The following is a 110,979-nucleotide window of genomic DNA, read 5'->3' on the forward strand; positions in this document are numbered from 1 at the left end:
GAATAAACATAATAATACATTTAAAATGCAATGTAAAATGGAACACTTTTAAACATTCCATTTTAAATGTATTATTATGTTTATTCTGTTGTTTTACTTGGTATTTTTATTTCACTGTTTTTAATTGTGCAGCTGTTTTTATGTCCTTTTAATCTACTCTTGTATTTTTCTTTTATTTTTGGTTTTTCCTTTGTAAGTTGCTTTGGAAAAAAACATCTGCCAAATAAATGTAAATGTAAATAACTAAATTAGTATTATTGTTAATATTTTGTTGATTTTATGCTGTTTACCTCATCTGATGATGCAGCTAAACAATCCTAATACCAAACCAGGGGTTCATTATCTATATAAGTAATCCAAATCTTCTTATTATCTACTCGATCTTGACAATAGAATAAGCCATGAACTATATAGAGACCTTTTCATCCAAAAAAGCATCAAGCAGGATGTAATGAGGTGCAATATCAATATTAATTTTGTAGAACAGAAAGGAGCAGGTGTGAGATAACATTTATCCACACCATTAAGTTCAATGGGCTGCTGTACTATTCTTGGGTAAACTGTGAATGGTGGTGCTGTTTACATATTTGATAACACTGTGAGAACTCCCATTCACCATCAGAGGAGCACCAGCTCTTTATCTCTAACCTCAGGAGAGCCAGGTTGCCAGGTCACAAATTGAACCTGCTGACGAACGCCAGCGGACATAACCTGGTTCGAGTCTCGGGGGTTGTTTCTGTGCAGCTGAGCCTCGATACCACAGACAATTCACCTTTTTCCTTCTGCTCTTCCCCCCTCGATGAACTAAAAATGGTGCAGTCCCAGCTCTGCGAAAGCACCGACACCTTGCCTACTCCCTTCAGGGCGTGAGCATGCAGCTTTTGGAAAGGGATGGTCAGGGAGGCTTCTGCCAGTTAAATCAGCTGATTCTGCTGCTTTGGAGTCTATTAACAGTCACACCACACACAGCACAGCAGGAAGGCTTTTACTATTAATACACAAATGACAATCTGCACCTATTTCTTAAATATTTCAGCAACTGCAGGTATGCTGCATTGCAAAGAACATTAGACGTATATGATCAATGAATTTAAACCATCCTTTTCTCATCATCTTTGTTTGCTGTAATGAGAACCTATGTTTAATCTGGTGTGTGCATGCTAATGTGTTCCAGGAAATGCAGCTCATTAGTTATTTCTACCTTGCCCTTTGCCGATTCATCTTTAATCACCCATCCCTGCTGTTCAAGTGACAGGAGGCTCATTTGTACTCTGACAAAACCTCTCTCCTCTTTCCTGGATAAAGAAAAATACACGAAAGTCAAGAGGGTGAACATGAATATCGACATCCGCGATGGATGACCAGCGCTCAAATCAATACCACTGATATAGCTTTGAGACAGTCTAATAATCATAAGATCAAGGTGATGACGCAGGATGGGTGAAGTGGTAACAAGCAATCAGGAGCGCCTGGAGACACACAGGACAACATAAAGGCGGCTTGGATTTGTTGAATTCACCAAAGTGTTATTACAGGAGAGGCTGAGATCAAAAAACAAAAAAAAAAGAAAAAAGTCTGGTCTTCTCCCAGGAGAAAAGACAGTAAAGCACAGGGAGTGTGAATTTACTACTGAGGCTGGCTATATGAGCTCAAGGAAGTGACAGTTGGCTATTATTTCAAGAAACAAAAATAGAACTACTACTGTATCCTGTCAGAAGTGTTTTCATCATTTTCCAGGCGTTTAACACAAACCTGACCTGTTTGGACTGAACCTTAATTTGTCCACCAGTCCAGAAGATATTCCTTTTGTAGGTGACAATAATATTTTTTTTGATGCCAGCAAACATTCAAGACACAGATTATATCATAATTAACTCTAGTGTTGTCCTCCATTTGTGCTTTTAAACACAAATCACTACACTTGCATAGTTAGTGCACTGATATGATTTTAACCTCAGCATTGTGTGTTACTGTCTGTGCTTTTAGTCAGTCATGATTGTTGTTTTCTGTTGTACTCTGCATTTAACTCGTCCTAGTACACACACAAGGACACAAGGAGCAGTGGACCATCACTGAAGGCGCCTGGGGAACAACATCAGATCCAAACTAGTACAGAGGTCAAGGGCATTGACAGGAGAATTAACCTAGCATACATGTTTTTGATAGAGGGGTTGACCAACAGACCTGGAGGAAACCCACATGGCACAAGGAGAATCCTCCGTTGTGTGTTTTGAGGGACTTTAAAGGTTGACTTATACCAATCTGTGTCTGTTGTATCCATCAACATACTGATCCTAACTCCAGTCAAAATAATTCACAAAACCTGCTGTTTCCTTCACTCAAAAACATGTGCTGTAATGCATTACAAATAATCTACTGACCATAAATTCTAAAAAGTTGTGAAAAATGCATGCAATAAAGTTGGCTGAGAGAATTTGTCACAGAATTGGGTTATAATATATACTTTAACCCATAAAGGCCCAAACATCTACTGTCAACCGACAGTATCTACTGATCTAAACTGTTGATCCATTAATCCTATCGATACATGTAAATAATTGGTGTAAAATGCAGTTTGTCGTCTTTTCATGATCATCAGATTTGACCCATTTGGACGTTCAGAGGCTTTGTAGTTAACGTGAAAATACATTTTCTACAGTCATCTTCTACAGCATTGATTCACCAGTGAAACCCATGGAGTTGGATCAATGACAGTGGATGGAGACACATGGTTTATGCCCAGTTATATATATATATATATATTACTGAAAAAGTCACCTTTTCTTCAGTTTTTTTCTGTTTTGATACAATAATCTTTGACTTTACATTGAGCTTTTACGGACATCTTCATGATCAGTCAATTAAATATAAGAAACAGATGATTTTCTCTGGAAAAATGCAAAATTCAGAGGATAATATTATAATAAATGGTGACAAATCACTTAGGAAAGGTTAAATACAGAGGAAAATTGGGAACTGCCACAAAAATCACACTGGGTCCTTATATGGGTTAAGCTTTTAAATAATGAAATCAGATCAGACCAGGTTAATGTAGGCCCAGAATACCAGAGAGGCTATGGATTTGAATAAACCAGCCTTAATTCTATAAACTGTATGATCCATGTAATTTTTGGACAATTAGAGGGGTCAGATGCGACCTCTGTACAAGAGGGACATTCAGTTCTTCAATTAAATTGCTGACGTGAATGGAGGCTAGATATTAATACTAAAACCCTCAATCAGAGCCTCTTATATATTATTGTGAGTGGGTGTGTGAGGAGAGGAGGCTGCTGGAAATAGATCAGACAACCTCTTAAGTCAGCAGCATTACCACATCACTCATTGATCTTTAGAGGAATTGTGATGCAAGTATTTTATTTGAAGCAGTTGGTATTTAATAGTTTGATTATGTAACAACTTTGTAAATTAGTAAAAGTAGAAATCAGTCTGACTGTTCCTTTCCTTGGAGCAACATCACATAATGGTGAAATAAAATGTCATAATCCTTGTTTGTAATTTCACACATGAATGGGTTTTTTGTTGCTGTTTTTCACAAATTTCAAGAACTCCTGTGTGTATTTCTTATTTTACATCAGCCTGTGGTGATACAGTGTGAACACAGGTTGTCCTTGTATGTCCAGGCAGTACTGTACATCACTTCAATATAACAGATGGTTCTTTAGAATCCTGTGGTTCAAGGCTGTACAGTAAAACAGTTATATAACCAGGAAGGGCTTCCCACTCTGATCAATGTGCAATTAAGTTTATCATGCATAATGAAAACTCAGTGGGCCATGTTGGGCTAGCTGCTCATGCACCAGTTTGCCTGAAAAAAAAAAGAGGAAGAAGAAGAAAAAAGATCTGGGATCTACTATTAATTTTAGCACAATATTGAAGTGAAATATTAGCATTTATGGCTCTCTAGTTTGATTTAACTTATTTCATCACTTTGTTTAACAGCATGCAAATCCCTTAATGTGTTTATTCTTTATTTTAAAAGGGTCCCCCTTAGTTGTACGTTAATCTGGTAATCTTACTGAAGTCCAAAGAGTATTAATGTGCATAATATAAAAACACTCAAACACCAATACATTATGTGTATCACAGATCAATAATATCAGTCTCCTATCTTGACATCTACAGGTTTGAAGGTATTAAAAGAGTAAAACCCTTTGAAATCCCCCTTAAACTTCATATAAAACCCAAAAATATATGCAATATGTAAAAACAGAGTTTTGGCGTCATATTTAATTAAAAGAAGATTAAAAAAAAAAAAAAAACTCTCTCAGTGAAACTGAGATGTAAAAATCAATTCATGTACTTTTTCATAGATAAGGAAAGTCATTTACAGTTTACCATTCAGTGAAATAAAGTCTGTTTGGTGCTTGATTATGGTTTAATTTTACAGCTGCTGATAGAAACTCAAACATAGACACTGAAAATGAACAGATTGTATGATTAAAAAACATACACAGTTTAAAACAAGTCAGTATTATATGTGCATTTGGGTAAAATAGTAACTGAACTTACTATGTAGAGCAGGAAACTATGAAATGAAAAACCAGTAGCACAGAATTATACCTTAAATCTTTATTAAATTATCTGTATTTCTATGTATAGCATGTTTCTGTATGTTCCTTTTCAAGGCTGATTCATAGTCCCTAAGGTGGACATCAAGGAATGTATTATTCCACTTTGTTACAGATCTGTCAGGGGGTTAGTTCTAAAGCTGGATGCATAATGGATACCTCAGAGCTGCAGTGATCCAGCCACAGGATCTGGATGATATACTGCACCAAACCCCACAGACTCAGTCAGTGGCCTGTGAAAAGTCCACCTTAGACTGTGCAGACGACACTTTTCTGCCACAAACTGATGACTAATCCACAGTGACCGGTGCCAGGAGGGCAGAACGGCGTTTAAAGAAGCAGAGCATCCACCGTCTTTTATGTAATGACGTAAAAAACTGTGAACAAAATGTTTGCACCCTGGTTGTTGTGACCCTGTCAGCTGTACTCTTGTCAAAAATCTGCACACCCTGGAGGACGGTGAGGATATGCTGTGAATAATGTGGATTTTAGCGTTGTCGACAGTACCTTATAAAGATGTACGAACCAGACTCTCTGTATTTTGTGTCTCAACTGTAGCAGATGCTGCAGTGCATTGAGAAAACAAGATGTAGTAAGCGGTTCTTTTTTCACATTTCTCTAAAATCTGTGATCGATGTACCTAAAGCAGCTCTACTTTTCATCATCATGCATATTACCATAATATTACAGATGTATGCTGAGATTTAAATAGAAAAGCCTGTCACATTTACTTTAGGAATCCAGGCCTAAACATCAGCTCCTGCACTTATAAAGAACAATAGAAATGCAGAGCAGCTTATTTATCCATGGATGAACACCACATAGACCTCTGTGCTTTAAAGGCCACTGCTCACAAACAGACCACAGTGTGACTCATGTTCCCCTCCCACTAATACCTCAACCATTGTCTGCAAGGATTTCACTGCCAGAGCAAAACTGCCAAAAAATTCTGCTCCAATGGGACTTTAATTTTATGGCCGACATTTTACAAGAGGAGGTCAAACATAAAACTTCGTGGATGCCTGGTGGTCACAAAGCAAGAAAATATCCATTACAGCTGATGCTTTTAGAATAATTATTTCAGATAAACACAAATAGGTAAACTATAGTATTTCTGTGTTAATCTAAATATTGATATTGTTCATTATATCAAATACATTAGTGTCAAGATCCACTCTGATGCTGTTGTGCCCTCTTTTGGTTGGAACTGTAACAACACCATACATGTGATAAATATTTTTCAGTACAGTTAATATCATCTGTATATTATGTAAAATAAGAAATAAGACCGTGGGAACAATTGCATCATAGGTGTACTTTAAAAAAAACACTTGTTTATGTGATTTATATGATGACTATGCATTATGTTTATTGTTCAATAAAATCAACAGTGTCACATATTGATCTGTCATTTTGCTCAGGTTTGAATCACTCTCATGTCTCGGAATGATTAGTGTGGTAATCCTTTTCCCTCCCTCCATCTTCCCACCGGCTGTTGAGGCAGGCTGCTGAGACCTCTGCGGTGCAGCCAGAGCTTCGCTGCCATCTGGGCTGCAGCAGGGTGTGGCAGCCAAGCCACCGAACAGCACCAGACACTAATAAAGACTTTATGTGCCCGCACAAACATACAAAACATAAGTCTGCTGAATTTACAGTGGAGGATGACAGGAAGGACAATAAAAATGTGGTTAAACCATCACAAAAGCACTGTTACACCTAAAAAGATACATAGAACATTTTCTGAATTTAAAAAAATGAGTTTCAGTTCAATATCAGGTCATGTTTCTTATTGATACCGTTCTGAAAATGGCATGGTTACACTGTGCAAGAACACACGGTAAGATATAGAAAATTCTCTCAGGAATATTTATCTTTTTACATAGTTAGTAATGTGAAAGTTGGCTATTTTGCATGCACATGAAGCTATAATTACAGACACAATGTTTTCAGTTAAACATTTGTTGGTTTTGCGTCAGGATGTGTTCAATCTACAAACAGGTCAATGTTTACTTGAGAAACATCCAACGCCAACCTTCTTCAAAGTACATCTGAAAAGCTTGGATGTCTGTGGAAGCAGCAAGTATTTCAGAGAAGCTCAATAAATAAACAAGAGTTTACCATGTCACTCTCATCCTACATCTGTCATGAATTTAACTGCAAAGTGACAAACATATGGTTTACGTACTCATAGGGCTGCACTTAGTAGGGCTGAAGGTTGTGCAAAAAAATCCCAAAACAAAATGTATTGTGTGTATTTTTTTTTTTCTGGACAATATCTTTATTGAGTTTTTCATATAATACAAACAACTAAAAAAAAAAAGGACAAATACAAATATAAAGCAAGAGGCTGGAGAGACATGAATGGAAGGTTATGCCATGTGTAACAAAAATATAGAAGTACAGTTTCTGTTCCTTCACATATACAACATGTCATTATGAACAGCCAAATTTACATAAACACAAACCAGCATAGACAAGCATATAAACAAACAGTGCTGTCTTATTTATTTATTTTCATTTCAAATATCAAGAAACCCAAAAACAACAAGGAAAAAAAATGTTTAAAAAAAGTCAAAAACAAACAAACAAACAAACAAACAATCAAACAAACAAACAAACAAACAAACAAACATCCTAAAAGGAGTGGCATGAATTACAACTAATGTACTCCCACCCCCTTACCCCATCTTTTTCTACTGATTGCAAAGTCCCATGTCAGTTCCTCAAAGTACCTTAACAAATCTTAGACAGAAACAACCATAGCAACAAAAACAACCATATCATACATAAACAAAAAACAACACATATGATACATAGAAAATAAGAACGAGGGAATCTCCCCAAAGACAGAATCTAATTTTTACATTCCACCTCACTAGCATCATTAACATTAAGTGCATATTAACTCAGGTAGCCCACTATGTGTTGATCTGTACTGTATTTTCTCACTTAAAGTCCACCAGGCCCTTCAATGGCAGCTAGTCTTCTACCAATATAAGTCAGGAATGGGGACCAGATTCTGTAGAAGACCTCATCATACATCTACACCTGTATGTTAAATATTCCATGGGTAACATGTCCAAAATAACCTTACACCATCCAGCTATTGTGGGGATTTACAATCTATCCAGTTCAGCAGTATGTTTTTCCTTGCACAAATAGTAAGAAAAGAGAAGAATATGCACTTTTAAGTTCGGTTTCCACCAGTCCAAACAGTAGACACACTGGGACTTTTTTAGGTTTAATGTAAAAAATTAAATGTAGTTGATTTTCTACATCTGGTCAGCATTTATCAATATATCTACAAGTCCAGACACAATAAATCAAACTCCCCACCTTGACATTACACTTAGTGCACAGTTCTGATTTGTACTGTGTGTATTTTGACATGCAATATTAGTTGTAGGTAATTTTTCTCTGCACTCTCACTGAAAATGATACAGAAACAGTTAAGTGATTTTTGCTGGGATCTGATCCAAACAAACTTGCTCCCTTACGTCTGAAGAAGATGATTTGTGTCTCTGCAGCAGCGCACTACTTCATAATGCTTAGGGAAGCTCAATAAATAAACAAGAGCCTGCATCTCTCTCTTCTTACATCTGTCATGAATTTACTGCAAAATGATGGCCAAGAAGATGAGTAAAGCACTCACAGGGTTATTCTCAGTTGGGATGAATAATACAAACACACCAAAAAATTACAGTTATTGCTAAGTTCATTGTGTTTATTGCTAAGGTTATTTATTGATTGTAAAAAGGTGTAACTGCAATAAAGCAATTCTAACAACAATAAAAGCACATGTACACCAATGTTATGGCACTGAAATCATGGAGTCAGGATTGAAAAAAGGAAGGAGTGAAAATTATTTGTGCCCATTTGTGACATTGTGTTTTTGTGACGTGTTTTGCATTTTAAAAATTACAAATAAATCATCTGTAACACACTTTGCAACCTCAGTGCGATTCGCTCAGTTAAAGAACATGGCCCAAAGTCGGTCATCCAGAAATTAAACTGCACCAGAAACCACTCTTTTGTGCTCAGGGTCAAAGAGCAGCTTTAAGTCCTGCACCTGAACACTTTAAAACAGTCTTTTTCAACCTTGGGGTCGGGACCCCACGTGGTGTCACCTGGAATTCAAATGGGGTTGCCTGAAAATTTCTACTAATTGATAAAAATAAAAAAAAATATATGGTGAGTCGAGAGGAACAATCCCAACCCATAAAAGACATGACAAACTGTGAAGCTGAAACTGAAGCACTGTGGTACTATTTATCTTTCAAATGTTCATTGTGGCCGTTTCAGATGCTGCAGCCCTTTCATAATTCATAGTTTGAGTTCTTGTTTGTTCAGTATTAATTGTCAGCCTTGTAAATCCAAGCTGGACTGACTGTACATATCCTGACCAAGGAAAATAAAATTCTCTCTTTGTGCAGTAATCTACACCCGGCTTTTCTGCCTCCGTACATAATAATGTGCATTATATAGGCTAAATATTTAATAAAATTACCTTTTATTGGTAACATAGTATAGCAAACTATTCCATGATCAAAAACAAGTTAATTTTAGCAATAAAAAAGTCTCAGTTTTGAATGTCTGGGGTCACCAGAAATGTGTGATGTTAACCCTTTCATGCATAGTGGTCACTACAGTGGACAGCTGTTCAAAGGTGTTGTTCACTTGTATATGTATGGATTTTGTTGGTTTATTATCATATCAGCCAACACAGTGGACATTTATGCATCATCCCATACACTGTAATTTACACCATTACTGTAAATTTGCTGTATTAGATAAACCTGATCTACAGAAACATGTTTGAGTGTAAAAAATTGATAATTGTTCTTAGACTGTAATTAACTGTTTTTTGTTTTGTTTTTAAAGAAAAAAGGTTGTTTTATTTTTTGCAAACTATCTCCACGAAGGTATGTTAAAATGTGAGAAAACATCAGATTAGCAGTATTAATGTTTTTATTTAATAATTTTCACACAGTATATCAGTAAATACATGTTCCTTTGCTTCTAAAATTAAACATACGATGTCCAGCTGAGTGGATGTTTTTGTAATGCCATGAAAAATAGGTTCATAAAAAAATTCAATCACATTGTTTGTTTGTTTTTTCATGCCTAAAGAGGAATTAAAAACACCCAGGAAAAAAAAAAAAATCTTGATTAAGCTTCTCATAATTAATGCATGAAAGGGTTAAAATGGGATCTCGAGCCCAAAAAAGGTTGGGAACTACTGCCTTAAAGGAATAGGCAGAAGACTGATTTTTGCGTTTAATATCAACATAAAAACTGTAAAGGGCTTTTCTTGTTATACCAAACAACCTATGAAGCTGCCTGTCAGTCACCATTTAACTCTTAAAACTCCTTTTAAAATGGTTGCAATTCCTAAATAGTTAAGGTCCTATTTTTGCTAAATCCCTGGCATTACAGCTGTAAATCCACACTTCAAACACTGTGTACAGAGGAAAAATGACAAAATGTGTCACTATCCAAATCCTTATGGACCTGTATGTTCTATTCAGGGGAACATGAACATATTACACCTAAGAACAGCGGTTCTTACAGTTTGAGTATTACACTTACTGCACTCAGCCATGTTGCTACTTTTATAATATTTGGATTAATTGTTCCTAATGCTGAGAACAGCTGAATGTACATGGTTGTCAGTTTTTCAGTGAATACCTTTATCTTTTGCTTCAGAACACAGTTGCCTGTCTTCCCATGTTCAAGTCCATGTCTTCATTGTGTAACAAGGCCACCAGCCTGGGTGATAGATGGTACGTTTGTTCAGACATCCTCATATAGAGCCTGAACAGCTGCCAGCTCTATCAGCAGACTGCGCTGTCTGTCTCTACACCTCCCCTCTCTTTCTCTTTTCTCTCCTGGAGACAAACGACCTCATCTCTGCCATCGTTCAGAGGCTGCTATTGATTATCACTGTTCCTTGCCTCATTCTCTCCGCCCTTTCTGCCTCTTTCTCCTTTATTTTTTTTTTTATATTTCCCATTTTTCACACCCTGTTTCATTATCGATTGGAATGCAGGGTGATGATGTCTCTCTTGCAGTGCCTGTTGTTGTTTTTTTTTTTTTTTTTTTTTTTTTCCCTTTTACAGCAATGTTAAAGTATCCATGCAGGCTGTGAGTGTAATGACATGGTTCATATTTTAACATGCGTTTCACACACTGTTGCTATGACAGGATGCTTCAAATGATTAAGCAAGAGTGTCATTCCTGCTGTAAAGACACTTAACTTTGAGGTCAGCAGCATGTTGCCTGAGTTAAAATCAGCCACTGCAGCCATGAAAGCTGGCAACAGTCTGCCATTAAGACCATAAACAACAGAGTAAAGGCTGAAATGACCTGGTCATAAAAAGCTGGCTAGTCTCAGGGTTTGATGTACAGTTCTGGGCTCTAAAAAAAAACTCTGCCTTTGCTCTGAGCTCCACGGCCATTAGTGGGAATGATTATCGCCATATATTTCAACCTGTAGTCGCCTACGGAAGTTTTTGGTAATAGCAACTCCAAGGTTTAGCTCGTGACAGTAGGGAAAACAAATGATTATTATAAGAGGCTAAAGGTAATTGGCCATAATTCAAAGTGTTTCTAGCTGTAATCAAAGCTGGTTTCCATACACTGAAGGTGCCTGTGTGACAGGCCGTTTGTCTGGCCGCAGACACGTCGTTACACTCCCACCTCCAAATACAAGCACTGGGAAGTGAAATGATTTTACATTGCATGATTTTGATTATATTATGTCACAAGCATCTTGCAGTTTATGTAGACTTCAAAACATCGCAATTCCAACTCCTTGTTCCTCGTGTTTACAGCATAAAAAAGTGACATATAAAAAATAATGTGCACATGATTAACTTCCCCAATGCAATTCAATAGTCCCAGCAATAATATACCTTGATTAGACTTTAAATATGTGATCACAGAGGCTATAATCGTACACAATTTAATACAGACGTGGATGCCAAACATCTGTATTAACTGTTCATGATTCAAAAAACACTGGCACTGTGAAAGGCATCATACTTCAGGTGATATAACCATTGATCACCACTAGATGGTATCAGTAACTCCTCTGCATCTCTGGGTGTAACATTATGAGGATGATAATGTGAGGCTTTAAAAAGTCCATCTACAGCGGAAAACAGTGATATAAGGCATTTTCTGCCTTATCAGGAGAAGTGTGAAGGATCCAGTTCACAGTGTATATGATGACTACCACTATTTGGATATATGGAGGAAAACAGACACTAAATTCTGAACTGCCATAAATTAATATTTGATATCAATGATACATTTTAAGGATATTCCAGACAAAATATGACTCTAACTATAAAGAGTAGTGAAAAACAGTTCAGACCCTTTAGAGCAGTGATGAAAGCCCTGGAATATGAGCAACAAAATGTAGTTAAGGTATTGTTCCCTTTTGATGATATACAGTCGTGGAAAAAAATTATTAGACCATCAAATGTCATCAAAAACAATGGTTATGCAATCAAGTACTAACACCTGTGTGTATCATGTGACTAAAACAGACAGAAAAGAAAACATGGAATGCCTAAAAGTACTGTTTTTGTCAGTACAATGCCACAGCTATTGATGTAAGAACTGAAGTGATTTTGGTTATTATCAAGGAAACATAGAAAATGGATAGATATCAGCTTTTAAATTAAAATTTTGTGAGCTATTTTTGTTGTTATCAATATATTTATCCAATTGTCTAATTGTACCTTTCGTTGTACCAGGCATTAAAATGAACAAGAAATTGAAGAAAACAAGGGTGGTCTAATATTTTTTTCTGTGACTTTATTCATATACATGTCATCATTAAGCCTTAAACCTATTTTTGTGTCAAATTCCAAAGTAATTTTTTCTAATTTTTTTAGGGGATTTATCACCATCTATTATCATATTCTTCTCTGCATTTTACATTTTTCAGTGAAAGCTTTTCTATATTTAATTAACTGATTGTGTAGATGTTCATACAGGTTCAGAGTAAACTCAATGTTTTTTGTTTTTTTTTTGCAAAAATATATTAAATAAAAAATAAATAAGTGTTTAAAACCACTGTCATTTGTCAAACAACAGATTTTACTGGTGAATCAGTGTTGCAGAAGATGACGGTGTTTCCACGTTCACTGTGGAGCCTCAGAATGTCTTAATGGGTCATATCTGATGTCACTGAAAAGCTGAGAAACTGCATTTTACCTGAATTATTTATTAGAAATTATTTGTATAATTATCAATGTTATTATATTGATAGGATTAGTAGTTCAAAAGTTATTAAACATTTTAGAAGATAGTTTTGGTCATGAGTTTTGTTGTATGTAATTATTTTAGCTGCTGGAGGTGGAGCGAATTTTAACAATTTATATCCAGTTTTATATACAGGGACACCAGATAAATCTGAGCACGCATCACATGATTAATGGGATTTATGGGAGTGGAAAGAAGAAAAAACAAAACTCCGATACAAAAATCTGTTTTCGTTTTTTTGTAATATGTGATTTCTTGTTGGACACAGTATTGGATGATTTTCTCATACATTAATATGAAACCATTTGAAAAGTTTGGAGGGGAAAAAAAAGAAGATTTGATTGAACTTTTATCAAATCATAAACATCTGAAACATAGGCCTGTCTACACATTGCTTTTGGTAAGATTTCAAAAGACAAAAAGGGAATTTGCAAGCTGGAAACTATAGTTTTAATGCTGAACACTGTGTTGTATAAGTTGATATATTATTGCTGTGTGAAATCTTCCTCTTGAATTTCTCAGATGTAATGGAGACAAAGCACAAAGATATATATAAAGTTCCACAAAACTGTACTTCAGTGCAGTACTTAATTAAATTCCACTACATTCTACCACTAATTATAAATGGCGTGACATAAATTAAAGCAGTACAAATTGTACTACTTTACTGTCTGCACAAATTAAGAAACAACATGCTGCTCATTGTTTTACATTTAAGGGAGATAATAACGACAGAGGTAATACTTTGTCAAAACACATGGATACACACAGACTTCAATAGCCACAGATGATGGTTTGATACACAAAGACCACTGCTCTCTGGTCTTCTTCCTCGAGGTCAAAGGTAAAGCCCTGACCTCGTGGAGTCAACATGCCCTTGTTAATAAAACAATAAACAACAGTCTTTACTCAATAACCTCCCAGCCTGCATCCTCGCCAGCAGGGTTAGCTTTCTGAAATACACTTTCATCCCTTCACTCTGAAAGTATAACTAACATACATCGATGCAAGGGTGGGGTGGGGTGGGGGTGCTCACTCGCAAACATGCATCACTTTGCTTATACATTATAAATCTAAAGACAGGAATATAAGGCTCATAATCAAGATGTATGCGCCCCTGTTTATATACATGGCTGCTAAAAGGGAGTTTATTAAGACTTTATTTACTCTTTGCCCACCATATGTGATGTTCCTGAGTGTTTGAAATCTAAGATCAGTCACAGAGGGGGGCCCTGTGGCTCCCAGGACACCTAATACTCTGCGTGCTCCAGGGCCGGTGAGAAGAAAAAGAGCACAATTGGATTAGATACCAAAATAGGGTCAGTGTTTGTTTTAATCAGTCTGGTGACACAGGGAGCTCATGAAAGCACCGGGGAAAGAGAGCCTGGAGAGAGAGAAAACCAGAGAAATAGGAAGGGAAAGAGAGTAAGTGAGACAGATAGTGAAAGAGAAGGCGAAAGGGGGGGAAAAGAGAGACAGAGAGGGCAGCCCGGGTGATTGGTCCCCAGGCTATGGCTGCATAATGGACGCCTGAGGCCAGAGGGGAAGCTGTCTGAGGGGGTGGCTGGCCTTTCGGAGTTCACTGTCAGGTCTTCAAACCACGGGGACAGCGGTCACTTCCACTGTTCCAACTTTGTCAAAATGCACGAGCCTTGACAAATATGTGGTGTAGCTGGTTTGTTTTCCACACCACACCAACAATTTATCTGACAAAGACAGCCTCAGAAAACATTAGTGTCCATGAAATCGATGATTTGTCTGTTAAAGATGATTTAGATCACCAACAATCACCGCTTTGTTAGTTTTGTGTATTTGCAGATGACAAAATCACAGATTTCAAATAAAGCTTCTAAAACACTTGAAATCTGAGGCTGGGAATGTCAACTGTCTTGTCTTAGGCTGAGCTATCTGATTACCAAACGTTTTTTCTAATCTATAGGCCCACTGGATAATGACGGAGAACAATAACATACACTATCAGCCAGAGAAAGATCTAGTATACTGTAAGGCTCTGGCTTTTCCATCTAAGTTGCTGTAAGATTACCGTCCCTCGCCAAAGCCAGTGAGTTGTGGCTGTTGGGCAGCGTATCATGGATGCAGCTGACTAGACTTTCCATAGTAGAGCTTAAAATCCTTACAGGGATACACCGCTGGATTCTGCACGTCAAAATTGATTTTCCTACATCCCGGGATGAATTCAGTCTGCATTGAAGAGAACATTTGCTATTTTTTCCAACAGACAGAAACAAAAAGGCCAGCATATTTGCTACTGATGTCACAACTCAGCTCCTTGTATAATAAATAATAAAAGACATACAGGTTTGTAGCTTCCTTCCTGTCGAACTGATGTATTTGCTGGTTTGTAACAGACCTCAGAGTCAGTCTCCAATTTATGGTCAGTGGAGTAGCTCCAAACTGTGGATCTAAGCGGTATTACAGATAAATGTTTTAGCTGTCTGGCTGTGGGAGTTACTTGATTATTTAGCTCCAAAATACTAGTGAGCCATGACTTATATGAATACTAAAAATGAGTGGTGTTTCCCTTTCAGTGCCACCCATGTAAAGTACACTGACCCAAAAGTCTGATCACATGGACCAAGGAAAAAGAAAAACATATTGATTAAAACAGTGGAAAAAAAACAAACTTTTGTATCATTCTTGCAGTGCAGAGCTACACAATATGACTCGTGGTGGCACATCTTTCAGTCAAGAGTGCATTTATAAGGTTGTGCATCCATGTCTCTATAAATATGCAGTTAAATATACAGTCTATTTGTGTGTCAGAGAGGGCAAGTGAGCAGTGAAAGCAAGTGTCCCAACTCCTGCATATCCATCAGCCTGGTGTATGGTGTTTGGTAATGGTATCCCCTGGTCGGAAGTGCAAATCCAGCTGCTGCGAAGTGGCCATAAATTAGATTTTCTGAAACTTGGTGCAGACGTAGTCTCCAGTGTGTCGTTTACCGGAGAACTCAAACCCACTAGCCCACTGCAGCTTTCATTATCATTACTTAAATCCCTTAAACTTACCTGATTGATTATCATGTCCCACAAATTAACTCAGGGGTGCTTCAGTTGTTCGTCTACTGGAGGGATGTTTGACCAAGTCTCAACTAAGGAAGCATGTTTTATCTTATAACTTGAAACCCCAGCAATGCATTTTATCTCTTTTAAAAACCTGAGACATGTTGGAAACATTACAACTCATGCTTTTGCACTCTGAGCCCAGAGGTTAGTGTGATGTGCTTGCTGAAAGCTTTTCCAAATCACAGAGAAATCAACTAAGTAAGTTAAGATTTTTGCAGCTGCTTTCTATTCCTCAATGTGCAGAGTAATTCCAAACAGTTTATTTTCTATCCAGCCACTTCAGCCCCCAAGGTCATTTGCTTTCTCTCTCTCTCGTTTTTTTTTTTAAACAGGCTGAATTCTCGTATGTCCTTTCTCCGTGGAACTGCACTCGGTATAATTCGCTACGCTGATCTGTTCTTCCCCAGCAGAGTTGTGACACTCATTCAGATGTGTCAGACTTCCTTTAATTTACACGTCCCATCTTTTGCCTGAGATATTTTGATATTTGAAAATAATAAGGCCTATTTCAGCCTGACATTTTGATTCAGTTAATATTTAGATTTATAAAGAAAAAAAAACTGCAGAATGTAGGTACTGAATGACATGAATGAGTGAAAAGAATGTGTTTTGTGTGTATGTGGGGTGTCTGTTGTGAATAGGTTTGTGCATACCACTGCTCACCCTTCATCATAAAAGGAAATTCTGAAGGATCAGATGAGTCAAAGACGACTGCCACCATGCTTGTGAGCAGCGAGCTGTGGGTAAAGGGGTGCATTATGGCCAGTGTCTGGGTGGCTGTTTGGGGGGTCACGCTCTGTGCCCAGGCCCTCGGGGTACCAGTAGCAGGATGGGCCTGAGCATCCGCTGGGAGGATGACCCCAGCTATCCCTGCGGAGTTTGGCTTGTACAGCTGTATCTGATTGGACAGGAACAAAGGGCTGCGCTGCACCAGGAGGTTTGGTATTCAGCACATACACTGATCTTCTAGGACCAGAAACCTTTTCTGACTGCACAGATCTATGTTACTAAAGCTTAGAATGAAGCAAAATGGGCTTTAAGGAAAAAAACAAACAAAAACAACTGGCTTATGAAATAGCTTTTTACAATTTGTGTTAAGTCTAATGTTAAAGTTAAAAAAAAAAGGAAATTCAGTGTTAAATACTGAAACATCATTGGTGGTTTAGACCTCTTATTTCCAGGTTTAGTGAATTTTTAAAGCTTAAAAAAACTTAGGCAGTAGTAGAATCTGCAAAGTAACACTGACCAATGAGTGAATAGAACTAACCTATAAAAAAATAAAATGTAGATGTATTTTATTTATGTCAACTTACTGACATTTTAAAAGACAGATTTAATATGTCATGGGAAATATATTGGCAACCTGTAGACTAAATATTATTTATCTATGCTGAGGCAGAGTTTTGATCCTACTGGTGTTTCTGAGGCAAACATGCATGTGATGGAAAAGCAGAAATTCAGCCTCTACCAAAACATGACATCTTCAGCAAAAGTTAAGAGACCACATGAAATACAAATTCCCACTCTGTAAATGGCAGATATGGCTCATATTGTTAAGACATGTATCTATCTGTCCACTTTGTGGTTATTTGACGTTTGATTAAACTTGGAAAAGGCTGAATCCACAAGGACCGATCAGACGTCACTCTTTGTAAAAACCATTACGCAGACTTTCATAGTGCAACAAATCCTTCTGACACTGCAGATAGCAACACAGAAACATGAGCACTTCATAATAGTTATAATTTTTGTACATGTCATCCGTTCCCTCGGCTGAACTCAAGAGCAGACTGATTTATTTTGAAGCTCACCCAAAAAAACACGCGGCCCGCCGCCTTCCACGGAAGACATTTTGGATAAATACTTTCATAAGTGTTTATCCAGAATATAGCTGAAAGGTTTCTTCCAAAAATGTGTGAAAGCTGGTAGGCTACCGGAGACCTCCTGTGCGTCAGGAGTTTTCTCATTTGATGCGCTGGAGACAGAAGACGCAGCCAAAGCCGCAGGTCCTGTCTGGAGCCTCGGGACTGTGCGTGTGCGTGGACGTGTGATGCCAGAGTAATCAAACACGCACTCAGATGGACTGGTGTGTCTAGTGGTGATTAAAAGTGATCAGAAAAGAGAGGGGAGCAAAGAATGGTAACGAAGAGAATTTCAGTAAATACAGTCTATTAAAGAAAAACGGGTTTCTCTGTTAAAGATGAAAGACATTTGACAGTTTGTTTTTTACATTTTCTGTTTAAAGTTAATGATATTAATAGTAAGTTATTCTTTTTGTTTTGTTAATACAGTTTTTTTTGGCACGTTAGGGAGGAAAAATCGTTTTTCCTTTACACTCTGACACGGAAGGCCTATTCTATATGATTTTACAATGCTTAGGGAAAAAACACTGCATACGAAATGATATGAACATGAAATGATTCTTATTTTTTTTATTCATTTTATTTTCTCACTGTAAGATACATATATTTTTTTTCAGTTTTCCTATTTTGCAAAATCCGCATATTCCACGTCTCCTCTTCACTCGTGGATATTCTTATCACATCAAACAACGGCTCAAACACACACCCCACTTATTTTGTGTTTAGATCTTTTTTTTTAAGTAGTCTATATTAATTTTTCGTGCCAACCTACAGAAGATGAACGTTTTTCATCCTGTAACTAACAAAATTGGAAGAAAAACTCATTTCCTCTGATCATCAGTGAACAGTCATCTTCATTTGCCTCTGACAGCAAATGCAAAAATTACAGTCTAACAAGAACCGGAGATGAAAGTAAAACAATAAGCAGCCAGAAAACAATCTACTCCCATCAAACTTTGCGCTTTTATTCGGTGTGATAGGGGTCCTTTAGAAGTTAAGAGTAGGCCGATTATAGGCCGTATTTCTATTCGACTGCAGGCTATTTTATGATCAACAGGCATGCCTTGGCCTTCAGCTTTTCTGTAAAACACCTGAAAACAAATTACATCTATATTCATATTTCAGTAGTTTTTTAGTACCACAATAAAAGAGCCTAATTTTATTTTTCAAGCGGTGAACAGTTAAAGTCTATAGAGTGTATTTCAAATCCAGAAAATAAATACATAGACGACACATTTAATCTGATTTTCCTTTAATTTTCCCGCCTGTGTGGCACTTTTATTTTCTTATTTTCATTTATACAGTAACATAAATAGCCGAATAACATTAGATCTAATTATTTTTATGGCTACTTAATTTATCTAGCTATTTATCTTTCTGTCGCCGAAATTATCACTGATAGGTGAAGTAGGCTATCTTAACAAAAAATAATTGTTTTTGCTAATTTTTCAGGATGTTTATGTGTTTAATTTCATCATCTGATACATTCTGTAGTCTGTTTGCAGGTGCTTTATGTCTCCATCACTTTCCATGAAGATACTCACCGGAAACAGCGGCTGTGCTGGTTTCTGTGGTCCGGCTCTGATAATGATAATCCCATGATCTCCAATCTGTACTTTTTTTTTTTTTTTTTACGACTACCTTTAATTCAATTTGAGACCCGGGTCACGGCCAATGTAGTTATATGTCATTGTAAAAAACAAAAACAAAACAAAACACAACAAAAAAAAAAAGAAAAAAAAGAAAAAGGAGTGTCAACCAGATTAGAACACTTGAAACAGCGCATAAGCACCATTTGTCCAGTTTTACTGTAGCCAGCAGTCTCAAAAGACTAGGTCAAAAATTAAATCAACCAGAAATAGCCTTCGTTACATCAATTAGACCACCTTGTCCAGGCAGAGTTAAGTGAAATAACTATGTGCTTCCAAAGAAACCAACTCAAGGAAATACTTTTTATTGACCATTTCTAATCTAATAGGTTGTTTCAACCTGTCTCAATGACAAGGATACTTTGACTGCAATAGTACTTTACCTTTACTGATGTAAGCGGTAGAAATAGGATTTGATAGGTCTATATATCCAATAATTTGTAAAATAAAATCTGATATCCACGTACAGTTAGCATTAAGTTTATTTTTTCACGTCCGCTCTGTAATACGCATGCGTGACCGCCCAACAGGGCCGCACCGCCAACCGTTCCCTGTCCGCCTCAAAACACGTAGAGATTATTTATTTTTAGCTCTGGCGTGTGTCCGCAGCATCAGGGACTAACTGATACATCCATATGGTTTCGCTAAGGTGCATGTTTACGGATTCCTGGAGATTGTGAGTAAGAAGTGAGGCTACACCGGTCTGTCCTTCATTAAAATCCAGGCAGAGTAGACGGTATTCATCACGACAGAGCTTTCATAACCCGGTGTTCCTTCACACACTCACATACACACACAACAGTATTTGTCTCTTCGAGCTACTGTGTCGACCAAGGCTACTAATTCAGGTTTCTGCTACCAATATTAAGGAGGTTAAGTGCTCATATTAAAGTACTAAAATGTTGAAGCGTGGCTGAGCTAGCACCTGTAGGTCATGTGAAGTGTTGCCATGACAACCCATTCAGTGAAACGGCTTGAAGCACATGAAATCTAACATATTTTTCATTATTCATCAAATGTAACACTATTTTGTAGGTCAAGCATACAGTCATTTGTAAAATAAATAACTAAAATACTGCTTGCTCATGTCTGAAGTGCCATGGGCCGTCTGGGCTGTTAGCTGTGTTGAACTAATAAGTGCAATAAAGTTTACAGTTTTGACTTCTCCTTTCAGTATGTATTGAAAAGCAAAAACTGAAGGAGGTAAAACTAAATTATTTTTCTATTTTGCGAATGTTATTTGATACTTAGCATTAGACTTCATGTTATACTCTTCAACTAACCAACTTAAACAGTGCTTCAAGCAAAACTGAAAATCACATCAGCACATTTTCAGCTATTTCAAAGTATTTCCTTAAATTATTTTTATTTTTATTTTTTGAAGCTCCTCTCTATTTTAAGCCATTTGTATTATTCCCGCTGCACATTCAGCAAATGCACTTAACTTTTCCTCTGAAAGGTTGCCCTTTCTTCTCATACACCACTATTTATCAGTTGTAGTTCTGAAATTGTTTATCATTAAAAGGGAATTTGCAAAAGCAAATAATGTATTTTCCATTTGTCTCTTATGTCTTTATTATATTTCTGTCTTCGATCTGTAGTAAATGGTCCCAATTTCCCGAAGTACAGCAGAGAGTGACACACAGCATGTGTTGCAGCATTAAATCATTGATGATAAATCAACCATAGAAGACTATATCCAATTTTTGATTAAGAAAGGCTGCAAGAGCTGTTATTGTTAGTTTGTCTACACTGTCACATATCAAGGTCCTTCGATTTGAAAATCACCAGGAGGTTAATTGAGTTGCTTAGTTTGTTAGGATCTTTCCTTCAGTGAAAAGAAGCCAGTAAAAAGTCAAGTGGTTGGTCCTGCAGAGCAATGTGGCAAATTATATTTTCACACACATTTTAAACATGATACCATTAATTTTCTATCTTGTGGCACATTTACCATTCCAGTGTATCCCTTCATTTCCAACAGATACATACCCGGCTCACCTCTGGTGTGGTGTGTTGTGGCTGTAGATCCTGACTTGCTGCTGACACTCACTGGGCTCCAGTGTGCTCCATGACGCCTCAGATGAGGTCAGGCAGAGGACAGCAACCGTACTTCCCATTCCCCTCCGAAACTTCTACCCCCATTGCTACAGCAGACGAGTGTAATTTTCCCATAATGCACCTCTCCAGCCGGCTGACCCCGGGGTCAGCAGCTGTCAGTCACAGCCTCAGCTGGCTCTACAGCTTCTGGACATAGACTGGAGGATGTGAGGGAGGCCTCTGAGAGGAGCCGTGGCTCTGCATATGGGATCATCTCTGTGCATTCATGGTGGGTAATTAAATTAGCTATCCTTCTCCTATTCTAATGCAAACCTCAGGTTGAATCGCCACCCTGTACGTGAGAGGAAAAGCCTCAGGCAGCGATCGCAAGACAAAGACAGCCAACTAGCATGCAATACAGAGCTGTACTGCACACTAGCTGACCGTCTATGTTGGTGTTCATCTGGCAGGTCCAACTTTATAACATCTCCATCTACATGCTGTTTGGGATCACACACAGTGTCACCAAAGTGGGTCAGGTTGTATTTACTCACTGCCAGTGGTGGAAGAAGTGTTCAGATCCTTTACTTAAGTAAAAATAATAACCTCTGCACTGCAAGTAAAAGTTCTATAATCAGAATCTTACTTAAGTGAAAGTATGACAGTACCCCAAAAAATGTTTATATAGTCTGAAAAATAGAAGTAGTTCATTTTGCAGTAAAACTGTTCCCTATCAGTGTTATTGATATATGTCTCTGGATGGTTGTTGCTGCTGCCTTAATGCATGTGCTACATTTTACAGCTGTAGATGTTTAAAGTTGAGCTTGTGAAGTACTTAATATACTTTTGATTAGTTTAATCTACAGGAGTGCATCATATTCTGTAAGATCCTCGAACATTTGTAAGGTCATATGAGAGCCATGTATCTCTAAAGAATCAGTGTCTCATGAGCTCAGAAAAAAGGACTGTTTTCAGCAGTAACAATGCATTTTTCATCATATCAAAGATGGCCTTGTAGAGTTTATTTATCTTAAGACAAATGAGATTTTATTTCAACCCATAAAGGAATACTTCATCCTTCAGTTTATCACAAGCATTCACAAATAACAAAGACAAGTAATTTTCACTGGACAGGGAGAAATCTGTAATCTGAAATCTCAAAGCTTTGCCATGGTGAAGTGGAGTTTCATAAAATACATAGTAAAATACATCAAATTTGTTAAGTACAGCACTTGGACTAAAGTCTAGTCACATTCTTCAACAAAATCTTGTTCACTGTTGTATAACTGCTGAACTTTTATCCTGCCACTGTCTTGATAACTTCAAAGAACCTTATTTTATGCAATAGATAATTTCACTGCTAGATTACTTGATTAATTTGATTAGTTGTGTATTTGCGCACACACAAGTCTGTGTTTGTGCATGTGCTGTGAGGTTATGTGTGTCAGAGAGAGGATGTAAGGTGTAACAGGGTGTGACAAAGCCCTGCAGACTGACAGCCAGGCCAAGAGGATGTAGTGGAGGGAGGAGTGGAAACAGTCCGTAGCCTGAGGGCCGCAGGGTGCATGGTGAGAGTGCGGGGTCACCTTTATCCATGCTGTCTGTGCCCAGAACCAGGAGGCAGCGGGGGGAGTCTTGGGACTCCCAACAGGCTGAACTGATTTCCTGTGCAGGGTCATGCCCAGGACAGGTTTAGAGGACAAGGGTTTAGGACAGCAGGGAGCTGGTCATAGTATGGACAGCAGGCTGATGACATTTTCTGCCATTTCTCTACTTTTGTTTCGTTCTTCGTGAGTTGGTGAGGGTAAAACACACAAATCATCACAATTTAGTCATAATTTTGCTCTTAACATAATGTGTTATTTAAAGGACAGCTGCTCTGCTTTGATTGATGTGGCTTAGAATAAAAATGTCTATTTTATCCTGAAAGTTGGAGCTTTCAGAATGAATGGACTCCCCCCTGCCAGCGTAATTAAGCAAGCCACAGTGCACACAGCACACAGATGTCTGCACAGACTTATAGGAGACTCTGATTCCTCAGCAAATAACATACCCATAATCCTCTACATCTTATGCTCTCTTAATGCAATATTCATATAAACACTGTTACCTGCGGCGGCTTGGAGATCATAGCAGAGTGCTTCCTCTTGCCCACATTTCTGGAATGCATTTACTCAGCTGGGTTTGTGAATTCAAGAGTGCTCTGCAGCCTCAGGCTACAGAGGACATGCTTGTCACGAGATTTCTGAAACATATCCGTGTCCCCCTGTGTGTACTTCTTAAAACTTACTCTCCTTACTCTCCAGAATTATGAGGTTTTTAATGGTGGTCAGCCAGACAGTTTGATAAATGGTGGCAACTGTACCTAGGCTTACACTCAGTGTGGGAGGGTAAAAGGTGGCACTGTGGTTGTGATTAACATGACAGCGCCGTCTTTTTTAGCCTACATGCTCTACTGACCCAAACATGTTAATCTAAATCATGTTACACGTAAATGTCATTAGGCCTTATATCTAAGGACACCAATCATTTTAAATTTAAAGGAGCTCTTCCTTTCCATGTACCCAGCCACGTCTTTGTAATTTGTGTGCAGATGAACACTGGAATTTTAATTTTGTTCATGCTACACACTTGATAAAGACACTTCGTTTGGTTAAGACATGAAGTTAGTTCGCAGTTACCTGCTCTTTTACAATGAAGTAAAGCAATAATATATGTTATTTTTCCGTTGATGTTCTTCGAGGAACACACTTTGACAGATTTCTCACCTTTTCTCTTTTTAAATCCTGCAAATAATGATTTAAGCGAGAAATTCGACTCACTTGGTTGAATTGCTCAGATGCCGTGTTAACCCTACCATTTCTTACAGCAAAGACTGTTCTTTTACTTGGACCTGCAAAGCGCACTGTGGACACTTTGATATTTCAGAACTCCAAATGGAATCAAATGGGGCTTATGAGGCCTCTCAGCCCAAATGGACCTCATGTTTACACACTTGTCCATCAGCTGAGCAGCGCACGGCCTCAGGTATCCAAAGAGATGTCGAGATGTCCCCCAAACCAACGGTACCGTGTCTGAACTTGGTAAGTGCACTGTGTTTAGACGAGGTTTGTTGAGATGGGAGATAACATGTCAGTATCAACAGCCTTTTATGTTAGTGCCGAGTCAAACCCATTCGCAGGATATTTAGTCAGATTTCTGCTGCATCATAAAATGAAGAACACATCTTTGCTTTAAGCATCTTTGGGGTTTTTTGTTCTACTTTTACCTAAGTTCATTTATAGTTGAATAATCCTCAGTTGTATTTAGACTGATTACACCTCTTTTTCAGAATATTCTAACCTTAAAAACTCCTGTTTTAACTGTATTTTATTATAATTTAAGATACTTATATTATTTAGTAGTAATGTGTTTGACCTTATGACCCTGTGTGTTTTATTAATTGTGTTGTTGCTCATATTTTAGTGTTTGTTTTCTTTTAGTATTTTCATGATTTGTTTGACAGTTTCACACTTTATGATCTTATTCTGTTTAAGGTGCGATCCAATAGTTTCACTTGTGAAAGTAGCGCCCAAGTCCAGACATTAAACGAAAAGACCAGTGAAACTTGGTGTTCATGTCGGACCCACATCATACAGTAACACAATTAATTTTCATATTTCATCCGCATACTGTAAGTATATGATAATGTATATTGCGGCCTAGATTCGTGTTTCATTATTTATAAGTTTGCACGATCGAATGTTTGAGGCTCAGTTTGCATTTGAACATGACAATATTAGTCAATGAATATGTGGGAAAAGCGAAGGAATAAAGGCCTGTTAATAAGGCATGTACGGCTCCAGCCTAAATGCAGTTAAAGACCATTACCAAGGAGGTTTCATGTGTGCGCCGTGTGTGTGTGTGTGTCTGTGTCTGTGTGTGTGTGCGCAAGTCTACAAATAAAAGACGACGAGTTCATTAATTTCGTTTCATCAGACGAACATGGCTCAGTCTGCGGTTTGCGTCGGGATTTGTGTCTCATTTGTGATCCGCCATAGTTTGACCTCGGCGGTCTTCTGAAATGGTTTCAGTCTAATTCCATTAGCCTCAGTCTTTTGCCTAAATTTCACAACACTAACACCGAGGTGAGCTGGTGTTTTTAATGTAACCTGGAGCCTATGTGCGGCCTGCCTTTACGGGAGGGGGAAGTAACAGGTCTGAGAAAGGATTTAGAGGTTTATTTATAGACGGTACACAACAATGCAAAAGACCAAATAAATAAGAACTGAGGAGCTTCCAAACGGGGAAAACTCTTTATTATGTGAAATGGGGAAATGTGGAAACTCACATTTAGTCCGAATAGGATAAGAGAGGGTTATAGTATGGACTAAAATAAGAGATGAAGTCGAAGTGTAAAGATCTAATTTTTAATCCATAATGCAGTGCATGCATCACAGGCTGCAGTAAACAGCATAGACTGTGTGTGTGTGTGTGTGTGTGTGTGTGTGTGTGTGTGTGTGTGTGTGTGTTTCTGTGTGAGCTCCAGTCTATCTCCGTGTCCTGTCCTGGTCGATTTGCTGATTAGGCCCATAACAATATATGAAATAGGAATTAAATGGTTAATTGGAGGGACAGAAACCACACGTGATTGAATTTTTGGCGGATTATATCAGACTGCTGGATGGATGCTGCAGACTCTCTCTCTCTCTCTCTCTCTCTCTCTCTCTTTCACACACGTATACACACGCACTCCGATCCCGGTTTCACGGGTCTTTGTTTCTGATCTGTTAAATCCCACCCACTTGACATGAACACAGAAGAAAAAAACTCTGACTCCGGCGCCCACACCATCAGCGCCCAGTCGCTGTTGTCTATACTGCCTGCTGGACCCGTAAGATGGAGACGGAGAGTTGTTTGTCTTTCTCTTCGCAGAGCAGCAGGAGGACTCCAGAAAACTCCCCGGGTCTGGAGCACGGCAGCGGCTCCGGCCCCTTTCTGCACTGCGATGAGCTGCAGAAACCCTCGCACCTTCCTCCTCTTCCTCACCGCCTCAGCCTGCGCGGTGATCTTTACGCGGCGGCCATGGGGAGGTTTGGTGATGCTGCGGCGGACTTTACGCACGGCCCACCGCCGGCGAACCCGCCAGCCTCCCCGTCCAAACACGGCAAGTTTTTGGACGGTGTCAACCAGGACCAAAAGGCCACTTCCATAAGCGGGAAAGCGGGATTTTATGATAGCAACTCAGAGGGTAAGTTAACAAGAATTGTGGAAAAAAAAATCCAGAGTTCAAAAAAGAGTTAAAAAAAAAAAAAAAAAGTTCTTTAATCTGTAACAGCATTTGCTTTTATTTCTATTTCTGCGAATTAAACTGATCTTTTCTGAAAAATAAAAGGCCATTATTAAGAGTTTAGGCCTACGTTTTATTTAATTTTATTTTTTAAGAAAATCACACCCAAAATAAGACCTGAACAAAACTGAATGCTAAATTATTTGTTTTTTCCCAGCTCGCACTCTTGCATTTTTCAACATAATTTTGTCAGTTCAGTCATAAAATCTTCCACTTCACAATCATCTGGTAAATTGATGGCTGCATTAAGAGATGAAAATGCATTGATAATATTAATATTCTACTTTTTTTTTTAATGTCTCATACAAAAATCTGATTTAATTAAATGACAAAATCTGGCAGATTTTCAAAGCATTGAAGAACAGGCATTTACCTTTGCAGGATTTTTAAAGTGACTTTTAAACTCATATTTGCACGGACTTAAAGCAGTTGAATTCTACTGACTGATTTTGTAATAAAGCAGGTTGTGATAAAAATGTCAACAGTTTTTTTTCCCCCTTGACAATCTGTGATATAGAGGAAGAGAGGTTAAAGGTCAGTCTGGCAGCAAGTTGGGTGTGTCATTAGACAACTAGGCAGCTCTCATCCTTTTGGGCCAACATTCAGTAATCAGTGACATTTTAGCATTTTTACTCACAGACTTATTTTCAGTTGCTTTTTTCGTCTTCATGATTCTACGTAATAAAATATAAAAGGCTTTGACTGTGGTTAAATGCTGTCAGACATAATAGACAATAAATGTCCATCTTGGGAAGAAAAATAACAACTGTGTATTTTGAACTGAAGCCTGACGAAATGATGCGGTCTTTTACTTTATTTATTGTTGATGATCCTGCAAAATAACAGAGGATATGAAAGCTGATAAGGTCTTTGTGATATCTGTGTCCAGAATAATATACAACAGCTTGATTCATGTTTTTGCCAAAAATAGCCGTATCAGCTGTCCCGTTTGAAGGTGGACTTTTATTACTTTCCTCCTAAATTCTGTTTATATAGGAAAAGAGCATATATGGTTTCCCCGTCCTGTTTTTTCACATACACACACGGCTGTGCTCAGATCAATGTTGTGCAAGTTAATTTTTTCATGTGTGTCTACAGCTTTGTGTGCACACTGTGTGTAATATATTGCAAGTTTGTGTATTTTACAAACTATTCATAATTTGATCGTACGGAGACACGCCTTCCTGTTTTGTCTACAGTGTGAAGATTTAAGGCACCACATCAAGCCAACACGCAAAACAAGTTTCAGCCCAGTTCACAATAAAATTAAGCAGTGATTTTATTTGCAATTAATTCTCATAATTGTATCATTAAATTAACACATTTTAACAATAACTTTAATTTTGTGTTTCATATTAAAGGGAATATTTTATAGTGTTCCAACATTTTTTTTTTACTACAAAAAAGGCCTTTTTTTAAATGGCAAGATTACTACATTATTACATTAGTAAAAATATCAGTGCTTCACACAATATGCAATGTATGAGTTATTATTATCATTATTATTTTGTTTAATTTGTTTCATAATTTATACATATTATACCTGCTACAGTTTTGTTCAACAAAATGTAATGTATATACATGACAAGTGATTTTAATATCTTATTCATGTGATGTAAAAATAATGTTTGATTTTTTTCAATATAAAACAAAATTCGATCAAACAGATACTTCCCTCTTATTAAAATAATTTAGTACTCACGACAGTATAAAAACTCAAGGTAGAATCAAGCGAATTCTGTTGTAATGAAAGCAGATTTGATTTAAAACTAATGTAAATCAAATCTGCTTTTTAGGGCAAATTAAACTAAAAACTCATTTAGACTCTAATGAATAGTGGAGACATAGGGACAACATGTTTTGTACAGAAGTAAAAACTGAACTTTATACTCAGAACAAGAAGCCTGGGAAAAAAGGAGTGTAAATTTCTACTCAATCTCTCGTCTTTTTAGAATCGATCCCGTTATTCACAGCATGGTGTTCCCACCTTTACTTTGTGAATTTATCCTCTATTTGCCTTAGCTGCATTTCACATAGATCTCCAGTTACACAGAGTGGAGACAGAGCGGATGTGGGTTTTTGACAGCGTAAAAGCTATACAATGTCCTGCGGCCCCAGTTTGCAATCTTGACAGGGAATATTTTCAGCATGAACTGTAGTGTGAGGTTGGATCTAATGGACATGAGGAAATTAATGTTGCAATGAAAAGTGCTCTCTGTTGGGCCCCATATTGAATTAGTGGAATAGCAAAGTTGTGTCTCAGCTGCCCCCAGTGACTGCCTGCAGATAGATGGGAGAGTGATTTTGTTTTGAAGTTCAGGGTTAAACGTAATGAACGTAGACAACAACACTGAAACACTGCAGGAGGGACTAACCCACTCCATTACAAGATGGAAAATAATGCATTCACATTTCCTCTTAAAGCTGAATATAAAATGCAGAATATATTGCAGAAACACCATATATAAAAACTTAGGACATATATAAAACACTGTATGAGATATAAGTCTGTTACATATTCAGTGTTGTGCTCTAGTTGTATTTTTAATTTACACATGCAGTTGATTTGATGTAAAATAAATACGCCTCTCTAATGATAGCTTTAAACACTTATTTCTTCCCAAGTGAAACAAAACAAATTTTGTTTTCAACTTATTGCTTCAGGAGTTTATTGCAAGCCAACTCCCAGAGAGTTCACCGCTTACGTAAATTGCGTGTGGGATAATCAAATTAAAACACTATTTGGCTCTGTTAATGATGTGTGTTGTTTTGCTCCGGTAACTCACAATTTAACCTCATTTAGTAGTTTGAGTTTGGGAATCAAATTGAAACCCGTAAAAAACAATCAAGGGGTTTATGCTTTTTAGTGATTTTTATAAATGTTTGATGCCATACTGTGTGTAATTTCATATTAATAGATTTAAAATCCAATTACTGAGAGTCTGTACCATACAAAGAGATAGTGTGTGTGTGAACGGATTCTAAAACAAATGCTCTGTCAGTGAAAGCAATTGTGGTTCATTCAATTACTTGTAACTGTGCCTTAATGCAAAGACACATGATCCCCATCACGAACTTGTTCTTTACAGAAGTTGTGTGTTTTCCTGTTAGCAGGATTTTGGATAAAAACAGAGCAAAAATCTGTTTAAGTCGGAAAAATCTTTTGTAAAATGTCCTAAGAAATTATAAGAGCACACACTAAAATATAGAGTGGAACCATGAAGACAAGCAATTGCGGGTTTAACCATACTTCATATTTATCTTGTGTTTTCTTTGTGTGTGCTCTAAATACTAAAGGCAGAGAAAAAGGAGCTCCAAAAACCATGGGCTACCCTGGGATTGGCACAGACTGTTGTGCAAAGCTGAAGGAGCCTACTAGTGGTTTACAGGGAGACTCCATCGCTGACTCCATTGACTTATCAGGCAAAAACAAGAAGCGGCGCAACCGTACCACCTTCAGCACCTTTCAGCTGGAGGAGCTGGAGAAAGTGTTTCAGAAGACACACTACCCTGATGTGTACGCCAGAGAGCAGCTGGCTCTGAGGACTGAGCTCACCGAGGCTCGAGTTCAGGTATGTGATGATACATGCTCTTTGCCTCAGTACTCTTTATTTTATACATTTTATTATTGCAAGCAGATTCCCAGTACTTTTGTATTTTTGTGTTTGATAGGTTTGGTTCCAAAATCGCAGAGCCAAATGGAGGAAACGGGAACGCTATGGGAAGATTCAGGAGGTCCGCAACCACTTTGCTGCTACATATGATATCTCTCTTCTCCCTCGCCATGATACATATCAGGTAGGCCAACACAATGATCCAGCGCAGACTTTTTATTTTTGTTCTGAATACCCAAAAACTACTGTGGTGATTTTCTTGAACCTTGGTGAAAGGGTAGGCCATGAACCAAGACCAAGCCAATATATTTAGGAGCAGATCCATAAAAAGGAGGTGGAGGCTTGAATGTTTTTTTTTAAGTTATCTTAACACTGGAGAACAGTTTATCCCCAGGCTAACTTGGAACATGGTAGCAGTCAACAGTTTAACTAACCCCTAATGACAATATGAATAAAAACAGGCCACAATGTGTGGTTTGTTTGTAGATTAATAATAAAGTGGAACTAGAAGATGAGTCGACTGTTGGCCTGCACTGCTTAAAAAGTTTGTAACGATTTCTCAACAATAATAGAGGGGGAAAAAAAGGATAAGATTGGATCTAATGTATGAGCATGTCTGTGTGTTTTGTTCAGTTTTATCTTTCATTTTACTGTACTTGTATTTTAGATTTCACTACGATGATAATTTCTGAAACCTTCTGTAGGCTGTTTTTCAGTAACACAGTTTATACTGGTTTCTATCTTTTTCTTCTGCCACAGTGATACTGTTTTTTTTTCTTTCAGAGCTGTAAAATAAATCTTAAGTCATTAAATTTGTACTTAAAACTGTGCACATGCCCTCATACAAATACAACCTGCATCATACTGAGCAGGCAAATGTCAAATTTGACACATTTCCAAAGATCTTGACTGAATTTTCTCTCTGGGTAGATGCAGAGCAATCTGTGGCCAGGGGCCCCTTCAGGAGGAGGAGGTGGTTCAGGCGCTGGTTGTGTCCTAGGAGCTGACTCCATCCCCTCATCATGTATGAGTCCATACCCCCACCCCCACAGCAACCTGCAGGGCTTCATGGGCATGCCCACATCGCCGAGTCACCCACATCACCACCACCCTCCTCATCATCCTGGCATCAACGGCCTCTATTCACTCCACAGCTTCCCAGGAGGCCTCGGGTCCCCTTCCATCGATGGACCCGAGACCGACTACAAGCCAACGGGCCTGGTCGCGCTGCGCATGAAAGCCAAAGAGCCAGGCAGCATTCTCTCCTGGCCTACATGACCACTACAGTGCCAGCTCCCCATTATGCACTGACTGAGCCAAAGCATATTACATTCCTGACCCATACACAATCCCAGATGTACACACCCACCTCAGAGCATATTTCCCCTTAACATTTATATACGCCGACTTGGAGACATTTCACAGTTCAGAAGATCTTGGAATAGGAGTGTCATAAAACTGAGGGCAACTTGAGCTTCTTGCACGAAAGCCCAGCATATTAATAGGAACCCTTTTGTGTCCAGTTTTGACACCATTACTGAGATAGAAGGGGAAACATTATTTAAGCATGTAAAAATGTAATTATCATATTAATCATTGTTTCATGTCTGTTGTGCTTCATAGTGTGACCAGTAATAAAGGCCTTCATCTATAGTACTTGTGTTATGCAGAAGGATAAACAACCTCAGCCAGAATTATTTTAGTCGTGATTTAACTTTCTTTTTTATAAAACGATAACCAACAGAGCTAACTGAGTCTGTCACATATTTGACTGGGAGTGTGGTTGTGTGGAAAAATGCTTCATATGCTGTGGTTGCCATAAACACAAAGATTTCTGCTGTGTGGGAAGTGACCAGCATTAAATTGGGAAAGTCCACAGAGGGACCGTGCTTGTACAGACCAGTCAGCTTCGCTTAAGAGTCCTTTAGGTGGCACCTCATGTATCATGGGAGAGTGGCAGGTTTATTAATGAAAAGCTAACTTAGCAACCGTGCTTCACTGTTGATGATAAAGTAGACAGCCTCCCACAGATGGCAGACGTTTCTCATTCACATCTGGCATCAGCAGTAAACCTGATCATCTGAGTAATGACTTACAGTTTAATAGAAGACATTGGGGTTACCAAGGCCAGGAGCATATTTTGTTTAGTAATACTTTTCACTGGATCCAGGTTCTCTGTTTGTGTTATGCTCGTATTCTGTTCCCGTATTGTCTTAAATGCACCCCTGTGGCCTACTTACTCTCATATGTATCCTGAAAAACCCATTCCTAATAATCGTTTTCAGGAAATCTCCTTGTTGTGCTTTACTCAAAACTATTTACTTTATTGTCAAGGAAACACTACATTGCATGGTACCATCCCATCTGGTGTAGATTACAGAATACCAGCATATTCATGTCAGATGGGCAAACATTTCAATCTGTGTGAGATTGAAAATGCAACTTGAATTCAGAAAAAAGAAAGTACCACTGGTGGACAAAGCCCTCCCAAACTCCACTTACTCCCCAGGAATTTTCATGGCTTACGGGGGAATATATTGGCTCTCTCTCCCCTTTGCTTGCCTCGCCATGTTGGGGCAGATTAGCTGCCATTCCCCTAGTCTGTGTCGGGGTTTTGTATGAGCCACTGACATGTGGTTCCAATAGAGGAATGCACAAACCCATCAGAAACACTTTCCACACCCACAGCTTCAAATTCCAGCCAGGCCCTGGGAGACGGCAGCCCTTACTGCAGTTACATAGTCCCCCTGATTAAATCCCAGATTAAGTGGAGAAGATAAGGAGACCTGTCAGTAGGGATAAGAAATTGAGGAGATGGCCATCTTTAGGAAAGCTGAAGAAATAGCAGATGGTGGATTGGGGCTCAGCTTTATTGTTTACTTTCTGAGATAGGTGCAGGTATTAAATCTGCCTGTCTATAAACAAAAGGGGAAACCCAGTGGCTTTGTCAACTTGATATGTTAACTCTAAAAGACTAACAGAATTAGAAATATGGTATTTATTCCATTAAAGATGGTAACCCACTGTTATAGACAGATTTTTAAATAGAGATCAACTGTTTTAATGGAAGACCCTGAGTTTGGACTGCGATGTTATTAAAGGTGGAATGGTGTGGCGTTAGCTTTGATCTGTATAGACTCAATATATCAGGCTACACAGGCCCTGTATGATTTGTCAGATTAAATGAAAAGTTGAGTTAAGACTGCACAATGCTTATTAACTAAGCATCACTCTGTGTGTCAGGGTCATTGGGTGAAGACTGTCACTGGAGTCTGAAAATTACTCTACCCTTAGCCTCATTAATGGACAGAAAAAATATGATTTAATGCTCATTAAAAACTGCAAAGCTGCCCGCTGGCTACTGCTCTAAGCTTTGATCTCAGCAAGATTTATCTTGGCCTTGAAGTGCAGCTATTGTGACCAGACACTGCTGTATTTGAAGTTGTTGAACAGCATTACCACGTCCTGAAAGGCTAAACAATGTGGTAGCCCAATGTGGCCAAGTGAGTTATACTGTCAGTGAAGCACGTTCATCACACTCTGGTCATGATGTATTTTGGCAACTTTGAGACAATTACAAATAGAGCTTAGTTTGGCAGTTCATCAGTCCACAAATGGGACTATGATGCCAGATCTGTAAATACTAAAAAATTGCAATATACAGCAGTGTTTGGTAAATATTCAGATGAGCAATCCATTTACTTTATTTTAGCTTGATTCATACCCGAATAACTCCAGCAAAAATGTGTAAAGCAAAAAGACATCAGTGTTGAATTTTATATTTTCCTTCCAAAAACAAACCACAAGTCAGCCTACTGAAAGAAAAAAAATGCTTATTACAATATATGCACTTCTTACTGGATCAAAAAAGTAATCTAATTGAGGTATATTTTTGACTCTTGCAAGAGTCATTAACGCTTTGGTTACCCGTTGCAACGACAGCAGAACAGTATTATACACTGATTTGCCACCTAATTCAGACTGACAGGCCCTCTACCTATCCAAGGCCATTTTTACAAATTAGGAGCACAAACTGTTGCTCATTCTGAGCTAGTGTTAAATGCTGCCATCTTGTGGTATTGGTCAAGTTGAGGGGGGAAACACCCCGTATTTTTTTAAAGCGTTACAAATACACTTTTCCACCTGTCAAAATGTAGAACTCACTCAAGTTTGATAGCTTGATTGCAAGTTTGATAATGACAAAGACATACAATTACATGATGGATAAAAGATCCTCACCTTATTATAATATAATAAAAAGCTTTACAATAAATAGCAGATCCCTTGAAATTATGTTCGATTCATTATTGTTATTGTTTTAAAAAGTTGATTTCTTTTCTTTTTTTTTGTTTTTTACATTGCATCATAGGTTTTCTTGTCCAACCCTTTCTCTTGATCAGCAAAAATATGTCAACAATTGCCAGCAGACAATGGAGTAATGTACCCTAAACACACTGATAATGAAACCAGGCTTAGACGTCAGAGGATGACTGACAGGCGCATTAATGTCTTCCACCCACGTTTTCATCCAATCAGGAGGAAGAGGCGGGCTTCCACACTAATCCTTACAAAATGGCGACTGTTGTTGTTTTGCCGCAGGGTCAGTGAATAAATCCGCTTTTCATTTCCAAAAAAAAAATCTGCACCAGTTTGCAGACACGGTACTGAAAACCGTAGCGTCCTAAAGCCCAGCTTCGTGTGGACTGAAATGAAAGGTAAAGAGCGCTCACCGATTAAAAAACGCTCCCGGGCCTTGGACGATATTCGAGACAGGGGAGGATGCCACCCGACCAGCAAGAAAATGGGGGCTCTGTCCGTTTCCAGTGGGAGTAATAATGGGAATAGCTCGACCAAAAGCGACGGCAGCTCGACGAGAAGGAGTCTGCTTGGTGAAAAAAGAGACAGGGACTTCGACGGTCATGGTCGGACCGGTAATAATCACAGCTGCCAGGCTCCTGCTGCTAGCTCCGTCGGTAAAAACCACAACCTGAGCCTTACGCTGGATTTAGCCGCACAGAGGACCACTTCACGGGGCGAGCAGCGTGTCCAGCCGCCTAACGCCGAGAGTGAGTACAAAACCCTCAAAATCAGCGACCTGGGCACCCAGCTGAGTGATGAAGATATAGAGGATGGACTTTTTCACGAGTTTAAAAAATTCGGGGATGTGAGCGTTAAGATAAGCCGTAGCAACGACGAGCGGATAGCGTTTGTGAATTTCAGAAAGCCGGAGGACGCCAGAGCCGCGAAGCACGCCCGGGGCCGGCTGGTGCTCTACGACCGGCCGCTGAAAATCGAGGCCGTGTACATCAACAGGAGGAGAAGCCGGTCCCCGGTTGAAAGAGAGATATATGGAGCAGCTCCAAGCCATAGACATTTGCAGAGACCGCTGTCGCCCACCGGGCTGGGATACAGAGACTACCGTCTGCAGCAGCTGGCCCTGGGCCGGCTCCCCCCTCCACCCCCGCCTCCCCCTTTACCCAGAGACCTGGAACGGGACAGGGAGTTTGCCTTGTTTGAGGCCAGGACACGTCCAGCCTTCATTGCAGAACGAGCAGCTTTTCGTGAGGAGGATTTTATATCTCCAGAAGATGACCAAAGAGCAAATAGGACGTTGTTTTTAGGAAACCTTGACATAACTGTTACAGAGGCGGACCTGAGGAGGGCTTTTGACAGGTTTGGAGTAATAACAGAAGTGGACATTAAGAGACCTACACGGGGACAGACCAGCACATATGGATTTTTGAAATTTGAGAACCTTGACATGGCCCACCGTGCTAAGCTTAGTATGTCTGGCAAAATAGTGGGCCGCAACCCCATAAAGATAGGCTATGGAAAAGCAACTCCCTCCACACGCCTGTGGGTGGGTGGACTTGGACCCTGGGTTCCCGTAGCTGCACTAGCAAGAGAGTTTGATCGGTTTGGCACAATAAGGACCATTGACTACAGAAAGGGGGACACCTGGGCCTACATTCAGTATGAAAGCTTGGATGCTGCACAAGCTGCATGCACACATATGCGGGGTTTCCCGTTGGGGGGCCCAGAGAGAAGACTAAGAGTGGACTTTGCTGACACTGAGCATCGTTATCAGCAGCAGTTCCTGCAGCCTCTCCCAATCCCACCGTTTGACATGGTGGCTGAGTCTTTTGTCCACCGTGCTACACCTGAACCTCTGAGGGTCAGGGAAAGAACTCCACCGCCACTTCACTTCAGAGAGAGAGAGCTGTTCCCTGGAGCTGAATGGCCCAACCCAGCTATTAGGGAACGGGTTCGTGCCTCCCCGTTTGAGCCCTTGGAGCATTTGGAACGTGAACGGCGAGCACGAGAGCCGTGGTCTTTGGAACGAGAGCTGCAGGGGCGTGAACCAGCACGGAAACGCCGTGTGATGGAGGATGGGCGGCACTTAGATCACTCCCCAGACAGCACTGAACGGACAGTAAGGCGTCGACGTGCCTCTCCAGAGGGCAGTCCTGGAGGCAGCAGCAGAGATGGAGGGCGCTTCAGTGACTCAGAGCGCCCTCTAAGGGGTGAAAGACCCTCACCACCACGAGAACGTCACAGCAGCCTGGAGCGAGGTGGTGCTGAACGGAGACTGAAAAGCCAGAGTCTTTCTGAAAAGGGACCCTCAAGTAGCGTCCTTTCCACTGTTGGGGAGCGTAAGCGCAAAGCGGGTGAGGGCATCAAAGGACCAGCCAAAAGAGAGCGCTCTGAGAGCAGTTCCAAAGGCACCCAGCCATTCAAGCCAGATGGCACCAAACTCAGTCTGGCTTGGCATGGTATGCTACTTCTGAAAAACAGCAACTTCCCAGCCAACATGCACCTGCTGGAGGGCGATCACAACGTAGCCAGTGACCTGCTCATTGACAGCACGACGGGGAGGCAGGTGAGCGAGCTAAAGATCACTCAGCGTCTCCGTCTGGACCAGCCCAAGCTTGATGAGGTCTCCCGACGTATTAAGGTGGCGGGTCCTGGTGGATACGCTATCCTGCTGGCAGTTCCTGGGAGCACAGAGGATACATCTTCATCAGATCCTGCAGCTTCAACTCAGCGGCCTCTTCGCAACCTGGTGTCCTACCTCAACCAAAAACAAGCAGCTGGAGTCATCAGCCTGCCTGTGGGAGGAAGCAGAGATAAAGACAACACAGGGGTTCTTCATGCTTTCCCTCCCTGTGATTTCTCCCAGCAGTTCCTGGATTCCTCTGCTAAAGCTCTGGCTAAAAGTGAAGAAGACTATTTGGTCATGATTGTGGTTCGTGGAGCATCTTAAAAAAAAAAAAAAAAATCAGAACACACTAAGTTCAACTAATGTAAAAAAAAAAAAAATCTGCTGTATATCAGTAACTATTGCATGCTGTGTGTTCTGCATTATGGGGTACACTAGTATGGTTGTTGAGTGTTTGTATGTTGCCATGTAATCCACTAAAAGTTAAAACACTTTCCCCCCTTAAAGGGTGTTTGTTTGAACTCTTTCCAAGGGGAATATGAATATCTCAAAAATTCAGAAACTTGCAAAATTCATTCACAATACTGTAAAATAGTGAGATACAGGGGGGGGATTGATGAAAAAATATAAAATTCAACTTAATTCAATACCAAAAGAAATGTTCTATTGAATACACTGTTTTGGTTTATTACAGGTTTAAAAAAGTGTAGTTCTACTTCCCCCAAAAAAGAAAACTTGACTGAAAAACATGGAGTAGACACATTAACACCTCCAGTAGAAGAAAACCACAATCTTTCTCCTCTCAAATTGTCGTCTCTTTTATTTATTCAACTCTGTTGAATCAGTGTCATCTTGACAGTGTTAACAGAAGCAGGTCATATAAATCTTCACAGGATTCATGTGGAGTATGATAGAATGCATAGTATTAAATTATACAGGTGGTGTCAGTGTGTCTGCTTCCTAAACATGAGGGAAATCAGAAGACAGTCTTTCAAAGCTTTGAAGAGTAGTGCAATAATATTTGTAGAATAATCATTTTTTGAACGTATGGATATGAATATGACCAGGGCACCCTTGAACTTAAGGTGGAGTGAAAGATGTGTCTATGATTTCATTTGCAAGAAATCCTGGCAATGTTTTCTAAAGGTCAGAGCTTGAAAGGTCTGTGCGTAGTTCATTATTTTCAGGTTTTTAATTTTGTTTGAAGAATCAAGTTGTGTTCAGGTTCATGGTTTGAATTGGATCATTTTCTGTTGCTTTCAGTAATTGAACACCAAATTGCTAAGTAGACAATGGACTCAGTGTGTCCCATTTGGTAAAACTGAATGGCTACATCAACTGTATGTGAAATGCTGAATACTAACGTGAGATTTTTGACATTTGGCAGCAGGCTATAACACAATACGAATAGCATAGTAGAGCAAACACTAACAGGTCTTTCATATTTTTTACTGCATACTTTACTTTGTGCATCCCTACCTTTAGAAATGGTTGTGTAATGTGATCTTTGGAAAACTACAGTAGTAACTGATATAAAAGCTGAACATTTTGTGTTGATATTTTGACAGCCTGTTTGATTTCTTGCTTTGAAACAACTAGATAATCCAATAACAATATTTAGTATCAGTGGAATGTCAGTGCAGTTACAAATTCCTGCTATTTGTTCAGTAAGTAGGTCTGTGTAATTTTAAAGTTGTAGAAGTAATTAAACATTTTATGTTTGAGGTTAAATTTTAGAGGTATAAATTGGACAATATTTTTCTCATGCCTGCCAACATGTTCCCAAGGCCTACTTACAGTATTCTGTTATGCCCTTGTATGTGTGTCATGCAACAGTAACTCACCCTTAATTCTAATTTGCTGAGTTTGGTTTAATATGTATTGGAGACATTCATATGTGGAAAAATTGTTACATGTGTGAACACCACACCCACTACAACGCTGGACTCCTGAGGAGACACATGCAGAGCTCCAAACATCTGCAGAGAAGGCAACTAGTGTTTGTGAGTCCTCACTGATGAGGCAGCTTTTAAGTTGTGTAGCCCATCTGCACCTGTGATGACTTCTGTTAAAATGGAAAATTGAGCAATGTACACTTTGATGTCATGGGAAAGGAAAATCCATAGAGCCCATGCGAAGCTGTTCACATACCTGCAAGTGCATTTGGGCACTTAATGTGACCGATTATCAATAAATTGTTCATTTGAAGGGAAACATGTTTCTTCGATGGATGTGAATTGAAGAAACAAGCTGCCATACCTTATTGTGTTTCGAAGGAGTTGTCACTTGAAATTTTGTTTCTGCACACGAAAAGGGAGACAATTTGCGGTTCGATTAGCTCCAGAGAAGAGAGACCCCTGTTTCATTTGAGGATCGCTGTTTGCTTACAGGCCTGTTCTCAGCTCCTAAGTTGTCCATCATTAATCCCCCCCCTCATGATCCCCTGTTATCCCCTCAAGTCTTCCTGCTGGCATGTGAACACCACAGCAGGACCGAGGAGCCCCTGCTTCCCTTTGCTTCCAGTCCAGTTTGTGCTGTGAAACAGAGGCAGATGCAGACAGTGGTGCAGTTCGGGAGGCAAGGGCCGGAGCAAACAACAGCACGTTCCAGTATCCTGTTGTCTTCCTCCGGTTGTTACTCTAAAGGTTTTATGTGCTTTGTTCCTGGTTCTGAATAGGAGCTGAGGGAATCCCATCACCGGCCGTCACACACTCCACTCAGGAGATTGTGGGTGGCACCGCTCTGAAATTTCCATAGCATCTACAGTTCAAGCTGTCTCACTGCAGAGGCCAAGCTGAACCACTGGGCTGCTCTGTCTTTGTAAATCCTTGCCCAGTTATGATTTGATTTGACTTAATATCTGGCTCAGGGAAGAGGATTGGCCCCCAACCTCAGCTAGGAATATTGTTTCCCCCATCATTGTGTTTTGTGTGTTCGCTCTGGTTGAACCTCTCCTAGGAACGAGTGAAGAGGTGTGTTTGCTGTGCTGAAGCTGTACTCGATCGTCACCTGATATCTGCTCCAGCATGGAAATGAAATACGAACAAGCCAAATTGTTTTCCCTTTTTGGCACGCCTGGAAGGAATCCACACTACGGACCCCGCCCTTTCCCAGAGTCCTTCCATCAGACTTGTTTGTTTCAGTAATGCCCTTTTGTAAGTTAAACCCATTTACACAGGAAAACGGTTTTCCAGTTGCTACAGCCATCCTTCCATTTTAGTCTTATTATGAAAACAAATGCTGTGTTTTGAGCTGAGGAGCCCTTACTTCACTAGAGAAACATTGCCATCTTGAGGACCATCGAGCACCTGCCTTCCTCTCCTGACAAATTACACTCACGCACATCTGATACCCAGGACAGAGCTGGTATTAAAAAGAGCATGATGGTGAGTAAGGAGTAAAAATGCTGCCTGCCAGGTCTGTATCGATGGCTAAAGCAGCAGTGGTAAGTATAAAGTGTCAACAACACATGTTTTACAATAGCAAATGTTAAATGGTACTCTAGCTTCTAGCCTTTCTCATTACTGAAACTATACTGGTGGAAATCAGTAACAAAATAATAGCACTATTAACTGCCCACAATGTCATAATGTAAGTACACTCAGAATGCAGGAACAATCAGAATAAAATAATGACTAATTCCAAATTTTATAAAATAGACTTTGGTGCACTTACATGTTTAGTTTAGGATTTGCAAAATTGCTGTTCTGTAAAAATGTACTAAGGATGATGTAGAGTTTTGTTCTGTTTTACAGTCTAGAGTTCTGTTCAGATAAGATGACCCAAACAGCATAAGTGTGATTGACATTGCTGACTCAACAAAGTGCCATTAAATGTTAGTGATGGAAAGAGAAAAGGCCAAAGCAAGAACGACAAAATAATGTGGTCACTCAGACAGGTTGGACTCTTAAAGCTTCAAGCAAGACATTGATTAATGTTAAACATTGTCAGTTAGCCACTCGTATTACAACGTTGGAAAAGGAGCCCAAAGCCTTAAATATTCAGATGTTACAGTGAGGGAAGTAGAAGAAGGCATCTGGGTTGAAATTACTTTTTGGTAAAGACTACAGGCCATAAAAGACAGCTAATATGTGATAAAATATTGATAAAGTGAGATTCAAGGAGGCCTAGTCCCCAGGAGAAATGAATCCATCACATGACGCCAGTTGCTCACAGAAACACAATACTAACGTAAAATTGATCAGTCTGCAGCCGGTTTAATCTGGCATCCAGCACCTCAGTGACACCAGTCTGCCTTTGACTCTGATCAGGAAAGTCAGCAACATTAAGTGTTTGGTATTCACACACAGTTGGTGTTTGACTTTAAAAATGTAAGACTGTTTAAAGTAAAAAACTCAATTTTCCTCTTATACAATTTATCAGTGAATCCTTATTAATAAGACAATGTCAGAGTCTCTTTATTTCTAAATGAAAGGAACATTTTGCTAAATACTTCTAGATACTGATTTACATGCTATATTCTGGAGTCTTTCCATGAAATGTATATTAAATGTACTTTCTAAATTGCCTTTATATAAACCTAGTCATTTTACAAACCTGTTTGGTCTTCACCTTCATCTTCTTACAGAACAGTGAAAAAATAATTAAAATATTGTAGGATACATTTAAACATTCCTATTTGTGGTCCACAGTAACTGCACCACAGTTAATTGTTCTCCAAACCAGTCACTTGGACTGGTGTTTTACCGCTAACAGTTTTTAAATGACAGAACAGTTGCATACAGAGTATTCACACTGTTGTATGGTAACAGTTCAAATTATAAACTGGTCAAAGTTAAAACACATCTTTATGTTTTCCATACAGATGTCTCCTGGACAGTTGACAGGTCACTTTGTTTCCAGGGCACCAGAGACTCATCATGACTGTAAGTAACAGGTTTATTTGAGTAAAAATACTGTAACAGTAAGAAATTACTGAATTTTAACTTTTACCCAAGACAAATTATTGCAACTTTTCCTAATTTCATTGAGTTTAAAATCAATAAATTCAATGAAAATTTCAATAATTTGCCTTGGGTAAAGAGGTAAACCACAAATGTTTTTTTTTTTTTTTTTTTTAATTTTTTTTATTTTAGTTCAAAATGGAACTGAATGTAATATAGATGAATGTATACATGTGCACATTACCACCAGTATGTCTGAAAAAATACATCAATAAAATATGTTAAAGACACTGCAACATGTGAATTCTTATTTTTTTTACCTGCCATCAGCGAATTTATTGCTCTGATTTCTGAATCACACAAGAACAGAGACATTGAGAAACACGCCAGTTTATTACTGCTGACGGTGCATTGTTAAAATGAACTCTATGGGAACAGGATATCTTTGATTGGTTAAGTATAATCTCTAAACTTGATCAGTTAACAAATCCAGAAGCCAGAGTAGTGACAAAACGGTGCTTCACCCATAAATGTAACCAACATATATGATCAAACAGCGTCAGATGGAGCTCAGTTCCTTATCAGTGATATTTGACACATCACCAACAGGATATACATTTCTTTAAGGTATTGCTTTAGCACACACCTCTGTAAAACAACCAAATGACTAATAAGTAAAATCCAAAACCTACTCTTAAAGCATCAAAAACTTTTCATAAAAGACTTATAGTACAAAATATTCAGTGGCCCTCAATCTCAGGAACATAGCGGTGGTGAATGTAACTCGTGAGCCAAAAGAGCTTTTGTGCATGACTGTCCTTATTGAAACAATACAAAGAGCCTTGCTCAGTATTGTGAAAGTGAGTTGAGGGGGAATAATTTGGTACTAATTGAGACAGCATTCTTTGAGTAGAAGTCTTCCACACCCACAAGAGGGCAGTGTAACAAAACACATACATATTAGGCCATGGAGATGGCTTAGAATAACGGATGGTCACAGAGGTTAGAAATTATCAACACTGTCCACATTGTTTCCTAAAAAATAAGCTTCAAGTTGTAGGTAGATTTCTAATGTGTCTTTGGCTGACATCACAGGAAGTTAGTAAAGATACATTTCAGTACCTTATAAGGCAAACAGTGGTGAAAAACAAGGAACCCACTGAAAACACAAAATAAACATCTACTGCATTAAAAAAAGATTCCACAACCAATAAGACTCCCATGTATAACACAACATAATTAAAAGTTGCATTGCCATTAGTTGGCTGCCTGCAGGCACTGAAGAGGCTGTGCAACAGTTTCCAGTTGGGGTAACGTGCAGTGCGAATTTATCCGGGCAACATCAGCAAACGTCCTGTAATACAGCTGGTCAGAGATTCACACAGACATAAAAAGTTGACACTGTAAAGAAAGAAAACCCTGCTGTTTCAGTGGAGCCCGTCAGCTCCGTTGGCCGCTGGTCCAACTGTGTTCAAAATATTCAGATTAAAACTCGACCAAACGTGTTTTCACATAGAATCCAAAAGGACAGTGAGTGCGTGTGTCCTGACAGTCACACCAAAATCTGTGTGAGTTTGCGTGCACTTGCATAGGACGGCCCACGTGATAAGCTAGGTGTGACCTTTATCTTACATTAAAGTGTCATCACCAACTTACCATCATCGTCTCACAATAGGCAAATGGCAGTCTCTAGTTTGATGTGTAGTGCTTGGAGGTTACAACTGAGGTTTTTAGTTTAATATAAAACATTATTTTTTTTTTTAATAAATGCCAGTACATGCTATACAATAAACCCCATGCCTACAATGCTCTTGTCGGGGCAAGATACACATTTTCTGTCTGTTAAACTACTGAAGCTTTAATTGCTTTTTGGCTTTGCAGATTATAGTATTATGTCACAGAAGCAGGCCGTAATCATGTAGTTTACTCAGTATCGTAACTATCTGGCAGTAAAAGGTCAGAGGAAATATCATGCAGCATTATCATAACCTGGCCCAAAGTGCATGTCTGTGAGTACAGGTATACAGATACAGGAGGTTTCCAAAGAAGGTTGATCTTCAATTATGTGCTTCCATTACATGAAAAACATTTAGTTTAAATGCATAGCTAAGTACCATCAATTTATGTGCATTCGGATGTTACTGTAAAGTGATTGTAATATTATTGAAAATAGAATTATATGCTTTAATAAGTTATGGTTGCAGAGCTCCTGTAAAAAAGTGCTGGATGTCTATTGTGTGATACCATTTTCAGGTTTGATACATGTGCCTCTTATAAGATAAACAGGGTATAATATTTTTGCAAAATGCTAAATTTTGGCTCTTACGACGTACACCACAATCACTATTCACCAATGTCCTATGATATAAATGTTCTTAGTCATCATGGAGTCATAATCTTCTCTGCAGAAATAAAGGGGTCACTTAGGGTGTAACCTTAGGCCAGAGTCACATTCAGGTCTAAGGTATGCAGGCCCAAGGCAAGTCATGAGCATGCTGGTTCAAGAACGAAGGCATTCCCTGGTTTTCATTCCTCTACACAGCGCCGTTCTGCAGCCGGTCAGGGGTGAAGCAGCCGTTGGTTTTACAGCTGCTCTCAGCTGTCTTGGATTGGGCTAATTTCTTCCTGGCCTTCCAACGCTGAGCCAGTGGCTCCATGAACAGAGACAGAGAGGAGAGCAGATAGCAGAGGCCGGCCAGGTAAAAAGAACAGTCGTACGTCTGAGTGTAGTCGTACAGAAATCCTGAAAAACAACACCAACAAAGGACCGGTCAGATATAAACAAATGCATTCAACAAGATGGAGAAAATAGACAACGGCTTCCTAATGGTGTCTTTAATTGAGACTCTTAAGGTCACAGGCTGCTTTTTGATTCATTCAAATAAAGACCCAATGCTACTTACCAAAGTACTTCCCAAATTAATTTTTCTCTATTTCTAACCTTTCTTAACCAATTTATCACCATTTGTTATAATATCATGCATTTTTACAGCGAAAATCATGTATTTTCTTATATTTAATTCACTGATCGAGTAGATGTTCGTTACAGCTCAGAGTAAATTCAAAGGTTATTATTTCAAAACAGAGAAAACTGAAGAAAAACTGACTTTTCTAAAAAATATATACAATTAACTGAACATAAGCCAAGTGCCTTCATCCACCGTTATTTATCAGTCTATGTTGCAGAAGATGATAGTGTTTGCATGACCACTACAGAATGTCCAAATGGGTCATATCTAATGACCATGAAATGATGACAAACTGTATTTTACAACAATTATTTACATGGATTGAAAGGATTCGTAGATTAACAGGTATTAAACAGTTTAGATCAGTGGCTGCTTTTGGTCATCGGTGGACGTTTGGGTCTTTATGGGTTAAACAAAATCAAGTGACACATTTTCAGTTTCAAAACCTCCTCATTACTGATTTATTCAAGTTAAACTGCAGACTTGAAATCTACAAAGAATTAAACAATGGTTTATAACTATCATTCAGTTCTTCATCAGCTGTTACATCCAGCTTTATTTTGAAAGCTTCCTGTTGGGGTTCCTGCCGGTCCATCTACATAAGCAGACCCTTTATTTCACTCTGTCTCTGTTTCAGTTCTACAGGCCACCTGCTTCAGCAGCACACTTAGGTGCTTCTATCAAGATGTTTGGGCTTCGTTTTGGTTTGATTCAGTTTTCCACTGTGTCAATAAACTTTAGTTTATCTGTTACTCATGGTCCTGTGTCCATCATTATGTGTGGGTCAGGAGCCAGCTGTAACATAATAATGGGGGCTCGTCGGGACGATAGAGTTATCCACAATTTTACAAGACAGGGGCCTGGGCAGGTTCTAGTGTTGAAACCTTGTGTGGTGCATTTAAAGTTGTGGCTGCTGTCCGATTGTTAGCCCTGGTTGTTTGTGTGAGGTTGAGTGAGTTGGCTTCTGTGTTAGCTCATTTTTGTTAATTCTGGGCTAGTGTGTGTGTGTGTGTGTGTGTGTAGGTGTAGGTGTGTGTGTGTGTGTGTGGTTCTGCTGAGTAGACTACATAGTGTAGTACTCAGGGGTTTGTGAAGGACTGCATTTGGATGCTTGTGTGAGTGTGGTGTTTGCTGCACTTTGTAGCTGTTGTTTCCCATTACGTGTGATATTCTTGTGAATCATTTTGTAGGTTAGTGGCAGGTGAGTGTTGCTACTGTTTAGTGTGTTTGTTTATATTCACTTTGTCGTAATGTTTGATTTGCACATGTTTGTTTGCTGATCCTGATGTGCAGCAACTTTGGTCCTGCACAAAAAAGGACCTTCAATTGGGTGCAAGACACTATGACAACATTATGCAGAGAAACACTAATAGGAAGATTTCTGTAAAACTATTGTGAATGCTCTGGTTAAGCAGGATATTTTGGTAGTAGAGAGACATTGCATGGTGCTTATGGAGTAGCAAAACAGGTAATGGCAAAAACACAAGCTACAATGAATCTGCAATTTGACAAAAATGCAGTTCAACATTTTCAACCTGGCAACTCGGTGTTGACATTCTTGCTAATACTAGGTTCTTTGTTGTACACCATATTTGCTGGTCCTCATGCAACTGAGAAGGAAACCCTTGTTGTCAGTCCTAGAGTATTTTGAAGTGTATGTGACATGTTCTCTCCCATCAGTTGTTGTGTACACAGAACATTATCCACTGGTATTTAATGTACAACAACCACCAGAAGCTGACGCATTGGGCCAACATCACTGAAAATTACAACTTGGACATCGTCGCAAAAAAGGCCAGGAAAACATTGCTGCTGATGCTCTATCAAGGGTTCATGGGCACCACCCTTCAGGTGCCATCTTAATGGGGAGGGGGGTGTTACATCCAGCTTTATTTTGAAAGCTTCCTGTTGGGGTTCCTGCCGGTCCACCTATATAAGCAGACCCTTTATTTCACTCTCTCTGTTTCAGTTTTACAGGCCACCTGCTTCAGCAGCACACTTAAGTGCTTCTATCAAGACGTTTGGTCTTTGTTTTGGTCTGATTCAGTTTTCCATTGTTTCAATAACCCTTAGTTTATCTGTTACTTGTGGTCCCGTGTCCATCATTATGTCCGGCTCACATGCCAGCTGTAACACAGCATTGGAGGTAACAAAATGCAAATACTTCATTTCTGTACTTGAGTCAAGTCAGGCATCTGTACATTACTTCAATATTTATTTATTTATTTTTGACAACTTCTTAGTTTTTACCCCTTACATTTTCAAAAGAGGCTCACAACTTTTAACTGATGCATCAGAGGGAAATTATGAGTTCTTTTAATTTTGCATCATTGCATGTCATCCCAACATCTAGACAGATTTAACTAAATAAAATATGATCATTTGGTGTATTTATTGCTGCCTATAACACACAATAAAAGACTGCACTGTAGAAAAAAATTACTTTTATTGTTGAATTGACACAGAAAACGTATTTGTACATTGAAACAAAGTTATTGCTTATTATTTTTAATGTTTCATTTTTTATTGTATCTGAATTAAGGCAATATATGTTAAAATGACTTGAGGTTAAGTTGATACAAAAGTTTCTCAAAGGGTCTTGGACCTTTTTGTTCTGTACTGGTAAACATTTTCTGCACAAGTGTTGTCTTTTTTCCCCCCAAATATCTGTACTTCTAAAAGTGTGCGCTTTTGTAACCTGTCATCCTCTTTGAAGATTTCCACTGAATTGTATATTTCTGACATAGATTTAGTTTGGGTTGCCAAATCCACATATCCTCAAAAAAATACAGCAGTGAGAATACAACGTGATAATTTTAACAGAATATATCTAAATATCAAACAGCTTAGGTAGTGTTTTAATGGAACTTTTAAAGCAGATACATTTGGGGTCTGACAGACTTTACATAGCTTTAGGCTTACAGCAGAGTGAGAGCACACACATGCAGACATCATGTGCAGCCCAGTGTAAACTACACTGGTTATGACTCATACTTTCCTGTCTATTATGTTCTTTTTTTTCCCTATTTGAACCACACTGATGTTTCACTCGATATAAGTGAATTTGAGCATCACACCTCATCCCAGAACAAATGAAAAACAGGTATGACGAGACCAAAGCTGCTGGTGAGACAGTTAAATGAGTAGGATGCCCTGACTCCTGAGGGGAGGGACCAGTCAAAGGGAAAGTTAGCACGACCTGTGGCCTCATCTCAGGGAGGGACCACAGTTGGTCTAATGTCGGTGCTTTCTACCATGAGCTGCAGGGATGGTAAACAGAGCCACATGCTATTTCCGTACCACCCTAAAGGGGGTCGTTAGTCATGTTTCAGCCCCTAAATCAATGGGCTCCCCTTAAGAGTTGCCCAATACTCTAGGTATGGCCCCTGTCAGTAGGTTCAAGGGAAGCCCCCCCGACCCCACCCCCACTCTTACAAGTTAAATGAGGCCAAATGTGACTGACAAGAGCATGAAGGGTTAACCTTTCCTGGAAATGACACGGTTACAAAAAATATGTTGGTGAATGCACGTTAAAGTAAAACATACCAGTTTTACCAGCAGAGGACTGACAGTGCATCAGGTTCACCAGAAAAACATTCAAACACTTTGACAACGCAACTGTATGGACACACCCAGACACATGAAAAACAGAAAAAGAATCTGCCATTTCTTTAAACGATGTGACTGAACCTCAGCCACAAATACAACTATATTTTTCTAAAGATATGATGTGACTTGCTAGGAGGTAGGATGAAATCTGACCCACTAACCTCTGTATGCATTTTTGTCAAAGACCCCAAAATCCCAATTGGCGCTGAAAGCTGCACTAACTGTAGGTTGTTTTTCTCTTGTGTGCCTCATTTTACACACTGCACAGTGGCTGCGTGAACTCACTCACACTTTGAGGCACTGTGAGGACTCAAGGGCCCCGTGAAATATGTGCTTCAACAGCACACAAAAGAAATGTTCATAACAAAGTCTTATCAACCCCCCTCAACGGTCCTCTCACTCCTTTACTCCCTGTATGAAGGTCTGACACACAGAAAACACCTGTACAAACTTCTCCTTGCCCTCAGTGTCACAAATCATTTTAAAAAAGCAACGTCATGACTGCAAACCCGTGCACATGCAGAGCACATGTATGGATTTATATACACATATTTCCATATGGAAAAGTAGGTTAGCACGAGTGTGGGTTTCCCTAATGTTTTCCACTCACCTGCCAAAGGAGGCCCTGTGAGGCAACCCAGGCCAACAAAGAACATAGAGAAGCCCATGGAGTTGTTGAGTTTCTCAGAGCCCACGAGATCAACCTGCAGAGCGCAAAACACACAGACCTGAACTCTCTCCACTTTTTAAGGTTTTTATTAGTATTTGGCAACGAAGGGGAAATTCTACCTATTTTATGTCTCTCTAGTTAACAATAATAAGTAGTATACATACCTTTAAACACACTAGATTTAAGCTGTATGTACATATGAGTACATTTATTAAGTGTGACAGCAATTGTACACTCTTCTATAAAGACATTTTATGCTTATTGCATCTGCATTTTGTGTAGATCAACTACTGTACAGAAGTCTTTTTAATATGTTGTGAGAGAGTCTATTTTATTTTCAGTTCACAAAATAAGTCCTTACTGTCCTGGTGATTTACATTTAATATTAAACCATATATAGCTTTGTGTGCATGCTTGTGCAGGTAAATACACAGAAAAAATTATTACACTTTCAAAAGTCATCAAAAACAATGGTTATGCAATGAAGTATGAACTCCTGTATGTATCATGTGACTCAAACTGACAGAAAAGAAAACATGGAATGCCTAAAAGCACTGTTTTGGTCTGTACAATGACATAGATATTGATGTGAGAACTGAAGTGATTTTTATTATTATTAAGAAAACATCAAACATGGCTAGACATCAGCTCTGAAATTTAACTCTTATGAGCTATTTTTGTTGTTATCATTATATTTGTCCAAACAAATGTACTTTTAGTTGTACAAGGCATTAAAATGAACACGAAATTGAAGAAAACAAGGGTGGTCTAATAATTTTTTCTGCGACTGTATATTCTTCTTTGACTATTTGACTATTGACTGTTTGACTATTTTGTCATTTGTGATCTTTTTATACATCATTGTCAGCTGCACAGAGGTGAAGGAGGAGTTAGAGTTGTCTTATCTACATCTACACAATGGTGTGTTAAAAACCATTTCCTTAATATTCAAACTGCTAAATAGAGCAAAATGTAATCAACAATGATCACACATCTCCACAGTTGTTCAAAGCATACTGAATCTTAGTATGTTATTGCCCATAAAGTTGGGATAATTTCGTTTTCAGACACATTCCTCTTTTTATTCCTATTTATACACATCAGTAATCATCTTTGGTGCAATGGTTACATACGGAGTTTCAGTTAATAAATCACATTGTCACAATCATTTCAGGAGGAGGTAAACATACCCCAAAGTAATCTTTGACACAATCCAGTCCATTGTGTCCCCTGCTGTCCCTGCTGCCCCTGTGCTCTGTAAAGCTGACAGCAATGACTTCCTAAACTTCTTCACAGACAAGATCAGGGATATTAAACACAATATCCCACCACCCTCTGGCCGTCTGACCCTATCTGATCCCCCTCTGCAAACCTGGTCCTCTTTCGACCCTGTGACACGGGAGGACATCTCAGCACTTTTATCCAAAACGAAACCCTCCTCCAACTCTGCAGACATCCTCCCCCATAAGCTCCTTGTCGGTGTCTTTGACACTATTGGACCATGGGTCATAAAGTTTTTTAACCTGTCGCTCACAACTGGTTTGTTTCCCAGCTCCTTCAAACAGGCCATCATAGAACCTAAACTAAAGAAAACCACACTGGACCCCACAGACTTCAAAAGCTACAGGCCCATTTCAAAGCTCCCCCTATTGGCCAAAATCCTTGAGAAAGCAGTGTCTAAACAACTTACAGCTTTTCTGGAGACACACCAGATCTATGACACTTTTCAGTCTGGGTTTAGACAACGCCACTCAACAGAAACCGCACTATTAAAAGTGTCTAGTGACATCCTGATGGCGGCTGACTCCGGGAAATCCACGGTCTTGGTCCTGCTAGATCTCTCCTCGGCCTTTGACACAGTGGACCATACCATAATGATTGAGAGACTGAGGGACCTGGTAGGGATGTCAGGTCATGTGCTAGACTGGTTCTCCTCTTACCTGACCGGCAGAAGCTTCACTGTGTCAATAAACAACTTCCAATCTGACTCAGCAGATCTACTGTGTGGTGTGCCCCAAGGCTCTGTCCTGGGACCAGTCCTATTCTTACTCTATGTCCTCCCACTTGGCCACATTATCCGACAGTACAGTGATGTCTCCTATCATCTATTCGCGGATGACATCCAGATATACTGCTCCTTTAACTCCTCTGAGCCCCACAAACTGAGTTCCTTAATCAACTGCTTGTCAGAGCTGAAGCAGTGGCTAAATGATAACAGCCTCCAGCTGAACTCCAGCAAAACTGAGACCCTCATCATTGCCCCGGATAGTGCAATCCCAGGGATCAAACATCACCTTGGAGACCTGAGTTCCTCGGTAAAGACAAAACTGAGGAATCTGGGTGTCATCTTTGACCAGGACATGTCTTTAGAATTCTACTCCAAACACCTAGTCAAAAACTGTTTCTTCCACCTACGCAACATCTCCAAACTCAGATCTATGGTGTCCACAAATGAGCTCGAGATGATCGTTCACGCTTTCGTATCTTCTCGCTTAGACTACTGCAACAGCCTGTTTACATGCTTAAACAAGAAGGAGCTGGCCCGTCTACAGTTTGTCCAGAACTCTGCTGCCAGGCTCCTGACCCGCACAAACAGGAGAACCCACATCACTCCCATCCTTAAATCTCTCCACTGGCTCCCTGTTCTATATCGTCTTCATTTCAAAATTCTTGTGCTAACTTTCCGGGCCCTACATGGCCAGGCCCCTGCATACATTGCTTCCCTGATCCAGCCCTACAGCTCGACTCGTAGCTTGAGGTCTTCAGGACAGTACCTGCTGATGGTTCCACGGACCTGTTTTAGCACACGCGGTGACAGGTCTTTTAAAGCTGTGGCACCACGTCTATGGAATGACCTGCCTCTACACCTACGGTCCATGGACTCTGTAGAGAGCTTTAAGAAACACCTCAAAACCCTCCTGTTCAAAAAGGCTTTTTAGTCTCCCACCTGACCCAGGACCACCACAGACTGATTACACTCTATGTATTCATCATAGCGTACTCCATGTGTCATCCCCCCCCCCAGTCTCTCTATATCTCTATCGCTCTCTCTTTTCTCCTCCTTTACTCTCTCTCTCTCTCTTTAACCCCAACTGGTCAAGGCAGACAGCCATCCTTCAGGAGCCTGGGTCTGCTCGAGGTTTCTGCCCGTTAAAGGGAAGTTTTTCCTCGCCACTGTCACCAATCACAAGTGTTTGCCCCTGAAGGATTCTGTTGGGTCTCTGTAAACTTAATTTGATTCTGATTTGAATTGATAAAGCACTTTGTGACTCTGTCTGTGAAAAGTGCTCTATAAATAAAATTTACTTACTTTACTTTACTTATACTGTTCTCTAATTTTACAGACAACAGTATACATATCAGGGTTGTTCAGTGTAAACCCTAAAATCCCAGTGTTGTCTTCTAAATATACCAGACAGCGCAAATTAATATTCAGACTTAACAAGAGTAAATTTTCAAAGTCACTTTAACTGTAGAGAGGCATATCAAAAGGTTTTGTGTTGACATGTGACTAATGTTTTTATTGACATCATCATTCCTGATGTAAGTAAACTTCTTGTTGTAATATATAAAAAACTCAGATTTAGTTGACTTGTAGTATCTGTCAGTTTTCAGCCTGTGTTTTAGATTTCATGGGTGGGGTGACCCTTTTGTTCACATATGAATTATACACTTAACCTTTATTAAACAGTTTAGGAGAAAAGACAGAAGTTTTTATTTTTACATTTTTTTTTGCCAGGTTAAAACTAGTTGATAGTTTGTTTGTTTTTTTGAGTATGTCCAAATGTTACTATAAAACTAGTTTGACAAGATCTTAACATGGAAAATAAATGATCACACTTGTCATCATTGAGGCCAGAGGCATGTCCTGGCCTTTGAGAACACACCATCTCCATAAGTGATCCCCCACGTTTTTGTTTTCAGGTGATATGACCCCGAGATACTGGATACTCACTGACTTAATATGCCGTTCCACCCATAAACGGATGTCGGGAAACATCTACAATGGTTGGCTTGGAGGATACGTTTCTCTTCAGTGCGTGACACAATGATGTAATGAACCCACTTCACCTTTACGTAGTACAAAAGCCCCCCCCCCCCCCATGCAAACTGTGATTTCACCAGTTTAGAGTGTCTGATACTGTGGAGCCTTCAGTGCTAATAATAACACATGAAACACTGAGCGATGGGTCTAAGGTCAAATAATACTGAACCACCATGAGGCCGATCATATTCTACAACATTATGAACATCACAATGAATAAGATTGATTCAGAAATACTTCTACTTCCTGTCTTGTTCTCTGACATTCAACAGATCAACTGACTAACAGAGTCACATTTTTTGATTTCTGGTTCTTTAAAGTTGCTGATTTTTCTCACTTCCTTTGTTACTACAGTGAAACTAAACACCTATAGGTTTACACTAATAAAGTCATTTAAAAACTTCACCCTGCATCAACAACATGACAACTGTTAATCCCTTGTTTAGTACTAGAAAAGACATATTCATTTAGAGGGAAAATAATAAGTCATCAGTTGCATCGGGTCAGTTTAAAGTTTTCTTTTTTTACTTGCTGTTATTTTGTCTTAACCTCTTTTAGCCTAGTTATTATAAGCTTGGCTCTATATTGTTCTTGAAATTTGGGTAAATTGAACATTTTTTTTTGACACTTTAATCCCGTTTTCTGGTTGCTTTACTGAATGGTCCCTAGCAACACTATATGGACAAAAATATTGGGACAATTCACACCTACAGCTTACAGGATTTCCTCTTCCCATTGATTTAAAATGTTATCATATTAAAAATCATCCTGTCAATAGTTATCATGATAAATGTCAAATCAATATTTATTTTCATTGTATAGGCTGATTTTTCTTCCAGGGTGTGAGTTGAAGGAATGTGACAGATACTTTAGAAACGTTGAGGAAGAACATTTAAAACAATTAGAATGATAAAAAAAACATATAAATTATGAGTAAAATTAAGTAAAAACAAACTGTGAAGAATTTTATAAGCTAATGGTATTTTAAATGATGTGAAATTTTATTATGACATTTGTCATTATCGTCTTGTAGCCTGTTAACATAAGAATGAAACATCTGAATTCAATGTGTCCCAATACTTCTGTCCATATAGTGTCATCATATACGTGCAGTTGTGTTTCAGTTTTAAACACATTTCTTTTTCATTTGGTACACCTGATGTCATTACATCATAAACAGAATTAAAGTTTGTAATTTCTTCAAGAAATTTGTTGAAAGTGTGCAAAAAGTTGCACATTTCATTATCTTTCTTCAATATCTATGCTGTAAAGTTGATATAAATCAGATTTTTCATGTACAGCTGACCTGTTGTGTACATTTGTGAACATACATGAGTGAACATACAGTGTTATTTATGGATCTTTTTCTTTCCTGAATCTGTCCTATAAGCTTGTATGACACCCACTGACTACATTAAGATAAAACATTGAGAATCATAGCAGGAAATATAACTTCTGAAAGTCTGCACGCACGTACTACATTATCTCATACCACACACTGAAACATAACCCATTTTGTCATTCTCAGTAGGAAATGCATCACTGAATCTGTCTTGGATTACAGTGATATTGTCTCTAGGAACGCCTCTGCCTCTGCCTGAACAATCAAACTCATCACAAGTCAATGCATGTATATGAAAAGGCTGAAAGGGGTCTTTTAACCCTAAGATGTAACAGGCACTGGTTTCTTTTTATTCATAAAGCCTTAAATGACAACATGCCTGGCTATGTAACACTTTCTTTAGTGAACAAATCACATTATTCAGCTGAGTATGGACACGCTACTTATAGTTTCTCTGGGACATTTCCTTAAAACATACATAAAAACGTAGCATAAATCAGCTTAAACTATCTTTACAAACTACTCACTTTTTAATGGAATAGTATTCTGTATTTTGTTTGCTACTGTTAACATTTTTAGATACAAATAAAGGTTGAATGAATGGATGATGTTACAGCAAATCTGTATTTCTGCACATTTTATGAAGCAGGAATTGGATAATGACTAATATCATTCAGTTCAGGAAAATGAATGTAAAAAATATGACATTATGAACTTATTTAGGTTAAGATGGCCATAATGCTGTATTTGAGTACTGATGAGTATATATGAAAAAAGAAAAGGTGAGTAGAAAGGGGGTACTATGCATATTTATTAAGTGTGTCTTATTATTAAGGAAGGGAAACATAATATGTAAATTGTTTTTCTTCCTGCGACTCTTTTTGGTGATTGGATTTATATTAGTTTGAATTACAGTGTTTTGCATCTATAATTTAGCACACATCTGAAATAAGCCCTATAAACTGACCTTGAATGTATTTTGCTGCTGTAGATGCTGAGGTTCATTTATTTACTGAAGGAAAATGTCATTCTCAGGTGTGTTTTCTTACCAGGACAGGCAGCAGTAGTGCCATGTAGCCCCCGCAGAAGATGGCAAAGAAGATGGCGTAAACCATCAGCAGGATGTAGGAGGTGGCCAGAGGGGACAGTAGGTTGACCAGTCCACAAAGGATCAGGTAGGCCTTGTGATAGTGATACTTGTGAAACAAATTTCTGTCTGTGACCCAGCCTGAGGCCAGCTGGGCAATGGTTTCTGTGATACCTGCAACAAAGGCACATGATACATAATGATGAAAACATTTAACAATGCTCTGACATAAAAAGCCCTCACTATGAAGACTTATTTTTGTTTTACATGATTTTCCAATAAAAAAGTAATTTTCCCATTAATGATCCTGCTAAATAAATCTTAAAACGATAAAACTACTCAAATAATGCACATCATTCAAATTAATGACTTGGTGAGAACAAAAAGGTTGAGGATGAAAAATGAGTCAAAATGCCAACACATCCTGTTGTTCCAAGCAGCTTCTTAAATGCTGCAGAATGGGAAGGAGGTCAGACTGTGAGAGACATTCAATAAAATATTCAGGTAGTAACAGGAAGCTGCTCCTCTTCAGTAATGGAGTTTTTGATTTGTTCCAAAAACAAAAGCCTCACTAGTCTCTGTAACTAACAATTACTTCAATAATCAAAAGTCACATTTAACATTTAGCAAACAGATCCAATTAGGGCTACATATGGTATATCCATAAAACTGAACACACTGAATAATGCAAACGTCTTTTAGGAAGAAGTAGTATAGCACTATTGTGTTATTAGATTAATGTGTACTGCAAAGGCTCTGGGCTAAATTGACTTTTTAAAGTATATCAGTTAAGACATAGAATAAGACAATATAATTTTTAAAAAAATCAGTATAGGTGTGTTGCTCTGTTGTGTGTTTTGTTGATTTAGACAGGAAAACATGTTACTGCTCTCTGCTATATTTGATTGGTTATCATTGGAGAAAACAACTCTGATAGGCCTCTCTTTATTAAATACTGACTTTTGTAATATATCATTTTTGAACATAGTTTCTGTTTTCATAAAAAGAACATTTAGCCCACTTTGTAGAAAATGCCATGGTGTAAGATTTTTGGTCCATATTGTTCAACCCTAATATGAACTACAGTATGTGATGCATCTGAATATCAGTGGCATTACACAGATATTCTGCTCTTTTCACCAAGTTAATTACATTAACTATATATATATATATATATATATATATATATATATATATATATATATATATATATATATATATAAATAAATAAAATTTAAAATTTTTTCTTTAAAATAAATAAAAATAAAATTTATACTATTAAAGAATTATATAATTTGCCAGCATTTAGATAATCCTGTATCCTGTAGTACAAGTGCTGCTGCATCTCTGGTGGAGTTATGTAATTATATTGCAAAATAAATGTAGTGTGTTGGTGATGACAAATGGGTTATAATCAATAAGAACATGTGGTGTTTGTCATCTACATTCTTTGTTTTGGCAGTTGTACTTTAAAATCAGAATATTCACAGCTCAGTGGAAGTAATCTGCCATCAGTTTATGATTACATTTTAATAAAAGTTCATATAAAGCCAATCAGTGTTGAGTGCTGTTGTGAGGTTTACACTGCATGATTCATACTTACGTTTGTTTTCCAGTTTAAAGCATATATTAGCAAAGTAATGAAATGCAATATGTAACACTACATAAACAAAGTAAGTGAAATATTTACTTCTTACAGCAGTGTGGTTGTTTGTCTGTTGTATTTCACATATCACTGTCACCTTGTTATTTTACAATAAATCAGTCACTTCATGTTCAATAAGCCTGGGCGTGTTTATGGGTGTAGGTGTATTAATAGGTGGGGTCAGGTGGGAAAGACTGTTGTAGATAATAAGCAGCTGCAGAATAACTATGTATGTCTGCACCCAAACTTGTCTGCCCAGACAAATCCTAGTATGTAAGACAAGGAATGACGCCCAATCACACTCGTCTGTTTACGTCTTTCTAATATGGGCAACACCCAGGAACACTACTCATTATGTATTCCACCTCATCCGATTGATTGTTTGTTCCACTCGAGTATGATGACGAAGCATATACTGCATGCGCTGCTCTCTGCTGAGGTCAACTGGAACGTGATAGGTGGTGCGGAAACTGCAGTGGTGTATTGACTGTTGCAGGAATAGCAACAAGCAGGCAGCGGTGAGCCATTGATCAATGAAACAAACTGGTTCTATGCAGACCTGTGCTACCCATCCCCTGCTCAGCCTCTGCACCATGCCACACCACAATACTGCATGCTGCAGTAATTAACACTCAGCTTGATGCCAAAACATATGAAAAGCCAGCTAAACATATGAAGGAGTCTGCATGAAGTACAGGATCCTATTTTTAAAAGTCAAGCAAATTTGAAGCAAGATGTTATTGAACACACAAATAAATTATGATCTGCAAAATACCTATTTCTCCTTCAGGGGTTTGAATGAAGTCCAAATTAAGAAGTAATAAAGTGCCTCATCAGTGAACACCTCTGGTTTTCTTATGTAACAGAATCTAGTGTTCCTCTCCACCAAGGTTATAGAAAGATGACATGAGGCAGCTGTGCAGTGTTTATATGTCCTCCTCCAGCGACCTAAGACAATCTCCCGGGGTGTCTCCTGCTTGCACACAGACAAGTCGTGAGTTTGTTTGTGTGTTTTAAACTCAGCATGTTAGTCCAGGCTTGCAGCTGTTCCTGTTCAAACTCAACCCAATGCTGTTTAAATACGGCCTCTCTAAGTAGCACCTTGAGCTAACTACAATCAATAGATTATTTCTAACAGGCACAGGAGTATGTGCATGCCTCAGGTCATTAAGAGACCATGGGTGGTCGGTGGGCATGGGGAGATGCTTTTTGTTTACATTTAAATAGGGACATTGAGTCACTACATTAAAGCAAAAGGTTAGAAAAGGCATGTCGGTTTTCCCAGCCTCTCACAGACTGCTGTCGGTCCGCCTTGCCTCCTCTTTTGTGTGTATTACCGCCTCAGTGCCTCTCTGCAAAGTATCAGCCACTTTGGAACTGAACTTTATCAAAACTGGGAGCCCCTCTTGTCGCCACGCCAGCAACTTTACTCAGTGAGCTGTTGCTTAGCGACTCAAGTGAGCTCCAGAGCAAGTGGATGTGGGCTGGCGAGGCGGCTGACCCGGACCACAGTGGCCTTCCTCCGTCGGCCAAGTCAATGGGCCTCTATGACAAACGCTGGGTCGGGGAAAAGAGGGACAGCGGGACACTGGGATGGTGGCTTTGTGGTGTGGCTGGCACCCTGCTCTGTCTGCCTTTCTCTCTCACTAAAGTGCACATGACCAAAGAATGTGACAGAACAAACGTGCCTGAGTTACAAGAATCACATCAGTCTGTAACTCAATCACCAGAGTGAAATGTTGCCATTGCACATCTCTGTAAAAACCACAAATCATAACACATCTGATGCTTTTATATCTACTTTTATACAGTCGTTATTCTAATGTTCTATTCACACATGGTGCTTTTTAAACATACCTTTAAGTTTAACTATGATCATTAAGTTTAGGCTCTGGCTGCAGTCGGTTATAGTAAAAGAATGGTAACAGGGCATAATGTAAGATACTCTTTAAAACACTGTAGATTCATCCAATAATAGTCCCTCATAATCATTTCTTGACAAACTCAATGTGTACACTTTCTGCAGAGACACTGCCCTTTGCTTGTATTTGTTTTAGTTCAAATACGTACTTTTCTCTTATTTTGGTGTTTTTTGGGGTGTCTACATTTACAGTATGAGTGCCTCCATGTTGCAGGTGCAGGTTGAAGTATTCAGAACTCCTCCCTGTGGGTTCTACAAAGGTGTGGATGTATTTACTTGTGCTTTAAGTAAAGCAGAGTTTTCCTTTGTTGTCCCTGAACCTCTGCATTTAACCCATCCATGCAGATACACAAAGAGGAGTGGGCTGGCACTGATGGTGCCTGAGGACCAACTCCACATCTATACCAACACTGAGAGGATTGTTAGCCCAGCAAACATGTCCTTGATGGAGGAAACCTGCTTAGCATGGGGAGAACGTACAAACTGCACAGATAAAAAAGCAGTAGTCCAACTAGGGATCAAAATCTAAACCCTCTTGCTGTGAGATGACAGTGCTAACCACTGCACCACCTTTAGAACAACACCATTTGGAAACAATCAGAAAACAACTATTAATTTACTACTTCACAACTTTTTTCTTGCTTATGCCATTCAGAAAACACAGTCACACACTGATATGAAAGACTCATGATGTATATAATAAATGTTGACCCAAACCACAGTTTTTACCTTACCTGAACAAAAGCACTTTACAAACAAAAACTTAACAGCAAAGTTCAGTCTCTACTGTCAAATCTGCCAAACAACCCAACCCTTATCTCACTGTTACGGAAATAGTGGATCCTTCTGTCACTAATTACATTGAGGTAGCATGTGTTGTTTGATTGCTGAATCATACAATAGCAATATAATGTATTATTCAGGTGAATGGGGTATGGTCTGAATAGTCTAAATAAAGACCATGATGATAAACATATACTCCATATTCTCACTACTCATAGAGGCACTGAAAAACAAATTTTAAAGGTCACCCTTTTAGCTTTTCTCTCTACTTCAGAGCATCTGATGTAACTTAATATGGCAGTTTTCCTTAACAGAGATGTCAGTTTTGGCTGTGTTTCTTGTACAGGCCGCAGCGTATGCTTGACACTCCTTACTTATATGTTTTCTCATTTTCAGTAACTGCGATGTTCAGCTTCTGCTGCACACTACATTTAAAACAAAATATTGCACCTATTGTGATAATATTCTAAATATTGTATAATGACTGATTCAAAAGCTCAAAATACATTTTTAAATCACCCTTCTGGCAACCTAAGACCAAGTGAGGAGCAATGCATAATGCAAAAAAACGGAGCCCTTTCCTTTGGAAGGGCAAAGACGATGTAAAAAATGCAAGAAAGGAATGAAATGTCAGTACTTTCTATGGATCTTTGCCAGCCTTTCTCCTTCCTTTTACAGACTGCGATAACAGATGTTCTTCACACCCTCTGTCCTTTTCTAAGACAATGACTCCACCTCTACTGGTCTACTGCGGACTGGTTACCAGAGAATACATTAGAGAAGATGGATGTAACACACACCTAACTGCTCCAAGCCATCTGTAGCGTTTCAGTTATTCATAAAGCCTCGCCACGTGTTCTTATAGAATTACGCACACATGTGGTCAGTGGTCAAAATGTTTTCTGTTCATATGGAGCGGCCTCGTCAGTGGCATACTGCTGAACCCACCAGCTCTGGCCAGTGGACCAAAGTTCAGCATTTATGTAAGAACATTCATTACATAAGACTGCAGAGTCTGAGCAGCTCACAAATAATTAATGCCTAGAAGTTGACTGGGGACATTTTTTGCATCACTTCTTAAATAAAGTCCTGAGAAGAAACGTGGACCTCCCTCCTCACAGTCGCTGTGAGACAGTCCCTTCATCAGCAGTTTGCACATACAGTGTAGGCTTTACTCTAGACTGCTTTCTTTTCTTCAGAGGAATGAGTGATACTTGATTTAAAAGCAGAATATACACAGCTCAGGTAATCATGATTACTATCGACAATAAGTGTATTTAAATAGAAGAAGTGTAAAGAAATGTGCATTACTGTTAAGCCAAAAAAATGTGTTGCCTTGAATAATTAAGGTGTGTGGTCATGCTGAGTTAATGGATTGAAGGTGGGTAACCTTGGAAGGTGTTAAGGTGAGACCATATTTGATCTATTATGAGCTGTGATACTATGTAAGCGAATGAGGTCTTTAGGTCTCCCTTTATGCACACATCCCATATACTTGAAATGCAATTTAGGAATAATAAAAGTTTTCATATTTTTACATACATTGCAAAAATGTCTTCCGTAGAGATTATCTGACCTGTGATTGAAACTTTAAAAGAACAAGATGGCAGAAAAACTCATTTTATCCACTTGGGGAGTATATAATATACACTTACAGCAGTAAGCACTATGTAACAAAATTCTGCAATGGGCAAATGGGAAGTTATTGGTCCAATATGTAACTATGTAAATGTGTGATATACACTGTATGTAGTTCCTAGTGTACTTAAATTACATGAAATGCATCCAGTAAATCCTAGCAAATACTTAGAGTACTTTAAAAAAAAAAAAAAAAAGTCTCCCATCAGTGGCATCATAATCCCTTTACTAATGTTAACATTAAAAATTACTTGCAGCTTCATTTGAATGAACTGACATAATATGAATAAACCCTATATACATTGTTTATGTACATTTCATCATCTACTACTTCATCTTTTTATATGATTGATTTGAGAACTTAAGGGGCAGAAATTACTGTTTTTGTAGGATCGGCTGTGAGATTGGATTTGTTTGTGTGTCCTCAGAAAGGTTACTGGTGGAGGTTTTATTTTTCAGGTTCCTTCCTGTCAATAAATGAAGTAATACCTAAACTGAATGATTAAACCATTGTTTAAATATTTAATTGATGAGGATGTCAAAACAACCTAATCTACTGATGAGAGCCTATTTTGGTTAAGGTGAATCCTGTCTAAAAAGTGCCTCACCTGCCACAGAGATGATAAATGAGGCATCCATGGCGTCGATGCCCAGGGTTCTGGCTCGTGCAGACAGGTGGAAATAGGGGATGAAGTAGGCCAGTTGGCTGAAGACTAAGGACCAGGTGTAGATGCAAAAGAATGGGTCCTTTAACAAGGACCAATCCAGTACTTTGGCTTTTCTGACAGTTACCTCACCAGGCGTGCTAGCATGTGAAGAAAATCCAACAATGGTGGACCCATTCATGCTGCCGTTGAGTTCTGGGGAGCTCTCTGGAGGTGTGGGCTGGTCATGGTGGGGGTCGTGGCCATTTACACCATTGAGGACCAGTCTGGTCAGTTCAGGGTTCACTGACTGGTCCTGCAGTTCCTGAGTGCACTGATCCCCCCGGTTCTCAGTGTCCCTCGGGGAAGAGGGGGGAGGAGGAGGAGGAGGGGATGGGAATGAGTCTGATTTGGAGATGCCATTGGATAAGTGAGAAGAGCCATTCAAACAGCTCTTTGTGTATTCCTTCTCTGAGGAGCTCTTGAGGGAGACAGCAGGGCTCTTTTGAATGGGAGAGGTAGGGCTCAAAACAGCAGCTGCCTTCACATTGATGGGTCGCAGAAGCATCCCAGAGGCCACCAGATTCAGCATGAGACCACCAAGAATTAGCATTGCCCCTGTGGTTGACAAAGAGCTTAGATTTACATGTGTGCAGAAAGAAAACACACCACAACACAGTTTATAGCCATGTTAAAGTGAATCTGTACTGGTCATGCTTACGACATTAATTGTGCTTTGTGTTTTACTTATAAGCAAGAGAGGCGCAAATTCAGTACAAAAATCACCATAAATGCACCACACTGGACCTTTATATTACGTGAATTGCACGCTAGAGAAGAATCTATGGGGAGCAGCCACTGCTGGCTGGAAGTGACGTACCCACGATGTTTCTGGGTGATCGAGTGCGAGTAAACAAGCAGCAGTCAGTGAGTGAGACTGAGTGGAAAACACGTGTTTGCGCTTGTTGTTTGTGCAGCCGTAAGCTTGGCACTTCGCCATTGTCCTAGAGAGCACTGGCTGATACTGTGTCATCTTAGACTGGTGCCTGCTGCACGGGGTCAGTGACCAATCCATCACGGCCCAGGTAATCGAATGATATAATGAGCTGGTTTACATGACCATGAAAGTCCAATAACTGGGAGTAATCGGATAATTTTAATAATCAGATCTGATGCATTTACATGCACTTAAGAAATGTGGTAACCAAAAAGCCCTGGTTTGGATGCTCCAGTCCATTATGGGATTTCTTTCAGAGTATGTACGAATGTAGTGATGGTAGACTTAAACCTGTTATTGTTTTCCGCTTACCTTTGACTACGTAACTTCCATTCTCTTTCATTTTAATTGTGTTTACACATGCACAGACATAAAAGAATGAAATAAATCATTTTAACCTGTATACAGGCAGGAAGACATCGGAGTATTGGAGAGAAATCCAGATGTGTTAATCTGATTTCTCATAATCTGATTATCGCCGTTATTTGAGAAAGCATATCAGATTATCCTGTTTACACAATCACTTGAATAATCTGAATAACTCCAGAAATTGGAAATGATCGGAGTATTGGTGTGCATGTAAACAGGCTCATTTAGTCTGCGTCACTACTCGCACATACTTAACAACGGGCTATAACCTAAGTTACATGATGGAACTGCTAGCATTATATGTGATCTTTTGAAATAGCTAGCAATGAAAATTCACTACAGGTACCCTTTAATACCACAGGGAGGGGGAAATTTCACAGTTGGTAGCAGCCAATTCCAAAAATAAAGTGCAGAAAGGCTGAAAATATACAGTGTAAAACATGAAATATAAAGAGAAAAAAGAAATCTACTATTTATATAAATATTTATGAAAAATTTTGATTTAAATAGTATATACACATTTACAATATTGAGGCACATGCACATGATGCGATATGGGAGGGGAGGGGGTTTAATGAGAACTGTTATAAAGTCTGACGGCTGTGGGAGGAATGACCTGTAGTATCGCTCCTTCTTGCTCTAAGGGTGAAAAAAGTAAAAGTCTGGTCCTGAAGGAGCTACTCAGGATGTTTACAGTGTGGTGCAAGGGGTGGGAGGGGTTGGCCACGATGGATGTCGGCTCGGCCAACATTTATTTTACCTTTAGGAAGGTCCTTAATTGGGAGTTAGTATTTTGAGTAAGGGTGGGATGGTTCTTCAAACTGAATATTTGCACTTTGTACAATGTGCCTGAAATTAACATATGTTTTGTAAGATTTATTGAATTGCTAATAAAGAATGTGACACACAAGAGAACCAATAAAAATACAAATGAAATAGTCTCAACTTTAATATATTACTGATGTATTGATTCGTACACTGTCAGCTCTAGAAACACAAGGAAGCACTTGATATTGAACGCTGTGTTGTCCATCAGTTTGTCTATATCTGCTTTTATTTGGATCACACATTCAACATGCACACACACATGGTTTAGAGTGATTTATGTTTGTGTGCATGTATTTGATATGTTTAATATTTTGTTTAGGCCTATATTTGGAAACAAGGTTAAGCTTAAACATGATTTACAGATGGGTTAACAATGCAGAAATCATCTGTTTTGTACAAATCATCATGAATCTGCATAATTTCACATTCTCTATGTCATCATAAATAGTTCTTTGGAGGTTGCGATTTTTGGAGGGTTTGTCAAGCATTTGATTGTGTGTTCAATTACAAATGAATAATATAAAACTATGTAATTTTCCACCATAGAAAAAGTGGATACTTACGAACCACAGCTTAAATGTAATTAAAAACAACAACATGGCACATAAAAACTGCTGATGTTTTTTCATCTGTCAATGAACTAATTTGAATAATCTGTGTGGGTCTTTACATCACAGTGGAAATGCACCCCCTCCTGTCCAGATGAACCTTGTAGTTCCTGGGACAAGAGTTCCAAGTATTTTGGGTGGAAATTCAACTTATATGACACAATGTGTGTGTCAACTAAAAGAAAAGTATAAGCCAAGGCACCACTGAGTCAGACAGATTTGACCTACATACCTTGCCAAGCATACTGGTCCAGGAGCAGCTGAGTGAAAGGGGCAAGGGCAAAGGTCAAACCCATCCCAGAACGCCCAATGGCATATGCTGTTGCTAACCTCTTTCGGAAGTAGAGTGCTGTGACCACTGAGAAGGATTGGTATAGTAGTGCAAAACCCATTCCTAAATAGAGTAAAAAAAAGAAAAAATAAGTTAGAATTTGGGACCAAGCTGGAGACAAATTCATGATCATCATTTTGTGGATTCAACAGTTGTCTTTAGTTAGAGAAATACACAGTTCATGTCACTTGGTGGCTTACCGCACATTTCCACTCACCAACTATTACTCCCATACTGATGTAGAGGAAGATTACACTGTTGGCAAAAATACTCATGAGGAAGCCTCCACTAACCAGCACTGCCCCGGCAATGGAGGTCACCCTGGCCCCCAGTTTGGCACAGGCCACAGAGGCAATGGGTGCTAGAAATGTTTTATAAGAGGGTAAGTATAATGACACTAAAAATGTCCTTCTGCTTTTTAAATTTTTAAAATATTTTTGTATTTATAGAATTGCCATGTAAGTGTAAACCTACCTCCAGACAGACGCAGACTTGACATGATGGACCCGATCCAGCTGATGCTCTCTGCTGAGCCTCCAAACTCATCTTGGAAAGCTACAAAGAAGATCCCGAAGCTCTTCAGTGTTCCCATAACAAGGACATTAACCTGCACAGAGACAAACACATTTACAGCAGAGCCCAAGTGCACTCACATGCAAACAGACATAACAGCAAGTACCATTATCCATAGTTCAGGTATTTATCACAATTATTTCAGAAGAAATTGCATACTTCAAACTTGATTTCGCTGGTAGCAAAACAGATATTTGTAATCCAGTATCATCAAGTTATTCTGGAAAATGTGCAAACTACAGTGATTCAGTCAGTATGAACCATTAACCTTATCCACTCATACCCAAATTTAGTTTAGTATACTCAGACCTCCATACCATCTTGTCATTTGTATACATCATAAAAGCAGTTTACAAATGATTTTCAATATAATTCATAAAATTGGTGAGTAACTGCTTATGTCATGTTTATTATTATAACATATTACACTGGGTGTCTGTTGAATGGTCTACCACCCAGAACAGTATTAGTGTTAGTTCAATGGACTCTGGACTGGAAAAAAAGCAACAGAGAAAAGCAGTTGGGAACAGACCCAGAAAAGGATTGTGTAACATTTGTGCCCACTACACTGGTGTAAATCACACAAATATAAAGTGTGTCCTTCATTAAGTGGAAAAGTATACACAAATTAGAAAAAGTGTGGGGAAGTTGGAATTCATTAGAAACACTCGTGATGAGCATGAAGTGTCGTAGTCCACCCGTGCTATTTGTCTGGATGCAAATCAGTAATATTTAAACATTTATTGCAAAATCATACGCTTTCTATCTAAATAAATAATTGTGAATACTCTATAAATTGCAAAGATCAGTAAAAATTACAAACACACAGTTAGTCCTTCACTGGTATCATCTGTAAAAAGCTCCTGTTAACGGAATACAAATTCACTCTCTCTTTTTCTTCAAATCTTTGCATTTGTGAGACTTGAATAATTCAATTGAGGTGGTGAGATCTGCTCAGTCTATTTATTTATTTATTTAATTTTCACATAGTATAACCATACTCATAAATACATGTTGGTTAAAAATTGTGATGGATGGTTACCAAAAACCCTCAAGGGGCTTAACAAGTGCAACCTCCAGATTTCAAAGATTATTTACAACTGCAATTAAAAATATAGGAAAAATATTTGCAAGCTGCACAAAAGTATATTTTCAACAAATAAAATTCCACAATATACTAAGTTTAGAAATGTATCCAATGTGGAAAATTACAATCACTCAGGAGCAGCGTATTTAAACTGAATTTGAGGAAGTTCTGTAAGAAGAGTTGGCAGATTATTCCATATTTTGGGTCGTCTGTGCGAGCAAAGACTGCTCTAATTAGACAGCTACTATGAGTTGAATACTTGTGGATTTCAGTGCTAAAGGAAAAAATCTTACTGAAATGTTGAGGCAGTAGCTTTTAATGCCTGACTTTCAGCTTGTTGAAAATAAAAATGCCCCAACAATACTGATGGGGTTCAGTCTGCTTTACTACAAATACTCCACCTGATTAACCTGGATCTGAATGTACCAGCAAATGACCATCAGATTCTGACCAAGCCGGTGCTAATGATGGTGTTAATTACCACGTTGTGTAAATGTGCACAGCCTCACTCTTATTTTGGAGACGAACCAATGCTTTCGGCTGCTGCATCAAACAGAAAATCAGGACTAATATTTCTGTCAAATCCCAGATACATTCAGCGCCAGCGATAGAATGACAGATGGGATGTGTTTTTATAATACATCTCTCACATCTGCACATACCAGGAAGCAATGCAGGACCACCATCCAGCCCCAGCCCCCATCTGGAGGATCCTCATACTGGATGTCTTTCTCTTTTTCCTTTTTGGTGGTCATGGGATCCTTCCGGAACAGGTTCATGGCTGCCTTGGTGTCACTAGTTAAAAAACAGGAAAAAAATGTCTTAAGATGTCTGATCAATGCTGATAAAAGATTAGAAATTCCATATCTCACTTGCATATATGTAAAGAAAAATGTTAAATATATTTGTGTATTTCATAAAGAGGCACTTTTTCAGGAACAAAACTTTAATTTTTCAAAAAAAATGGCAGTGATCTACATGATTAATTTCCTATTTTGTTTTTGCTTCGAAGGATAATAATATGTCTTAATAATTAAAAGAATGGAGCAAGTTAAATGAAGAGGGTTAACGCTGAAACACGTGTTACTGTTTGTTTTTTGGTATATGATCATTCATTCTATGCAGTGACAATGTATTAACTTTAAATCACTCAATTGTAAAACAACCTAAACCTGGTCACGTTTTTTCTGTTTTGGCGTCTTCTCATTACTACTACACAAGACCGCCTGTTTCATTATTACAATCCAATCCAACTTTATTTGTAAAGCACTTTAAAACAACTGCAGTGGACCAAAGTGCTGTACAGAAGAAGAATAATTAAAACCAAAATAGAAGAATAAAATACAGAATAGATTTAAAGACATAGAAACTGTACAAAAAGGACAAAGTGCTATACAGAACAATAAATAAAACCCAAATAAAAGAAAAAATAGAAGATAGATTAAAAAGCCATACAATTAAAAACAACAAAATAAATAAATAATTAAAATAGATAAATAAGAACAATAAACCACTACCAAATCAAAACAATAGAATAAAGATAGTACCTTCAAACATCTCACATGGTTTCAAAAGCCAAGGAGAAAAAATGGGTTTTAAGAAGGGCTTTAAAAACAGACAGAGAGGAGGCCTGTCTGATATGGAGAGGCAGATGGTTCCATAGTTTAGGAGCTGCAGCAGCAAAGGCACGGTCACCCCTGAACTTGTGCACAGTTTTTGGTACACTCAGGAGCAGTTGGTCAGCTGACCTCAGAGAGCGGGGGGGTATATAAAGCTGCAGCAGCTCAGAGAGGCAGGGTGGGGCAAGGCCATTTAGGGATTTAAAAGTAAATAAAATTTTTTAAAATGGATCCTAAAATATATGGGCAGCCAGTGGAGTGAGGCTAAAATGGGGGAAATGTGCTTGTGTTTACGTGTGCCGGTTAAAAGACGTGCAGCAGTTTTTTCACCATCTGAAGACGGGCGACAGAGGAACCACTAACCCCCACATAAAGATCAATACAATAATCCAGCCTTGTGGTCACAAAAGCATGAATGACTATTTCAAACTGCTGCCTAGAAAGAATTGGTTTAATTTTGGCCAGCTACCTCAACTGGAAAAAACTGGATTTAACGACTGAACTGATTTGACAGTCGAACTTGAGTTCAGCATCCACTTTAACACCAAGGTTTGTGACGGTTGGCCTAATATACTGGGCCAAGGGACCCAGATTTACAAGGGGTGGGGTGGGGTGGTGCAACCAAAAACTATCACCTCTGTCTTTTTCTCATTGAATTTTAAAAAATTTGTAGCCATCCAGACCTTTATGTTGTCAAGACACTTGAGCAGAGGTTCGATAGCAGATTCATCCTTCTTTTTGAGAGGGACATATATCTGACTGTCATCTGCATAGCAGTGGAAGGCAATGCCATGCTTCCTAAGTATGGACCCAAGTGGAAGCAGGTAGAGAGTGAAAAGAAGAGGGCCTGAGACTGAGCCCTGTGGGACCCCACATGAGAGGTGGGCAGAGGAGGACACTGAGTCACCAAGGCTGACACAGGAGGTTTGATCAGCCAAGCAGGACCTGAACCACTCCAGTGCTGCACCCCTGATACCCACCCATTGTTTTAAACAAGAGACTAAAAGTTCATGGTCCACTGTGTCAAAAGCAGCAGTTAGATCAAAAAGCACAAGAACAACACAATCACCAGTCGGTGGCTAAAAAGATGTCATTAAAAACTCTTAAAAGATCTGATTCAGTACTGTGCAGGGGTTTAAAACCAGACTGGAAGACCTCGAGAATTTTGTGCTTTTCCAAAAAAATCATTAATTGTGTGTAGACTATTTTTTCAAGGATTTTTGAAATAAAAGGCAGTTTAGAAATAGGCCTGTAACTGGCAAGAACTGCAGCATCTAGTCCTGGTTTTTTAATCAAAGGTTGCACTACTGCATGTTTGAAGTTTTCAGGGACTACACCTGAGGACAAACTGCTATTAATAAGTCTCAGAATGGAGAACCCAATGGTTGGGAGAACCTCTTTAAATAGTCGAGGAGGGACCACATCATTTAGAGAACCTGAGGGCTTCAGCTGGCCCACAGTCTTCTGTAACAAAGACAGAGTCACAGGTTCAAACCTGTCAAAGACAGCAGAGCAGGGCACAGACACTGAGGTGTCATGTGCAGACGGTGAGATTAAAGCCCTGGTGGAGGCAATTTTATCAATGAAGAAATTAAGAAACTGTTAACACACAGTAGACAGACACACCATACAGACAGTCTGTGGGGCATTAAGAACAGTGTCAATGGTCTTAAACAAAACCCGAGGCTTATGACAGTTGGACAGAATAATATCAGAAAAATATTTCCTTTCAGCATCTTTCACAGTTTTCTGATATTGACGCCAGCAGTTCCTTAAAATTTGAAATGACACCTGCAGTTTGTCCCTTTTCCACTTCCGCTCAGCTCTACGGCGCTCACGTTTGACAGCATGAGTAGTGTTGTTCAGCCAGGGCTCAGATTTAGTCCTAGACTTCCTGGTTTTTAATGGAGCCACAGTGTCCAAAACAGATCGGCAGGTGGAATGAAACCATGAGCTAAGTGCCTCCATATCCTTGTCCATAGACTAAGTGACACAGTTACAAGTCTGACTGAAAACCTGTGAGAACTGAGCAGCAGTGGAGGGGTTAATGATGCGACAGCGTCGGGCAGCAGTGTGAGGTTTAGCTGGGTTTAGCTGGTATTGTTCACATACACCCTACATTTTATTGCAAAACAGTCCAAGTGCAAATATTTAATTATCAAAGCTCAAAGTGCAAATATTTAATTTCCATAGCCCCAATGTATGTCAATCTTAATCCATTTTTCTGGTTTGATGAGTTTGTATTTGTGTGCAAAGACAAAGCTTTAAGTTGAACTAAATACATATTATGCATTAAGAGTTGGTTATTCTGAGATGTTGGAGAACAGATGTGTAAAGTTCCAGAAGAGAAAACAGAGAAAAACCAGAGAAAATAAAGGTTTCAGATTAAATTTGAGATGTTCCAGTACAGTGTTAGCATCTTATCCTTGTCAAAATATATTCTAATTCCCCTGCAATTGGTCATTGTAATCGCTGAACCTTCTGTGATATACTATATTTATGTTAATGTTTTGTTTGGAGAGCACTGAGAATGTTCTGTAATAAACACAGTGGGTGGATACAGTATATACTCTGACAATGTTTAAGTCCAGGCTGATAACGGCTCTGTTCAACTGTGCACATAACAACTGAAAGGGTTCTATCTGCACTCTTCTCTTCTACTTTATTTTAATTGACTATTATTTATGTTTTATTAATAATGTTTTAATGGTAATTGTGTGTTTTTAACCTGTCTTTTTTCCATTTTTGTAAAGCACTGTGAATTGCTCAGTGTATGAATTGTGCTATACAAATAAATTTGCCTTGCCTGTAATGGATTTTAGATGTTACCTCCTGTCCTGCTATTGAAACTGACTTCTTTGCATTTACTGAATTTGACTGTGTTTGATTCAAGGACATACAGGTACAATTAGCACAGGTACAGTTAGTGCTTAATCCCATACAGTCACAGTGCTCTTCTAAATTCATAATCTATTCATGACCACAGTCAGGTCCCTTGGGTAGAAATGTAGCTGGCTTAACAGATTTCTCTGAGTCCAGTGAGATGTCTCCACATCACATGGCAGAAGGGTCAAAGATGATGAGAATAGTTTACTGAGTGCATTGATAATTAAAGTTTTTAACTGAATGTGTGGTTTACATAATGTCCTGGTTTATGTTTGCATATGTGGGTTCACATGTGCCTGCCTGTGTAATCTATGCAGTAATGATCTAAAGCTGAGGCTTTGTGAAATGAACCTGCTCCTGTTGTGAGAAGCCTGTTCTCTGAGCCAACAGTACTGCAGTGTGTGACCTTGAATTACTTTGAGGCCTTTTTCTTGGAAAAAAAAACAACAACCCAAAACTAGACATATATATCCGTATTTTCTACAGAGTGGTCTAAATGTTGTCGGTTGTACTTTTATGAAAACAGGCTGTGATCAAAATGAAATGCAATGATGATTTCTTTATGCGTTTGAGAACAATAGCAAAAACATGAAAATGTAGTAAATAAAAACTGGAATATCTCTACTTCAGCTGTTTTCAACAACAATAAAATATGGGTTAAAAAAGGATATAATCGTTGAGTTTCCTCTCCCAATTAATAGAACACACAGCAATGTATAGGCCAATAAAAATATCAACAGGACAAAATAAACTAGAAGGACTCTGAGAGCGCAGACCTTCGCCAGGGCAGATCGGTGCCCCGGATTTGGATGAAAATTTCAGGAAATGTTGATACTGGCACGAGGAACAAATGATTAAATTTTGGTGGTGATCGGGGGTGGGGGGTGGAAGGGCACGGGGGCCCACCGATCTGCCTTGGCGGAGGTCTGCGATGTCTTTTCTAGAAAAGCACTCGTAGAGCGCAGTATCAACATTTCCTGAAATTTTCATCCAAATCCGTCCATAACTTTTTGAGTTATCTTGCACACAAACAGACAGACAAACAAACCAACACCAACAAAAACATAACCTCCTTGGCGGAGGTAATAAAGATTGATTGATTGATTGATTGATTAATTAATTAACATTTTATGTAAATGAAAATAAGAAAACTGTAAACAGGTACATAAAGAGATACTGTAATAGAAAACTACCACAATATAAAAAAATATCGATGGAAACAGTATTGTCTTGTTCTGTGTCAGTCAATACAAAAGAATATCTTCAAAAGTTAATATCCTCCATGAAATGAAGCTTCACATGATGAGAATGTCCTGTCAGTCCTGTCGGTAATAACATCTAACACACCACAGTTTTAGCAATGCCACACCTTTGAACACTATGTGATAGGTGAAAGATTCAAAGTGAAATTTTTGGTTTTGGAAAAGTTTCCTGACGTGCCTTAGTGATGGCAGAATTTACTCATAATCAGTTTTGCAGGATGCAGATCAGATGAAGGTAACAAGGCTAATGTGTAGGTGTGAGTACTGATTTCTTCTAATGCTCCTGGGTCTGCAGCTTCATGAGATAGTCACTGTTGTGATCAAGTGGATGATAGTCTTTTTATTCCTGCAAATCCTGCTAGTCCTGTCTACATTCTACCTGTTGGTGTTGGGCAATTGCCACACTTGGCAAAAGTGTCACCACATACCTTCACAGATGTATCATTTCACATTTGACATTTGACTATCTGAGGTCTAGAAACCGGAATAAAAGAAAAAAAAAAACATGAATCTTGTTTTATCATCATTTTACTACTGACATCTTGGTCATTGGTTGTTGCTATTAAAGACTGGAATCATGTGGTAAAGCTAAGACTTCATTTGATAGTTTAAAAAAAAATAAAAAAAATGGCCACATACATAAAAGTAAACCTTACTTGCAAATGTGCTGAATTTGCACAAAGCTAGCATTTGTCTAATTCCTGCTATCTTGGTTTAAAATAACATAACCACTTCTCTGCCACATATTGTCATACAGCATTGCAGTTTGTTTGCATTTGCTGATATTTTGTTTATTCAAAGCCCAAAGACAAAGTGACTTGTGCACATTTTTGAAGATGTGCTGACTCGACAATTAATGTTTTACAAGTAATTCATATCATCTTCACATGCAGCTTGGGTGATGTATGCCCATTAAGATGATTCATGTCAGAAATCTCATGTTTTCACCGGTCAACTTAATTTCATAACATAAATACATTTAGATTTTGGTGCCTGCAAGACTCTCAAATAAAGTCAGGTCAGACATGTTCACCATTATGTTGCACTGATTTGCTTTTTGTTAACTTTTAATTTTTTCCTTCAAAACTGAGGAGATAAGTTGTTGCACTTCTTCTATCGGAATTTTTCTCCATTCTTGCTGTTTATAAGACTTAAGCTGCTCCAGTGTCTCTGGTGGGCATTTCATGATGTCCCTAAATCTTCAGTAGGAGACAGACATGGACCGAATATATGACAGTCCAACATGCAAACTCTGAGACTATGAAGCTACGCTATTGCAGAACGAGATCATGAATGGTCCCACTGAAATATCCGTGGACTGCAGGTTAAGGATTCAAACTTAATGGCAGCATGTCACAAAAATACCAGTCTATGCAGGTCAGCCATGAGGCACCGATGCAGCCCCAGACCATCACAGACACTGGTAATTTTGTCTGATTACAGTCTGGATTTTCTTCTGCATCCACCTTTTCTTTCACTCCATCTGTTACTGAGTTCAAATAAAGCCTCCTTGTATAATATGATTTCAGTTTACATTTCTGGACTGGACTGTGTTTAGTGATTACGATTTTCCAAAGTCCAAACTCATGCAAAGCTATCTGAGAGTTGAAGGTCAAACACATTCAGCTGTGGTTACACAAGGAGATTCATTTCATACTACTGTGTCTGCAGATGGTCAAAGGAGTGATATTCTCCTTTTTTTAAAAAAATGGAATTATGCATTTTAAAACATTTCCCTGTGGTCTACATAAACTGTAAATGCTATGCTTGGGTCTGAATTCTTCATTAATTCAACTCCACAGGTCTATCTTCAACCCTATTTCTGAGTAATGACACCAGAAAGGTTGTTTTGAGCGCTGGCCCTTTAAATGCAAATGAGCCACTTCATGCCCCACCCCCTCCAGGTTGTTGGCTGTGCAGCTCTGTCCCATTCAACCAACAACTGAACATTTTAGGTAATCGGCTCAAAGTTTGGACATATTTTCAGTATGAATTACAACCGCTGCTGCTGACAAACAATTATGTCGTACTCGGAGAAATGTTCGTCGGAAGTCTTGACCTTAAATGTGCAAATGTCGTGACGTAACTAGTTGTAGATGTAACAAATTAAGCAGGAATTAAAACAGGTTGTATAAAACCACTCGATTTTTGCTAAAATGAATATAAAGATAGCTTTGCAGCACCTGGAGGGTTCAAATTCAAACTTTTGGAACTATTAGGGTCCAAATACACAAATAAATGTACCAAAGACTAATAAAAGTGGGTTTAGCAAAATATGACCCCTTTAAGGACTGAAGCGCATTGAAATTTTCTGTGAAGAATTATTCCTTTTCAACTAATGGATCATTTTCTCACAATGTTTGGCACAAAATATTGAGCCAGAACCATCCTTGTACAGACTAAGTGACACTCCTTTCACCTCCAGTCATGATCCTTCACCTGTTGTCGCTGAATATGCAGTCTGTACATTCTATTTTGTCACAATCCCAACCGTTTTTTGAGTGTGTTGCAGGCATCAGAATCTAAATTTGTTTATATTAAAATATAGAATTAAGATCATCAGTGAAACCTATGGAAATCTTTTTTTTTTGTTAGTTTAATAAACATTCAAATAAATCAGGTTTTATCAGGTTTTAGTTTCTGTTGCTTCTTAGAAACTATCCCACCTTTTAACAAAAAATATGTTTATAGTTGGAATTCTTGAAACAGCAGTGAATTGGCGGAACATTTCAAGTATGTGGGACAAGTAGAATTGTATTAATAGACGTAGATCTTTGACGCTACTACAGACACATATCATAGGTTTGTTTTTTTAGTTATTATTTCATGGTCAGGAAAAGAGCTCGAATTGGACAATGACCTTTAAAAAACCAAAAGTATATAAAATGAGGGATTATTTATGGGAAATTTTGAGACTGAAAGTACTATTTCACTCTATTTAAAGCGTAAATATTCTAGCATATACACTGGGATGATGTAATCCAGTTGAAGTATTGTGCAACTGGCATAAAATACAGATTCTATTTAGCAATGTAAAAACTTTTTTTTGTTAAATGATCTTTTAATCTCCTTTAATCAGTGTTCGGTTGAAAATATCACGTGGGACGTCATCTTCCTACACGGGAGACGCATCAAATCCCCACCCCCCCACTTCCCATTGGCTCAGAGCTGCTTTAACCAATCACATGTGTTATTTTACATAACCTGAAAGTGACTGCAGCTACATCATGATATCAAATTAAAAAGCATAATTATAAGCAAAACAACTACTCTGAATACTTTCCTCTTTCTTATTGTCATGGCATATTAATAATTTTTAAAAATCTACAAATATGTTTCTAATATGCAGCAGTAATGTAACGTATTGTGTGTAATTTTCATGTGAAATCCATAAATATACATGAAAACTGTTTCTACATTGCAGAAGCTGTCCATACAAAACAGTAATGCCTTACATATCCTGTGTAATGAGAGTAGAATGTTTACTAATGTGCGTGTAGTTACATAACACTGGGAGATTTTCAGCATCATTATTAGATTTCCAGTCTATCAGGACAGGTAAGTTAATCGTGGCCAACTTTGGGTTTAATTAACTGTCTGTTGGATACAGACACAGGAGAACAAAGACCGAATATGTTTAGGGGTGTAGAGCATGATAAAAATGTGTTGATTACCCAGCCTTTTGTTGGCTGAACCAGTCGCTCAGTCTGACTTAGACGTGTATAAGAAGCCGAGACCAAACTAGTTGGTGAGCACAGAGCGGATTAAAATGCGAATGAATTGGGCCAGTGTATTGCAAGGAAAGTATTTCCCCCCATGTGCCGTTCACAAGTTGTCCTCAGAGTGTGCTTGAGGGCATGTTTGTGAGTGTGTTGAGGGGCTGAGGGTTTGTGCCCCACAGAGGACTGGAGGCCATAGTAGGAAATAAACACCATAGTGCTGGGCTGAACGCCTCCAGCGAGACGCTTTCAAAATTTTACAATATGTACCTCCCACATTTTAAAAATCTGTCCCTGCCTGATGAACAACAAAAGAAGAATATACAGTGGTGGAAAAAATTATTAGACCACCCTTGTTTTCTTCAATTTCTTGTTCATTTTAATGCCTGGTACAACTAAAGATACATTTGTTTGGACAAATATACAGATAACAACCAAAACTGCTCATAAGAGTTTAATTTCAGAGCTGATATCTATCCATTTTCCATGTTTTTTCTGACAATAACCAAAATCACTTCAGTTCTTACATCAATATCTATGACATTGTACTGACAAAAACAGTGCTTTTAGGCATTCCATGTTTTCTTTTCTGTTTGTTTTAGTCACATGATACACATAGGAGTTAGTACTCGATTGCATAACCATTGTTTTTGATGACTTTTGATGGTCTAATAATTTTTTCCACGACTGTATTTAGAGTAGCGGTTACTTTTTCTCTACAGGCAATGACTCGCTGATGAAAACTCACTGCCATCTAGGGATGTAACGATATGAAAATTTCATATCACGGTTATTATAACTAAAATTATCACGGTTATCATTATTATCGCGGTGTTGTTGAAATGTGCTCAAAATGTTCAAAAAGTATTTATACACACACTGAAATAATTTAACCATGTTGTATTTTGAAAAAAAAAAAACAAAAAACCAAAAAACAAAACAAAAACAAAAAAACCCTAATAAAATAGGCACAATGTACTTTCTGTTGTTGGAAACATTCAAATATTAACACGTAAACATCAAACATACAAATGTGCACTAAAGATGGCACCTTCTGGCCATTGTTTGACCATTTTCCATATAAAGCTTGAGTTGTTTTAGTTTCTTTCTCATAGATAGATAAATAGATAATCTCTCTCTCTCTCTCTCTCTCTCTCTCTCTCTCACTCCTTCTCTTTCAAAGTGCGGTAATCAAACATGGTTATCATGATAATTAGAATTTAAATGGTAATACTAACCGTCGGGTATTTTACTGCGGTTTATCGTTATACCGGTAATCGTTACATCCCTACTGCCATCCAACTAAAACAGTCAAAAGCAAACATTTATCCACATAATTATAAGACAGCATCATTTACTTCAATATTCATCAATAAAGTGAAACTGCTGTCTTAAATATGGAACAGAATACATCACTTGTAAGTACTTCCAATAATGTAGATAAACAAAAAACAATGACATGAACCCAACTTTGTCTTTGAAGTTGAATCTAGCATGTGTCCATAATTCTATTCAGTGTAGACTCTTAACCCTTTACAGGGCGCTCACTGAAATACTGAAATACCTTTGTGTTATTGGACATTGTCGTCTACTTCCTCGTTGGCTGGCGTGACAACAGTCTCCCTTCTCTTGCCATAAAATATCTGAGTTTTAATGGTCTAATCATTTTTTCTGTGACTGAATGAAGGTGTTTTCTGTAAACACCACAATAAAAAATACTAAACAAGTCCTTCAGGTTTCCTGTTAAAAGCCACACCTCTCTGAAGTGTAGACTGAACAGAGTGAGAACCATCTACTGGGAAGTACCACAAATACTTTTAAATATTACTTATGTAAAGTTCTCTTTATTTTTCTGACAGCTTTTTACTTTTTCCACCTTTATTTAAGAGTATTTTGTACCCCATATATTTTCAAAACCAGCTCATTATTGTATTGTTAACCCATAAAGACCCAGTGCTGCTTTAGTGGATGTTCCCAAATGATTTTTTTCTCTATTTTTAACCTTTCCTAAGTGATTTATCACCATTTACTCCAATATTGTGTTCTGTATTTTGTATTTTTAAGTGAAAATCCAGTATTTTCCTATACTGAATTCACTGTTCATGTAAATGTTCATTAAAGCTCAGATTAAACTTAAGCATTGTAATATCCAAAACAGAGCAAACTGAAGAAAAAGATCAATTTTTCAGCAAAATATATCATTAACTGAACATAAAATAAGTGTCTCTATCCACTGTCACTGATCTAACTCCATGTGTTTTACTGGTAAATCAATGTTGTAGAAGATGACGATGTTTCTATGTTCACTATGGAGCCTCTGAACATTCAATTGGATCATATCTGATGACCATGAAAAGATGACAAACTGTATTGTACACCAATTATTTACATGGATTCATAGGATTAGTGGTTCAGAAGTTATTAAATATTTTAGATCAGTAGATGGTTTTGGTCGTCGGTGGCTCGTTGGGTCTTTATGGGTTAAAGTACTTGAGGGAATATTTTAGTTTGCGTTATTGTGTGGTTTCCCAACATAAGAAATCAATACTCAATAACACAAGGTGACTAAAAAATAAAGTAAAAATGTAAAAAAAAAAAAAAAAAATCTGCAAAAAAGGGACACTGGAGTGTGGAGAAAGGAGGTCATAATGAGTCAAGCTCTGATACTGACTTGGAAAAAATGACTTACTGAACTTTTTTTGGCATTTACACTTGGGGATTTTTCTGCACGACTTGAATGGAAATAAAAACAGCTGGATGTAAACATACTTAGGGATACACATGACCAAAGTTTAAGCTAATTAGCAATAGACTAACCAATACATTTCCATCTGTAGTGAAACAGATGAGTTTGGAATCTTCTCTCTTTAGATCATCTTTGTCTTTTGGAGCAGGGTGTGAGTCTACAGCTTGGTTTCTTCTCCACAGCAACATGTGATGTAATCAGTTACTTCCCTGTGGTTGACTGCAGCAGACGTTAGCTTCACCCAAAGGATGTAAGAGCACAAAGGTCAACAGTAAATCCCCACCCCTGACCTTTCAGCAGGCATCCACCTGACAGTTGGAGCTAGAACAGCTACAAGGCTCACTTTTACTAAATGCCAAAGCAAGCTGTTAATAAATAAACAATAAGGCCATAACTCATATATCTCTGAAACTGTCTAATTAAGTGACTTATTATTAGGATTGATAAACAGATCATTTTTTTTACTGAATTGAAAAGCTGCAGCTGCAAATTTACCTTCAGTGTGCATTAGACAACAGTCTGTGATGAGCCTGATTTGGCCCAAGGGCAGGAAGGTGAGTACCCCTGACATAATCCATCACAAAGATTTCCCTTTTGTCAGACAGATGGAAAAAAGTTAACTCTTTTACCTTAACATGTTTCGGCTACAACCAGCCTTCCTCAGAGGAGTCATTTGATGTTACTGTGACGTGTCATTGTCAGCTGTTTTATCTAGGTTTGGCAAACATCAAGTAACATCAAGTGACCCTTCTGAGCAAGGCGACAGGTTGTAGCTGAAAAGTGTCAAGGTAAAAGAATTAACTTTTTTCCATCTGTCTGACAAAAAAGAAAAAGAAATCTTTATAAGTTCTAGTAGACAGTATGAACCTAATTGAGATAACCCATGACAGGTGAACCATCTGCATCAACTGCAGCTTCTAAGATGTGTTTTAACCCATAAATACAAACTGCCACTGGCGACCAAAACCATCTACTGATCTAAACTGTTTAATATCTGTTGATCCACGAATCCTATCAATTCATGTAAATAATTGGTGTAAAAGACAGTTTGTCGTCTTTTCATGGTCATCAGATATGACTCTTTTGAATGTTCAGAGGCTCCGTAGTGAACATGGAAACACCGTCATCTTCTACAACATTGATTCAACAGTAAAAGCCATAGAGTTGGATCAATGACAGTGGATGGAGATGCTGGGTTTATGTTCAGTTAATGACATATCACTGCTAAAAAAAGTCACTTTTTCTACAGTTTTCTCTGTTTCTGATATAATACCTCTCAACTTTAATCTGATCTTTTATGAACATCTACAGGGTGTCCCATAAGTCTCCATACATAGGAAAAATAAACGTTTCTTGACATAAACCATTTTTATTTATATAATATGCTCTATATGACTGCCATTTTGTCGGGAACACATTTCAATGCGTGTCCTCCACTGCTGAAGAACTATAAAGAAGAAATATAAAGAAATACATGTTAGAACCATATATGTATGGAATGTATTATGTCTCCTATGTATGGAGACTTATGGGACACCCTGTACATGATCAGTGAATTAAATATAGGTAAATACATGATTGTCACTGAAAAAATGCCAAAAAAGGAGGATAATGTTACAATCAATGGTGATAAATCACTTAAGAAAGGTTAAATATAGAGAAAATTTCATTTGGGAACTGACATAAAAGTAGCACTGGGTCTTTATGGGTCACATTTCATCAAGTGCTTTCATTTACTTTGGAATCACAAATGGTATCTGTCCTAAAAAAAACCCAAAACAAACAAAAAAAGAAGCTGGCAAAAAACTCCCAATCTAACAGATTTAGGCCACTGTTGCACAAACCCACTAATAAAGACTTGGATGCTTAGAGTGGGTTGGATCAGAGTTACTTATAAAGAACTCCAAACTATGAGAAGTGGAAAGGAGAGAATGGAGGCACACCTACCTGTCGGCATTTAGGTCAGAGGTCAGACCACTTTCAGTCAAACTGCCTCAACTTGTATTGTTTGACAACACCTGATGTCAGACAGAATGTGACAGCTACGACCTCCATCTTGATCTTGGACATCAACATTCTTTTAATTTTTCAAACTGAATTACATCTTTTTTCCCCTCCTGTGTAAATTTCCTTGTGGAATCTAGGTCATGTTACAGGTTCATGTCAGATTGATCTGGGCATGTTTGTGTCGTTAGACAGGGTTTTTAGCAATTCTAATTACCCAGAAAACTCTAGAGAATGAGACATGTGCATTTCATTTTAAATTCTGATCACTGTTTTTGAAGAACTACTAACTCTGACTGTGAATTAGTTCTTACTTTTAGGTTTTTGCAGTTAGGATTTTTTTTAATTACACCTATAAGACATGTACACACTATATAGGGCTGTGATTAATTTTGCCAAGTTAAAATTAATTTGACAGAATGCATACGCATGCACGCACACACAATTTCACTGGACCAGTTTAATTTTTTTGCTTATCATGCTCACTAAAAAGCAGTTCATGCTTTTGATGCACACATGGACAAAAGCTGCATTTTTAAGACAGATGCCATGATCCACTGAGCTTTTACCTTCCATAATATGACCTCAAAGCCTGTCTCATTTACTGTCTCCTATGTTCTTTTTGGTTGCCACTTCTTATAACCCCACTATGCACCAAACACACACTGCTGTTGTGAAAACTAATGACACTAAGCTGTGGAGATCAGGGTCAACGTGTTATGGGTTGAGTTGGCAAAGGTGCACAGACACAGGTCCTCGGGCATCTTTTATGGTCACTTTCTGCTACATAAAATGTTACTCAGATATTGCTAAAATAAATTTTGTTGGTGATTTGAAAAACTTGTGATATTTTAATTGAGGAACTGAATGTGCACAAGTTATGTTGGAATTAAAAAAACTTCAAAACATATGAAAAAGTGAAAACTTCTCCAGCGCATCTTATTTATTGGTCAGGAGTCCAGTTTAGCCACAGGACACTCTTCAGTCTCTGAGCTGTTATGTTACGTATTGAAGTAGTTTGACAAGTTTTTTCTCTGATATTTTGTTGTGTACAAGTAGTGGCTCTGTTGTTCCTTAAAGCAACAGGCATAGTTGACATAGTTGTGAAAAACTGAAATACAGTCATGAGGACCATCAACAAAACACCAAAATTACAATGGAGTGACTAAGGCTTAGAGTCAGTTCAGAGAAACCGTTGAGTAAGAGGGGTCAGTTTTGATCAGTTTTGCTTAAATACACAGTATTTCGACAAAAACATCTTACTTTACCTGCTGTGCTGTTTTGGTAGTATGCCTGAAGGCTGTGGAGATGAAGACAGAAGTCACAGAGAAGTCTTATTCTCTGTGTGTCATTCTCAGGTTTGGTAGCAGGGACTTGAATCTATGGCTGCATTGACATCAATTTTACACCTGCAGCAAGAACGGGACATTGATGAGTGAAGTAACAGGACACAAATGACAGACTATAAATGATACAGAAATACAAATGAAAACAGAAAACCAGAGAGTGAACTCTGAATAGGAATATTCTTTAACCAGATTAGTCAGTGCATGGATCAAAATCCTTCCGGGCGACTCTCAAAGCCTCGAGTTCTGACTTTTGTCACTACATTTAACCCTTTATTGGGCAAATGACTATTTCTGGTCACTTCCCAAACATTAAATATGGGGCCAATCTCGTGTGTCAGTGAGGTCAAGAAGCATGTTGGTTTTTAAAATACTATGTAGTGATTCAGATAGATTTTGTAGAACTTTTGAAGCTGTAAATAGTGAATATGAGTGATTTTTGTCCATTTATGACCTTATAACAGTTGTTTTATTGCATGTGTTTACTTTTTAGTAAGTGCTGCTCAGATATTTTATGGCAAGAGAAGGGACACTGTTGTCACACCAGCCAATGAGGAAGTAGATGACGATGTCCAACAACATACTAAGATATTTCAGTGAGTAGTTCAATGAGCGCCCTGTAAAGGGTTAAGAGTAGAATGAATTATGGACACATGCTACTTTCAACTTCAAAGGCAAAGTTGGGTTCATGCCATTGTTTTTTGTTTATCTACATTATTGGAAGTGCTTACAAGTGATGTATTCTGTTCCATATTTAAGACAGCAGTTTCACTTTATAGATGAATATTGAAGTAATGATGCTGTCTTATAATTATGTGGATAAATGTTTGCTTTTTACTGGTTTAATTGGATAACAGTGAGACCAATGTTTGTTTTCATCAGTGAGTCATTGCCCATAGAGAAAAAGTAACCGCTACTCTAAATCCAGTTGCAGAAAAAAATTATTAGACCATCAAAAGTCATCAAAAACAATGGTTATGCAATCAAGTACTAACTCCTGTGTGTATCATGTGACTAAAACAGACAGAAAAGAAAATATGGAATGCCTAAAAGCACTGTTTTTGTCAGTACAATGCCATAGATATTGATGTAAGAACTGAAGTGATTTTGGTTATTATCAAGAAAACCATGGGAAATGGCTAGATGTCAGCTCTGAACTTAAACTCTTTTTTTTCTTTCTTTCTTTATTCCCCATGTGCTTGCAATGCAATGCACAGGGGACTATTGTTCATCATATTTATTATGACTTATTATTAGGGGCTTGGGCATCGACACGAGCACCTATTGTTCTTCCGCTCGTTTATTAGGGGCTCGGGGCCCTAGGCCCGAGCACCTATTAGGGGCTCAGGGCCTAAGTTGTTGTTTCTCGCGCCTCTTTCACATATTATTCTCCATCTTCCGGACAAGATTTCGCCGATTAATTCAGCCTAATCCGCTGGGAGGACCCCTGCAATTAATATATCAAAATGTGTGGTTTCATCGGGAATAGTGTGCTATGACTCAAGGTAGAGATTCATTAATTTTTCGCAGAGTTATTGGCAAAAAACATGCAAAAAAAGTCCCATAGAAATGAATGGGGAGAGGAAAAAAATCAGCCACAAAAATCCACTTGTTTCTGACTGCTACTGCTTCACCATACTTTGACCTACAGGCTTCACTTAAACTTTAAAACGCAGGCATTTTTGTTGTCTCCACAGAAATGTACCTTGTTTGAGGATGAGGTTTACGGTTTTTGATAGATGGATCTTAGAAAAGGGTCAGATTTGTCAGAAAACACCAAAACAGAGCACACATTCCTGGCATACCAATATCATTAGAGTGTGGGAACAGCTGAAAATCACCTCAAAATTTTGTGGATAACTCGTCCTCTCGGCCAAACGATACATAGGAGGCAAATGATTCTTTCCAAAAATGTAGTCACAGTTCCTGGGCTTCATATGAACCTCAGTTTGAAGACCTAGCTTTTTCTAAAGTGAAATGGCAGGCAGTAGAATGGAGGCTTCCCCGTCCTCTTCCCCTATTCAAATCAATACAGTCTACTCTCATTATACCGCCAAATTCCGTTCACGGCCAAATTGGCGGTATAGCGAAAATGGTGTTACAACGGGTTGCGTCCATAATGTGCATGTCTTTACTATATGATGTCTATGCTGCCTCCGTTAACCCGTTCTAATTGCGTTTCTAAATAAATCTTGATTCTGTTATGTTGTAAGGGATCATTTAAAGTGGGGAAACATTTTAAACATTATTATACCGTGTCGGGAAATGACACCCCATCATCTTGAGGCTTTGGCTTAATCCCACGTCCTCTTCCCGACATCCTGACCTACTGAGTGTTCTGCGATAAATGAACGGTGGCCGTTCCGTAGACCTACTCGTAGCTTGTCGTGATCAGCGTCTGGCGCGTTTGTTTCAGTGCATTGTTAAAATTTATGTGTACTCAATGGCAATCACGCTGGCGGTATAACGGTCGGGAAATCAATGGTATAAGTGTTGTTTGTGCATGGAACTGGGCTGGCGGATGGTGATAGGCGGAAATGGCGGTAGCTAATGGAATAATGCATTGGGGATTTTTGTGCAATGGTTTTGGTCGGCGGTGAGTGAAAATGGCGGTATAACGGCGGGCGGTTTAACGAGAGTAGACTGTACAAACACATTGTTTTCCTGATAAGTTGACTGTTTTTACACTGCTGTAACTCTGACATTTCTCACAGTACAAGGAAGAAAAACACATCTGTGTGTTCCTGAGCTCTTCGTGCCAGTCATGATCATTTTGGTTTTCACCTATCTTTTACGGTTTTTCCGTAATGAGCAGATGTTTCGGACCTATTCCAGAGCTCTTTCTGCCTGTCTCTGTGTCTTCTGAGCCCACTTCCCCCTAACAGCCTGAACGTCACTGTGGCAACGACAGGTCTATTAAGGGTCATTGGCACGGCCATTGATCAGGGCTGTTAACCTATACAGCTGAGGGGGGGCCCAAGGGAGAGGGGGGCCCATGGGAAGTTAAGATTTTTTTGTTAAAGTTTTTTTGTTGTTGTTGTTCAACTAAATCATATGATAAATATGGACCTATATGCAAGCTTCACGCATTAGATTTTATAAATTGGTATATTATTGTATTCCATAAAAGTACAGACTGCTGTCACTGCTCTGTGAACACCCATTGAGAAAAGCACAAAATGGTTCACTCCACACAGAGTTTGAGAAACGCACTTTGCTTGTTAGGCTACAGTGACTCATTGCATCTCTATGATAGAAGAAATCTTATCATGATGTCACAGTTTTAACAAAATAAGTCAGCATTTCAGAAAAGAAAGGAAAGAAAAGAAAGGGAGAGAAGGCAAAATGCAGGAAGTCAAGTTCTGACCAACTTCTTTCAAAGAAAGGTGAACACAAACTTTTAAACACACAAGATGAAATGGCTATATATATATATATATATATATATATATATATATATATATATATATATATATATATATATATAAAATGTGTTAATATTATTATCATATTATTATTATTATTATTATTATTATTATTATATACATTTTGTATATATATGTGTGTGTGTGTGTGTGTATACATACATACATACATACATATATACACACACACACACATATATATGTGTCTAGTGCCGTGTAAAAGTTTTGGTCATCCTTTAGATCAGTTGTTTTTGCAGTGTTGAAATGAACGTGCATATTTATTTCTCAGTCTCTTTTCTTCAGATACAAGAGAATACAAGAAATACGTGCACAGCCTTAAAAGGCACACAAAAAACAGAACTAAATGGGTTGTAAAGGTTAAGGTCAGTATTTAGTGTGACCCCTGACCCCATGACAAGAATCAGAAAAATCTTATAGAAATATTTGGCATGTGTTGAATGAAACCTGGAATCAAAAATGTGAAAGTGAACAAAAGGATTAAAGACATGTGAAGTGTCAAAGGAAGGTCACACTAAATACCACCACTCTGGTTTATAGACGCTGATTTTTTTCACTGACACTTTTGTTCGTACTGCTGTATATACTACAGTAAAGTATGTACAGTAAAGTATGCTAAATTGCATTAACGTGTTCATTTTGACAGCCATATTTAAGACACAAAATTAGAACAGCAATGTGTCCAGTATGTACTAAGCCTAGGTTTCTCAGCCTTTCTTTCGAACCACGCCCCACTTACTGATGACCTGTGTGTGGAGGACGTGGTGGGTTATATAGCTCTGTAGATAAAACTGTGAGAAAGTGAGCTCCCCTCACCCTATCATTGACTACCTGCTGCCCCCTCTGAATACAAATTTGCGACTGGGGAGGGTGAGGAGTATGTGCCGACTGATTTCTACTGTTGTGATGTACAATAGTACTCACTAACGCACCCACAGGCACACATGACCATATCACTGGTGAACCCCCATGTGCTCAGGCCCCCCCTGGGAAAGTGTCCACGCCCCAGACAACCTCTGTACTAGATAATATATTATCAATATGATAATTAAACAGATAAAGGTAATAAGTGTACAAATCTATAGAATTGTAGTGATGTGGTTCTAAGGTGCAGTTAAACAGTGTGATGGACACAGACAGGAGTGATTTCCTGTGTGGTTGATGGTACATTTGGGTGGAATCAGTCTGTGAATGTCCTCCTGTGACTGACCAGTACGTCATGGACAGGAATAAACATGTGTAGGAATGTCCGATATTGGCTTTTTTGCCAAAAACCAATATGCCGATATTGTCCAATGCTTAATTTCTGATTCCGATATCTACCGATATCGCTGCCGATATATGTGGAATATTAAACTAATTTTAGGTAACATCACATATCTCCTGTCATGGAATTAACACATCATGCCTAATTTTATTGTGATGCCCCATTGGATGCATTCTCAAATGCAACAAGGCTTTTAAAATATAAATACTGTCTGTGCAAAGAATACATACTTCAACTTAACTCTTTCCCCACCAGAGCATTTTCCAGTGAGTTGGTAGCCAGTGCCAGCCTGTTTGGTCATTTTCACTAATCTTTGGAGGCTGACTGAAAATGTTGTGTCAGGAGTATGTGAACACTGAATACATCAAAAGAAAGAACAGAACTTCAACTTTTAAACACAAGAAACAATTTTATTCTATCTTTATTCGTTCATGAGATATGAACACTTGAATATTGGTCATTTTCAGAAAAAAACTGAATTTTGAGCAAAAAACTGAGAAAACTGCATTTTTTTTTCCAAAGATATTGATTTTCAAGATAAAATTGATTTCCTATTTACATTTTTGACTCTTTCTCATTTACCAACAGTAACACTGTATTCCAAATCACAAAATAAAATAATAATAACAACAATAATAATAACAAACAGCTCTAAGATATCCCATCATTCCACAAAATGTTAGAGGAATCTACATCAATCTTTAGACCAAACATCTTCTAAAGCACCAGGTTCCTTCTAAACTTATCACATTTACATACATCAGTTATAAGTCTTCCACATAGTAGTTTAGTTTTTTGATATAAACACTTCAATATTCCTCATTTTCAAGAAAAAAAGAAACAAATGCACTAAATACTGTAGATTTCTGGCCTTTCCTTGGCTGCACCAGGTCCTCCTGTTGGACCACCTGCTGTGTTTGATCTGGAAATAATTATATGGACATCTAGTTATTTATCTATGTATGAATATATGTATTTATTTATTTATTTCCTACTTAAGCCAAATCCAACCGTGTCTTACCTGTGTCCCTGCTGACATTATACAGCTGAATCTGTTCTGTGTCCTCAGTCTGAATCTGAACTCACTCTAACAGATGAACACTATCTGTCCTTTGTCTTGTCCCATGTCTGTGTGTCTGTCCTCTCCTTGAATGTCCTCTAGAAATGTCTCTTCTCTCTTCCTCCTGTCTGTCAGTGTCTCCGTGTCCTTCCTCTTCCTCATCTCCGTGTCAGATCTGAGCCGCTCCATGTTTCCCGTGTTCCGTCTCCCTCACCTTCTATTTCTCCGTTCCTGTCTCTAATGGTTCTTCTGTAGCTCCATCATATATTGAATTGTCAGACTCTGTCTCCAGAATCATCTTTAAGGCTTTTGAAACTGTGTGCAGTTCCTGCACAGTCTGCATTTCCTCATTCAGTGACTGCCGCTGGATGTGTTGCCATGGGATACTGAGACTCCAGTGCAAAAACATTAAACCCGGTCCGTCATTTTTCCGAAAAAGCTGCTGAATTGTTTGTTTTTGGACTAAGGAAAGTAATTCACACGATCCGCAACAGCTTCAGCTACAGTATAACAGCGAAAACACGGAGTGACAGAAAATCTCGTCATTGGCGGAGAAAGAGTTAAGTTGTGGAAAAAATGCCATATTTCTTTTTTTTCTCTCCCTCCCTCCATGAGTCTATTACAGTGTGGCAACTCTACTGTACAGTTTTGAAAACTGCACATTTCTTTCAGCTACAAACAATGCTTAATTTACGCATCCATAAATGCCGGTGAGATCAAGGCATTATTTTATCGGTTTTAATAATAGGCAAAAAAACCGATACCGATATTCACCGATATTACATTTTTATGCCAATATCGGGCCATAATATCGGTGGGCCGATATTATCGGACATCCCTAAACATGTGTTTCATCATTAACCTCCGTTCATTGGATCATACTATTGACCCTTTGCACCCACGTCACAGTTGTCACATGACTAGGGCTGCAGCGCCATGGTGGACGGCAAAAGCAACACAACAAACAAACGAATGAGCGACGGATTATGGCTACCAGCACTGAAAAGAAAGTTTTGGAGTTGTCCTGCGAAGTGACTCACCTGACTGGACGGCAGAAGGAACGCTATTTAGAGAAGCTAGTGACAGCAGGGCGACTGTGAAAAATGTCCCCTTTATAAGAGATAGGAAGTGCCGGGAAGCAACAGGGCCATTGGTCCTGTTTTTACTGTTTTCTACTGTTTTCTATTTTCTACTGTTTTCTACTATTTTCTACTGTTTTCTGCTGTTTTCTTCTGTTTTCTATTTTCTACTGTTTTCTATTTTCCACTGTTTTCTACTATCTTCTACTGTTTTCTTCTGTTTTCTACTTTTTACTGTTTTCTACTATTTTCTACTGTTTTCTTCTGTTTTCTATTTTCCACTGTTTTCTACTATCTTCTACTGTTTTCTTCTGTTTTCTACTTTTTACTGTTTTCTACTATTTTCTTCTGTTTTCTATTTTCTTCTGTTTTCTATTTTCTACTATTTTCTACTGTTTTCTTCTGTTTTCTATTTTCTTCTGTTTTCTACTGTTTTCTACTATTTTCTACTGTTTTCTATTTTCTACTGTTTTCTTCTGTTTTCTGTTTTCTTCTGTTTTCTATTTTCTTCTGTTTTCCATTTTCTACAATTTTCTACTGTTTTCTATTTTCTACTGTTTTCTACTATTTTCTACTGTTTTCTATTTTCTTCTGTTTTCTACTGTTTTCTTCTGTTTTCTATTTTCTTCTGTTTTCTGTTTTCTACTGTTTTCTCTTTTCTTCTGTTTTCTATTTTCTACTGTTTTCTACTATTTTCTACTGTTTTCTATTTTCTGCTGTTTTCTTCTGTTTTCTGTTTTCTTCTGTTTTCTATTTTCTACTGTTTTCTACTATTTTCTACTGTTTTCTTCTGTTTTCTGTTTTCTTCTGTTTTCTATTTTCTGCGGTTTTCTACTATTTTCTTCTGTTTTCTATTTTCTACTGTTTTCTCCTATTTTCTACTGTTTTCTACTTGTTTCAGCTGTTGTCCTGTTAATATTGGTCACATGTTCTCAGTCTGGATATAAAACTGCTCTGAAATGATCAAACGTCTTTTTTTTTTTTTTTTTGCTTTTTTTCATGAATCACTTAAACTTCAGTCCTGCTCAAATCAACCAAACATTCCATCAGTTTCAGGACTGTAACCCTTTAAATGTCAGTTTATTGATCTGAAATATTACTGATTTACTCCAAAAAGCACTAAACATTCATTGGTTCTTTTAATTAAACAGTAGGGGGCGGGGCGTCAGTGGTTAAAGGTGAGCGGTACAGGTGTAGACGTTAATATAGACGTGAGTTCAACTATAGAACCATAAATATTAGACTGTACATAAACAGACTAGTGTGTGAACTGCTGCTGTGTCTTAGATTTACCTTCTACAAACACAGAAACTCAGACCATTAAAGGGAAAATATGACATCATTTATTCAGGACTTCATCAACTATGATACAGATTTTATACTCATCTGTTTTTATTATTCATTAATTAACCTTTGACTGTTTTCATGCTTTAATTCATGAGTATATATGTTCTATGTCTTTTAATTTTTGTCTGGTTCTGGTTCAGATGATGTACGTGAAAATGTCCAAGTAAAGATCTGGTGGAAAAAACCAGATAACAAGGTGTTATCAGTTTCATGATCAGAGGTGGATTCCACGGTACTCGTCCACACCTATTGGTTCCAAATAACTGATGTTTATAACCGATGTTTACTGACCCAACACATTTACCCGGCAGAACAAGTTCTGTGGAATCACAAGGTTTCATTTACTGAAGTAAACACAAGAACATTTCCTTTTGAGTCACAGTTCACAAAGGCCGAGGTCCAGACATGGGTTCCAGTGAAGGGGGAGGTTTCTGGTAAGTTTGCACCTGATCCAGGCAGTAGGTGGAGAGCAGTGGAGACTCCGCCTCCAGAGACTACACTGCCTGCTTCCAAACCATGTCCATCATCAGGTCCAAGGTGAGTCTAGTCCATGGACACAACAGACCCACATCCACAGACACACAAACACACACATGTACACATCAGCATCTGTTGAAGCTGATTCCAACCATTGGCTGCATTTAGTTTGTGTGTGTGTGTGTGTGTGTGTGTGTGTGTGTGTGTGTGTGTGTGTGTGTGTGATGGAGCCACACCTTTAGAACCGAACCACATTTAGACACAAATATTTAGGAGGAGATCTGAGGTCCAACAAAAAGTTAAGGAGTCAAGAAAAGTTTTTCCACTGCTTTAAAAATAAAAGTGGATGGAGGTCAGAGCCCTGGGGAACACCTGAGGAGACAGAGGAATGTAGGTCTGAAAACAGACCCAGCTGAATACAGTGAGAGTGAACAGAAGGATTTAAAGGGAACTAGAGGAGGGCCACTAGAGTCCAGGACCACTAGAGTCCAGGACCAGGAGGTCATGGACCTGCATGGACTTTCACCTGGAAAAAAGACATGATGGAGTTGAATCATTGGAAAGATCAGAGGAGGACGTGGTTGTGTGATGTGTGTGTTTGTCGTCTGCAGACCCAAACCACCGTCCAGGTGTACGGATCCATGGGCGACACCCAGACGGCTGATGGACACCTGAAGAACCAGTGAGTCCAAACACAGGTTATTGGAGTTGCAGACCACTGCGCTTTGACATGTTTGTCCTCATGAGTCCAGATTTGTTGAGCTGCTGCAGTTTGAAAAAAACCTACATCTGTGTGTTCCCCAGGTCTCTCTGACGCTCACGGTCATTTTGGTTTTCACCTATCATTTACGGTTTTCCTGTAATTAGCAGTTTCTCAGGACCTGTTCTGAGTGCCTCCCTCAGCCTATTCCTGCTGCTCTGTGTGTCACTCTCACTCTGTGTGTGTCAGTGCAGCACCGTTGCTGCGGTAATGGCCCCTCTGCTCTGTGTCCCAGGTGTGTCCAATAAACCCAATCAGTCTGTGAAATGACAGGCACTAGTTTCGGGGCAGGTCCCTCCTCAGCTCCTATTCAAATCAATACAAATTACTGCTAAACGAATCGCTGTGCTCCTGGTGAGATGACTGTTTTTACACTGACATAACTTAGTCATTTCTCACAGTACGGACAAAAATACACATCTTTGTATTCCCCAGGTCTCTCTGCTGCTCACAATTATGTTAGTTTTCACCTATCATTTACGGTTTTCCCATAATTACCAGCTGTTCTGGAGCTGTTTCAATGTTTCAGTCATAGATGAGCATGTTTGTGTCTGTGTCCTCAGTGGCTGCACTGCTCGTTGTCATGGTAACGGCACATGTGGTCTGTGTGTCACAGCTGCAGACAACTAAGATAATTAAAGCTCCACAAAAAAACATACACTAATACAGATACAGTACAATTACAAATAAACTGAAATAATAAATAATGAATGCAATAAGAATAAGTATAAAAACATATAAATATAATTAAGCTGAAAAACTTCCCATAAATTCTCTCTATGAAATGAATGAGCTCACCTGGGATCACAGACACAGACACATGGAACTATTCAATTAAAGGAGCCTATTGAAACACTGCTTTAACAGGACTGACACAGACTGTGGGAGGGGCTTCTCATCTGAATACAGGTCTACAGAAAGTCTGTGGTGACGTCAGTCCACAAACACTGACACATACATACACATATGAAGTGAATGGGACATATTTCTTGCTTTAACGTCGCACAAGTCCACCGATCCAGCAAGAGGCAAGCACATGGGTTACATTTCCTTCAGGAAATGTATGGAAGTCTAGTTTCATTTTATTGTCTCCTGGGTCTGTTGTTATGCACTTTTATTGGTTCTTATACACTATTATTGGTTTTTATGCACGTTTATATATATTTATTTATAGATGTACATGGACTTTTTACAAAACTATGTGTTTATTTTCTAGTATCCTTTATGTGACTCCCTGAACGACGCACAAAAGTTCCTACATGTATATGTATGCACAAATGGCAAATAACATTTTGAATCTTGAATTACGCAAAAAAAAAAAAAAAAATTGAATTAAGCAAAAAAATCTGCCAATGGAACAAATGAAAATTATCTTGGTTTTCAAGATGCATTGTCTAAAAATAAGTTCTTATATCTCACTTACAAGTTACTCTTTGGGTGACTATGTCTTATTTTAACTGTGACGAGATATTTTGACTAGAAATGAGAAAAATACACTTGGTAAGATTTGGATTTTTGCAGTGTATTTTTGTTGTTATCATTATACTTGTCCAAACAAATGTACCTTTAGTTGTACCAGGCATTACAATGAACAAAGATTGAAGAAAACAAGGGTGGTCTAATAATTTTTTCCGCAACTGTATTTCTTTCCAGGCTTAAGGCACAATTGAAATGACAAACGGGTAAAAACTGCTTCTCCTGCTTGAGTGAAATTGGCCCCGCTGTCAAAAGTGTGCAGCGGTTCCTCCACTTAAAGGAGAAGAAAAAATAAAGCTTGAAAAAGTTATCCAGATGTCTGTGGCTTCTCAGCACTCAACTTATCCGCACTTAAGACGAAAGCTTCCACACCTGCTAAAAGTACGCCAGACCCCTCACCCACCCCCCCATTTCATTACACATCTTCCTCCACAGCTGTGCTTCAAAAAAAAAGAAGAAAAAAAAGAAAAACTCCCACTCTGCTTTACAGTTTTAGTAGGTCAACATCTTTAACCAGTTAAGAAGCATTATGTTTAAGATCATTGTACTATGAGACAGGTGTATCTGCAAGACGCATTAACTTGAGCCAACGAATACTGTCAGATTTGGTGTGGTCAATACAATCTTGTCGAACCTGTCAGTGTTAAGACAGCAGTTTAGCTCTTTTAATTGGCTGTCAGTGAGGACTAGGGGCTAAAACAAGAAAAGAAGCTTCGTAATAGAGCAGGAATATTGTATAAAAAGTAGGTCAAACAGGAATCTGTAGTGTTAACCTATAAAGAGTTAAATATTTTTGTTCCAGCACTGTAAAACTTTATACGTATTGACTGGATAAAAAAAATGAAAAACAATAGTTTAGAGGGGAAAAAAACCCCAAAAACCTGTGTATTACGTCACTGCAACAGAGCTGTTATAAGAGTACAGAGGCTGACCACAGAACAGCAGGCTGTAAAATGATATATAGATTATACCTGCTGCAGCACTGCCATTAATTGTAGCATAAGGAAACATTTTTTTCTACTCAGATTCAAACAGAAATTAAATATCTATTTCCACACTGGTGGTTTGAGCTGATGAGCAAAGATTAAAAAGGTCGAAGTAGGAAAACTTAAAGGAGCACTAAAATATACTTATTCACCTATAATATAAATACACCCAGCCAGCTTTGAACATTTTGTACTTTTTGTGGTTTAAAAAGATAAGATATGACTTTATTGATCCCAACATGGAGAAATTTCACAGTTATCAGCTGCAAAATACAGCAAGCAAGTGCAGAGAAGACAGGTAGAAAAGCAACATATGAGTGAAACATGAACTATGAAGAGAAAAAAAGAAAGAAATCTGGCGTTTCTAGTATATATATATATATATATATATATATATATATATATATATATATATATATATATATAATAAAATAAAAATAAAAAAAAAGAATGTAAAATGCGCACTCCTCCAATGCTCTGAAGTCTCCTATTCTTTATGAAGTAGATTTTTAATTGCCTTCATCTTTTCTGACTATTTCTTACATCAGGTTTAGGACCAGCTGATAGTCTGGAGTAACTGGAACCAGGCTTGTGACAGAAGCCAGACATTGGTGCTCAGGACTTGTGAGATTATATAGTAAATGCTGAAAGCTGAAAGGTTTTGGCTTAGTCCACGTAGGCACACACAAACCCGTATTATTGTCATGGGGGGCAAACAGGGAGGTCTTACCGTGTGTAGCTGTGCGCCAGTTGTTATCTTCACTTTACAGGCCTGTTGCATTTTGCCCCTCACTCAAATTAACTCTGGTGGGAAAGCAAGAAAAAAAGTGTTCAAACAGATGCGAAAATTCACACTTTTAACGATGAGTTTCAACAGGATGTCATCTGGATGGCATCAACCAAAAAGAGGCACAAACCTGTACTGAGCCAGTCTGGGTGAAAGTTAAAAAACAACTTCCAAAGGGTCAAAGAGGATAATGAAGTTTACGCACTAACAACATCAGTGAAAAATAAATGTTTATACTAGTCATTTTGCTTCTTTTACTCAACTCAAAGTGATGACAGCCACAAAGACAGCTCCAACTTGTAAATAAAGCCTTACCTGAAGTGTTGACGCGCCGCTGTCTCTGTTTGAATTAGTTCAATTTGATGCGTAATTTGGGGGTTTCTCGCTCCGGTTTGTGCATCCGAGTGAGACGTGAGCGTCACCAGAGAGACAGGATGCCGTGCGTGGACTTTTGGCAGAGAGAGATAGCTGCGGCACCTTTATCTGCGGGGATGGACGTGCCATAACTTTGCCTCTTATTGGTGAATCCCTCTGAGCTGCGTCTCACATCTCAGCCTCAACATCGCGGGCTGCACTGACTGACGACGCGCGGAGAGCAAAGCCTTCACGGAGGGGAGACACGTGACTGAGGCGTAGCAGTGAACTTCATCTGAAGGCTCAGAGGGAGAGGAGGAGGGAAAAAAAAAGAGAAGAAAAAAGCTCTGCGGTCAAAACATCAGAGCCACCGCAGACTTTACTCGGGACCTGGAGGAAGGCGGTGCTCCCACCAAGACGCACCGCACTGACACAGTACAGATGGACAGCCATGTGGGGTGGAGTGTCTGCAGAGGACATGCAACGGGACCCACCGAACACTGCGTGTTTTTATCCAGAGGGTGGAGGCAAACGAGTTAAATCCTCAGAAATACAAAAACACATTCACGACACTCCAGGGTTACCTGTCCATGCACGCTCTTATATTCGTTGACACTCCAGTCCTACATATGATCTCAGAACTGTCAAACCTGTTTTGATTTGTGACTGCGAGACCCATATTTTTCTTCTAAGGTGAAACTAATGTATACTGAACTGAAACACAGTAGATGTCGGCACAAATCAAGTTAAAGTTTATTAAGAGCTGTTACTCTGTGCATGACTGCCTTACATTATGAGTGTTGAGAAAAAACACACAAATACAGGGTTAGTACATCATTCAGGGGATAAATAAACTAGAATCAATGGTCATTTATATAATTTATATATATATATATAAAAGGACAGAAAACTGTTCATGTTTTCAATGGTTTGAATACAGAGGCTGAACACACAAAAACACATAACAAACAGTGTGTAAACTCCAGATCTCTCCTGCAAACAGCACATCCACCCTAGAACTGCAGTATGTTTACATGTACAATCCTTTACAAAAACAACTTCTCCGTGGTTCGATGCAACAGTCTTCAAGATGCAATTTTGTGAACTGCTACTGTGATGGTCCCGTGACTCCTCACCAGAATGTTTCTGCAAAACAAATCAAACGTCATAAATTACTGAGTGGCAGGTACTGATCTATCTGCATAATTCTCAAACAGCTTCATCATCATCAACAACACTAAAAATTACTGTGTGCACTTTAGCTTGATATTGTACGACTGAACAGTACTTGACTTTATGTTAACAGAAAGCTCTCTATTAGAGTTGATAAACTGACCAATCCTCCCAATAGTATTTTAGTATTTATTTATTTAGTTAAAGGATAGTGTGTATTGGCATTAGTTACAAAGAACAAGATGTGTGCACCAAATTTAGCAGGGGAGCCAATTTCTATCTGTTGTCCTGGATAATCCAAAGATTACATGATCATTTTAATTTGTTTTCATCGTGGATATAAGAAACATTATCATGGCCCTCAGTCATCTTTGATAACGAATATCTGGGAAAAACTACTGACAATTGCCCAACACCTTCTGTTTTGAAACAGCAGCAAAGAAGTGTTCATGCTTGTCTATTAAAGAATATTTAGGTCAAGTCGTCACAGTGACTGCTTTCAAACAGTCCTAATTCCAGTTGGAACATGAATTTTGAGAACTGATTGACCTTTGCACCAGTTCATGTTTAAGACTATCCAGAAGGTGGCAGCACAGACATGTGGTTGAAAATAAAAACTGCTGACGCAAGAAACAACAATCAAAGATATAAAGGAAGTTATATCTTTGAAATTAGATCTCTTTAATCACTTTTCAAGATTTAAAGATCACTTGGGTATCTACCTACTCACAGAGATGGAAGCGAGGCTGTAGAGGTGCAAGTTCAGCAAAAAAAACCAACAAAACGTGGTGTCAGCGCTCACCCAGACTCAGACTCCAGGCACACAGTCGGAGTATCTGTCGGGTCTCTGGTAAGAGCTGCAGCTTGTTTGGCTAGAACTGACACAACACCTCCATGTTCATCAGACAGGGAGCCACGGCCTGGGGATTATGGGATATGAAAACAGAGATACTGTACAACAGTAACGACACAAACACAAAATAAACCCTGAGGCTTAAGCATTATTTATATTTTCAGTCACTCTGCCAATTAAATTTACAACAAACAATGAAACAAACTAGTGAAAAAATATCAGTGATCATTTTGACAATAGTATCGGTTCTCAAAAGCTATGATTTCCTGCTTTAAGTGAAATATTTTGAGTCTTTGGACTGTAGACTGTTTTGCAGACAAATCACCTCTTTGTGCATTTTACAGACTAGATGAATGATTGATTAATCAGCCAGGTCACACCCCAAAATAACAACTGACAACATTTTAGGCAGAACACACAGAAATAGTTCTTGAATTTCCCTCAGGATTAATAAAGTATCTATCTATCTATCTATCTATCTATCTATCTATCTATCTATCTATCTATCTATCTATCTATCTATCTATCTATCTATCTATCTATCTATCTATCTATCTATCTATCTATCTATCTATCCATCCATCCATCCATCCATCCATCCATCCATCCATCCATCCATCCATCCATCCATCCATCCAGGCTGTTTTACAATCATATAAAAGCAATAAAACAAGTAAAAAAAAGGGATAAATGTATAGTGGAAGAGAAACCTCAGCACAGTGCACAGTCAAAAACACAATGATTTTTTTCATAATTTGTTTGTGTTTCTTGAGTTGCTGTGTGCCAACTTCTCTCTGCCTCTATATAAATGTACACATATTCATTCGTTAGAGGAATACACATACCCAATATTAATCTTTAACTACATAAAATTTAATCAAATGCAATATACATCGATTAACATTATGACCTCTGACAGGTGAAGTGGTATTAATGTGGATTGTCTCCTTACACTGGCATCTTTCAGTGGGTGTTGTACATTAAGCAGCAAGTGAACATTTACTGTATATGTTGACTTGTTGGAAGCAAGAAAATGAGCAGCAAAAAAGATCTGAGAGACTTGTCAAATTGTCAAAGGCCAAATTGTGATCTCCAAATGCCTGGTTCAGGGCATCTCTAGACTGCAGGTGTTGTTGGGTGTTCCCAGTGTCCCCTGTAGTAAGTACCTACTAAAAGTTGTTTAATAAACGACAATAGATTTTTCCATATTGTTTTTGTATATTTTCAATCCAACTGAGTATCTGTGGGATGTACTGGACAAAGGAATCTAGAAATCTGGTCCATTGACATTAAGGATCTTCTGCTGATGTCTTTGTGCCAGATACCACACCACACTTTCAGAGATCCTGTAGAGTCCAGATGTTGGGTTTGCAGAAGGGAAAAAACACAATGTTGGGCAATTTTTACCCCGCCCCCTGAAGGAGAGGCAAGGGCCACTGTTTATGGTTCGGTTTGTTTGTTTGTCAATACTTTAGCAGCAAAACTACTGGTTCAATTCATACCAAATTGGGTTTATAGATTGCCAGTGACCCAGAATAGATGTGATTACATTTTGGGAAAGGTAGGTCAAAGTTAAAATTTTTTATGATTTAAAAAAAAAAATCTTCGCATTTATAGAATAAGTCTGATCTCAAGTCCAAATTGTACTTTGTGTTCTAACTCTTCTGTGGGAACAGTCCTTCATATGTTCTGGGAATGTACTAGAGTAAAGACTTTATGGACTTATGTTTGTAATATTACAAGTAAAATACTCATGATTACAATAATCCCAGACCCTGGTCTATGTTGTTCGAATGATGATACTGCTTTGAATTTTAAACGAATTTATCAGAATTCTTTTTTTGTGGATTTACAGCTTCGAAAACAACAATCTTAGAGTTATGGTTTAATAAATACCCTATTAAACCCTATTAAACGTTGGTTATTAAATGTACAACACATGGCTAATTTAGAGTACTTAACAGCCAGACTTAACCAAGCAAAGCCCCTAACTGTAAATGGTCTAAATGGTCAAATTTTGTGGTAGATATTACTGAAATGTTGAAAAAACAGTAATGTGTTTTTCCTTTGCTTTTTTTTTTTTATTTGAATATGTATGTGTATGTATTGTAACCCTAACTTTTTCCTGTCATCTGTCAAACATGGTATGCGCCTATTTTCCTTGGGTTTGACTTTATTTCTTAATGAGCTGATGATCTATGTTCTTTGTGTTTTTGTTGTGTTAGTGTTGTTAAAACTTTTCAATAAAAAGTAACCCACACCCCACCCCCCCAAAAAATTAAAATTCCCATTTACATATAATGGGCAAAATACTTGCAAGGGGCAGGGTTTGTTGTGCCTGGCACCACTTGTTATTGCTGATTTTATTTAATAATTGTTGATTGGGCTGAGATGGACTTGTCCTCCCTTAGATCATTTTTATTAGTTACTAAGAAATGCAGACCAGAAACACCCTATATGAGCTGTAGTCTGGAGATACACTAATCCAGTCATTTGGTCATCATGACTTGGCTTATGTCAAAGTCTCTCAGATCCTTACCTGACACCAAAAAGACACCTGTAAAGTGCTCATTTTGTTACATTATCAGTGCTTTGAGAGAAAGTAAGAATAAAGATTAAGAAAAAACATTAAACCCCTCCTAGAATCATGCATTTTTAATGACTGATTTTACTGATTGTTTACAATTAAGTAATTTCTCATTTTAAATTGTTTTTCAGAGGAGACACCAGCCACCATCAATTATTGGCCTTTTCCTCCTCCAACCGATTATCCAAATATGTATTGATTGATCATGTGTTCATCTTTAATGTTGCAGTTTGTGATGGTGGGGTGTTTTTTTTAATAATGAATATAGTGGTTGTTAGCTAGTGGTATTTATAAATCAACTAGGGGCTCATAATAAATGTACTGTAATGAAGAGTGGATTTTACTCTGAAATGTAGTGGAGTAGTACGATAAAGTAGCAGAAGTAAAGTATAAGTACCTCAATAAGTAAAGCACTGGTAAAAGTATATAACTTGAGTAAATGCCTTTAGTTAAACAGTTATAAATCCTGAGAAAAACGATTATTCTGTCATATCAAATGGATTAATTGTATTTATTACTAAAGCAGGTCGTTGGAGTTGTCCTCTGACTGTGAATACTACTCTTAACTGTGGCGTCTCTAAAGGCCAACGTTGCGATTCATCTTTTTTTAGAGAAATGAATGATAAATAAGTGTTTCTTACACCCCAGATTGTGTCCTTGTTGGTCCGTACACAACACACCGACCACAGCTGGATTCTTCATGCTGCCAAAAAACACAAACAAGCGAAAATTCGTCTTTTTAACGCCTTCAAATTACGCGCTTAAAGTCTCTTAAAGTTCGGTGTACACTTACGTATCATCAAGATGCTGCTCGAGGGTCGACTCCATCATCAACACACGTAAATTACCGAAAAAATAAGTTTGTTTCTAGGAAGAGTTCCTGTTATTATCAGTTTCTTGCGCACTTCCTGTTGGAGTCAGCTGACCGTCACGTGTATGACGGACTCCCGGAAGAGCCAAAAAGAAGAAACGCGGTTCAAATAAACCACCGTTTTTCGCACGTGTAGCGTCGTTGTGTTGTCATATGAATAAAGACTGTACCACAGACATTTAGTGCTAAGTAGTTTGAAGATATGTTCAGATACTGCAGATATTTATCAGTGATGGAGTTTAACAAAGCAGATTTACTGTATATTCACTCAAGTACTGGACAGGTTTGCCACTTTTTCATTACTTTATTTTATCCCTATACTCCACTACACATAAATCAAATAATGCGCTCCTTATTTTAACTGATTGTTAACTATAAAATGTGCCTGTTCTCACCTGAATCTTTAATGTGTTGGAGGTCTGAATGTCAGGACTGGATTATGTTGATCAGACAAAACATCAATGTGTGTTCATACTCTTCACAGTTCTAATATTGCTGTATTATTTTTTTTTAATCTGATGTTTTCTACCATCCCAACTATTTCTTCTTTGGTGTTATAGAATATGTTGCCTTACTGCAGACTAAATAAGTCTATATAGTAATATAAAGTAGAAACTTACCTCAAACCTCAACACCTAGAGCAGTAGAGCGAATATACTAATGCAGCAATAAAACAAATCCAAAAACAGGATAGATAATATGAGAGCATTCACAGAGACAATTTTATTGTACATTGGTTGTGTAAGAATTTATAATAATACTTTTACTTAAGTAATGTTTTGATTGCGGAACTTTTACTTGATTTGGAGCATCAGAGTGTGTGATATTAGGACTTTTACATAAGAAAAAGATCTGAAAACTTTTTTTTTTTTTTTTTTTACCCACTGTCAATATATTATACAAAATGCAAGAGTATTGAATTTTAATGTCTTACTTCAGAGAAACTAGAACAAATTATTCTCAGCAAGATATATATAAATATATATATATATATATATATATATATATATATATATATATATATATATATATATATATATATATATATATATGTGTGTGTGTGTGTGTGTGTGTGTGTGTGTGTGTGACAAAAATAACATTAAAAATTAAATTGTTTATTTAAAAGCTATTAATCTATATGCAGTCTTATTGACTATTTTGGGTCAGTAATATAAATGTGACTAAGAAGCTTGTTACTGTTGTAAGGTAAGGCAAGGCAAGTTTATTTGTATAGCACATTTCATGTACAGGACAATTCAAAGTGCTTTACATAAAACATAAATGCATCTCAGGAGAGGCATAAAAATACATGTAAGATGAGATGAAGTTAAAATATAAAAACATTAAAATCAACATTAAAATCATCAGCAATAAAATGTGATTTTAAAGTTCATTTCAAGTAGCTGATCAAGATGCCAGTAATTGGCATAAGAGTAAAACCAGGTCATTATATTTTATGAATTTATCTCATGTTTTAATCCCATTCAGCAGCTTTAAACTTTAACTTACAATATTTGCCTTTAAAATACTTTGAAGGAAAAAAAAACATCTTGTGGAAACCTCTGGAAAGCTCAAGTGAAATAGGCCTGGACTTGAAGAGAGATAGATGGATGTGCTTAACTAACCATGTAGTATTTATTTGTCTAAGGAAGACTTCATTTTCATCACTCAGCATTTGATATAAAAATGTGATTTACAGTTGATTTAATTCTCATCTTCTAGCTTCTTTTTTGTGGCTACACTCTCCTTCACTGGACTCACTTTCACTAGATATGTTATGTGAAGATACTCAGCATCTCTCTGTATTTTATCATTCATTTGTCACTCTCTGAGAAGTAAATTTAATTATTCAGAGCTCCATAAATATAAAATGAGATTACTTGAGCCATTTTTGCCCCCTCAATATATGAACTTAATGTCAGCCCAGGTCTCAGTGTATCCACAGTAAGACATCTGTCATGGTATTAAAAACAGCTCTGTCACCACATGAAGTCCTAAATTAAGTACAGCAACTTAGGTAAACTTTACTTTGCTACAGTTTGTTTGATTTCATGAGAAAAACTTTAAACATGGTCACAACATATTTGACACAGACAGTAGTAATAGATACAATCATAAAGCACACCTCAACAATTAAACATATGGTGATGATAGTTGAAAGGCAGGTGCTTAAATGTTTGTGTGTAATATGGAGATGAGTACATTATTCATTTATTTGTACAGGAAACCATTAATAATAACATTAAAACAGGATACATAAGCTAAGTAGACTATGCTTCTCTATGGAATCATAATCTCTTTCACCTTCTTTAACCCTTTCATGAATGAATTATGAGAACCTTAGTTGAGTTTTTTTTTTTTTTTAGTGTTGTTATTCCTCCTTAGGCATGAAAAAAAACAATGAGATTGAGGTTTTTTTTCATAGATTTACAAAAATGTCCACGCAGCTACACCATGAATTTTATTCTTGAAGCAAAGAAACATGTATTTAAAACCCAATATCATAAAGTGATTTGAAAACAGTGAAATGAAACCATGTTTAATGCAGCTAATCTGATGTCTTCTCACATTTTAACATATTCAAATACTAGTTATTACTCACTCCATGGAGATAATATGCAAAAAATAACAATTAACAATTGATTTCCACTCAAGAACCAATCAAGAACATCAAAGTTACAATAATGGTATGAATTGCAGTTTATGAGATGATGCATAAGTGTCCACTGTGTTGGTTGATATGGAACTAAAACAACTAAACCCATGAATATACAAGAGAACAGCTGTAGAATAGCTGTCTGCTGTAGTGACCACTATGCATGAAAGGGTTAAAACAGATACTTAAACCTAAATTTATATACAGTATATCTGGTGTATTTGATTGATTTTTATTATTATTATTATTATTATTATTATTATTATTATTATTATTATTATTATTAGCAGCAGCAGCAGCAGCAGCAGTAGTAGTATGTTGTATTTTACAGCTTCATTACTTTATTTTTCTCTCAGCTTCTCATATTTATTGTCATATTTATAGAGGTATGCTTTTTGCACTGAGCTAAACTGAAATTAGAGAGTTTTTCCATTTTGTATCAGTTCTTGTCGTATTGTATTGTATTAAATCATGTTGTATCGTATCGTATTATATGGGATCATACAGTATCAAACTGAGGCTGAAACAAATGACATCTTCAAGCATTTTAATCTACACTTTTGCACATTTTCTATCTAAAGGCAGTGAATTCTTTTCAGAGAAGAGAGGAGTCTCCTCTGACATTTGTTGCATGTTCTATTTCTTACGCAGGCTCATAAAATAGTTACCTTCAGTATCATTTCAGAAATACATGACTAATCCTAACAGAGTGGTGCAGACTTCACTCACAGGAGACTCATGATAAACACTTTATCATGATGACAGACCTCAACAGTGTTATTGCTCTTTATTATGCATAAAATATAGCATTAATATTTTGAGTATAAAGCAGGAACATTGCAGCTTTTTGTTGATGGATTTGGTCAATGTGTTTTTTTTTTTTTTTAAGGTAGCTGCAGGCCACTACCAGGCCTCCCCTTCCTGCATGATTTCTACTGCCTGTCCCAGGACTTGAGCGCTCCTGCTGACAGGGCAGAAATGACTGAATGTAATTATGTGGCCGAGGCATCGGAGGAATCCATCACCTGCACAGCAGCAGCAGCAGCGGCGTAATGTCCTGCTGACTAACCCATGGGGTACGCCCCCCCTCTTCTGCTTCAATTCCTCTATCTTTGCCCCTCTTCTTCTCTCACTCATATTTCTCTTCTTGCACCTTATATCAGAGCTGGGCTGCTTCTGCTGACAACCAGCTGCTCATCACTGTCTGAGCATGAACGTAGGCAAATACATGTACAACACACCAGCTTCAGAATAACATAAAATGAGCAAAATGACAGACGGACATTCCTAATTGTGCATCCGACATAAACACAAATCCTAAATAATGTTCCCAGGAAAGTTGGCATGAATTATATCCTAAAATTTACTGCATGTGACCTTTTGGAAACCTCACAAAATCTGACAGAACTGCACCCCAAAACAAGGATTTTCATCTCATTGCTGCTGCAGTATTGCCATTAATTATGTAATCAAACTGGATTTATAGCTGAATTAACAATATCAGTGAGAAAGCTGATATATTTAGTATTATATTGATTTTTTTCTAATCATCTACATGTAAAAATGGTGATTTTGATGATTTGTTATTGATGTATCATTAGCTTTGAAGGTCCAGATCCATTAAGATCCATTAACAATTATGTTTTCACTCTATTTCATTAGTGTATAATCATATGGAATTAAGAGTTATTGTTTTCACTGCTTTAAATTGAGCTATTCATATCTACAGAGGGGAAGGATCACTGCCACTATACTATATATATACACGGCCAGGCCAAAAGAGGTCCCGCTCTAGTGTTTCACTGGACCACTATTGTAAAGTTTTTGAAATATGACTCCAACACAATTTGCAACATTTATATGCTTTTAGTTAGCTTCTGCAAAACACTCCATTACATCTTTTCTTGCTCTCTGTTTCTTACTCTGCATTCTTTTTCTTCTGCAGGCTTAATCAAAACATAACAACTCAAGAACACCCCCTTAATGAGAAAGCTAAAACACAACATGCACACTACAACTATTAGCTTTGACTATGGCACACATTCACTCTGGTGTCATTTCAATAAGCCTATGCAATGTTACAGTAAATAGTCCCATAATTATTTGGGCACATAATTTTGCTGAACCTAGACCTGACAAACTGAAGTAACCCCAGATCATAACACCCACACCACACCCACAGACTTGTGCTGTAGGCACTAGGCATGATGGGTAATCACTTCATCTGACTCTCTACTCACCATGATGGACCCATCACTCTGGTACAGGGTCAATCTGGACTCATCAGACCACATGACCTTTTTCCATTGAAACACAGTCTAATCTTCATGTTCTCTATCAATTGATGGTTGTTTAAGAAATGAGAAGCTCCTCACTGCATCAGTTAAAGGGTTAAAGAACTTATTGTAAATGAAACACATTAGTCAATGCAGTAATTATCCAATGGAAGGATCTGAACTATTTATTTTGGTCAGATTGTGTGGTATAATGCATTTATAAAAGATTGGGTGTCGTTAAAACGCCAAGTTCTAAATCCAAGTAAAAACACTAAAACATTATTAAATATATTTGAAATACTCAGTAGCTGTAATTAAAAACAAGACTTGTGGTGCATTTACTAAAAGGTGCATAAATACTTTTATATCTAAAGAAATCAAATGATACATTAACATTGTAAATACATTTTATTTGCAATATTTGGCACCCGATTTTATGTGTTTCATGGTTGATTGTGATTCTTGTGTGATGATATGATGCGATGATAATGCATGTTATTTTGGCATAAATGGCACAATCAATAAAAAAAAAATAACAGTCCAATTTACTATTAAATACTCAATGCTAATACACTGTTGCCCATAAAACTGGAATACAATATTTTTTATCTGTTCTCATGAAATGATTGTGACAATGTGTTTTATTCTTGATAGATAAAGTGTAACTGGGACACAGTATATAATCATTACACCTAGTCAAAGCTGATTAAGGATGTGTATAAACAGAAATAAAAAAGAGGAACGTGTCTGAAAACACAATTATTCCAACTTTATGGGCAACAGTGTATTTCTTTTGTAATTATCATTTTATTATTTTTTCAGGCAGCATTATCATATCAGCATTTTACATCAAGTATATAACTTCTATATGTAAAGAAAAACAAACAAAAAGCAAAAACATACTCATACAGAGGAGCAACGACAGAAATAGTAAAAATATGCACAGTACCCTAAAATAGAGTTAATGAGAAATAATAAGTGATTTTCCCATTCCATTCATTCCTTCCAAAAACCCTTTCCCCCTGTATAAGACTAACACTGAACATTTAAAGTGTGTAGCATGAACCAAGGGTTTACATGGGTTTATATGCACATTACTCTTTAAAAGTAAAATCAGCTCTTAATGGTGTGACAAAGTCAACCCAGTTTTTCCAATAATTGGTGAATTTGTGGGCAACAGTGTATTTTAATAGTAAAACTACTTCAGCATAGAGACTACTGTTTTAGTTTAAAAAAAACACACACACACACAAGAATACTTTTAGTGTCAAAACTAATAACTGAAATGATCCCCACAGATACACTGACCTCTGTAATGATTATTGAGCATCTTCTTTCCTAAAGTAGATTAATTTAGGCTCATCTATAGATTCATATATTGCCCTTATTGTGTGAGTGTGCATAAACTGGTGATATGCAGCCAAAGGTTTATGGCAGCTGTCACAGACCATGTCACCCTTACACACATATTCCATACACATCCATATAATAAAATAAAGAATATCACGTTTCTGCCCATAAACGCCTTACATGAAGCTCAGAAGCCTCTGGTGATTTCAGTAAACTCATTATGTAGCTTGGATGTAAATTTGTCTTGTCTCTGCTGCCTCAAAGGGACAAATAACTCAGGATTTCATGGCACCTGTGGCCTTTTACCTACATGCATGTGTCCTTTCCAGTTTACTGATATGAGTGTCATCAGTAGTTGGATGACATGTTCAGTGGTGAACCTCTTGAGTCACGTCAGTCTCAGATTTAAGGAGATGAACGGCCAAAAACTACGTAACAGGCAAAGTGGTGACGACTGTGAGCCCATGACGAGGCAGTCAGAAAAGGGCGTGCAGTGATGGGAGACGTGGGGAGGGAGGGGTGTGGGGGTCGGAGGTGGATAAAGGGAGGGAGGGTGTGTGGCTCCCCCCCGAGGACTTCTGGAAACCCTTATGAGTGACTGGAGAGACGGGGATCCAGTGTGAGGTGCCGGAGAGACTGTTCACAGCTGCACAGAGTTGAGTGAGTCTGGTTCTCCTGTTGCTGCTATGGGCTTCAGGGCGGTGCTGCTGTCCGTCCTCCTGGTGTCCCTGGACTGGTCTAGAGGAGCCGTCATCACAGGGGTGAGTAACATGTTCCCCCTGACTCTGCTGCACTTTTGAAGGTTTTTCCTGTTCATTTCCAGAGTGGTCCTTAAACACTGAGTTAAACTGTCAAATTTCCTGTCTACAGGGCTTAAACTACTAAGAATTTACTTCTGTGTTTATTTAATTCATCCATTACTTTCTAAGCCTAAATGTATTATCTTTTAAAATGCCTTCGTTGCCAAAGAAAAGTCCAAAAGTAATAGATGAAATTTACAATGATGTAAAACAAAAAAAGCAACAAAGTGCTGCTATTCAGAAGCTGTTGACAATGTTGATGATTGACGAGAAATTTCTTAATTAATTTATGGTTAAAATTGACATGTGATGATCACATATCAATTATATGTATTCAAGCAACAAAAAAGAAAGAAAACCAGAATAAGATACTCATTTAAAGTGATGAATTATCATTTAGACTAACTGACTAATTATTAAATCAAATGATCTGAGTACTTACATTGAAACAACTATATGATAGTAATCTAATTATTCATTTTTGCTCAGTTGCCTTGTACACATGCAAACAAGGCAGGTCACTTTTCCAGATAATTTGTTCATAATATGATTATAAATGATTGACAGGGGGCTGCATCCTCCTCCGCTTCAAGACACTGGGAAAATGAGAGGAAATTATCCGAGTTGTCTGATTGATATTCGTTTGTAAATGGATTAGAGAGATGACAGGCAACGGCTGGCAAATAGCTTCGACCGTACAAACCTGAGAGAGTTTATGTACTGCGATAAATAATGATGAAATAGAGTCAAAGAGAGTATCTCTGTTATTGGATGTATAAATATGCAGAACTGAGCATGTTCACTCCTTCTATTCCTCTGTGTCATTCTGTTTTTTTGTGTGTGTGGATCACTTAATCTGTGTCTTCCTTCAGGCCTGTGACAGAGACGTGCAGTGTGGGTTGGGTCTGTGCTGTGCTGTCAGTCTATGGCTCCGAGGTCTGAGGATGTGCGTGCCAAGAGGAGTGGAAGGGGATGAATGCCACCCCTTTAGTCATAAGGTGGGGAGAACTGTGAAGTCACGCTCACTCACTTGTTTCCCCCCTCGCCCACACTTGTTTTCTGCAGAAATTAAGATGATATATTAAGTGCTGGCAGGTTGACGGAAGCTTTAGAAAAGCTGCTGATAACTGCAGAGGATATTGATCTTCTCTGAGCAATCAGAGCGATAAATCACTTTGATCATCTGGAGATGGCTACAATTAGTTCTGCTAATGCCACATCCATCTCTAAACTCAGTCATTCACAGGGCAGCTCTTTGAAACCTGAAGTCGTGCATGTCGGCCAGGTTGATAAAAGGTTTAAACTGTCAGATTATCCCCCTCCGTCTCCCTCTTCCAGGTGCCCTATCCGGGGAAAAGGCAACATCACACCTGCCCCTGTCTTCCTCACTTGGTGTGTACCAGATATGCCGACAGCAAGTATCGATGCACTGATGACTTCAAAAACATAGACTTTTAAAGGCTGACCAGTCGCTCAAATGAGAAGAGAGTAACAAAAACAACATATCAGAGTGACGAAGTGAACAATAACCTGTCAGCGACCAACCACATAATCCATCTGCACTGACTGTATTAGGCGTTTGTGTATCCTATGCACTCTGATACATTGACTGTAATCTACCAAGTGCCACAGCAGAACCCAGACAAATGTTTTTACATACTACGTTGAAAATAATATTTCTTCAGAAGCTGTTTGTGAACCATTTGCTGCTTTGTTTTAATGATCATTTTATGTTAATTTATCGAGACAAATGTATAACTATTGCCAATAAAAGTATAATAACAGGACTGACACCTGGCACGTGCTCTGTGTGTTTTCCATGTTTACTTTATGTTTCTTGATTAAACATAATGTGTGTTATTGTCAGATGAAAGTGTTAAGCGGTTTTTAATCATGTTCTGATTATGATGAAGGTCACAGACAATATCAAACTTCAAAAGCAAATTGACCTTGATAAATAAATGAACTGATGCCTGAAGGCATCTGACATGTCAAACATTTCATTAGTGCAGACGTCGCTCAGAGGGCGATTCTAACTCCAGTCAACTTCTGCTGACTCGTCAAACATGTGCCATTACAGATGTTTATTTAGAACAATTTTCACTCATTTTTAAAAGCTAGAAAGAGCTCTAAAAAGAAGTAAATGAATGCACTGAAAGTGCAACATTGTGGCTTTGTATTTCTGTAAAAATAATGATTTGTATGAGAATATAAAATCTTGTGTCAGTTTTTCTACCAGATTCAGTTGCAGCAGTTTTACATCTATGTTCTTGTTGATGTTCAGTTTTTCATTGCGCATCTTTGTTTTGTACTAATACAGGGTTGCCTCTAATAATCTTTTTGTTTTCAGACACATTCTTCTTTTTA

At 38.2% G+C, this 110,979-nt stretch overlaps 5 protein-coding genes across 7 annotated transcripts; 3 read left to right on the top strand and 2 right to left on the bottom strand.

The window, feature by feature from the left end:
- Window positions 1–20,020: 20,020 nt before the first annotated feature.
- alx3 (ALX homeobox 3) lies at window positions 20,021–32,457 on the top strand. Of its 2 annotated transcripts, XM_030137790.1 has the most exons (7): window positions 20,021–20,134; window positions 21,440–21,784; window positions 24,424–24,578; window positions 26,410–26,725; window positions 30,122–30,396; window positions 30,497–30,622; window positions 31,369–32,457. In XM_030137790.1, exons 2-7 carry the CDS (start codon window positions 21,760–21,762, stop codon window positions 31,714–31,716), a joined length of 1,245 nt encoding a protein of 414 aa, XP_029993650.1. In that variant the 5' UTR covers window positions 20,021–20,134; window positions 21,440–21,759; the 3' UTR covers window positions 31,717–32,457. The 2 variants fall into 2 exon arrangements, with proteins under 2 accessions (XP_029993650.1, XP_029993651.1); XM_030137791.1 differs by lacking the exons at window positions 20,021–20,134; window positions 21,440–21,784; window positions 24,424–24,578 and having other exon boundaries at window positions 26,201–26,725.
- A 2,515-nt stretch (window positions 32,458–34,972) lies between these two features.
- On the top strand, window positions 34,973–38,098 carry rbm15 (RNA binding motif protein 15). Its single transcript, XM_030139756.1, has one exon. The coding sequence runs from the start codon at window positions 35,147–35,149 to the stop codon at window positions 37,700–37,702; it is 2,556 nt and encodes an 851-aa protein (XP_029995616.1). The 5' UTR covers window positions 34,973–35,146; the 3' UTR covers window positions 37,703–38,098.
- Window positions 38,099–42,609: 4,511 nt separating this feature from the next.
- slc16a4 (solute carrier family 16 member 4) lies at window positions 42,610–96,398 on the bottom strand. Of its 2 annotated transcripts, none has more exons than XM_030139758.1 (11): window positions 96,008–96,398; window positions 95,636–95,709; window positions 82,933–83,073; window positions 68,091–68,223; window positions 66,243–66,375; window positions 65,986–66,129; window positions 65,670–65,831; window positions 62,600–63,253; window positions 55,967–56,178; window positions 49,471–49,564; window positions 42,610–45,025 (listed from the first exon to the last, which is right to left on the bottom strand). In XM_030139758.1, exons 4-11 carry the CDS (start codon window positions 68,205–68,207, stop codon window positions 44,817–44,819), a joined length of 1,725 nt encoding a protein of 574 aa, XP_029995618.1. In that variant the 5' UTR covers window positions 68,208–68,223; window positions 82,933–83,073; window positions 95,636–95,709; window positions 96,008–96,398; the 3' UTR covers window positions 42,610–44,816. The 2 variants fall into 2 exon arrangements, with proteins under 2 accessions (XP_029995618.1, XP_029995619.1); XM_030139759.1 differs by lacking the exon at window positions 96,008–96,398 and adding an exon at window positions 95,823–96,000.
- Window positions 96,399–96,777: 379 nt separating this feature from the next.
- lamtor5 (late endosomal/lysosomal adaptor, MAPK and MTOR activator 5) lies at window positions 96,778–101,586 on the bottom strand. Its single transcript, XM_030139760.1, has 4 exons — window positions 101,453–101,586; window positions 101,301–101,362; window positions 98,022–98,139; window positions 96,778–97,192 (listed from the first exon to the last, which is right to left on the bottom strand). The coding sequence occupies exons 1-4, from the start codon at window positions 101,488–101,490 to the stop codon at window positions 97,132–97,134; spliced, it is 279 nt and encodes a 92-aa protein (XP_029995620.1). The 5' UTR covers window positions 101,491–101,586; the 3' UTR covers window positions 96,778–97,131.
- A 6,780-nt stretch (window positions 101,587–108,366) lies between these two features.
- prok1 (prokineticin 1) lies at window positions 108,367–110,391 on the top strand. The gene is made up of 3 exons (XM_030139341.1): window positions 108,367–108,573; window positions 109,485–109,610; window positions 109,951–110,391. The coding sequence occupies exons 1-3, from the start codon at window positions 108,499–108,501 to the stop codon at window positions 110,068–110,070; spliced, it is 321 nt and encodes a 106-aa protein (XP_029995201.1). The 5' UTR covers window positions 108,367–108,498; the 3' UTR covers window positions 110,071–110,391.
- Window positions 110,392–110,979: the final 588 nt, after the last annotated feature.

The sequence above is a fragment of the Sphaeramia orbicularis genome, chromosome 7 (assembly GCF_902148855.1).
Source record: "Sphaeramia orbicularis chromosome 7, fSphaOr1.1, whole genome shotgun sequence".
NCBI lineage: Eukaryota > Metazoa > Chordata > Actinopteri > Kurtiformes > Apogonidae > Sphaeramia > Sphaeramia orbicularis.

Bases quoted from the DNA above. Each gene is read 5' to 3' on its own strand.
- alx3 (XM_030137790.1), top strand. From the start codon at position 21,760: ATGGGATCATCTCTGTGCATTCATG. The intron at 21,785-24,423 runs GTGGGTAATTAA...TTGATATTTCAG, and splicing joins ATCATCTCTGTGCATTCATG to AACTCCAAATGGAATCAAAT. The intron at 30,397-30,496 runs GTATGTGATGAT...TGTGTTTGATAG, and splicing joins TCACCGAGGCTCGAGTTCAG to GTTTGGTTCCAAAATCGCAG.
- rbm15 (XM_030139756.1), top strand. From the start codon at position 35,147: ATGAAAGGTAAAGAGCGCTCACCGATTAAAAAACGCTCCCGGGCCTTG.
- slc16a4 (XM_030139758.1), bottom strand. From the start codon at position 68,207: ATGAACCTGTTCCGGAAGGATCCCATGACCACCAAAAAGGAAAAAGAG. The intron at 66,376-68,090 runs GTATGTGCAGAT...GTCTCTGTGCAG, and splicing joins TGGTCCTGCATTGCTTCCTG to GTTAATGTCCTTGTTATGGG. The intron at 63,254-65,669 runs GTATGTAGGTCA...TGTCAACCACAG, and splicing joins GGACCAGTATGCTTGGCAAG to GGGCAATGCTAATTCTTGGT.
- lamtor5 (XM_030139760.1), bottom strand. From the start codon at position 101,490: ATGATGGAGTCGACCCTCGAGCAGCATCTTGATGATAC. The intron at 101,363-101,452 runs GTAAGTGTACAC...GTTTTTTGGCAG, and splicing joins GAGCAGCATCTTGATGATAC to CATGAAGAATCCAGCTGTGG. The intron at 97,193-98,021 runs GTGAGCGCTGAC...TTTGTTTTGCAG, and splicing joins TGCCTGGAGTCTGAGTCTGG to AAACATTCTGGTGAGGAGTC.
- prok1 (XM_030139341.1), top strand. From the start codon at position 108,499: ATGGGCTTCAGGGCGGTGCTGCTGTCCGTCCTCCTGGTGTCCCTGGAC. The intron at 108,574-109,484 runs GTGAGTAACATG...GTCTTCCTTCAG, and splicing joins GAGGAGCCGTCATCACAGGG to GCCTGTGACAGAGACGTGCA. The intron at 109,611-109,950 runs GTGGGGAGAACT...TCCCTCTTCCAG, and splicing joins GCCACCCCTTTAGTCATAAG to GTGCCCTATCCGGGGAAAAG.